At 36.8% G+C, this 124234-nt stretch overlaps 1 protein-coding gene and 1 pseudogene across 1 annotated transcript; both read right to left on the bottom strand.

Annotated features, from left to right (window-relative positions):
* Nucleotides 1-3055: 3055 nt before the first annotated feature.
* LOC133682295 (probable cytokinin riboside 5'-monophosphate phosphoribohydrolase LOGL10) lies at nt 3056-4544 on the bottom strand. The gene has a single exon (XM_062105577.1). The coding sequence runs from the start codon at nt 4347-4349 to the stop codon at nt 3696-3698; it is 654 nt and encodes a 217-aa protein (XP_061961561.1). The 5' UTR covers nt 4350-4544; the 3' UTR covers nt 3056-3695.
* A 602-nt stretch (nt 4545-5146) lies between these two features.
* On the bottom strand, nt 5147-112675 carry LOC133682294 (uncharacterized; annotated as a pseudogene).
* Nucleotides 112676-124234: the final 11559 nt, after the last annotated feature.

Below are 124234 nucleotides of genomic sequence, written 5' to 3' on the forward strand. Positions count from 1 at the left end.
TTTATTACTATGGAAAAAAACATAGATGTGATTCAAAGGGTAAAATCAATTATTTTTACTATTTTGAACTTGGATCTAGAAGGACTTGCCAAACTGAAGTTGCTTGTGAGTGGCAAGGGGCAGACCCAAGTCCCTTAGGTCTTGCAGCCTTCCCTGACCCAAGACAATTGGGTAAAGTTTCAGACCCTAGGCTAATGATTTCACGTCATGACCCAATGCTCTTCGATCTTGCGTCCTCACCCAACTCTAATGGGTTTGGATTGTGGTGATACCCAAGGCTTTTAGGTCCTCTTTTTAGAGCGGGCCAAAGCTCTTAAGCCTGTTCTTGCAGCCAGACCCACTTAATTGGATAAGGTTATTGTTCTTATTAATATTAAAATAAGGTTGACCGGGTCTGGGATTTAGGCCCAGTCGGCCTAAATTATAGGAGGAGGAATATAGAACTGGATTAACTATTCGGATTCAGAAAAGTTAATGATATTGACGGGTGACATTGATATCGGCAAAATTTATGGGACTTGATTAGCTTTCCGAGGTGAAAGCTAATGATGTTAAGAATCTTTAACATCGGCATACCCGAGGACCTCTCAAGGTAACATGGAACATTGATTAACTATTTTGACCCGAAAATTGTTAATGACACCAACGATCGTGTTAGTGTCAGCATTTTCCTGAATTTGATTAGTTGACCAGGACGGGCAACTAAAGACACTAATGGGGGTCACTAGTGTCAGCAATTCTTCCCAATGTGGGGAGAAGTGGTAGGGTGGATACCCTTGATTAGAGCTTGGATTACAAAAAAAAAAGAGGGGGACATGGCTAAAGCAAACAAATTTGCTAATCCTTAAAAGGGGCTAGTTGTGGTGTATAAAATTGCATATGACTTGACACGACCAAAAGATTGATGTCTTCTCCCAAGTGCAGGAGTGTCGAAGTAATAAATAACCCGGCAAGACCGGGGTCGAACCACAGGAAGGTTACTTGTATAAATTATAAGCAACAATAATACTACAACAATAGTAACAACAACAACAACAACAACAACAACAACAATAGTGATAATAATAATAGTGAAGAAGAAGAGGAAGAAGTTGATGAGAACTTTGAGATGAAAGATTAACGTAAGGATTAAACAATGATAACAACAAATGTCAAGGTTAGAGGATCCACTAATGGTACTTCAAACAAGTATAGTATAAACTCTTATTATTCAATTGGAAACCACACACAAGGAGGTTCCAATCAGATTATAAATTGTTAACATGATTACATTAGCTATCTTATTCGAATAATGCTAATACTTGTAAATGTTGTCAGGCATTTATGATTATAACTTATGTTAACAACAAATCAAGTTCCTTTCATAGCTCAGGTGTCGGTTATACCATACAGTATGGGCTATGAAAGTGCCAAGTATTTGTTGTACCAAATGTTATACAACATAAATCTAGATTAACCATTTAACAAGCAAAGTATTATAAGTGAACAAGATAGCAAATATAAAGCATGTTAGTATCCAACATTAAGGTCCATGTTAAGTTTATATTATACTTATTCTTACACCATTAGTGTACCCTTTTCACCTTGACATAATTAACTTAGCTAGACATAATGAAAGAAAGAAACATAAATAAACAAGGAAAGGAAATGAAAAGCATAAGCAAGAGATTAATATAAGCAAAACTTAAGCATTACAAAATATAAAGAGAGAGCAAGAGCATGATCTTGATCTGGAAACTAAGATGCCTAAATACATGGCAAATGCCTCCTTTTATAGGCCAAAATTCGGAACTATTGATTTGTTGACTAATTGATGAGTGGGTGGCCACATCTTGACTTGGTGACAATTCTTATCTTCTTGTCTGCCAAAAACGTCATTGATGAAGTCATAATTTGAACAAACTTGAATCATGAAAGTTCTAGGAAATTGTCTCATCTTTCCAGGGTAAAAATTTGAGATCATTTGAACTTCTAGAACTCGAGATATGAGCTGAACACTGAACAGTGTCTGGGCTGCAGGACAGATTCGGACTTCTTCTTTGTTGCTACAATTTGGACTTGAAAACGGCCTTGTTAAATCTTGGGCTCCACATGAAAGTTGTAGGCCTATGTCTTATCTTTCCATCCATATAAAATGGACCTAAATCCACGATCTACAGCTCCAGATATGACCCAATTACCGAACTGTGTTCCAATTTGGACTGCACCAGCATCTCTTTGGCCATCTTTTTGTCCTTTCAATTTCAGTACTTCAACTCATCAATCAATTCTTTCATTTATGTGATAGGCCTGCATTTAAGATGAACATTTACCATAAATTAAAGGTATATTATATAATTAGATATGTTATTATAAAACATGCTTTAGTTAAGGAGTTATTGATACTTTAAGTGCAAAATGATGATAACCTTGATAAAAATGCACTTTTAAGTACTAATCACACCCCCCAACCAGCTTATTACTAGTCCCTAGTAATTAAAGCGTTAAAATAGAAAAACAATTTGCAAATTTCACAAAGCAAGGCATTCATCATTCAACTTCCATTAATCTATTCAGATAAACAAACTCTCATTAAATTTTATATATCTGCTCAATACCTCTTAAACAGAATATTAATAAACCTTCCTTGTTATGTGCTCAATGTATGAAACATAGATTATGGGGCTTTTGTTGGAAGAAAACAATATTTTGTTCTAATGTTTAAGGTTAACTTCCTTAGGTTGGGATTATTTTATTTTATTTTACTTTTTTTTTAATATCTATACATATAACATAAAACACAATGCATCTTTAACCCATGTAACGAGCTTTCGGCTAATGACTCCCAGACCAGTTGATCTTAGGGCATTAGGTGTTGAGACACCCCTACGAGCTTAGTAACTCGGGTTGCAGATACTGATACGTAGATAGTGCAATGTTTGATTTCCTTAAGCTTTTCTCCTTAACCCATGTAACAAGCTTTGGGCCAATAGCTCCCAAGTCAGTTGACTTTAGGGTATTAGGTGTTAAAACACCCCTTAGGGCTTAATTGCTTAGGTTAGGGAGGCTACGAAATCAAACTTATCTACGTTTTTATTATCATCATTTTCTTTTTCTTTTTCTTTTTCTTTTTCTTTTTTTTTCTTTTTTTCTTTTTTGCAAATTATAGACTATCCCTATCCCTTAGTTGTTACCTTTAACAAAAGAACATAAATAATGTAATAATCCAATGTGCAACCCACAATCATATGTTAAAGTGTGTGTGTGAAAATGAAGGTTTAAGAATACTTGTTAAATGAGTATATGAGCAGAATTAAGTGATAACAATGCGAGAGTTTGTAAACCTGAATATTTCAAGAAGTATTCTAATAGGCCTTGTTATGAATATTGCAAATAACCATTAGAAAATGTTTACTAAGATGCGTCTCAAGAGTCATTCCCCCTTACTCTACCATCCTAGTAATAACAGTTTTGCCCAATGGTTTTTAAACAAAAACAGTTAGTTGGTTAGTTTTTTTTTTTTTTTTTAATTACTACTACCCTCTCCCCCCAACCAAAACGAGACATTGTCCTCAATGTTCTAAGGTAGAAAGATAGAGTATAGAAGACATCACCTGAAACAACGAACACTGACAAACCTGAAACACACTTAAACAAATATAAAAAATAACAGAACAAAATACTATGTTAGAAATAAAACCAAAAGACACAAGGATTCACAAACGAAGGCTCAAATCCAATCTAAGCTTTTTACGGCTTTCTGTAGTTGACCAATTGATGCGACTCATGGAAGGATCAATTACAGGGGTGAAAGATTGTAGTTTGTCGATCAATTGTTCAGCCGTAGCAGCAGAGATTATGATTTGTCGTGCCGAAGATGTTAGAAATTCCTGTTCCACAGCTTGATCAAGAAAAGACAACAAAGTATCATAAAAACCATTAACATTGAGCAAACCTATAGGTTTATGGTGAATGTGAAGTTGGGCCCAAGAGGAAATATGAAAGATCTCTTCCAATGTGCCCAGACCACCTGGTAAGGCAATGAAGGCATCAGCATGGTTAAACATTGTATTCATTCGATCAAACATTGTGGAGACCTGTAGTTCCTCTCCAATTGTTCTTCCAATGATGTCCCCTTTTGTTAAAGCTTCGGGGACGACCCCCAAAACTTGACTACCTCCTAAAAATGCAGCTATTGCCACACCCCCCATTAACCCAAGGCTGCCTCCCCCATACACTAAATGAATCTTTTTCTCAGCTAGTACCTGACCAAGATGATTTGCTGCTTCTAAAAAAGCTATTTCCTTCCCAGGACTGGATCCACCGAAAACACAAATATTTTTGATGTGATAACTTGAGGGACCTGCCATTTCTACACACTTCTATATCTGTCTAATGTAAGGGATAAGTAGAAATGAGGGGAAGGAAGAGAAGATTTTATAGATGAGAAATTGAAGATGCAATCATACCACCTATATGTAGGCCAGCTGGAGTCTCACACTCTTTCTCTCTCTTTATTTATTTATTTATTTATTTTGAAAAAGCATGTGTATGTACAGGTAGTTGTGATTGTGGCTCACATATTCCCTTGGTTTTACGTCCAAGAACGGCTTAAACGCCCTCTATGGGTCGGGGATAGGCTTCCCATCCAGTTTTCTTAAAAACTGGCAAACAGGGTCTTTTTTAGTCAGATTCCCAAGACTAAGTCTATCATGTTCTTTATGAAAATGGGGCCATAAATCATGAATTGCACGATGCACATCTCCACTAGGATGCGTCTCAAGGGTCAACAAAAGATTATCTAAAGACCCCTTACTCAGGCCATCCTTAATGAATTGTATTTTATCTTCACGGTTTATAGATACCATTCCTAAAGAATGACATGTTGCATTACAAGTCCATCTGGCACATCGGTGACAGACTTTCAGTCGTTTTGCACGACGTTTCTTTGCAAAAGTGCTTTTACCTGTTCCAGGCATGTGTGAAATGAAAGAATCGGAGGACTCACCTAATAATCGGACCTTTGCTTCAATCAGCCAGCGAATATCTTCAGGAATTCCATGATTCATCAACAACTTCAATCTTGCACACCTAGCACAGTAAATTTTTGTAATCGCATTCTAAGGCAGAGCAGGAAAATACTTTTTCAATTTTTCAAGAGTGGTGTCCATTTTGAAATGAGAATTGGAGAAGAGATTCAAAGAAGAGAGAAAGAGCAAAGAATTGCACAAATATATACAGATATCAGTTATTATGGGAAACTGAAAGAACCGACTAAAGTCACGGAGTACCGTTATCCGCCTTTTGACCGGGGTGAGAGAAACTAACAAAACACAAAACAATGTGAGAAAACGAATCAATCTTTATATACAGGATCACTCAATTCAATAGAGTCATTTTCAACTGAAAAATTGTCAAAGTAGACTTTCAAACGATGTCCATTTACCTTGAAAACATTGCCATTCTTTGGATTCTCGATATCACAGGCCCCATATGGATACACATGTTTCACAATGAAAGGACCACTCCATCTTGATCTTAGTTTTCCAGGAAATAAATGGAGTCGAGAATTATAAAGCAAGACTTTTTGACCAACATTGAATGTTTTTCTCAATATTTTCTTGTCATGCAACTCTTTGATTCTTGCTTTATGAATTCTTGAATTTTCATATGCATCATTTCTTATTTCCTCAAGCTCATTTATTTGTAATTTTCGCAGTTGACCAGCATCATCAAGGTTTGAATTAAAAGCTTTAATAGCCCAATAAGCTTTATGTTCAAGTTCCACAGGCAAGTGACAAGGTTTTCCATAGACTAGTCTATAAGGTGACATACCTAATGATGTTTTATAAGCAGTTCGATAAGCCCAAAGTGCATCATTAAGTCTTAAAGACCAATCTTTCCTATTAGGGTTTACTGTTTTCTCCAAGATTTGTTTGATCTCCCTATTAGCAAGCTCTACCTGTCCACTAGTCTGAGGGTGATAAGGGGTGGCAACTTTGTGAGTGATTCCATATTTCTTCATTAAAGACTCAAATGGCTTATTGCAGAAATGTGTTCCACCATCACTTATCATGGCTCGAGGGATTCCAAATCGACTTAAGATATTTTCTTTCAAGAATTTTATCACTGTTTTGTGATCATTGTTTCGACTTGGAATTGCCTCTATCCATTTTGAAACATAATCTACTGCGACTAATATGTACACGAAACCAAATGATGAAGGAAATGGACCCATGAAATCTATACCCCAACAGTCAAAGATCTCAATGACAAGAATAGGATTTAAAGGCATCATGTGACGTTTTGAAATAGATCCCAACTTTTGACAATTTTCACAAATCTTACAGAATGCATGTGAGTCCTTGAACATGGTGGGCCAGTAAAATCCGCATTGTAAGATTTTTGCAGTTGTCTTTCTTGATGAGAAATGGCCCCCACATGCCTCAGAATGACAAAATTTAATGACACTACTTACCTCATTGTCAGGAATGCATCTTCGAAATATTTGATCAGGACAATATTTGAATAAATAAGGGTCATCCCAATAAAAGTTCTTTACTTCGTTCAAGAATTTTCTTTTGTCTTGGGTACTCCAATGAGCTGGCAATTGTCCTGAAACAAGAAAATTAACAATATTAGCAAACCAAGGCATCGTAGAGACAGAAAATAAAGATTCATCAGGAAAGTAGTCATCGATTGGTGTGATGTCAGATTTTGAATCTGTTGTCAATCTTGACAAATGATCGGCGACAACATTTTCGGTGCCTTTCTTGTCTTTGATTGTGATATCAAATTCTTGAAGTAACAAAATCCACCGAACCAATCTAGCCTTAGAATCTTTCTTAGAAAGAAGATATTTCAATGCTACATGATCACTGTAAACAACAACAGGTGAGCCAACAAGATAAGACCTGAATTTTTCACATGCAAATACTACTGCAAGTAATTCTTTTTCAGTAGTGGTGTAATTCATTTGAGCACTATTTAAAGTTTTACTTGCATAGTAAATCACATAAGGTTTCTTATCTTTTCTTTGTCCCAAGACAGCACCCACGGCATAATCACTAGCGTCACACATTATTTCAAAAGGTAAAGACCAATCAGGAGGTTGAATGATAGGAGCAGAAGTAAGCAAGTTTTTAAGTTTAACAAAGGCTTCTTCACAATGTTCAGTCCATTCAAAAATATTATCCTTTGTTAGAAGGTTGCTCAAGGGCTTAGATATTACACTAAAATCTTTGATGAACCTTCTATAAAAACCAGCATGTCCTAAGAATGATCTAACATCTTTAATGGATTTTGGTGTTGGCAAGTTAGCAATTAACTCGATTTTAGATTTGTCAACCTCAATTCCTTTTGATGAAACAATGTGACCAAGTACAATGCCGTTTGTTACCATAAAGTGACATTTTTCCCAATTCAGTACAAGATTCTTCTCTTCACACCTGCTCAAAACCTTTTCTAAGTTAGTCAAACAATCATCAAATGAATCACCAAAAACAGAAAAATCATCCATAAAAATCTCAAGAAAATGTTCAACCATATCACTAAATATACTAAGCATGCATCTTTGAAACGTGGCTGGTGCATTACATAATCCAAAAGGCATCCTTCGATATGCAAAAGTGCCAAATGGACATGTGAAAGTAGTTTTCTCTTGATCTTCCAATGAAATTTCAATTTGGTTATAACCTGAATAGCCATCTAGGAAACAATAAAATTCATGACCTGCAACTCTTTCTAGGATTTGATCCATGAAAGGTAAGGGAAAATGATCTTTTCTAGTCATTGAATTAAGTTTCCTATAATCAATGCACATGCGCCAACCAGTAATAGTCCTAGTTGGAATTAACTCATTTTTTTCATTTGTTATCACAGTGACTCCAGACTTCTTAGGTACCACTTGAGTAGGACTTACCCATTTGCTGTCAGAAATAGGATAAATGATTCCATTATCTAGAAGCTTAATGACTTCATTTTTCACTACTTCTTTCATATTAGGATTAAGCCTTCGTTGCATTTCTCTAGAAGGTTTAGCATTTTCCTCCAAATAAATCCTGTGAGTGCAAATCAAAGGACTAATTCCTTTTATGTCAGCTATGGTCCATCCTAATGCATTTTTATGCATTTTCAGAGTTTGTAATAACTTACCTTCTTGCTGTGCATTAAGTTTGGAAGAGATTATTACCGGAAAAGTTTCATTTTCTCCCAAAAATGAGTATTTGAGATTGAGGGGTAACGGCTTCAAATCAGGTTTTGGTGGTTGAACACTTGAAGGTATTGGCTCAATTGATCGTGGCGGTAATTCCTCAATTTGTGGTCTCCAATTACTTGCCTTTAATTCTTCCTGAAAATAAACCATTTGCAAATCATCAGATTCATCAATCTCAATTTCATTGGAAGTGGTTTGAAATTGATCATGAACTAATTTTTCAGTAAAGTCCACTTCCTGTAAATCATTATCATCCCCAGGTTGCTTGCAAATGTTGAAAATATTCATCTCCAATGTCATGTTTCCAAAAGATAGCTTCATTAGTCCATTCCTACAATTAATCAATGCATTAGAAGTTGCAAGAAATGGACGTCCTAAAATAACAGGAAATGAATTACATGCTTCAACAGGTTGTGTATCCAAGACAATAAAATCCACAGGATAAATGAACTTATCGACTTGTACTAACACATCTTCAAGTATTCCTCTAGGCACTTTTACAGATCTATCGGCAAGTAAAAGAGTTACAGAAGTTGGTTTTAACTCACCTAGATTGAGACTTTGAAAAACTGAATATGGAAGTAAATTCACACTAGCTCCAAGATCAAGTAAAGCTCTTTCAATTTTATGTTCTCCAATAAAGCATGAAATTGTAGGACAACCAGGGTCTTTATATTTCAATGCATTATTGTTCTGAAGAATGGCACTTACTTGTTCGGCTAAAAAGGCTTTCTTTTTCACATTCAGTTTTCTCTTCACAGTGCACAGATCTTTCAAAAATTTAGCATAAGAAGGAACATGTTTAATAGCATCCAGCAAAGGTATATTGATCCTTACCTGTTTGAAAGTTTCAAAGATTTCAGAGTTGTGATTGACTTTCCTTTGTTTAGTCATGGCATGAGGAAATGGAAGTGCTGGCGGAGAATCAGTCTTTTCTTTGCAATGATCAGATTCAACCCCTTCCTTACCCTCAGAGATTGATTCATCATCATTCTCACAAGGTTCAAGAATGGGTTTTTTAATAACCTTACCACTACGAAGAGTGATGACTGATTTGGCTTGATCCATGTGTTGGCTTCCAGAACTACTTGCATTTACATTGTATTGCCCCTTTGGATTTTGTTGTGGTTGAGAAGGAAACTTACCTTTCTCTTGGAAACTGAGAGCAGATGTGAACTTTGCAAGAGTATCTTTAAAATCTGTCATGCTTTGAGCAAGTTGAGTGTTAATTGCCTATTGCTTTTCCATAAATGCATGCAATGTTTCCTCAAGATTTCTTCTAGGAGGGGGAGCATAAGGAGGTGCATATCCATGAGAATATTGGAAATTATGATGTGCTTGAAACGGTGGCTGTGAAGTTTGAGCATTATTGTTCTCACTCTTCCAACTAAAATTTGGATGATTTCTCCAACCAGGGTTATATGTTTGCGAATATGGGTTATGGTTGGGCCTTTGAAAATTGTTTAATGCATGGGCTTGTTCATGGAGACATTCTTTAAAAGAAGGCAAGGTTGGACAGTCATTGGTTGAATGTTCGTTGGTTTCACAGATTTGACATGCAATGTCTTGAACAGATTTTAGTTGACCACTCTTTTTTAATTCTAGTGCCTCAACCTTTCTAGCTAAAGATGAAAACTTGGCTTGGAGGTCATGATCTTCCCTAAGGTTGTACATACCTCCACTAGATGTATGAGGTTGGGTTTTACTTGGTGCCTCATAAGTACCTGTGGTGTCCCAATTTTGCGCATTTTCAGCTAGCAAGTCTAGGTATTCCATTGCTTCATTAGGGTCTTTATCCTCAAAAGTTCCATTGCACATTAATTCAACCATTTGCCTATCTCTAGGAGTTAACCCTTCATAAAAATGTGAAACTAATCTCCATGTTTCAAAACCATGATGGGGGCAAGTATTAAGTAAGTCTCGATACCTATCCCAACATTGATAAAATGTTTCTCCTGGTTTTTGAGAGAAAGTAATAATTTGTCTTTTGAAAGAGTTTGTTCTGTGGGATGGAAAAAAATTTTTTAAAAATTGTTGTTGCATTTCATCCCAAGCACGAATGGATCCAGGTCTCAAATTTTGTAGCCATGTTTTAGCTTTATCTTTTAATGAAAAAGGAAAAAGCTTCAATCTAATGGTGTTCATGCTACAATTTGAGTCATTATATGTGTTGCAAACTTCCTCAAATTCCCTTAAATGCAAGTATGGATTTTCTAAATCTAAGCCATGAAAAGATGGTAAAAGTTGAATAATGCCTGTCTTAAAATTAAAATGAGATGCATCAGGAGGAAAAACTATGCATGAGGGTGCACTTGTTCTTGTGGGATTCATGTGGTCTCTAAGAGTTCTAACCCGAATATTCTCATTATTCTCATTATGAAGTGAATGGTTATCTTCTTCAGCCATATTTTCTGAAAATGATGAGGATACCCTACAAAGTCTACCACTTAATGTACGTGACCACACTCTCATGCACGTGTAAGAAGAAAATAAAAGAAAGAAGAAAACAAAAGAAAGAGAAACAAAACAAAAGAAACAAAGTTAGATACAAGAAAAAGAGAAAAGAGAAAAGAGAAAATAAAATAAATACTATAATTTGTACAAGAATTTACCTCCCCGGCAACGGCGCCAAAAACTTGACACGACCAAAAGATTGATGTCTTCTCCCAAGTGCAGGAGTGTCGAAGTAATAAATAACCCGGCAAGACCGGGGTCGAACCACAGGAAGGTTACTTGTATAAATTATAAGCAACAATAATACTACAACAATAGTAACAACAACAACAACAACAACAACAACAACAATAGTGATAATAATAATAGTGAAGAAGAAGAGGAAGAAGTTGATGAGAACTTTGAGATGAAAGATTAACGTAAGGATTAAACAATGATAACAACAAATGTCAAGGTTAGAGGATCCACTAATGGTACTTCAAACAAGTATAGTATAAACTCTTATTATTCAATTGGAAACCACACACAAGGAGGTTCCAATCAGATTATAAATTGTTAACATGATTACATTAGCTATCTTATTCGAATAATGCTAATACTTGTAAATGTTGTCAGGCATTTATGATTATAACTTATGTTAACAACAAATCAAGTTCCTTTCATAGCTCAGGTGTCGGTTATACCATACAGTATGGGCTATGAAAGTGCCAAGTATTTGTTGTACCAAATGTTATACAACATAAATCTAGATTAACCATTTAACAAGCAAAGTATTATAAGTGAACAAGATAGCAAATATAAAGCATGTTAGTATCCAACATTAAGGTCCATGTTAAGTTTATATTATACTTATTCTTACACCATTAGTGTACCCTTTTCACCTTGACATAATTAACTTAGCTAGACATAATGAAAGAAAGAAACATAAATAAACAAGGAAAGGAAATGAAAAGCATAAGCAAGAGATTAATATAAGCAAAACTTAAGCATTACAAAATATAAAGAGAGAGCAAGAGCATGATCTTGATCTGGAAACCAAGATGCCTAAATACATGGCAAATGCCTCCTTTTATAGGCCAAAATTCGGAACTATTGATTTGTTGACTAATTGATGAGTGGGTGGCCACATCTTGACTTGGTGACAATTCTTATCTTCTTGTCTGCCAAAAACGTCATTGATGACGTCATAATTTGAACAAACTTGAATCATGAAAGTTCTAGGAAATTGTCTCATCTTTCCAGGGTAAACATTTGAGATCATTTGAACTTCTAGAACTCGAGATATGGGCTGAACACTGAACAGTGTCTGGGCTGCAGGACAGATTCGGACTTCTTCTTTGTTGCTACAATTTGGACTTGAAAACGGCCTTGTTAAATCTTGGGCTCCACATGAAAGTTGTAGGCCTATGTCTTATCTTTCCATCCATATAAAATGGACCTAAATCCACGATCTACAGCTCCAGATATGACCCAATTACCGAACTGTGTTCCAATTTGGACTGCACCAGCATCTCTTTGGCCATCTTTTTGTCCTTTCAATTTCAGTACTTCAACTCATCAATCAATTCTTTCATTTATGTGATAGGCCTGCATTTAAGATGAACATTTACCATAAATTAAAGGTATATTATATAATTAGATATGTTATTATAAAACATGCTTTAGTTAAGGAGTTATTGATACTTTAAGTGCAAAATGATGATATAAAACCTTGATAAAAATGCACTTTTAAGTACTAATCATGACTTAAGTAGGTAAATGTGTTTTATAATTTTTCTTTCGTGAAATTGTTGTATTTTATTTTTTTGAATTATATGAAAATTTTATGTTTTACAAGTCCCTCCCATTCACATTAGGAGTAGAATTTAGGTTCTTTGATCCATTTTTGTATAAGTTAGGAACTTAGGGATTATCCATGTAATTTTGTTATGCAGTAAACATGTAACGTGAATATAATAGTATACTCATATTATTTTTGTGTTTGGAATATTAAATGTATCAACTTATGCTTGGATATTATAATGTACTAGTTTATGTTTAGAATGCTAAAGTGTGTTGTGTTTATATATGGAATTTCAGTGCTTGGATGGTTCTCTTAATTACTAATTTATACATGTGATATGATATGGAGATTAAGTATGAAGTTTTGTCCCGAGTATATTCTCGAATGAATTAAATGTTGAATTGAAACTATTGTGGATGTGTTTATAGGTGGGTGGGATGTGATTATAAATGCATGAAATGTAAATTATCGATAACTTGAGACCTCTCGGTATAGGGGAGATTCTGCCAAAATTTTGTTAGAAATTTCGGTGAACTCAATGTAAAATAAATAAATAAATTATGCTCCATTTACCCTTTACGTGGAAGTTAAATGGATAAATTGATTTAACTATTGAGGCTGATACAATTGGTATTAGAACTTATAGTTGAAGTTTCAGGGATTGAAATACTGGTGTGATTTTGGAAACATGTTACAGGATGGATCGTACACGACAGGAAGCAAGAGCAGACCCGTCCCCTATGCAGGGGAGAGAGTATGGTTCACTATATGGGAACGAAAAAGAAGAGGATCCACTAATGGACATAGCCTCCTATCAACCTACAACATCGACCCATTCAGAGAGGGGAGAATCAGGGGGCATCAAGATGACCCTGCCTCTCATCAGATAGAAGTGTTACTACCTAGAGAAGCGGGTGGCCAAGGACCAGAACACAGGCCACCACTAGTTGCACCGACGGTCACCTCGAATCCATATTTGGACCCTATATTTCTGGAGCAGTTGGTCAAGGTAGTAGCTGATTAGTACTTAAAAGTGCATTTTTATCAAGGTTTTATATCTTTTTGCACTTGAAATATCAATAACTCCTTAACTAGAGCATGTTTTATAATAACAAGTCTGATATTATAAGATAGCTTTAATTTGTGGAAAATGTTCATTTTAAATGCAGGCCCATCACATAAATCAAAGGATTGATTGATGAGTTTAACTACTAAAATTAAGAAAACAAAGAGAGGGCTAAGCTTAGAAATGAGATGCTGATTGAATTCAAATTGGAACACCATTCAGTTATTGGATCATAACTGGAGCTATAGAACTTGGATTTAGGTCTGGTTTATATGGATAGAAAGGTAAGACATAAGCCTAAAACTTTCATGAAGAGTCCAAGATTCAAAAGGGCCGTTTTCAAGTTCAAATTGTAGCAACAACAGAGAAGTCGGAATCTATCCTGCAGCCCAGACACTGTTCCATGTTCAACCCATATCTCGAGTTCTAGAAGTCCAAATGACCTCATCCTTGTTTTTTTGGAAAGCTGAGACAATTTCCCAGAACCTTTATAAGGACTATCTGTTCAAATTCTGATGTTCGAAATGACGTTTTCTGCAGATAAGAAGATAAGAATTGTTACCAAGTCAAGAGGTGGACACCCACTGAACAATTAGTCATCAAATCAATAGTTCCAAATTTTAGCCTATAAAAGGAGGCATTTGCCATTTATTTTGGCATCTTGGTTTTCATATCAAGATCATTTTCTTGCTTTCTCTCTTTGTAATGTTCAAGTTTTCTTTCATATTAATCTCTTGTTTATGCTTTTCATCATAACTATATTCTTATCTAGTTCATTTATGTTCATCTTCATCATTATGTTTAGCTAAGTTTATTATGTAAAGGTGAAAAGGTTACACTAATGGTGTAAGAATAAGTATAGTATAAACTCAACATGGACTTTAATGTTTGATACTAACATTTTTGTATTTATTATCTTACCCACTCTTAATATCTTGCTTGTTAAATTGTTAATCTAGATTTGTGTTGAACAACCCTTGGTACAACAAATACTTGGCACTTTCATAGCCCAATTGTATGATATAACCGACACCTGTGCTATGAAAGGAATTTGATTTGTTGTTAACATAACTTATCACCATGAATACCTCACAACATTTACAAGTATTAACATTACTCAAATAAGATAATTAATATAATCATGTTAATAAATTATAATTGGATTGGAACCTCTTTTGTGTGTGGTTTCCAGTTGAATAATAAAAAGATTTTAGATTATACTTTTTTGAAATACCATTAGTGGATCCTCTAACCTTGACAATTATTTTATATTTTTTAAAATCTTTACATCAATATCACATCTCAAAGCTCTCTTCAACTCCTTTTCTGTTATTATCTATTTCTTTATTTGTAGTTTATACAGTTAACCTCCCTGTGGTTCGACCGCAGTCTTGTCGGGTTATTTATTACTTCGACACTCCTACATTTGGGAGAAGACATCTACGTGTACATATACATGTTTTTAGAAGATTTTATTGGCCCACCATGTTTAAAGACACACATGTGTTCGGCAAAGCTTGTGAAAATTGTCAAAAGTCAGGATTTATTTCAACACATAAGGAATCTTTAAATAATCTTCTATTGACTTTTGAGATGTATCCTGGTGGAGATGTGCATTGTGTGCAATTCATGATTTATAACCCAATTTTCATAACGAACATGCTCGTCATATTCTTGGGAATCTAACTAAAAAAGACCCTGTTTGGCAGTTTTTAAGAAAACTGGATGGGAAGCCTATCCCTGACCCATAGAGGGCATTTAAGCCGTTCTTGGATGTAAAATTAAGGGAAGATGTGAGTCACAATCACAACTACATATACATATACATGTTTTTTTAAAAAAGAGAGAGAGAGAGAGAGAGAAAGAGACTCCAACTGGCCTACATATAGGTGGTATGATTGCATTTTTAATTTCTCATCTATAAAATCTTCTCTTCCATCCCTTCATTTCGACTCAACCCACACATTCAACAAATATAGAAGTGTGTAGAAATGGCAGGTTCCTCAAGTCATCATAGAAGAAATATTTGTGTTTTCGGTGGATCTAGTCCTGGAAAAGAAAACGAGTTTTTAGAATTAGCAAATCATCTTGGTCAAGTACTAGCTGAGAGAAAGATTCATTTAGTGTATGGGGGAGGCAGCCTTGGGTTAATGGGGGGTGTCAATAGCTGTATTTTTAAGAGGTAGGCAAGTTTTGGGGGTCGTCCCCAAAGCTTTAGCAAATGGGGACATCATTGGAAAAACAATTGGAGAGGAACTACAAGTCTCCACAATGTCTTATCGATTGAATGCAATGTTTAACTATAGGTTTGTTAAATGTTAATGGTTTTTATGATAATTTGTTGTCTTTTCTTGATCAAGTTGTGGAACAAGAATTTCTAACATCTTCGGCACGACAAATCATAATCTCTGTTGCTACTGCTGAACAATTGATTGACCAACTATAATCTTTCATCCCTGTAATTGATCCCTCTATGAGTCGCATAAACTGGTCAACTATGGACAACCGTAAAAAGCTTAGATTGGATTTAAGCCTTCATTTGTGAAACCTTGTGTCTTTTGGTTTATTAATAGCATATTATTTTGTTTTGTTTGTTTAAGTGTGTTTCAGGTTTATCAGTGTTCGTTGTTTCAGGTGATGTTTTCTATACTATATCTTTCTACCTTAGGACATTGAGAACAACGTCTCATTTTGGTTGGGGGGAGAGGGTAGTAGTTGACATTAAAAAAAAACTAGCTTACTAACTGTTTTTGCTATTATTAAAACCATTTGACAAAACTGTTATTAGGATGGTAGAGTAAGGAGGAATTTTATTGACTCTTGAGACGCATCTTGGTAAACATTTTTCAATGGTTAATTGCAATATTCATAACAAGGTCTATCACACATTTCTCTTGAAATATTCAAGTTTACAAACTCTCGCAATGTTATCACTTGATTCTACTCATATACTCATTTATCAAGTATTCTTAAACCTTCATTTTCAGACACACACTTTAACATATGATTGTGGGTTGCACATTGGATTATTACATTATTTATGTTCTTTTGTTAAAGTAACAACTAAGCGAAAGGGATAATATATAATTTGCAAAAAAAATAAAAATTGATGATAATAAAAATGTAGATAAGTTTGGTTATGCTTTTCATCATAACTATATTCTTATCTAGTTTATTCATGTTCTTCTTTTTCATTATGTTTAGTTAAGTTTATTATGTCAAGGTGAAAAGGTTACACTAATGGTGTAAGAATAAGTATAGTATAAACTCAACATGGACTTTAATGTTTGATACTAACATGTTTTGTATTTATTATCTTACTAACTCTTAATACCTTGCTTGTTAAATGGTTAATCTAGATTTGTGTTGAACAACCCTTGGTACAACAAATACTTGGCACTTTCATAGCCCAACTGTATGGTACAACCGACACCTGTGCTATAAAAAGAACTTGATTTGTTGTTAACATAACTTATCACCATGAATACCTCACAACATTTACAAGTATTGGCATTACTCAAATAAGACAATTAATATAATCATGTTAATAAATTATAATCCAATTGGAACCTCCTTTATGTGTGGTTTTCAGTTGAGTAATAAAAAGAGTTTATATTATACTTTTTTGAAATACCATTAGTGGATCCTCTAACCTTGACAATTGTTTTATATTTGTTTAAATCTTTACATCAATATCACATATCAAAGCTCTCTTCAACTCCTTTTCTGTTATTATCTATTTCTTTATTTGTAGTTTATACAGTTAACCTCCCTGTGGTTCGACCTCGGTCTTGCCGGGTTATTTATTACTTCGACACTCTTACACTTGGGAGAAGACATCAACTCTTTGATCGTGTCAATAGCAGCAAGGATGGTCATAGGTGCATCTTCCACTCCTCAGATAGAAAGAGTAGTCACCCTGGTTCAATAGGTGAAGGGCATGTGGGAAATGGGTTGCACGACCTATTCAGGGCAAGAAGATTCCGATGTAGCAAGACATTAGTTGAGGAAGGTAGAAAGGATCATATATCATATGCAAGTGCCAGAGGAAATTTGAGGAGATTGTGTAACCCAACTATTAACGGAGAGTGCCCACTCCTGGTGGGAGACTATTAAAGAAAGAAAAAAAGGAGAAAAATTGAGGTAGAAAAACTTTTGAGAAAAATTCGAGGAGCAGTACCACTCCTAGCAGCACTAGAAAGAGAAAGAATAGGAGTTCCTAGATCTGAAATAGGGGAATATGACCATCCTGGAGTATGAGAGGAGGTTTTAGGACTTATCTATCTTTTCCATCACCTATCTTCCCATTAAGCATCATTAAGTGGAATGGTTTCGGGATGGGCTTAGGTAGGAGCTGAAATTAATTTTGATTGCTATGGAGTTTCAGTTGGTCCGAGAGTTAGTGTGAGTTGCTCAGGGTATGGAAAGAGTAATGAATGACACCAAAAGGTCAACAAGTGAGCAAAGTCAGACTACAAGGTTCAAAATAAAGGACTTTATACCTCCTATAGGGAGGAATCCTCCTCTGAAGAAAGGAAAAAGTGGGTCATCATTTGGGTCACTTCCAAGAAGAGGGGGGAGTTTTTTTCATGGTAGGAGTTTCAAGAGGTGATAGACGAGTTAATGTTGGGGGATCCGTGGGAGGTCAGACCCGCCAAGGGACAAGTGTTATATAATTTTTGTGTAGGTAGATGTGTTGTATAATTTTTCTTTTGTGAAATTGTTGTATTTTATTTTTTTTAATTATATGGAAAATTTATGTTTTGCAAGTCCCTTCCATTCATGTCAGGAGTAGAATTTAGGTTCTTTGATCCCTTTTTGTTTAAGTTAGGAACTTAGGGATTATCCATGTAAATTTGTTATGCAGTAAACATGTAACCTGAATATAATAGTATACTCGTATTATTTTTGTGTTTGGAACATTAAATGTATCAACATATGCTTGGGATATTATAATGTACTAGTTTATGTTTAGAATGCTAAATTGTGTTGTGTTTATATATGGAATTTTAGCGCTTGGATGGTTCTCTTAATTACTAATTTATGGATGTGATATAAGATGGAGATTGAGTATGAAGTTTTGTCTTGAGTATATTCTCGAATGAATTAAATGTTGAATTGGACCTATTGTGGATGTGTTTATGGGTGGGATGTGATTATAAATGCATGCAGGGTAAATTATCGATAACTTGGGACCTCCAAGTATAGGGGAGACTCTACCAAAATTTCGTTTGAAATTTCGGTGAACTCAACGTAAAAAAATTAAAAAATTATGCTCCATTTACCCTTTACATGGAAGTTAAATGGATAAATTGATTTAACCATTGAGACTATCATAGTTGGTATTGGAACTTCTGGTTGAAGTTTCTGGGATTGAAATACTAGTGTGATTTTGGAAACATGGTTGAGGAAGGTAGAAAGGGTTATAGATCAGATGCAAGTGCCAGAGGAAATTCGAGTAGACTGCGTAACCCAGCTATTAATGGAGAGTGCCCACTCTTGGTGGGAGACTATTAAAGAAAGAAAGGAAGGAGAAGAATTGAGGTGGAAAAACTTTCGAGAAGAATTTGAGGAGGGGTACTACTCCTGGCAGCATTAGAAAGAGAAAGAATAGGAGTTCCTAGATCTGAAACAGGGGAATATGACCATCCTAGAGTATGATAGGAGGTTTTAGGACTTATCTATCTTTGCCATCACCTATCTTCCCACTGAGCATCATTAAGTGGAATGGTTTTGGGATGGGCTTAGGTAGGAGCTGAAATTAATTTTGGTGGATATGTAGTTTTCAGTTGGTCCAAGAGTTAGTATGAGTTGCTCAGGGAATAGAAAGAGTAATGAATGACACCCCAAGGTCAACAAGTGAGCAGAGTCAGACTACAGGATTCAAAATAAGGGACTTCATACCTCCTATAGGGAGGAATCCTCCTCTAAAGAAAGGAAAAAATGGGTCATCATTTGGGTCACTTCCAAAAAGAGGGGGGAGTTTTTTTCATGGGGGAGTTCTTTTCATGGTGGGAGTTCAGAAGGTGATAGACAAGTTAATGCTGCGGGGATTAGTGGCAGGTCAGACCGGCCAGGGACAAGTGTTATAAGGGGTGGAGCAAAGGGGACCTGTTTACCCGTTATGTAGGAGATGTAACCAGAAACACCCCAGGGATTGTTCACTTGCACCAGGAAGATGCTATGTTTGTATCGGCGAAGGGCATTGATGGAGGGACTGCCAGTATTTAGGAAGAGGTTGTTTCTATTATGGGGAAACGGGTCACAGAAAGAAAGAATGTCCGCATAGAGCCATTGAAGGAGTACAGGGACAGGGGATGGCTGCCCCAAGCCAACAACAATTAGTGACAGTTGATCGGCTTGTTATACCTACTTAGTCGGGGACAAGTGCCAATAAGGGCCGACCCACGTTCCAGGAGGAAAGGATTCGAGACAGAATATACCAGACGACTCAGGAAGATGTGGGGGCAATGCCAGATGTCATAGCAGGTACACTATAATTGGGTTTAATACAAGTTTATGCTTTAATCGATCTTGGGGCTAGTCATTCTTTTGTGGCCCATCGAATTGTTAGTAATTTAAATGTGTTACCAAGTAGATTGAATGTAGGGATGGTAGTTAGTACACCTTTGGGGAAAAATATAAACATTGATGAGGTATACAAGGGAGTGATACTATACATTAAGGGGGTAGAGCTAAGGGATGACCTCATGCCTTTAGAATTATATGATTTTGACTTGATTCTGGGAATGGATTGGTTGAATAGATATAAGGCACAAGTAGATTGTTTCACAAAGGTCGTAACCCTCCAAGATATGAGTGGAAAAAGGGTAGTATTCAGGGGAGAGAAGAGGGTGATTCTAAACTCCATAATCTCGGTCATGACAGCTGGAAAACTGATTAGAAAGGGATGCCCTGCTTGGTTGTCTCATGTAAAAGAATTAAAGAAGGGAAGCATAGATTTAACAAATATCCCTATTGTAAAAGAATTTCTAGACATGTTTCCAGAGGAGTTACCGAGGCTACCTCTAATTAGGGAGATTGAGGCTTACATTGAGATTCTTCTAGGGGTCAACCCTATATCACAGTCCCCTTATAGAATGACCCTTATAGAACTAGCCGAATTGAAGATTCAACTTTAGGAGTTGTTGGACAAAGGGTTCATACGGCCGATCAATTCACCATGAGGAGCCCCAGTGCTATTTGTAAAGAAAAAGGATGGTACATTCCGGCTATGTATTGACAATCGGTAGCTGAAAAAAGTGACAGTAAAGAACAAGTACCCACTACCACGGATAAATGATATGTTTGATTAGTTAAAGGGTGCAAGAATATTCTCAAAGATAGATATGAGATCGGGATATCATCAATTAAGAATCAGAGAACACGACATACAGAAGACTGTCTTTAGAACCCGTTATGGCCCTTACGAATTCTTAGTGATGCCTTTTGGGTTAACAAATGCCCCGATGGTATTTATGGACCTAATGAATCGAGTGTTTTGACTTTATTTAAATAAATGTGTGGTAGTGTTTATTGATGATATACTGGTATATTCGAGCTCTTATTTGGAACACGAGACGCACTTGAGGAAGGTGTTGGAGATATTGAGAGAAAATAAATTGTATGCAAAATTGGATAAATGTGAGTTCTGACTTAAAGAGGTGATATTTTTTGGATATGTTATTTCAGCGGGGGGGGGGGGGGGTATGTGTGGACCCAGGAAAAGTATAGGCAGTTCTAAAGTGGGAGAAGCCCATAAATATGATCGAAATCGAAAGCTTTCTAGGCCTCGCAAGGTATTATAAGAGCTTTATTGAAGGGTTTTCTACAATAGCATCACCTTTGACCAAGCTGAGTCGTAAAGAAGTAAGGTTTATTTGGTCAAAGGAATGCGAGGAGAGTTTTCAGGAGTAGAAAAAAAGGCTCACATCAGCCCCTGTTTTGGCCCTTCCTTTCGGAATAGAAGGGTTAATATTTTATAGTGATCCCTTAAGGAGGGTTTTGGGATGTGTGTTAATGTAGCATGGGAAGGTGGTCGCCAATGCTTCCAAACAGTTAAAGCCACATGAAGTGAACTATCCGGTCCACGACCTGGAACTATCAGTAGTAGTATTTGCCTTACAGGTATGGAGACATTATTTGTATGGACACATAAGTCCAAATTTTCACCGACCATAAGAGTTTGAGGTATTTAATATCGCAAAAGGAGTTAAACATGCAAAAGAGGAGATGAGTGGAATTCATAAAGGACTATGATTGCGTAATTGACTATCATCTTAGCAAAGCCAATGTAGCAGTGGACGCCTTGAGCTAAAAAGGGAAGGCAGCGGTGAGTGATACAGGAAATACAAAATAAGAGAATTTGATGGAATTGAAAAAGATGGGCTTATAGTTAGGTGTGTGTCCTGAAGGGTCACTACTGGCTCATATAAAAATCAGATCAGTGCTGCGAGATAAAGTTCTAGAAGCTCAGTTGGTGGATGAAGGTATAGGAAAGATCAAAGGAAGGTTAGAGTAAGGTAAATAGTTGTCTTTTTAAGTTTTGTCGGGAGGATCGGTGGCGATGGGCAAAGAGGTTTACTTACCTGAGGATAAGGCCTTAAAGGGTGAAATACTGAAAGAAGCTCATGAATCTCGGTTTGCAACCCACTCTGGGAGCACCAAGATGTATAGGGATCTCAAGGAGTATTACTGGTGGCCAAATATGAAGAAGGAAATAGCAGAATATGTGTCAAGATATGGGATATGTCAACAGTTGAAGATAGAACACCAAAGGCCGGTGGAGGAATTGCAACCGCTACCAATTTCGGAATGGAAATGGGAAAATATAGCCATGGACCTTATAACCGGATTGCCAAAGGGAAAAGGGGCACTGATGCTATATTGGTGGTTGTAGATAAACTAACAAAGTCGACTCTGTTTTTGCCCACCAAGATGACGGGCCTCGTAGACAAGTTGGCCAAATTATACATGAATGAAGTGATTAAACTGCATGGAGTGCCTTATCAATTGTGTTAGATCAAGACCCAAGATTCACCCCGAGGTTATGGCCATACTTACTGATGTAACCATATTATTCGATAGTTTCACCCATATCTACCTAATGTTTTGTCCATGTTTTATATATAAAATGTCTTGATATTCTTTGTTTTATGTTTTGAAGGCATTTTTGGATGAAAGATGCAAACCAAATAATCACAAATTGATTTTGTTTCAGGCATATTATTCGATAGTTTCACAAATTGATTTTGTTTGCTAGTTTAATTGCTGCCATAGTTTAGATAATCACAAACCAAATCCCCCCAATTACATAACGTACAACATAAAAATCTGACTTGAAACTTCCTCGTGGGGTCGACCCCTTGCTTGCTCTATACTATCTTGTGTGTTTTAAGCTAGGGTAATTAATTTGTGACATCGCAACACTTACAACGAGCTTTAGGAACCGAGGTGGACCTGAGCACGACATTCCACCCCCCAAATAGATGGCCAATCTGAAAGAACTATCCAAACACTTGAAGACCTTCTAAGGTCATGTGTGCTAGAGTTTGGGGGAAACTGGGAAGACTTGTTGCCATTGATAGAGTTCACGAATAATAATAGCAACCAAGCTCTATCGGGATGGCTCCATATGAAGCCCTTTAATGGGAGAAAATGTCGCACTCCAATATGCTGGGATGAAATTAGAGAAAGGAAACTCCTGGGTCCTGAAATGGTACAAATAACAACTGATAAAGTAAGGGTGATCATGCAAAGAATGAAGGAAGCCTAAGATAGACAAAAAAGTTATTCAGATAATCGGAGGAGACCTTTAGAATTCCAAATAGGGGATAGAGTATTTTTAAAGGTGGCACCGTGGAAGGTAATCATTCGGTTTGGAATGAAAGGAAAGCTTGCTATGAGGTACATTGACCCATATGAAATGATAGCTAGGGTAGGGCCGATTGCTTACCGCCTGAGGCTACTGGCATACCTAGAGAAGATTCACAATGTGTTCCATGTATCACTATTATGGAAGGCAGAAGTAGATCCTTCACGAGTGTTACCTCTAGTTCTCATTGAAGTAAGGGAAGATTTGACCCTCGAGACCAAGCCAGTCAAGATCATGGATTGGGGTGAAAAAACATTGAGAAATAAGAAAATACCATTGGTCACAGTGTTGTGGAGGAACTCACATATAGAGGAAGAAACGTGGGAGAGAGAATAAGAGGATAAGGAAAAATACCCCCACCTATTCCTTGAGACAGGTATGCAGCTTAAATTTCAGGGATGAAATTTTTGTTAGGAGGGGAGAATATGAAACCCGAGAACAAATTATACCAAAAAAAAGGGGGATTTATAATAATTTAAAATTTTATAATACAAAAGTAGTGTAACTATAAAATAATAATAATAATAATGGTGATAAAATTTAATAGTTTTGGAGGAAAAAAAAAGGGAGGGCTTGATTGAGAAAAGGGAGAAAGATGGGGCCAAAATGGAATTAAAAAGAAATGGGACTATAAATACCCCATTCCTTCTCTCTCCCATGGCCTACTGGACAACATCAAGGAAGGGGGGAATTTCAGATTTTCCTTCATCAAGCCTAGGAGAAAACACCTAAATTAGTATACCTATATAAGTCTTGGAATTATTAAGTGTAGAAAACAAACTTGGGTGGAGGGTTTATAAGAAGAAAAGTGAAGAATTTGTGAAGAAAAGAGGGAGAAGAGAGGGTCGGCTACAGTTGAAGAAAAAAAGAGTAGAGAAACCTTAATCAAACTACAAATTAAACCTAAATTTCCCTTATATATGTAGTTCTAAACAAATTATGAAAGCCAATTTAGATTCAATTAAGAATTGTGTAGTAATTTTAAGTTGAAAAATGAGGGTTCTTGAGTAAAAAAAAATTAGGGGAGTGTGGAAATGATTGGAATTAAATGGACTAGAATAGTCTAAGTTGCCTCAAAAGATGAAATTATGCATAAAAGAGAGGAAGGGAACCCTTAGTTCCCATCGGCATGTTTCGGCCAAGAACCAAGTCAGGGAGGGAAGAGAAATCTGGTGGGTTGAGTATTCTTGATGCATATATTAGTGATAGAAATGGCCTTGGATGTGGAGGGGTGAAATGAAAAAGAGAGAGAGAGAGAGAGAGAATAGATGCAAGGTGACTGGCCATTGGAGGGGAAGTAAGGAGAGGAGGAGAACTTATGATTTCCTTTCTTAATTATTTGAGATGTGCCATTATAATGTGGTTGCTAATTAGAAAAAAAAAATGCATCACTTATAAGAAAGAGGAACCCTTCGTTCCTTTGGGTAGGTTCGGCCAAAGTAGAAATGAATTAATTAACTTGGTACAAATGACCTTGGGAGGTCACAATGAGACGGGTTGTCATGTATAAGGTGAAGGCATGGCTGTATCTAATGAGGAAGAAGGGATTGGAGAAAAAAAATTAGAGATACATTGCCGATTAACGAAACAGGGCAGGTTTGCCGCCCTTATTCCTGAGGGAGTTCGGACATGAAGACGATAAAATACAGGGAAGGTCCCTTCATAGAAGTTATAATCGGGAGTGTTAGCTTTCCAACAAATTTGACCCTGCCTAATTTGGAGTTCTGCAACTCTAGATACAAATAAAAAACTAAGGGGAGGTGAAACTGTCACCCCTGTTGACAGATTCGGCCAAGTCGATAAAACGATGAAATTTCCAGCAGAGATGTGTTTGGTCCAAAATGTGGTTGTCCCGAAGAAGTTTTGTATTCCTGAATTCATCAAATATAGTGGAACGCAATGCTCATGACCCACCTCAAGTCCTACTGCAATAAAATGCCAGAAGTAGTACATGATGAAAAACTACTAATGCACTTTTTTCAGGATAGCTTAAGTGAGGCAACATTGAGCTGGTACATGAGATTGGATAATACAAAGATCCGAAGATAGAAAGATCTGGTGGAGGCCTTTGTCAAGTAGTATAGGTACAACATGGACATTGCTCCCGACAGAACTTGTAAACCCCGAAAAATAATAATAATAATTATAATAAAGGCTGCTTAAATTGGAAACTAACTACATGGGAAATAAAAGTGAAGAAATTCATGTATATGGTTAAATAAAAACAGGAATTCAGAAATTTTTGGATATAAATTTCTAGGCTAAATAATTCAAGACGTTATAAATTAACCCAGTAATGTTGAGGGTTGGATTTAATTGAACAAAATAAACTTCTAGGGTGAAGTTATAAGAAATGAAAAGAATATAACTTAATTTTAAGAAGAAAAAAAATATGGGGGTAAAAATAATGCACTTAAAGGAAATGGAGCATAAGTACAAATAAGAGAAATTATAGAGTATAAATACTCCTCTCCTCACCAAAAATTTGCAACAACCAAAAGGAAAGAAAAGAGGAAGTTTTTGTATCAATTCTTGCAAAATCAAGAGAGAAACACCAAAATTTCAAGAACCCATCCAAGATTAAGGGTATATAGATGGAATAAACACTTGTGGGCAAGGGATTAACAAGAAAATTGAACAAGAAGAGAAGAAGGAGGGTCGACTGTCATTAGAAATGAAAGGAGGGAGTTGAAAATCTTCAACTGGTTGAAGTTGAAAACCTTAATTCTTACCGAGTAAGGTGTTCTAAACATGATCTTATAATTCATTTCAAATTCGATAATGAATTGATGCCTTGATGTTGAATTATAGATTAGGGTTTTTAGACTTGAATTGGAGAAAAAAGTTTTTGTTGTTAAAATTAAGTTGATTCATGTGTGATATGTGATTGGAGACGTGAAACTATGATAATTTACCCAGAAAATATAGTTTGTGAAAGTTATGTGTGAAGGGAAGGGGGTGATGAATGTGGACACTCATTTCATGACTTTTAGTAAGATTTTGGATAGGAGAATGAGGGAATTAGGACTAGTATCCTTCATAGAAATTGTAGTTTTGGATGTTAGCTAACTAAGGAAATTGGTCTTGCTCAATTTGGAGCTGTAGAACTTCAGTTATGGGTTATCAACCGAGACTAATTCATGACAGACCCTATAGGGCAGTAAGTCTGATTTGTTGATGAGCAATTTTGACTGTCTTAAGGACAAAATTGGGTTCTGTTTCCTTTAGAGGACTTGGAGCCTCATGTCTTAGCTTTCCAACGCAACCAACCTTGCTTGAAACAGAGTCCTAGAACTCCAGATAGAGTTAAAAATCTAAGAGGAGGTTGAAATGCTACCTCTACAAAGAGTAACAGTTCAGTGTCTAGACAATAATAGTTTAAGATAGCAACAGTTCAATGTCTAGACAGTAACAGTTCAAAACAGTAATGGTTCAGTGTTAAGATAATAATGGTTGGACAATAACAGTCCAAGGTCTAGAGAGTAAAAGTTGGACAGTAACTATTCGAGATCTAAACAGTAACAGTTCAAATATAAAGAAAGGAATGATAACTATGGTTGGATAAAGAATGACATCATTAATGGGTGTAATGAGAAAAATGTAAAATATAAAGAAAGAAATGATTGAAAGAAAGACCTATTAGCAATTATTATGATTATTATAAAACATATATTTGAATGAGGAAAATTTATGAGATAAGTTTATAATTGGAGGAGGGACCATAGGCATGGTGCAGCAACAGCAGTAGGGTAGTCTGAGTAGAGCTTCCACTGCAGGTAGGTGATCTCACCTAAGCTATCTAGTTAAATTTTATGATTTAACATGTTAATAATGTGAGATGTGAATTAGCAAATGTTAGATATTATGCCAAAGGATGGAAGTTGGTGTAATGATGTTGTTAATTTGGATAATATTCTGGATGTATGTGCGTTCAAGGGGGATGACCTTTGTGTAAATTATTAAGTTATGGATGTACCCCTGACAAATAAAATATGAGTAGTGTATGCTATGATCCCGGGTATGGGGATCATCGTGTATTGACTAGCATATGTTTAGTGTATGTTAGGATCCTGGGCACGGGAATCATCGTGTATTGACTAGCATACATTTAGTGTATGTTAGGATCCCGGGTATGAGGATCACCGTGTATTGACTATAATGTCATATGAGGGAGATATTATTTCAACCAAAAATAACTAAATTCTGCCAGTAAACAAGTTTCGTGAAGAAACGAGTCCAAATTATGTTCAGATGCATCTAAACTGACATCCAAGTTTTTATTTCAGCAATTTAGCTCCTCTAAGTCAAAGCTTGAATATTTCATGCAAGGCTATTTCTCTTTTTTAGAAAAATAGTTATTGAAGTATTTAAATGTAAATTGTCTACTTAAGAAATGACTATTTTGTAAAATAGAGACTAGGGTTTCCTATGATATAAAAAGAATGAGAGAAGAGAAGGGAGGCAGCTAGCCAAGAAAAGAAAAACACCCCCTTCCTCTAAGAAACAATAAATTGTGCATTCCTCCTTTTTTTTAATTAGTTGTTCAACAAACATGCAAGGCTAAACTCTTTTTCTTAGTTGCAAGGACATGAAAACCTTTGGATTTCAAGAACTGTCAGATTTATTTTACCTTTTCTTTTCAGTTTATACGATGAATATGTTTGTTCTCCTATGCTTATTTTTTCTATGATTGTTTATTTCAATTGCTAGAGCGGACTCTAAGTTATTATTATAGACAATCTATTGCTAAGTTTCATATCAAAACCGGAGTTGTGGTATATGAACTTGTGAAGCAACTGAGTTTAATAATTGTGGCGGATCTACGTTATTATTTTAGGGAGAACATTCAATCAAATCAAACAGAGACTGCAAATATTTATGTTTTCTTGATTAATCAACTTATCTAGTTCTTAAGGCTGCCATTGCATTAAATTACCAGTGCGGACACTGTGGTTGTTTGATGGCTAGGGTTAGTTATACGACAGATTCGTTAACTAACCAATGTTAAGAAGAGATAAATATTCAGAATATAAATTTTGCTTACGGGGGTACTATTCATTTACGGCAATGGTACTGTTCAAAACAGATTTTTTTTGTGGAATTAGGTATCAGCCTTTTGTTTCCTAAAGGGAAACAACATTATGAACAAGACTAGTGGCCTATGGCCTTTAGCCCTACCCTATCGAGGCCAAATTCCACTCATTTTTAGGGTTTTTAGGCAGTTTTAGTTTTCTAGCGTTGAATTTTCGTACAATTTGCATTGTTTTTTATCTTTTGTGTGGTTGGTTTCTTTTGAGTTTTCTTGACAATTTATGTATGTAACCCGTTCTACTAACCAGAGTCAAGTATAGATGGATCTCGAAATAGAAAACACTTTATGCAGGTTATGAAAGGAAGCTTGTGTCAACACCATGGCTGTTGCAAGACAACAAACACTCAAGGACATTGCTGCTCCTAACGTGGAAAATCAACCATTATGCATAAACATCGACAATAATGTAAACTTCAAGCTCAAATCTGGTTTTATACATTTGCTACCAACATTCAATGGTCTTGCAGGAGAAGATCCTTGACACGATCAAAGAGTTGATGTCTTCTCCCAAGTTTAGAAGTGTCGAAGTAATAAATAACTCGGCAAGACCGGGGTCGAACCACAGGGAGGTTAATTGTATAACTACAAATAAAGAAATAGATAATAACAGAAAAGGAGTTGAAGAGAGCTTTGAGATGTGATATTGATGTAAAGATTTAAACAAATATAAAACAATTGTCAAGGTTAGAGGATCCACTAATGGTATTTCAAACAAGTATAGTATAAACTTTTTTTTTACTCATTTGAAAACCACACGTAAAAGAGGTTCTAATCGGATTATAATTTATTAACATGATTGTAGTAATTATCTTATTTGAGTAATGTCAATACTTGTAAATGTTGTCAGGTATTCATGGTGATAACTTATGTTAACAATAAACCAAGTTCCTTTCATAGCACAAGTGTCGGTTATACCATACAGTTGGGCTATGAAAGTGCCAAGTATTTGTTGTACCAAGGGTTGTTCAACACAAATCTAGATTAACCATTTAGCGAGCAAGGTATTAAGAGTGAGTAAGATAATAAATACAAAACATGTTAGTATCAAACATTAAAGTCACCTCTTTAAGTCAGAACTCACATTTATCCAGTTTTGCATACAATTTATTTTCTGCCTATACTTTTCCTGGGTCCACACATATCCCCCCCGCTGAAATAACATATCCAAAAAATATCACCTCTTTAAGTCAGAACTCACATTTATCCAATTTTGCATACAATTTATTTTCTCTCAATATCTCCAACACCTTCCTCAAGTGCGTCTCGTGTTCCAAATAAGAGCTCGAATATACCAGTATATCATCAATAAACACTACCACACATTTATTTAAATAAAGCCAAAACACTCGATTCATTAGGTCCATAAATACCATCGGGGCATTTGTTAACCCAAAAGGCATCACTAAGAATTCGTAAGGGCCATAACGGGTTCTAAAGACAGTCTTCTGTATGTCGTGTTCTCTGATTCTTAATTGATGATATCCCGATCTCATATCTATCTTTGAGAATATTCTTGCACCCTTCAACTAATCAAACATATCATTTATCCGTGGTAGTGGGTACTTGTTCTTTACTGTCACTTTTTTCAGCTACCGATTGTCAATACATAGCCGGAATGTACCATCCTTTTTCTTTACAAATAGCACTGGGGCTCCTCACGGTGAATTGATCGGCCGTATGAACCCTTTGTCCAACAACTCCTAAAGTTGAATCTTCAATTCGGCTAGTTCTATAAGGGTCATTCTATAAGGGGACTGTGATATAGGGTTGACCCCTAGAAGAATCTCAATGTAAGCCTCAATCTCCCTAATTAGAGGTAGCCTCGGTAACTCCTCTGGAAACATGTCTAGAAATTCTTTTACAATAGGGATATTTGTTAAATCTATGCTTCCCTTCTTTAATTCTTTTACATGAGACAACCAAGCAGGGCATCCCTTTCTAATCAGTTTTCCAGCTGTCATGACCGAGATTATGGAGTTTAGAATCACCCTCTTCTCTCCCCTGAATACTACCCTTTTTCCACTCATATCTTGGAGGGTTACGACCTTTGTGAAACAATCTACTTGTGCTTTATATCTATTCAACCAATCCATTCCCAGAATCAAGTCAAAATCATATAATTCTAAAGGCATGAGGTCATCCCTTAGCTCTACCCCCTTAATGTATAGTATCACTCCCTTGTATACCTCATCAATGTTTATATTTTTCCCCAAAGGTGTACTAACTACCATTCCTACATTCAATCTACTTGGTAACACATTTAAATTACTAACAATTCGATGGGCCACAAAAGAATGACTAGCCCCAAGATCGATTAAAGCATAAACTTGTATTAAACCCAATTATAGTGTACCTGCTATGACATCTGGCATTGCCCCCACATCTTCCTGAGTCGTCTGGTATATTCTGTCTCGAATCCTTTCCTCCTGGAACGTGGGTCGGCCCTTATTGGCACTTGTCCCCGACTAAGTAGGTATAACAAGCCGATCAACTGTCACTAATTGTTGTTGGCTTGGGGCAGCCATCCCCTGTCCCTGTACTCCTTCAATGGCTCTATGCGGACATTCTTTCTTTCTGTGACCCGTTTCCCCATAATAGAAACCTCTTCCTAAATACTGGCAGTCCCTCCATCAATGCCCTTCGCCTCTACAAACATAGCATCTTCCTGGTGCAAGTGAACAATCCCTGGGGTGTTTCTCGTTACATCTCCTACATAACGGGTAAACAGGTCCCCTTTGCTCCACCCCTTATAACACTTGTCCCTGGCCGGTCTGACCTGCCACTAATCCCCGCAGCATTAACTTGTCTATCACCTTCTGAACTCCCACCATGAAAAGAACTCCCCCATGAAAAAAACTCCCCCCTCTTTTTGGAAGTGACCCAAATGATGACCCATTTTTTCCTTTCTTTAGAGGAGGATTCCTCCCTATAGGAGGTATGAAGTCCCTTATTTTGAATCCTATAGTCTGACTCTGCTCACTTGTTGACCTTGGGGTGTCATTCATTACTCTTTCTATTCCCTGAGCAACTCACACTAACTCTTGGACCAACTGAAAACTGCATATCCACCAGAATTAATTTCAGCTCCTACCTAAGCCCATCCCGAAACCATTCCACTTAATGATGCTCAGTGGGAAGATAGGTGATGGCAAAGATAGATAAGTCCTAAAACCTCCTATCATACTCTAGGATGGTCATATTCCCCTGTTTCAGATCTAGGAACTCCTATTCTTTCTCTTTCTAGTGCTGCCAGGAGTAGTACCCCTCCTCAAATTCTTCTCGAAAGTTTTTCCACCTCAATTGGAGAATATACTCAAGACAAAACTTCATACTCAATCTCCATCTTATATCACATGCATAAATTAGTAATTAAGAGAACCATCCAAGCGCTAAAATTCCATATATAAACACAACACAATTTAGCATTCTAAACATAAACTAGTACATTATAATATCCCAAGCATATGTTGATACATTTAATATTCTAAACACAAAAATAATACGAGTATACTATTATATTCAGGTTACATGTTTACTGCATAACAAATTTACATGGATAATCCCTAAGTTCCTAACTTAAACAAAAAGGGATCAAAGAACCTAAATTCTACTCCTGACATGAATGGAAGGGACTTGCAAAACATAAATTTTCCATATAATTAAAAAAAATAAAATACAACAATTTCACAAAAGAAAAATTATACAACACATCTACCTACACAAAAATTATATAACACTTGTCCCTTGGCGGGTCTGACCTCCCACGGATCCCCCAACATTAACTCGTCTATCACCTCTTGAAACTCCTACCATGAAAAAAACTCCCCCCTCTTCTTGGAAGTGACCCAAATGATGACCCACTTTTTCCTTTCTTCAGAGGAGGATTCCTCCCTATAGGAGGTATGAAGTCCTTTATTTTGAACCTTGTAGTCTGACTTTGCTCACTTGTTGACCTTTTGGTGTCATTCATTACTCTTTCCATACCCTGAGCAACTCACACTAACTCTCGGACCAACTGAAACTCCATAGCAACCAAAATTAATTTCAGCTCCTACCTAAGCCCATCCCGAAACCATTCCACTTAATGATGCTTAATGGGAAGATAGGTGATGGAAAAGATAGATAAGTCCTAAAACCTCCTCTCATACTCCAGGATGGTCATATTCCCCTATTTCAGATCTAGGAACTCCTATTCTTTCTCTTTCTAGTGCTGCTAGGAGTGGTACTGCTCCTCGAATTTTTCTCAAAAGTTTTTCTACCTCAATTTTTCTCCTTTTTTTCTTTCTTTAATAGTCTCCCACCAGGAGTGGGCACTCTCCGTTAATAATTGGGTCACACAATCTCCTCAAATTTCCTCTGGCACTTGCATATGATATATGATCCTTTCTACCTTCCTCAACTAATGTCTTGCTACATCGGAATCTTCTTGCCCTGAATAGTTCGTGCAACCCATTTCCCACATGCCCTTCACCTATTAAACCAGGGTGACTACTCTTTCTATCTGAGGAGTGGAAGATGCACCTATGACCATCCTTGCTGCTATTGACACGATCAAAGAGTTGATGTCTTCTCCCAAGTGTAAGAGTGTCGAAGTAATAAATAACCCGGCAAGACCGAGGTCGAACCATAGGGAGATTAACTATATAAACTACAAATAAAGAAATAGATAATAACAGAAAAGGAGTTGAAGAGAGCTTTGAGATGTGATATTGATGTAAAGATTTAAACAAATATAAAACAATTGTCAAGGTTAGAGGATCCACTAATGGTATTTCAAAAAAGTATAATATAAACTCTTTTTATTACTCAACTGAAAACCACACATAAAGGAGGTTCCAATTGGATTATAATTTATTAACATGATTATATTAATTGTTTTATTTGAGTAATGTCAATACTTGTAAATGTTGTGAGGTATTCATGGTGATAAGTTATGTTAACAACAAATCAAGTTCTTTTTATAGCATAGGTGTCGGTTGTACCATACAATTGGGCTATGAAAGTGCCAAGTATTTGTTGTACCAAGGGTTGTTCAACACAAATCTAGATTAACCATTTAACAAGCAAGGTATTAAGAGTGAGTAAGATAATAAATACAAAACATGTTAGTATCAAACATTAAAGTCCATGTTGAGTTTATACTATACTTATTCTTAAACCATTAGTATAACCTTTTCACCTTGACATAATAAACTTAGTTGAACATTATGAATAAGAGAAACATAGATAAACAAGAGGAGAACATGATTATATAAGTATAATAAAGGAAATGAAAGGCATAAACAAGAAATTAATGAAAGCAAAACTTAAGCATTACAAAAAATATAAAGAGAGAGAGTAAGAACATGATCTTGATCTGAAAATCAAGATGCCTAAACACATGGCAAATGCCTCCTTTTATAGGCCAAAATTCAAAACTGTTGATTTGATGACTAATTGTTAAGTGGGTGGCCACCTCTTGACTTGGTAACAATCATTATCTTCTTGTCTGTAGAAAACATCATTGCTAACATTAGAATTTGAATAGATAGTCCCCATGAAAGTTCTGGGAAATTGTCTCAGCTTTCCAACTAAAAAAGAATCGGTGCATTTGGACTTCTAGAACTCAAGATATGGACTGAACACTAAATAGTGTCTGGGCTGCAGAACATATTCCGACTTCTCTTTTGTTGCTACAATTTGAACTTGAAAATAGTCGTTTTGAATCTTGCACTCTTCATGAAAGTTTTAGGCCTATGTCTTAGATTTCCATCCATATAAACCAGACCTAAATCCAAGTTCTACAGTTCCAGTTATGATCTAATAGCCGAATGGTGTTCTAGTTTGGACTGAACCAGCATCTCTTTCCTAAGCTTAGCCCTCTCTTTGTCTTCTCAATTTCAGTAGTTAAACTCATCAATCAATCATTTGATTTTTGTGATTGGTTTGCATTTAAGATGAACATTTACCATAAATTAAAGGTATCTTATATTATTAGACATGTTATTATAAAACATGCTCTAGTTAAGGAGTTATTGATACTTCAAATGCAAAATGATGATATAAAACCTTGATAAAAATGCACTTTTAAGTACAAATCACACCCCTCAACCAGTTTATCACTAGTCCCTAGTAATCAAAGCGTTAAAATAGAAAAGCAATTTGGAAGTTCCACAAAGCAAGGCATTTATTATTTAACTTCCATTAATCTATCCAAATAAACAAACTCTCATTAAATTTATATATCTGCTTCATACTTCTTAAACAAGATATTAATAAACCTTCCTTTTATGCTCAATATATAAACACATATTTATGGGGCTTTGCTTGGATGAAAACACAATTTTGTTCTAATGTTTAGGGTTAACTTCCTTGGGTTGGGATTATTATCTTTTTCTTTTTTTTCTTTTATATATATATATATATATATATATAAACTTAAAACACAATGCATCTTTAACCCATGTAACGAGCTTTCGGCTAATGACTCTCATACCAGTTGGTCTTAGGACATGAGGTGTTGAGACACCCCTACGAGCTTAGTAACTCAGGTTGCAGATACTGATACGTAGATAGTGCAATGTTTGATTCCTTTAAGCTTTTCTCCACAACCCATAAAACAAGCACTGGGCCAATAGCTCTCAAGTCAGTTGACTTTAGGGTATTAGATGTTAAAACACCTCTTCGGGCTTAATTGCTTAGGTTAGGGAGGCTACGAAACCAAACTTATCTATGTTTTTATTATCATCAATATTATATTTAATTTTTTTTATGAATTATATCTTATCCCTTTCCCTTAGTTGTTACCTTTAACAAAAAAACATAATTAATGTAATAATCCAATGTGCAACCCACAATCATATGCTAAAGTGTGTGTGAAAATGAAGGTTTAAGAATACTTGTTAAATGAGTATATAAGCAGAATCAAGTGATAACAATGTGAGAATTTGTAAATCTGAATATTTCATGAGAAATGTGTGATAAAAACTTGTTATGAATATTGCAAATAAGCATTGGAAAATGTTTACTAAGATGCGTTTCAAGAGTCAATAAAATTCTCCCTTACTCTGCCATCCTAGTAACAACAGTTTTATCAAATGGTTCCAATAATAGAAAAAAAAACAGTTAGTAAGTTAGTTTTTTTTGTCAACTACTACCCTTTCCCTCTAATCAAAATGAAACATTGTCCTCAATGTTCTAAGGTAGAAAGATAGAGCATAAAAGACATTACCTGAAACAGCGACTACTGACAAACCTGAAACACATTTAAACAAGTATAAGAAACAACAAAACATAAATATTATGCTATTAATAAAACCAAAAGACATAAGTTCTTACACACTAAGGCTTAAATTGTAATTGTGATTGTGACTCACATCTTCTCTTGGATTTACATTCAAGAACGGCTTAAACACCCTCTATGGGTTGGGGATAAGCTTCCCATCCAGTTTTCTTAAAAAATGGCAAATAAGGTCTTTTTTAGTCAGATTCCCAAGGCTATGTCGAGCATGTTCAGTTGGCGGCATGGAGAAGTAACTAGGCCAATGCCAATGAAGGAATAACGCAACGCCTTGGAAAAGCAAAACTGATTAGCTTCCCTTTGGGCGTTAAGTTCCTTACCTTCTAAGGATCTTCTACTTATAGGTAGGCTTGCCTAAGGCGAAAAATTCCCTGGGGCGCCATGTGAAAGCTTGAGTAAAGCAAGGTTCGCAAGACACTCAGAAATAGCTGCAATCCGTACAGCCTGAGCTACCGTAGCTACTATTATACCGTTCCCGCCCTACGACTAGTAGTGCGCTCACTCCCGGCTAAACACTAAGCTAATAGGGGATATTCTTGGGTAGGGATGAAACTCAATAGCCCTACTATGCTCACTCAGCCCTACGTTTTTAGTGCATCCGGGCTAGAGAGCGATTGAGCACCCTCTCCAATCTTCAGAGCAGCAGCAAACGATTCCTTCCATCAATGAATGTGCTTGCTAAAAGCACTCCAATAAGCCTACCATATAACAGATCTTCCAACAATCCCTACCTACGCAGGGAATGAATTCATACTACCACACGCTCATCCAATCACTTTTTACCAGCGGGTAAGAGTAGCCTCGTTTCAATGAGATGTGGGGAATGCAAATCTGACAGTAAAACAAAGTTCCTGACGTCTATCTGATGCATCTGCTATGGTTATTTCTTTCGTCCCCGCCATAAATCATGAATTGCACGATGCACATCTCCATTAAGGTACGTCCCAAGAGTCAATAGAAGATTATCTAAGGCCTCTTTATTTTTTGAAATAAATCCTAACTTTTGACAATTTTCAAAGGTTTTGCAGAACGCATGTGTGTCCTTGAACATGGTGGGCCAATAAAATCCACATTGTAAGATTTTTGCAATCATCTTTGTTGACAAGAAATGACCCCCACATGTCTCGAATGACAAAATTTAATGACACTACTTACCTCATTATCAAGAATGCATGTTTGATATATTTGATTAGGATAATATTTGAATAAGTAAGGGTCATCCCAATAAAAGTTCTGCATGTCGCTCAAAAACTTTCTTTTGTCTTGGGTATCCAAATGAGCTGGCAAAAATCCTGATGCAAGAAATTGTCAATATTAGCAGACTAAGGTATTGAAGCAATAGAAAGTGAAGATTTATCAGGAAAGTAATCATCAATTGGTGTGATGTCAGATGTCGAATCTATTGTTAATTTTGAGAAATGATTCTCGACAACATTTTTGGTGCCTTTTTCGTCCTCGATTTCTTCCTGCTTGAAAGTTTCAAAGATTTCAAAATCATGATTGACTTCCCTTTGTTTGGTCATAGCATGAGGAAATGGAAGTATTGGTGGGGAATCAGTCTTTTCTTTTCAATGTTCACGTTTAAGCCCTTCCCTACCCTCAGAGATTGACTCATCATCTTTCTCACAAGGTTCAACAATGGGTTTTTCAATAACCTTACCACTATGAAGAGTAATGACTGATTGGACTTGATCCATGTGTTGGCTTCCGGAGCTGCTTGCACTTAAATTGTATTGCCCTTTGGGATTTTGTTGTTGTTAAGATGGAAACTTAGCTTTCTCTTGAAAACTAAGAGCAGATGTGAATTTTGCAAGAGTATCTTTAAAATCTGCCATGCTTTGAACAAGTTGAGTGTTGATTGTCTCTTGCTTTTCAATGAATGCATGCAATGTTTCCTCAAGATTTCTTCTAGGAGGGGGAACATAAGGAGGTGCATATCCATGAGAATTTTGGAAATTATGGTGTGCTTGAAATGGTGGCTATGAGGTTTTTTCATTATTGTTACCATTCTTCCAACTGAAATTTGAGTGATTTCTCTAATCAGGGTTATATGTTTGTGAGTATGGATTCTGATTTGGCCTTTGGATATTGTTTAAAGCATTGGCTTGTTCATGGAGACATTCCTTGAAAGAAGGCAAAGTTAGACAATCATTGGTTGCATGTTCAATCGTTTCATAGATTTGACACACAATGTCTTGAACAGATTTTAATTGACCACTCTTTTTAAATTAAAGTTCCTCGAATTTTCTAGCTAAAGATGCAAACTTGGCTTGGAGGTCATGATCTTCCCTAAGGTTGTACATTCCTCCAATAGATGTATGAGGTTGAGTTTTACCTGGTGCCTCATAAGTGCTTGTAGTGTTCTAATTTTGAGCATTTTCAGCTAACAAGTATAGGTACTCCATTACTTCATCAAGGTCTTTATCTTCAAACGTTCTATTGCACATCAATTCCACCATTTGCCTATCTTTAGGTGTTAACCCTTTATAAATTGTGAGATCAATCTCTATGTTTCAAAACCATGATGAGGACATGTATTAAACAAGTCTTTATACCTATTGATAAGGGAATTTTTAGCATGTATATTTTCTACTATTCATGCTTGATTTTTAAATATTTTGGATATGTTGCACAAGACAATTAGAATTTTGAATCTCTTTTTGAACTATTGACCTCGTGGGAAATTAATGTGTTTTCAGATCTTAGGTTACTGAACAGGTAGAGTCGGGCAGTGAAACTGAACAATGATTCATTATGTGCTGCAAAGAAGCTATACAATTTAGTTCCGGATGTTCGTAACCATTTTCAAATAGCTGAGATGAAGGTCTACAAAACATATGAAGGACATATAACTCAGTTTTGTTGTTTCGAAGCCCAAAAAGCGAGTTGAAAAACAAGGATTGAACCAGCCCGAAATTCCTGCACTGCAAAGACTGTTTCGGTTTATAGCCCATATCTCAACGCTCAGAGGTCCAAAAATTGCAAGATCAGTTTCGTTGGAAAGCAAATTTGATTCTCTACAATTTCTCCAGAAATAGAGATCTTTGAATTCGCACGTTTCCTACCTCAAATCTGGCCCGCAATGTCTGGGTAGTAGAAATCAATGCAGAAAAGGAAATTTTCCTCATTACTGCAGGGGTAGAAAAGCCACAATATAAAAGAAGAGTTATGGGGTCTGAAAAACCAGGGGAGACACTTAGAAACCCAGAACATAGCAAAGAAAAACAGAGGAGGCGGCACCAACAGGAACACAAAGAACAGAGGCAAAAATATTGAAGACCGGGAGGACACCTATCTCTTCCACTGAAATTCTCTGCTTTTGAGTGATGTTCATCGTATCAAGTTTGTTTCTCTTTAATTTAACTATGGAGTAGACTTTTATTCTGGGATTTTTGATGTAACCTTACTATGAATATGTGAACAATTTCTTCGATTGAATTATTATATTAAGATGTTGAGTATTTCATTCTATGTGTAATGCTTGCGTGTGTTTGGCTAACATCTGCATGATTTAGAATTCAATTTGAAACTGAGAAGTGATAATTGTTTTAGCTATTGTTTGAAATACCTTAAGAAATCTATAGGATAGAGATATCCTAGGAACTTTTGTAATCGATACGGGTTTTACAGTACTTAATAAATTTCGACAAGTTCAGGACTTTCGTAGAGTATATGAAATTTGTTTGTCAAAATAATTTATTGATGCTCGAGAGAGATTAATATTTACATTAGGAAAACCTGATTATCAGCATTAGGAGTAATTAATTTAATCGAGAAAGTTCACATAAGCATAGTTACGATAAGTCAGAAATCCTAGAACTACAATTGAATTTATTAATATTTAATTATTTGGTTGTTTGTTTTTTTTAATCATTAATTTTTGTTTCATAAACTATCTCATTCGATTCCTCAAATAGATCATAATTTAAAAGACTTTGGTAATTAGTAGTAATTTTTACAAATCCTCGTGGGACGATACTCTACTCATCACTTTATTACTTGTTACGATTCGTGCACTTGCGAAATTAACCAACACCTATCCCAACATTGGTAAAACGTTTCTCTTGGCTTTTGAGTGAATGTGGTGATTTGTCTTTTGAAAGAGTTTGTTCTATGAGAAGGGAAAAATTTCTTTAAAAATTGTTGTTGCATTTCATCCCAAGCATGAATGGATCCCGATCTCAGATTTTGTAGCCATGTTTTATGTAAACCCCGGGGAAAAATAAATGTTGCTTGGATTGCTAACTAACTACATGAGAAATAAAAGTGAAGAAATTCATGCATATGGTTAAATAAAAACGGGAATTCAGAAATTTTTGGATATAAGTTTCTGGACGAAATATTTCGAGACATTATAAATCAACCCGAAAATGTTGAGGGTTGGATTAAATTAAAGAAAATCAACTAAACTAAAAGTTGTGGGGTGAAATTATAAGAAATGAAAAGAGGTATAACTTAATTATAAGAAGACAAAAAAAGAAAGATGTAGGGTCCTAAATGCAAATAAGAAAAATTATAGGGCATAAATACTCCTATTCTCATCAAAATCTACAGAAATCATAAGGAAAGAAAAGAGGGAGATTTTGTATTCATTCTTGCAAAATCAAGAGAGAAACACCAAAACTTCAAGAAAACCATCCAAGATTAAGGGTTTATAGATAGAATAAACACTTGTGGGCAAGGGATTAACAAGGAAATTGAAGAAGAAGAGAAGATGGAGGGTTGGCTATCATTAGATAAGAAAGGAGGGAATTGAAAAAATCTTCAGCTGGTTGAAGATCAAAACCTTAATTCATACCGAGTAAGGTGTTCTAAATATGATCTTATAAGTCATTTCAAATTCGATAATGAATTGATGCCTTGATGTGAATTATAGATTAGGGTTCTTAGACTTAAATTGGGGGGAAAGTATTTGTTGTTAAAATTAAGTTAATTTATGTGTGGTATGTGATTGGGGACGTGAAATCATGATAATTTACCCAGAAAATGTAGTTTGTGAAAGTTATGTGTGAAGGGAAGGGGGGTGATGACTCTGGACAGACTGGTCTCCTGACTTTCAATAAGATTTTGGATAGGAGGATGAGGGAATTAGAACTAGGTTCTTTTTAATTCATATAACTTGTAGCTTCATGTCTTAGCTTTCCAACGAGACTAATCTCGCTTGAATCAAAGTTCTATAATTCCAGATATAGTTAAAAATCTGAGGAGAGATCAGATAGTAACAGTTCAAAAACGAGACAGTAACAGTCCAAGTGTTTGTTGATCAACAATTTTGACTATCTTAGAGGCAGAACTGGGTACTTCTTACTCATTTAACTTGTAGCCTCATGTCTTTGCTTTCCAATGAGACTAATATTGCTTGAATCGGAGTTCTATAACTCCAGATATAGTTAAAAATCTGAGGAGAGGACAGACAGTAACAATTAAAAAATGAGATAATAACAGTTGGACAATAACAGTCGGACAATAACAGTCCAAGTGTTTGTTGATGAGAAATTTTGACTATATTAAAGGCAGAACTAGGTTCTTCTTAATTTTAGAACTTGTAGTCTCATGTCTTAGCTTTCCAACGAGACTAATCTTGCTTGAATCGGAGTTCTATAACTCTAGATATAGTTAAAAATCTGAGGAGAGGTTAGACAGTAACAATTCAAAAACGAGACAATAACAGTTGGACAGTAACAGTCCAAGTGTTTGTTGATGAGCAATTGTGACTATCTTAGAGGCAGAATTGGGTTCTTCTTAATTGATATAACTTATAGCCTCATGTCTTAGCTTTCCAACGACACTAATCTTGCTTGAATCGGAGTTCTATAACTCCAGATATAGTTAAAAATCTAAGGAGAGGATAGACAGTAACAGTTCAAAAACGAGACAGTAACAGTTTGACAATAACAGTCCAAGTGTTTGTTGATGAACAATTTTGACTATCTTAGAGGCAGAACTAGGTTTTTCTTAATTCATATAACTTGTAGCCTCATGTCTTAGCTTTCCAACGAGACTAATCTCGCTTGAATCAGAATTCTATAACTCCAGATATAGTTAAAAATCAGAGGAGAGGTCAGGCAGTAACAGTTCAAAAATGAGACGGTAACAGTTGGACAGTAACAGTCCAAATATAAATAAAGGAATGATAACTAGGGTTGAACAAAGAACAACAATATTAATGGGTGAAATGATAAAAATGTAAAATATTAAGAAATGACTGAAAGAAAGACTTATTGGTTGTTGATATGGTTATTATAAAACATTTCCTTGAGTGAGGAAAATTTATGAGATAAACCTGTGATTTGCAGGAGGGACCAAAGGCATGGTGCAACAGCAGCAGCAGGGGAGCATGAGTAGAGCTTCTATTGCAGGTAGGTGATCCGCGCCTATACTTTCTAGTTAAATTCTATAACTTAATATGTTATTGATGTGAGATGTGAATTACCGAACGATGGATATTAGAAGAAAGGAGGAAGAGTTTGTGAACGATGGACCTTGGGTAAAGGGATCGCCATGTTTGGACTAACATACAGTTAGTGTATGTTAGGATCCTGGATAAGGAGATCAATTATGTATTGGCTAACATACATTTAGTGTATATTAGGATCCCGGGTAAGGGGATCAAGATATATTGACTAGCATACATTTAGTGTATGTTAGGATCCCGAATAAAGGGGATCAATCATGTATTGGCTAGCATACATTTAGTGTATGTTAGGATCCCGGGTAAGGGGATCCCCATGTACTGCCTATCATACATTTAGTGTATGTTAGGATCCCGAGTAAGGGGATCACCATGTATTGACTAGCATACATTTAGTGTATGTTAGGATCCCAAATAAGGGGATTAATCATGTATTGGCTAGCATACATTTAGTGTATGTTAGGATCCCGAGTAAGGGGATCACCATGTACTATTAGGATCCCGGGTAAGGGGATCACCTTGCATCGACTCCTATGGGGTGATGATGATAATAGTGAAATTGGTATCGGTAATGTGTTAAGCGGAAATAATCATGGGTGGTTTTATAAGATCTTGAATGGAGGTTGATAATGGATGAGAAAGTGGTTTTTAGTAGTTGAAGGAGAAAAAGTCCCCAATGAAAACCAAAAGGGAGAAGTGAATAAAATATGAATGCATGTTTGCCTTTTTAAATTGCTGGATATTTGTATTGCTATATTATTGTGATATTCATATTTCAATAATATGTATTTTGTTTTCAGGATCATCGCATGCACAACATGAGTAGATTCTAACTTAGGTTCACTTTTTGTAATTTAGGTTTTAGGGAGTGTACCCTTATATTTGGTAATATTACAACTTTTATTTAACTCAATTTGTATAATTGATGTTTAAACTTGAATATATGAATTTAATTCTGTAGTTTGTATAACTATATTCCATGTATACATGTTTATATCTTTATCCATCCATAATGATAATTGTTGTACAATGTATATCATAAACATTGTGGTTGATATGAATGATGATGTTTATGGGATTGAGACCTAGGATGATTGGGTTAGATTGAGTTAGGAGATGTGGTATTAAAAGTGTAAACATGTCGTATGTCGATAACTTGGGACTTCCCAGTATAGGGGAGACTCCGTTGAAATTTTGGTAGACCTTAATACAAATACCATGAATATATATATATATATATATAGTCACTCTGTTTATTAGTTAACATGAGATCGTTTCTTTATCCCGGATATGGGGATGTTACATTTTAGCTTTATCTTTTAATGAAAAAGGAAAAAGCTTTAATCTGAAGGTGTTCATGCTACAATTTAAGTCGTTATAGGTGTTACAAACCTCCTCAAATTCCCTAAAATGCAAGTATGGATTTTCTAGATCTAAGCCATGAAAAGAAGGTAAAAGTTGAATAATGTCTGGCTTAAAATTGAAGTGAGATGCATCAGGAGGGAAACTATACATGAGGGTGCACTTATTCTTGTCGGATTCATGTGGTTTCCAAGTGTTCTAACATGGTTATTCTCATTATGAAGCGACTGATTATCTTCTTCGGCTATATTTTCTGAAAATGATGAGGATTTCCTAAAAAGTCTACCATTTAATGTACGTGAACAAACTCTCATGCATGTGTAGGAAGAGAATAAAAGGAAGAAAAGAAAAAAAAGAAACAAAAGTTAATTAAAAGAAAAATAAAATAAATATTATAATTTATACAAGAATTTACCTCCCTAGAAACAACGCCAAAAACTTGACACGAGCAAAGAGTTGATGTTTTCTTCCAAGTATAGGAGTGCCGAAGTAATAAATAACCCGACAAGGCCGGGGTCGAACCACGAGGAGGTTAATTATATAAATTATAAATAATAATAATAATAATGATGATGATGATGTTGATGATGATGATGATGACGGTGATGAGTTAAAGAGGACTTTGAGATCTGAGATTAATGTAAAGACTAAACAATGATAAATGTTCATCGAAACTATTGATTTGATGACTAATTGTTGAATGGGTGACCACCTCTTGACTTGGTAACAATCCTTATCTTCTTGTCTGTAGAAAACATCATTACTAACATAAGAATTTGAACGAATAGTCTTCATGAAAGTGCTGGGAAATTGTCTCGGTTTTTCAACAAAAAACGAATCGGTGCATTTGGACTTCTAGAACTCGAGATATGGGCTGAACACTAAATAGTGTCTGGGCTGTATGACAGATTTTGACTTCTCTTTTGTTGCTACAATTTGAACTTGAAAACAGTTGTTTTGAATCTTGCACTCTTCATGAAAGTTTTAGGCCTATGTCTTAGATTTCCATCCATATAAACCAGACCTAAATCCAAGTTCTACAGCTCCAGTTATGATCCAATAGCCGAATGGTGTTCCAGTTTGGACTGAACCGACATCTCTTTCCTAAGCTTAGCCCTCTCTTTCAGTAGTTAAACTCATCAATCAATCATTTGATTTATGTGATAGGTCTATATTTAAGATGAACATTTACCATAAATTAAAGGTATCTTATATTATTAGACATGTTATTATAAAACATGCTCTAGTTAAGGAGTTAATGATACTTCAAGTGCAAAATGATGATATAAAATCTTGATACAAATACACTTTTAAGTACTAATCAATCCTCATACTCATCTCAAAGAGTTTCATATGGTTTGCGTTGGCATGAAACAAAATGGAGTTGACGAAGAACTGATTAAGTTGAAAGCTTTCCCTTTCTCTTTAAAAGGGGCATCATAGACTTGTCTTTTCTCTATTCTCCTAGGTTCCATTGGAACTTGGAATGCCATGAAGAAGATCTTTCTTGAGAAGTATTTCCCAGCATCTCGAGTTGCCAACATAAGGAAAGCAATATGTGAGATTTGGCAATCTCATGGCGAGACACTCTCCGAGTATTGGGAAAAATTTGAGCAACTGTGCATTCAAAGCCCTCATCATCAAATACCCGATCAGCTACTTGTTCAATATTTCTATGAAGGATTGATGCCAAATGACCGTAGTATCATTGATGCTATAAGTGGAGGGGCATTGGTAGATAAGACACCCAAGGCTGCATGCCAATTGATCTCAAACATGGCAACCAACTCGAAACAGTTTGGCACCCATGAAGACTTCTCAAACAAACGAGTAAATGAGGTGAAAGTTTGTAGCATATGTTCCTTACAAGGACATACCTCTGATATGTGCCCAACAATGCAAGAAGATTACATTGAATAGGTTCATGTAGTTGATGGAGGATTCAACAAACAACCCCAACATAAATATGATCCCTTTTCCAATACATACAACCCCGGATGGAGAGATAATCCAAACTTACGCTATGGGAACCCACCTCAACAAGGTAATCAAGGTCGATAGTTCCATCCCCATAGATTTCAGCCCCAACAGAATTATCAAGCGAGACAACACCCTTCATTCCTAAACTCCAATTCCAATGTTATGGGGTCATCATCTAGTGATGATCTTCTTGAGATGATGAAAACTGTCGCACAGTCGCGAGAGCTCGACGTCGCGACGACCTTTTCCGTGGCGGGGAATTGATTTCAGGGTCTTTGTTTTTGTGAAAAAAAGGAGTCGCCACCTAGTATTATGGTCACTAGGAACCCTAATTGGTCTTCAAAGATTCTAAGGCAAGGGACTGGTTGCATAAAGGGAAGGTTTTAGCACCTCTAGTATGCCTTACCTAAGGTAAGCTGCTTGGTGTTGATTTTTCTAATCCCATCAGTTTTCCTAAGATAAGTTTGCTATGATGAACAAACTTGGGTTCAAAGTCTAAAAGAAAGAACCCTTGGCCAATATGGATCATACCTTTAGATATGACTATAGAGTGCCAAAGAGAACCAATGCAGATCTCTTGAAATCTGTGTTTGATTTGAACTAAATTTACAACCTATGAATTAAGAAACACCTAAGATAGAAATCTAAGGAGATTCAATGTGCTTAAAAGGTCATTTTTCCCTTAGTATTTCAAGTGTTCGCGACTCGTAAATCGCAAGGAAGAGAAACAAAATAACTAAGTTAGAAATCTAAGGAAATTCAAGGTACTTTAAAAGCCCTTTTTTGCATTAGTATTTCATACTTTCATGGCTCATAAACTGTGGAGTCAAAAATTGAAATGTCCTCAATTATAATCAAGGCTTATTTGAAGGATGTGTGATGACTTATTATTTATAGAAAAATATTTTGGATATTAACCACTTGGGTTTTTTTATACAAACATTAACAGTGAATAATAACAGGTTATTCCTAATAATATTTTGGATATTAATCTCTTTAGGATTTCTTTATCCAAATATAAATGGTGAATAAAGTAGCATTCTCCAAAATTAAGATTTTGTATTTTTTGGAATATTGGCCAACACCCTTTGGAGTTTTACAAACATGTTGTAAAATCCAAAATGTAAGAAAATATTTTTTTTTGTTTAAGAAATCCATGCTAAAACACATTTCCTTTTAAACTTTGAATATTTGTTTTTTTTTTCAAAGAGGAAATTCAAAATATATCAGGGCATTAGCCATATGCATGAAAACATTTTATATATATATATATATATATATATATATATATATATATATATATATATATGTATGTATGTATATTTGCCACATTGCATCAAAAACCAGGTATTCTAAATACGAGATTTGTGTTTTTTCACAATATAAAAATACAAAAACCACAAAATAAATACACACGAAAACCAAAGATATTACTGTATTTTTTTAGGGGGGATGGGTCCAGCTCAGCCCATATGGCTAGGCTGAACCCAGCAGGCCTAGCCAGATCACTGGCCCAAACTAGTGACCCGGCTGGGCACAAAGGCATGCGTGAGTTTCCTCTCACGTACCTTGGCTGGTTATTGTTAAAGTGAATTATAATTTACTTGAACAGTAACAATGCAATTAAGAATACATGCCAAAGTTGGGAATAACAGACCTGTAGGCGGAAACGAAGGAGCTGCAGCGATGTTGAAGGCATGATGGTTGATCTATCCGTGTTCGTCTATTTCAGCCCTTTTCCCTCTATTCTCTCTTTGCGTCCATCTCTTGTGTTTAGCTGTATCTTCATCCCTCTCTCTCTACTGGTTTTAGCTTCTCTCCCTCTCCTCTATTCTACTTTCCCCATCTCACAATAATGCAAGGATGAAGGAAAAAAAACTCCCTTTGTTCTCTGTGTTTTTTTCCTCTCCTTTCCCTTTCTCTTCTTTCTTTCGTTTATCTGCTTTTTTCCATCTCTTCCTTCATCTCTTGGAGGTCTCACCAATTTTGACAGATGAAAGTTTATGTCAATGTTTAGCAGTAGAGCTTCCTCTTTATGTGTTGTAGATCTCCAACGTTTCTTCTCCTCCTCTCCTCTTTTTTTTTCGCTTTTCTCTTTTCTCCTTCTAGGTCAGTAGAGGAGGTTTATATAGCCTAAAATGTAGCTCTATTTAGGAAAACAAATCTGGGGAAACAATCGCGGGTGGCTTGCAATCGAATAAAGCAATTTAGGAAGCAAAATATTCTGATTGATTATGTGATCTTGGTAAATATTCTCCACGTGTAGAATCCCAGCCATTAAATGATGGTGTGGCTCTCCTCTGTAGTCTTCCACAACTAGCATAGGTGTTCAAAACCATTGCCATTGGACCAAAGATGAAACAAGCTAGCGGGGCTTGTTATGGGTTCGTTGCGTGCAGAACATTGGTTTGTTCTGCATGCAATGTAATCAATTTTAGGTTCCTTCTAACTTTAATTTTCAATTAAATCCCTAATTTTAACACTTTTCAATTCAATCCTTGATCCAAAAAAAATCCTCCAAATCAACCCGTAATCCCTCGAATCAGACCTGCGGGCTAGAATCCTTCTCGTGGCAGGATTCCTTGCTTTCACACTAGATATTCAAACGGGGATATCTTGGACTTCTGATATCAAAATTTGGCAATTCAAAAAACCCAATTCATTTACACGTACGGTTCTATAACTTTAACATAGTCTAGCTGCAATCTGCTTGGTCAAAATGATCTCTTGATCTAATTCGGAGATTGACAATGTCGAGCATCCCAATCTAAATGAGAGTCTGACATAAGAACAGTGAGCTCTAAGACCCAATAAAGGTGTAGTTCAATTCTTTAACATGTCATGGATGACAGAATATAGTTGAGATGGTCAAATATTGCACGAAACCAAGTCAGAATCAAAGTCTAAGTTTGAACAAAGTTGGTATTACAAATAGAATTGTGACTGCAGCATAATCAGCTTTTTGAGTACAAATTTTGAAGGATTTATCCAAACTTAAAGACCAAATAAAAAAGCAACGAGCTAAGCACCATGAAGATCCTAATTAATCTAAGAACCCTGACGATTTCGGCGATGAAGGGGAAGGATAAAGAGAGCAGAAAACAGCTGAAACATGGTTCATAAAAACATTTCTTTCTTCTCTTCTTTTTTCAATCTTCAAGCAATCATAAGCTAAACTCCTGCATTCGGTTCAAAAGAGGTACACGCCATCTCCAGCACGTGGGGTTAAAAATGAGTAGTAACAAAACTTTGGCTTCTAACATTATGACCTTGCATCAAAATGTCATGTCTTTTCAACAAGAAACAAGGTAAAGTATTCACAACTTGGAGAAGCAAATGGGGCAAATAGCTTCAAGTGTAAAGAGATTGGAAGCACAAATGAATGGAAAATTGCCCTCCAAGCATTGAATCCAAAAGAGAATGTTAGTGTGATCATGCCGCAAAGTGGGAAAGAACTTAAAAGGCAAAGGTCGAAACAAATTGAGATAGAGGAAGAAGAAGAGATAGAAACTGAATTGAGTATAAAAAAGAAACACCCTCCTCCTCCACAAACTGAAACAACGACCAACACTCTAAAGGTAACTCCTCACTCAATGAATTCCACTCGTTCCTGTGAGTTCTTCTAGGTCAAAGAAAGAGGACAAAGAAAAAGAGATTTTAGAGGTTTTCAAGAAAGTAGAACTCAACATTCCTTTGCTTGATGTTATCAAGCAAATTTCCAAGTATGCCAAATTCTTGAAGGAGTTGTGTACTACCAAGAGAGCTTTCAAACTAAAAGGTCATGAAATGGTAGGTATGGATGAAGTTGTATCTGTTGTTGTTCAAAAGAATATGCCTTTGAAGGAAAAATACCTAGGTGCGTTTATGTAACATCCCCCATTCCAAGATAAAACGACAATCTCATGCCAATCGAAAAACAGAGTAATTAAATTATATATATATATATATATATATTCATGGTTTTCGTATTAAAATCTACCAAAATTTCAACGAAGTCCCCCCTATACCGGAATGTCCCAAGTTATTGACATGGAAATCTGTTTACACTTCTAATAGCTCGCATCTCATAATTTAATTCCCGACCCAATCATCCTGGGTTTCAATTCCACACTTATAACAAATATCATTATGGATGGATAAAAATAAATAAATATAAATACATAGACATGAAATATGGTTATATGAACTACGAGGTTAAATTCATTCAATCAAGTTTAAACATTAATTATACAAATTAAGTTATACAAACATTTTTATGTTTACAAAATACAAGGGTATACTCCCTAGAACCTAGATTATAAGAAGGGAACATAAGCTAGGGTCTACTCCTGTCGTGCATGCGATGATCTTGAAACAAAATACATATTATTGAAAGGTCAATATTACAACAAATATAACAACACGAATATCTAACAATTTCAACAAGGTAAAATGCATTCATAGTTCATTCGCTTCTCCCTTCTCGTTTTTATTAGAATCTCTTCCTTATTCAACTATTATAATTGTTCCCTCTGCCACTTTCAACCTTCATTCCAGACTTTTAAAAGATCAACCATGATTATTCTTGCTTATCACATTACCAATACCAATTTCACTAGTATCATCATCATCACTCCATAGGAGTTGATCCAAGTTGATCTCCTTACCCGGGATCTTAACATATACTAAATGTATGCTAGCCAATACATGGTGATCCCCTTACCCGGGATCCTAACATACACTAAATGTATGCTAACCAATACATGGTGATCCCTTTACCCGGGATCCTAACATACACTAAATGTATGCTAGTCCAATTGTGGCGATCTCCTTACCCAGGATCCTAACATACACTAATTGTATGCTAGTTTACGCCTCAAATCGCACTTCTTAAATTTCTTTTGTCAGTGATAATTTCATCATTTGGCATTTCACACAACAAGTTTTCACCTTGAATACACATACATTCAGTAATTCACATTTCACATTGGTAATATAAATAAATCATGGAATTAACTAGGAAGTATAGGTGCGATTCACCTACCTGCAATAGAAGCTCTACTTGTGCTCCCCTACTGCTGTTGCACCACGCCTGTGGTCCCTCCTGCAATTCACAGGTTTATCTCATAAATTTTCCTCACCCAAGGATATGTTTTATTATAACCATATCAACAACCAATAAGTCTTTCTTTCAATCATTTCTTAATATTTTATGTTTTTCTCATTTAACCCATTAATATTGTCATTCTTTGTCCAACCACAGTTATCATTCCTTTTATATATATATTTTAACCATTTCTGTTTAAACCCCAAACTGTCACTGTCTAGACATTGAACTGTCACTGTCTCGTTTTTGAACTGTTACTGTCTCATTTTTTAATTGTTACTGTCTCGTTTTTGAATTGTTACTGTCTCCTTTTTTAATTGTTACTATCTTATTTTTTGAACTGTTACTGTCTCATTTTTTGAACTGTTACTGTCTAGATATTGAACTGTTACTGTCTTATTTTTTTGAATTGTTACTATCTTCTTTTTTAAACTGTTAGTGTCTCATTTTTTAACCGTTACTGTCTCATTTTTTTGAATTGTTACTGTCTCGTTTTTGAACTGTTACTGTCTAGATATTGAACTGTTATCGTCTCATTTTTTGAATTGTTACTGTCTTATTTTTTTGAACTGTTACTATCTTGTTTTTGAACGGTTATTGTCTAGATATTGTACTGTTACTATCTCATTTTTTGAACTGTTACTGTCTCCTTTTTTTTAACTGTTACTGTCTCGTTTTTGAACTGTTACTCTCCGACCTCTCCTCAGATTTTTAACTATATCTAGAGTTATAGAACTCCGATTCAAGCGAGATTAGTCTTGTTGGAAAGCTAAAACATGAGGCTACAAGTTCTTTGCAGGAAGGAGAACCCAGTTCTACCTTTAAGACAGTCAAAATTTCTCATAAACGAACCAGACCTATTACCCTATAGGGTCTGTCATGACCCAGTCTCGGTTGGTAACCTATAGCTGGAGTTCTATAACTCCAAATTGAGCAAGACCAATTTCATTAGTTAGCAAACATCCAAACCTACAATTTCTATGAGGAACCTGATCCTAATTCCTTCATCCTCCTACCCAAGATCTCTCTGAAAGTCAAGAGATGAAACTGTCTAGATTCGTCAATCTTTCCATTTACATACAACACATGAAGTTCTTTAATTTAGCAACTCATACTTTTTCCTCAATTCAAGTCTAAGAACTCAAATCTATAAATTAACATCCAGGCATCAATTCATAATCGACTTAAAATGACTCATAAGAGCAGGTTTAGAATACCTTACCCGGTATGAATCAAGGTTTCGATCTCTCCTTTTCTTTCTAATGACAACCGACCCTCCTCTCTTGTCTTCTAGTTCAATTTCTTTTGTTCATCCCTTTCCCACCAGTGTTTATTCTACCTATAACCTTTAATCTTGGATGGGTTTTTGAAATTTTAGTGTTTCTCTCTTGATTTGTAACAATGAATATAAAAACTCCCTCTTTTCTTTCTTTATGTTATCTGCAAATCTGTTTTTGGTAAGAAGAGGAGTACTTATGCTCTATAATTATTCTTATTTGCATTTAGGCCCCATTTTCTTTAAGTGTATTTGTTTTCCCCCACTTCTTTTTAGTTTTGTTTATTTCCTTTAATTTAACCTAGCCTTTTTATATTTTTTTTCTCAGGATTTACATTCTCCCCTCCTAATAAAATTTCATCCTCGAAATTCAAGTAACGTACCTATATCGGAGAATAAGTGCGGAAACTTCTCCTTCATCTTGGATTCTCTTTCCCATGTTTGTTCTTCTATTCGAGAGCTTCTCCATAATACTCTCACTAAGGGAACTCTCTTATTCCTCAACAACTTCTCATCTCGATCTAAGATCTTGACGGGCTTAGTTTTCATGGTTAGATCCCCTTCAATCTTCATGGGAACTTGTGGCAATACCCGTTAGGGGTCTATTTTGGCCTTTCGTAGCAATGACACATGGAATACATTGTGAATCTTATCCAAATATATAGGCAATTCTAATCGATATGCAACTGGCCTAATTCTTTCCTTAATCACAAAAGGGCCAATATATCTCGGGGCTAATTTCCCTTTCACTCCAAATCGAATGATGCCTTTCCAAGGAGCCACCTTTAGAAATACTTTATCCCCCACTTGGAATTCCAAGGGCCTTCTTCGGCTATCTGTGTAACTTTGTTGTTTATCCTGGGCTTCTTTCATCCTCTTTTTGATCACCCTCACCTTGTCAGTTGTCAGTTACACCATTTCAGATCCCAAAAGCTTCCTTTCTCCTACTTCCTCCCAACAATTAGGGTACAACATTTCCTCTCATACAATGCTTCATAAGGAGCCATACCAATAGTTGTTTGATGGCTATTATTATAAGTAAACTCCACCAACAGCAGGAGATCCTCCCAATTCCCTCCAAACTCCACCACACAGGACCTCAGGAGATCCTCAAGAGTTTGAATGGTCCTTTGGAATTGATCATCCGTCTGAGGATGAAATGTCGTGCTCATATTCAACTTTGTCCCCATTTCCCGTTGTAAGCTAGGCCACAATCTCGATGTGAACCTTGGATCCTGATCCGATATAATTGAAACTGGCACTCCGTGAAGTCTGATTACTTCATTTACATACAATTTTGTTAGTCAATCCACGACCACCCCTATGGCATCATTCCCCTTCTTTCCCCTAGGTAGTCCCATCACAAAATCCATAGAAATATCCTCTCATTTCCATTTCGGAATTGATAATGACTGTAATTCCCCTGCATGTTTCTGGTGTTCTATCTTTACTTGTTGATAGATCCCACAATTCGACACAAATTCTGCTATTTCCCTCTTCATATTTGGCCACCAGTAGTATTCCTTTAAATCTCTATACATCTTTGTACTCCCAGGATGAGTAGCAAATCAAGATTCATGAGCTTCTCTTAATATTTCATCTTTCAAAATCTTATCCTTAGGCAAATAAATTTGTCTGCCCATAGCTATTAGCCCATCGGATAACATTTGAAATGATGTTCTATACCCTTGTTTACCCTCTCCTTGATCTCTCTTACTTTCCCATCTGCCTGTTGAGCCACCAAGACCTTGTCTCGTAGCACAGATCGGATCTTTAACTGAGTTAACAGTGATCCCTCAGGCCCTACACTTAGCCGCAAGCCCATTTTCCTTAACTCCACTATACTTTCCTGTTCCTTATGCTCCACATCATTCATCATTGTTTTTCCCTTTCTACTTAAAGCATCGGCTACTACATTAGCCTTACCAGGATGGTAGTCAATAACACAATCGTAATCTTTTATGAACTCTACCCATCTTCTCTGCCGCATGTTCAACTCCTTTTGTGACATCAAATACTTCAAACTTTTATGGTTTGTAAAGATGAACTTGTGTCCCATACAAATAATGTCTCCATACTCTTAAGGCAAACACCATCGCTGCAAGTTGTAGGTCATGAATCGGGTAATTCACCTCATGTAACTTCAACTGTCTTGATGCATAAGCAATCACACACCCGTGTTGCATCATTACACATCCCATACCCCTTTTTGAGGCATCACTATATACCACAAACCCTTTTATCCCCGATGGAAGGGCCAGCACAGGAGCAGAAGTGAGCCTCTCCTTCAGTTCTCAAAAGCTCGCTTCACATTCTTCCGATAAACAAACTTGACTTCCTTGCAGGTCAGCTTAGTTAAAGGTGATGCTATGGTGGAGAACCAAGCCCTTCTAATGACCTAACGGGAGGCAGCAAGAGAGAGCAGAAAACACAGAAAAGAGAGACCAAAGAAAAAAACGCAAGAGAGGCAGAGTAAAAAAAAACACAGTAAATAGAGGGATTTTCTTTATTGCATTCGGGTGTTATTGTGAGGAAAGAGGAGAGCAAAAAGACAAGACGGAGAGGCAGATTTGCTGTTAAATCTTGACAGCAACGTGCACTTGGTTTTCCATTTCATCTTCTGCAGAAAAAAAACATTGAGACCTGCAGGCCATAGCTGAATTATTTCATCCACTTCAGTATCTCTATTTCCATCCGTCAAGTTACCAATATACAAGGAGCTGTAGGTATAAGTCCCAATCTCTACTCCTTTGTTATTTTTATACGAGACATTCAGTTGTAAATTTGTTTTCTTCCCTCTGAATAATTGGTTTCTGTTTAGTAAAGTCAACGCTTGCCCATTATTGATTTCATGATGTTGAGTTCAGCTGCTGTCCATGTAAAAAGGGTGTGTCTTTCATGTTTAGAAATTTCTACATATAGGGATTTTCCTTTTGTTTTCCTTACACCCGCTGGAGAAGAAATCAGCCGGCCCTTTTGTTTTAGTGATTGCTCCCAGTTTTATTTTTGTTCTTGCTGTCTGCGCATTGAGTTGGCTTTGATTTTTATTTTTAGCTTATTATAAATCTTAGAATCTATATCTGACGGCTGTTTTAGCTTTTATTGCGATTTTCTTTTGTGTTTAATTGTGATGCTATGTGTTTTCGATAAAAAAATTTACAAGTTTTCTTGTGTGTTGCATACGGCCAATACCCTTACATGTTTTAGAACGTTTTTTATGTACAAAAATATTGGAAGTTTTAAAAATTTGTTTTCGCATGGATTTCTTAAACACCAAAAAAATTGTTTTCTTGCATTTCTGGATTTTACAACATGTTTGTAAAACTCCAAAGGGTGTTGGCCAATATTCCAAAAAATACAAAAATCTTATTTTGGGGGGAATTCATCTATTATTCACCGCTAATGTTTGGATAAAGAAATCCTTAAAGGACGAATATCCAAAATATTATTGGGAGTAATAAATCCGCACAAATCCTTGAAAGAAGCCTTGATTATAATCGAGGACATTTCAATTTTTTTACTCCACGGTTTACGAGCCGTGAGAGTATTAAACACTAACACAAAAAAATAGGTTTTTAAAGCACCCTAGATTTCTAAATTTTTGTCCCTCCTCCTTGCGATTTACGAGTCGCAAACTCTTGAAAAACTAAGGGGAAAATGAGCTTTTAAAGCACATGGAACTTCCTTGGATTTCTAACCTAATAATTTTAGTTTGAATCAAAACCTAGAAAACTGATGGGATTAGAAAACACCAACACCATAGCAATTATAAGACAAACCAAACACCAAGCAGCTTACCTTAGGTAAGGCGTACTAGGGGTGCTAATACCTTCCCTTTACGCAACCAGTCCCTTGCCTTAGAATCTCTGAAAGACCAATTAGGTTCCCTAGTGACCATAATACTAGGTGGCGACTCCTTTACACAAAACAAAAGACCCCGAAACCAATCGAGGGTCGCCGTGCTCCGCCGCGAGGGTGCGACAATAGCATCCGCGCGTGTTCTGATTTACCGATGGATTTTATCAATTTTTGTAAGTAATTATATCTTTTTAAATTTTAACATTTAATTGAATGTCAATTTTATTGTTTTTTTAGTATATGTATTTTGTTAGTAGATGTACATGTTTTATTGTTATTTCTCAAACAAACTTGTAGTATATGAATGTATAATTTTGTACCTGTTATGGTTTGTTTTAGATTTTGTAAGATTGTATTTGTTTGTAAATTGTTATTTCTTTATGGAATTACCGAATTAAATGTGCTATTTTGAAATAATTAATAGCTTGCTTAATGGGCCCGTTTAAAGTTTTATCAATGGTATTGCGGAGTGGTAATTTCTGTAAATTTATATTTTTTAATTCGTATGAACGTTGATAAATGATAATGAATATTTAATATTTATGAGAAGTTGTGATTGGTTTGTTGGATAATCTCGAGTTAAAGTAACATTTGTACAAGTTTATTTACCTAACTTAGTTAATTAATACATGATGTCATCATAATTTTATAGAGGTTTGATATAAGTCATGGATGATCATTCATGGATGTATCAAGATTCACCCCAAGGATTGCGGAGGATGGATTATTGTAATGGGGTTCAGGGTTTTATTAATTTCATAACATCTATTCCCAGAAATTTTACTGGAGGCGGTATTAGGTGTCCATGCAGGAAGTGTGAAAATAAAAAGTATCTGCATCAGATGTTGTAATGATGCATCTTCTATACAAAGGGTTTATGGAGAATTACCAGTGTTGGTATGCACATGGAGAAGTATTTGTTAGCGAGAGTGAGAGGAGAATGGAAGAAACGGTGGTTGGGTCTACTTCTAGTGCTAGTAACGTGCATGAAGCGGCAAATGACAACACTAATCCTTACAGAAATATGGTTATGGATGCAATGAGAATGAATCAAGGTAATGGCAGTCAATGTCCAATCATAGAAGAAGAACCTAATGTAGATGCAGCTAGGTTTTTTGATTTGTTGAAAGATTCTGACGAACCATTATGGGATGGCTGCACGAACCATAGTAAATTATCGGTTGTAGCACAGGTGTTCACCATCAAGTCAGATCACGGGTTGAGTGAGGCCGGGTATGACAAGATTATTGAATGGGCAAGAAGCATTTTACCTGAAGGGAACAGGCTGAAAGAGAACTTCTATGCTGCGAAGTCCATGATGAAACCCCTCGGTTTAGGATACCAGAAAATTGACATATGCCCTAACTTCTGCATGTTATACTACCTTGAAAATGCTGAGATGACCGAGTGCATGACATGTAGGCATTCCCGTTACAAACCTAGAACTGGCAGGGGAAAGACTCTAGTGGCATATAAAAAACTTAGATACTTCCCGATCACACCTAGACTGCAGAGGTTATTCATGTCACCAAGGACTGCTGAGCACATGACATGGCACCAAGCACACCATGCGGTTGATGGAGTGATGGTTCATCCTTCTGATGGCGAAGCGTGGAAACGCTTTAACAGTGTTCATCCTCACTTTTCAGCTGAATCAAGGAATGTGCGTCTTGGGTTGTGTACAGACGGATTCAACCTATTTGGGTCATTTGCTGCTCCTTATTCTTGTTGGCCGGTCATACTCACAGTTTATAACTTGCCACCGGGAATGTGTATGAGGCCGGAGTTCATGTTTTTATCTACTGTCATACCCGGTCCAAGAAGCCCGGGGCGGAATATAGATGTTTGTCTTCGACCGTTGATTGATGAGTTGGCGCAGTTGTGGTCCTCCGAAGCTCTAACTTATGATATATCGAGGAAACAAAATTTCCTTATGAGGGCGGCATTGATGTGGACTATCAATGATTTTCCAGCTTATGGAATGCTTTTTGGTTTGAGCACGCATGGGAAACTCGCATGTCCATACTGCATGGAAAACAACAAGGCATTCACGCTAGCAAATGGAGGTAAAGCTTCTTTTTTTGACTGTCACCGTCGCTTCTTGCCACTTCATCACAGGTACAGAAAGAACAGAAAAGATTTCTTTATTGGTAGAGTTGAAAAAGATGTTGCATTCCCGCGTCTTTCTGGTGAAGAATTGCGTGATGTTATATCAGAGTACGGTGACATTGTGTTTGGCCTTCAATCAGGTAAGCAAAAGTTTCCTGGTTTTGGTTTGACCCATAATTGGGTAAAGCGAAGTATCTTTTGGGAGCTTCTTTAGTGGAAGACCAATCTGCTCCGACATAACCTTGACGCCATGCACATCAAAAAGAACGTGTTTGAGAACATTTTCAACACCGTCATGGATGTGAAGGGGAAGAAAAAGGACAACATCAAGGCTAGATTGGATATAGCTTTATACTATAACCGTAAAAATATGGAGTTGGTTTCTGATGAGTCACGGGTCGCAAAACCAAGAGCAAACTTCGTGTTAGAGAAAAACACACAACTACTAGTCTATAAATGGCTTAAGAGTTTGCATTTTCCGGATGGACATGCATCGAACATATCAAGGTTGGTTAATATAGAGGACTGCAGATTGTATAGAATGAAGAGTCATGATTGCCACATGTTTATGCAAACACTCATCCCATTAGCTTTTCGTGATTTGTTGCCAAAGGGAATATGGGATGCACTCATGGAGATCAGTCATTTCTTCAGAGATATATGCTCCAGCAAGTTGAATGTTGATCACATTGAGAGGCTTCAAACGAATATCGTCGAGACACTATGCAAACTTGAGATGATATTCCCTCCATCATTTTTTGACTCAATGGAGCATCTCCCTATACATCTACCGTTCGAGGCAAAAGCTGGAGGACCGGTCCAATATACATGGATGTACCCATTCGAACGGTTAGATATTACAGTTGCAATGTAATTCATATATAAAAGTATTTTATATGTTTTTCTTAATTGAAAATACTTGATTAATATTTCAATGCAGGTAATTGTTTAATCTCAAGAAAAAGGTTAAGAACAAGGCGCATGTTGAGGCTTCGATATGTGAGGCCTATATTGTTGAGGAGATCTCAACATTTATCTCGTACTATTTTGAACCTCATCTGAGAACGAGAATCAATCGCGTTCCACGGCATGATGATGGCGGTGAAGTGCCTTCCAGTGGGAACTTGTCAATATTCTCCAATACTGGACGACCCACACCTAAAAATGTCGTAAGAGGAAGATATTTGTCGGAAATAGAGTTCAAACAAGCACACAACTATGTTCTATTTAACTGTGATGAGCTGAGACCTTTTATTCAGTAAGTTTATACTAATTAAACTTTGTTAGTAATATACTGTTAATTATATAGTGTAATATCATACACTCATTATCACTTGCAGGCAACATCGTCAATATTTGCTCTCTAATAACTCACAGCTGACCGAATCCCAGATCTTTCAATTACAAGATGAGCAGTTTGCCACGTGGTTCAGAACACATGTAAGCAATATCACAAACTCATTCTAACTTGCAAAATTACTATACGTATGCATGTCATTACGAGATTCTCGTTCACTTACTGTTTATTGATTTACATTACATGCAAGGTTTATCAAATGGGAAGGAGTGCACCTAAGTCATTGTCTTCACTAAGCCTGGGGCTTGAAAGAAAATGTAAGTGCTACAATGGGTATTTTGTCAATGGATATGTTTTCCATACTGAAGAATACGGGCAAGGAAGAAAGACATACAACAGCGGTGTTTGTGTTAAGGGATCCACTAGTAGTGAGTTAGAAGTTGACTACTATGGTAGATTAGAAGAGGTCGTCGAACTACAATATCATAACAAGAAGAATATAGTGTTTTTATTCAAATGCTATTGGTATGACACGACTGACAGAGGAATCAGAGTTGATCCGTACTATGGTCTGGTCGAAATAAACTCAAAAGCTAGACTCTACAACATAAACGATGTCTTTGTTTTCGCAAAGCAATGTCAACAAGTTTATTACACATACACCCCTTCATTTAGAAAGGATCGATCAAGAGTGGATTGGTTGTCCGTTTTAAAAACGAAACCCCGGGGTCGTGTCGAGGTTGTTCAGGATGAGAACGAAGACACAAGTGTGCGAGATGAAGTCTTTCAAGTTAGTGAGGTGGTTGAACCATATCGAGTTGCTCCTTCGATTGAATTGGAAGAAAATTCAAATTTTCGTGTTTTCGATGATAGTCTTGTTGATGTTGACGCAGAGGAGTTAAATTTTGTTTTGAGCTCTAGCGGACAACCAAATATCGATGAAGAAGATGATATTCATATTGAAGATTGCGATGAAGGTGATGACAATTCAATTGATGACGAAGAAGAAGAAAATTCTGACTAACTACCAAAATGAAGCCCTATGTAAAATCCTTTTTTTCATGTAATTTAGATTATGAATGATATATATATTTTGAAACACAAAATATTTATTACTTGAAATAATTAGTTGAAATGCCACAATTATGATGGATGATATATTTTGTGACATGAAATAATTACTTGAAATGCCATCAGATCACCGACGGCCACACCGACGGCCTTAAGTCCGTCGGCATTTCACAGAGAGTTCGAAAATAATTACAGATCACCGACGGCCACACCGACGGAATTAGTCCGTCGGTGTTTCACAGAGAGTTCGAAAATAATTACTTGAAATGCCATCAGATCACCGACGGTCACACCGACGGCCTTAAGTCCGTCGGCATTTCACAGAGAGTTCGAAAATAATTACTTGAAATGCCACCCAATTACAGACGGCAACACCGACGGAATTAGTCCGTCGGTGTTTCACAGAGAGTTCGAAAATAATTACTTGAAATGCCACCAAATCCCCGACGGCTACACCAACGAATTTAAATACGTCGGTAAGTTGTCGGCGGTTCAATTTTACCGACAACATTACCGACGGACTGCGCGAATTTCAAAGGGTTGCGCATTAAATGTGCCTCTAACCGCGTAACATTACCGACGGAATTACCGACGGACCGCGAAAAATATGGAGGGTCATTAAAAATTTTGGTGCGAAATTCAAAAGTTGCCGACGGATTTTTAACACATCACAGATGAAATAAATTAAAATAACAATTAATTTTATATCCGTCGGTAAAACTGCCATATAAGTTCAAGTGACCGCCCATTCAGTTCATTTTTTCTTCTCCTTCGTTTCTCACCTTAAGCTTTTGATTTTTTTCCTCTCCATTCTTCAAAGCTTTCAACTCCAATCTCTAGCAAGTTTTCTTCATCATCTTCATCAGTTTAAAAGGTTAGTGTTTTCTCTATTTCATTTTACTTTAATAGTTTTTTTTTGCTATTTTTTTTGTTATTTTTTTTTGTTTTGGTGTATTTTTTGTAATGTAGATAAAGTCTATAGTTTTTTTTGCATAATTCATTGCTAAAGTATATAGTTTTTTTTTGAATTTTTTGAATATTTTTTATTGTTGTATTGGCATAATTATTATTAGTTAATTTGTTGAATTTTTATTGTTAATATTGAATTTACCATAGAATTAGTAATTGAATATGTTGGAATAATTATTAATTTTACTTTATTATTGCATGATTTGTGTTTAATTTGTTCCATTTATTTTGATTGTTATTCTAGAGTTTTTTTTTTAATTTATTGTTTTGTTGTATTGGCATAATTATTGAATAATTACTTGAATTGTAATTGTTAATGTTGAATTTATCGTAGAATTAGTAATTGAATATGTTGGAATAATTATTAGTTGTACTCTATTATTGCATGCTTTGTGTTTAATTTTTTCCATTTATTTTGATTGTTATTCTAGAGTTTTTTTATTTATTTATTGTTTTGTTGTATTGGCATAATTATTGAATAATTACTTGAATTGTAATTCTTAATGTTGAATTTACCTTAGAATTAGTAATTGAATATGTTGGAATAATTAGTATAGATTGGGTAAATTGGTTGTGGCTATTGTTAATATGTGCAGGTTTGTGGATTTGGGTAGTATCCGGTATAGGGGAGGTGCTGTTGAATTTTTTTTTACATTTGAATTTAATTATATAATTATTTGTATCAAATTGTGTAGATGCGTAGAACGAAAACCAGAGCTGGTCGCTCAGGTGCGGTCGCAGCTAGTTCGTCTAACAGCGAGGATGATATTTCCTTACGTGCCTCTCAAGAAGAGGCACCTACACCACCTGTGCCGTTAACCGATGCTGCCTCTTCCAGCGGTACTTCACAGCGCAGAGGTGGCGTGCTTTCACAGCGGAATCAATTTACCTGCAAGTACGAGGCACAGTGGAAGGACGACCTTTCAATGTAAGTTTGTTAAGGTTTTAGTTTTTTTTTAAAAAAAATTACAACATAATTTATGAAGTAATCACTATTGAATGTATTTCATTTATTTTCAGGTTCACAAACATTGAAGCCGCCCGAGTAATATCATCAGCGTTTAAATCGTCGATGGAGATTCCATTGTTTCAATGGAGTCAGATATCCAAGCATCCTGAATGGATGCCTCAAATCAATGCATGGTTTAAAAGGTTTGAGGTTGGTATTAATTTATAATTTTCATCTTATTAATATAATTGTAAATAAATTATTATTTTTATTTAAACTTGTTTATTTATACAAAGCACAAATTCTGCTGGGACATTGAGCATAACATTGTTGTGAGGAGGGTGTGGGAAAATCACGCGGCAACTAGGTAAGATCGAAAACAATACAAGATTTTTTTTAGACAAAAATTTATGTTTCAAAATGTAATTTTTTGTTGCGTGAAGCAGGTTGCGTGATTTTTGGTATGAAGCACAGAAAAAGGCAAAAAAAACCGCGAGGGATAGGGGTTTTCAAGGCTGGAACGATGTTGCGGTTTGGAGGGATTTCAAACCGATATACATCCCGGAAGATATATGGCTGCACTATCTTGAGCACGTGACGTGTGAGCGGTTCACACGACGCTCACAGTCCGGTGTTGGCAACCGAAATCGGCCAATTCATGGCGGGGTGACAACTCACACTGGCGGCTCCGTTCCATTTGCTGCACATGCGAAACGGATGGTAAGATTAATTTAAATGAAATATATCGTTAAATTCAGTTGTTGTTAATATATCTTTTTTCATTATAGGCTGCGTCTCTTGGACGTGAGCCGAGCCCGATGGAGCTGTTTGTGGAGACGCATGTGCGGAGTCAAGACCGCCAGAAGGGGGCGCAACAGTTCGTTGATAACCGTGCTCAGCATTTCGTGGTATGTTTGTTCAACCATTTTATTTTGTAAGTTATTATGTTTATTGTATTGAATATGATGATTACTTTTTTTTTTTTTCAGGAGACCTATAATAATCGGTTGAGGGAGAGATATGGGGATGATACTTTGACCCATCCAGAATTCGATCCGGATTTGTGGATGGAGGTTGGCTCGTCAGGTGGACCAGATAAAAATCGGGTTTACGGGCTCTCCAACACTACGGCCGACAACTTGCGGTCGACCCGTAGTGTTTCAACCGTTGGGAGCTCCCAATCAATAGCGAGCTCCCAATCTAAGGAGTTCGTGGCTTTACAGCAACTCAACGAGAAATACGACAACCTACAAGCGGAGTACGCACAACTCAAAGCGTCTCATGCACAACAAAGAGCAGAGTCTGAGCAATTCAAAGCATCTCAAGCACAACAAAAAGCGGAGTATGAAGCGGCTCAGGAAAAGCAAAAAGCGGCTTATGACCAGCTTTACGAAATGATTATGAAATTGTCAAATAGCGGAACATGTGCGCCTAATCCTTTTTGGCCGTATAATCACCAGCCTCCGCCAGGATCTCCTCCTCCTCCTCAAGCTCCATCATCTTTATATTAATTTGTAATCAACATTATTTACCTTTAAAACTTCATTTATTATTTTTCTTGAAACATATTCAGTTTGTAATGAATATTATTTAACTTTGTTTTTTTTTTTATGTTTAATAAAAATTTTATTTGCATAATTGGTTTGTATAACAATTAATTTATATAGTTTTATATTATATATCCTAAATAATTTTTTAAAAACAAATTAAGAAAAAAACTATTACCAAGGATTTTACCGACGGATGAATTCGGTCGGTATTTTAAAATTTCATCGACAGACTTACCGACGGAATTAATCCGTCGCCATTTAACAGTAGCTTCCACCAGTACCGACGAATTTACAGACGGACATATGCCGTCGGTATTTCATACATTCACCGACTGATGTAACGACGGATATTGTCCGTCGGTAAATTCAATTTCACCGACGGAATGAAAATCCGTCGGTATATTTCAAGCGGGAATCTTTTTTTTTGTGCGCACGTTCCGTTTGTAAAACCGCCGGTAAATGATTTTTTTGTTTTTCCGACTGATATACCGACGGAATGAGGAATCACCGACGAAGGTAAAGTCGACGGAAGTATTCCGTCGGTGATGACGTCGGTAAAAAAATCACCGACGCACTTCTAATCACACACCGACGGAATTTTTCCGTCGGTAAAACTGTGAAATCTTGTAGTGCAGTCTGAGCCACCTTCTTCTGGAAGCTTTGATCCAAGTTATGGGGATCTCATGAAGGGCTTGTTGGAGTTTAATAGTGCGAATGGTTTGCCTTTCGCAATCAATCCCTACCCTTACTATGCCTACAGAAGCCATACAGGGCCTGAGACTCTTGCTTTTTGCCTTTTCCAGCCGAATGCAGGACGAACGGATGGAAACACTAAGATCAAGTACATGAACATGTTCGATGCTCAAGTGAGAGTAAATCAAATTGCAAGTGTGTAAATTTTGTATCAATAGATGATCGAATAAAAATGCTACTGACAAGTGGTTTAATCAATTGCAGGTGGATGCAGTTTATTCTGCACTGAATTCTATGGGATTTAAGAATGTTGAGATTGTGGTGGCTGAGACTGGATGGCCATTTAAAGGAGATGACAACGACGTAGGGCCAAGCATTGAGAATGCCAAGGCTTACAGTGGCAATTTGATTGCACACCTTCGATCGATGGTGGGCACCCACTCATGCCAGGAAAATCATTGGATACATACCTCTTTGCTCTTTATGACGAAGACTTGAAACCTGGACCTGGTTCTGAGCGATCATTTGGACTTTTCAAGACTGATCTCACCATGGTTTATGATGTTGGACTCTCTACAAGTAGCCAGGTAAGAACAAAATTTACGTGTATTTCATTGGTATTTCGAGTTTTCAACAACCAAGTGTTCTATTCCTGAGCTTTCCTTTGATTTGACATTTAAATTTCTGTGTTTGGTTGGGAAGATGGGTTTTAAAACATCACTACGCATTTTGTTTGTTAACAGAATGGACAGTTCCTTTTCAGGAAAGAAAAAGGCCAAATTCTACTAAAAGAAAAACCCCTTGAACTTAACTTCTGAACAAAAAAAATCCTGATTTTTTATCCTAAACATTATGATTTTTGGAATATGCTTGTTCTGTTAGGAAATTAACAAAAAAAGAAAAACCCAGCTCATAACATCTTTTTAATCGATCTCTATGTCTCTATTAATAATGATAAAAAAAAATATTCAATTTTTTAATCTAACATCTTTATCAACAATATTTGAAATGCATGGAATCATCATATTTAGACAAATAAATCCAAAATATTCTTGCGTATTTGACCTGCAAAAACCTAGTTAATTTATTGAAACAGAACCAGTCACTAGCAGCCGCACAACTGCTACTAGCAGCAACACCACAACCGCTACACGCAGCAGCCACCAACACCAGTACCGACACCAGCACCAACAACAATAACAGCAGCACGAGCACGAGCACGAGCATTGGTACGAGCATGAGCACGAGCACGAGCTCGAGCATGAACAACATCAGTATTAGCAGAGGCAGCAGCAGTAGCAACAAAATATATTTAAATAGGATTTTCAATTTAGGTTTGTTGTATGGGTTTATGGGACTTTCTTTGATTTGCCTTTTTTTTTTGTGTTTCTCGGGTATCCTCACACCCTTTTTAAAGGGTAACACTAGTCTTATTCGGGGTTTGTGGTTGCCTCTCCCAACAAACACGCTTCTCAAGGATCGAACTTATATCTCACCATTGCAGGGATATAACGGTGCCTAACTACTAAACCAACACTTCATTGGTTTTTGCCTTTTCTTTTATGACTTGCAAACTTAGAATATGAAGTCGTAAAGAAATAATGAAGATGGGTTAAGGTTTTTCTCTCTATTTTATAAGTTTCTCACTTAAAATGGTGAAGCCATCATCTTTTTACTAGTAAATTAGGGAGATTCAGTGTGTGTGTAAGCTTGCAAAGAAATGTTCATACAGTATCTTTTGCTAGAACGACCTATCCTCCATGTATTTGTGAAATTAGTCGGTCAAGTTTCTTACAACTAAGTAATGCTTGAGGTTAAGCAGCAAGATAGTGTGATTTGATCAATGCAAACAGCAATAAAATATATATAGACTTGCCCCTAGGTCTTGTAGCCCTTTCTGACCCAAGATAATTGGGTCAAGAGTCAGACCCTAAGTTAATGGGTTCGCGTCAGGACCCAATGCTCTTGAGTCTTGCGTCTTCACCCAACTCTAATGGGTTCGAAATGCAGCAAAACCCAAGGCTTTTAGATCCGTTATTTAAGAGGGGTTCAAAGCTCTCCGGCCTGGTGTAACAGCCAGATCCACTTAAACTTGAGTAATTTTATTGTTATTATTAATATTAAAAATATTATTATTTGTATTATAATTAATATTGCTAATATTAAAAATATTATTATTTGTATTATAAATTTTATTGTTTTTGATTAGAATTAATATTATTAATATCATAATTATGAAATTTTAAAAATATATCGTTAAATTCAGTTGTTGTTAATATATCTTTTTTCATTATAGGCTGCGTCTCTTGGACGTGAGCCGAGCCCGATGGAGCTGTTTGTGGAGACGCATGTGCGGAGTCAAGACCGCCAGAAGGGGGCGCAACAGTTCGTTGATAACCGTGCTCAGCATTTCGTGGTATGTTTGTTCAACCATTTTATTTTGTAAGTTATTATGTTTATTGTATTGAATATGATGATTACTTTTTTTTTTTTCAGGAGACCTATAATAATCGGTTGAGGGAGAGATATGGGGATGATACTTTGACCCATCCAGAATTCGATCCGGATTTGTGGATGGAGGTTGGCTCGTCAGGTGGACCAGATAAAAATCGGATAGAATTCGATTCGGATTTCTTAGATATGATTTGAAGGGTAAAATAAATTATTTTTATTATTTTTAACTTGGGTATAGAAGGACTTGTCAGACCCAAGTTGCTTTCGAGTGGCAAGGGGCAGACCCAAGTCCCTTAGGTTTTGTAGCCTTCTGTGGCCCAAGACAATTGGGTAAAGCGTCAAATCCTAGGCTAATGGTTCCATGTCATGACCTGATACTCTTCGATCTTGCGTCTCACCCAACTCTAATGGGTTCGGATTGTGGCTATACCTAAGGCTTTTGGGTCCCTCATTTTAGAGGGGCTCAAAGCTCTTGAACCTGGTGTTGTAGTCAGATCAACTTAAACTTGGATAAATTTATTATTCTTATTAATATTAAAAATATTATTATTTGTATTATAAATTTTATTGTTTTTATTATAATTAATATTTTTAATATCATAATTAAGAAATTTTAAAAATATATCATTAATTTTGAAAATAGCCATAGATTTTATTTGAAGGGTAAAATTATTATTATTATTATTGTTAAATTAATAAGTTTGAAGAAAAATATTATTATTATCGAAGAAAAACAATAAGTTTTACTTGAGGGGATTAAAAACTATAAAAACTTAGGTAAGATAAGTTTAATATTATTATTAATATCATAAATATTATTAAATTTGAAATAAATTTTATTACTATCGAAAAAAAACATATATGTGATTTGAAGCATAAAATTAATTATTTTTATTATTATTAACTTAGATCTAGAAAGGCATGTCAGACTCAAATTGCTTGAAAGAGACTACAGGAAGACCAAGTCCCTTGAGATTTGTAGCCCTAACTAGTCCAAGTCCTTTGGGTCAAGAGTCCAACCCTAAGCTAATTGATCTGTCTCAACATCCAATGCTCTTAGGTTTTGCGTCCTCACCCAAATATAATGGGTTTGGATTGCAGCCAACCCAAGACATTTAGGTCCCTCATTTAAGAGGTGCCCAAAGCTCTTGGGCCTTGTGTTCCAGTCTGACCCACTTAAATTTGTGTAAGTTTATTATTATTAATAATATAAAAAATATTATTATTTGTAATATATTTTTTTAATTTTAATATTGTTAATATTACAAATATTATTATTTGTGTTATAAATTTTCTTGTTTTTATTATAATTAATATTATTAATATCATAATTAAGAAATTTTAAAAATATATCATTCATTTTGAAAAAAAAAACATAGATTTGGTTTCAATGGTAAAATTATTATTATTATTATTAAATTTATAATTTTGAAGAATAATATTATTATTATAAAAAAAACAATAAGTTTTATTTGAGGGGATTAAAAACTATAAAAACTTAGGTAAGATAAGTTTAATATTATTATTAATATCATAAATATTATTAAATTTGCAATAAATTTTACTACTATCGAAAAAAAACATATATGTGATTTAAAGGGTAAAATCAATTATTTTTATTACTATTAACTTAGGTCTGGAAGGGCATGCTAGACCTAAGTCCCTTGGATTTTGCAGCCCTGCTTGACCCAAGACAATTAGACTAAGAGTCAGACCCTAGGCTAATGCGTCCGCCTCAACATTCAATGCTCTTAGGTCTTACATCCTTTCCAAAATATAATGGGTTCAAATTCCAGCCAAACCCAAGGCTTTTGGGTTCCTCATTTAAGAGGTGCCCAAAGCTCTTAGGCCTAGTATTGTTGCCCGACCCACTTCAACTTAGGTAAGTTTATTGTTATTATTAATATTTAAAATATTATTATTTGTATTAGAAATATTTTTAATTTTAATAATAAAAATATTATTATTTGTGTTATAAATTGTTTTGTTTTTATTATTAATATCATAATTAAGAAATTTTGAAAATATATCATTAATTTTGAAAAATAAACATAGATTTGATTTCAAGGGTAAAATTATTATTATTATTATTATTATTAAATTTGAAGAAAAATATTATTATTATCAAAGAAATACAATAAGTTTTATTTGAGGGGATTAAAAACTATAAAAACTTAAGTTAGATAAGTTTAATATTATTGTTAAAATCATAAATATTTTTAAATTCATTCATATTAATAAATTCAAAATAAATTTTATTACTATAAAAAAAACATATATGTGATTTGAATGGTAAAATCAAATATTTTTATTTTAATTAACTTGAGTATGGAAGGGCATGTCAGATCCACATTGCTTGGGAATGGCAGGGGGCAGACCCACGTCCCCTAGGTCTTGCAGTCTTACTTGGCTCAAGACTATTGGGTCAATAGTCAGATCCTGGGCTAATGGGTTCGCGTCAGGATCCAATGCTCTTGGGTTTTGCATCTTTACCCAACTTCAATGGGTTCGTAATGTAATCAGACCCAAGGCTTTTGGGCCCGCCATTTAAGAGGGGCTCAAAGCTCTTGGGCCTGGTATTGTAGCCGGACCCACTTAAACTTGGATAAGTTTATTGTTATTATTAATATTAAAAGTATTATTATTTGTATTATAAATATTATTATTTTTACTATAATTAATATTTTTAATATTAAAAATATTATTATTTGTATTATAAATTTTATTGTTTTATAATAATTAATATTATTAATACATAATTAAGAAATTTTCAAAATATATCATTAATTTTCAAAAAACAACCACATATTTGATTTGAAGGGTAAAATTCTTCTTCTTATTATTATTAAATTAATAAATTTGAAGTAAATTATTATTATAATTGAAGAAACACAATAAGTTTTATTTGAGGGGATTAAAAACTATAAAAACTTAGGTAAGATAAGTTTGATTTTATTATTAATACCATAAATATTATTAAATTTGAAACAAATTTTATTAGTATAAAAAAAACATAGATGTGATTTGAAGGGTAAAATCAATTATTTTTATTATTATTAACTTTGGGCTGGAAGGATATGCGAGGACCAAGTTGCTTGGGAGTAGCAGCGGGCAGACCCAAGGCCCTTGAATATTGCAGCCCTACCTAACCCAAGACAATTAGGTTAAGAGTCAAACCTTAGGCTAACGGGTCCGCATTAGGACCTAATGCTCTTGGATCTTGTGTCCTCACCCAACTCTAATGGATTAAGGCTTCTGAGTCCCTCATTTTAGAGGGCCTAAAACTCTTGGGCCTGGTGTTACAGTCAGATCCACTTAAACTTAGGTAAGTTTATTGCTATTATTAATATTAAAAATATTATTATTTATATTAAAAATATTTTTAATTTTAATAATATTAATATTAAAAATATTATTATTTGTATTATAATAAATATTGTTAATATTAAAAATATTATTATGTGTTATAAATTTTATTGTTTTTATTATAATTAATATTATTAATATCATAATTAAGAAATTTTGAAAATATATCAATAATTTTGAAAAACAAACATAGATTTGATTTCAAGGGTAAAATTGTTGTTGTTGTTGTTGTTATTAAGTTAAGTTAATAAATTTGAAGAAAAATATTATAATTATCGAAGAAAAACAATAAGTTTTATTTGAGGGGATTGAAAACTATAAAAACTGAGGTCAGATAAGTTTAATATTATTAAATTTGAAATTAATTTTATTATTATAAAAAAATATATATTTAATTTGAAAAATAAAATCAATTTTTGTATTATTATTAACTTGGATTTGGAAGGACATGTCAGACTCAAGTTGCTTTAGAGTGGTAGAGGGTAGACCCAAGTCCCTTGGGTCTTGTAGCAAAACCTGGCCCATGACAATTGGGCCAAGAGCCAGACTCTAGGCTAATGGGTTCGGAATGCAGCCAGACCCAAGGCTTTTGGGTCTGCCATTTAAGAGGAGCCCAAAGCTCTTGAGCCTAGTGTTCAGTCAGACACACTTAAACTTGGATAAGTTTATTGTTATTGTCATTGTCATAATCCATTTTTGAATTATTCTCAAATTCATTTCCTTTTTTTAAAAAAAATACTCAAACAATGTCGTTTTAAACCACCCTATAACATGTTCATATAACAATGTTTCTTCCTATTCTTACACAATAATTGTTGTTACCCATTTTTTGAACCACCTTTTTGATACAAATTTTGAAAAATCCAAAAAATAGCGAAAAACAACGAAAATCCAAAAAAATATGTTTTTTAATATATTTGCATCGTTTTTAGTATTTTTAACGTCGTCTAAAAAAGAATTTAAATTTTCAAATGTCTTTGGAACACGTTCGAATTTTCACGTGTCATTTTTAAAAACATTGATTTTCCTCATTGAGTCGACGTTGATATTGCTCGTTTTAAAAAAATACAAGAAAAATCAAAATTTTCAAAAAAAAAAAAGTTGAGGAACCAATTTTGAGGCCCAAGCAACATTTTACCAATAAATATGGGTCCACAACTCACACAAGAGGAGGGGGGCAGTTTTGAAACATTAAAAAAAAACATAAAAAAAAACCCTAACCCTACAAACCCATCTTTTCCAAAACACCCGACCGCCCCCCACTTGGCCAAAAAAGAAGAGAACCGCCGCCCCCCAGGTCTCTCTTCCCTCACACTACATCACTAGGCTCCCCTCTCCAGCCAAAAAAAACAGGTCGGCGTTCTCCCTCTTAAAAAATAAAGCCGCAGCCCCCATCTCCTCCCTGCACACAACCTCTCGGCCAGCCCCTTCTCCTCAGCGAAAAAACCAAGACCAACCCCTCACTTCCTTTAGTTCTCCCTGGAGCCGACTACGAAGAAGACCAGCCCTCATTTTCCTTCCTTCTCCCACAGCCCGGTCATCAACACACAGCCTTCATTTCCAGCTTCTTTTCCCAAACCAGAGCAACCACATCTGCACTCCCCCATCTCCCCGTCATCTTCCCTCTCTCGGCTATCTCTCCCTACTGTCAGCCTCTCAACCTCCAAAACCAGAGTCCTTTTCCCCTTTAGTTGACTTAGAGTATCCGGCCAAGACCAAAGAGAAGAGGGGAGCAAGCTGTGACTGACCCCTGCTTGCCTTTTTTTTTTGGCGGTGGCGCGTGGACCCACGCGCCGCCAGTGGTGGTGGCGCATGTAGCAGATGCGCCGCCACTATCTTGCGGCTCCAGAAGTCTGCCTGCCATTGTTCCTCCTGTCCCTGAGGCTTCACATAACCCTTCCTGCAATTCCCGGAGTTTTAGAGGTTGTTTTGTAATTTTTAAAGTGTTTTAATGTAATTTTTGTTCAGTTTTTGAATTTTGTATAATTTTTAGTGTGTAAGAAAAAAAGAAAAAAATATATAGTAAAAGTGTATGTGTATGTGTGTGTTTGTATTTGTTTTATGGATGTTTTTTTTTATGATAAAATTGCAAAGAATAAAGAAGAATTTAATATTTTGATTTGATCACGGTCAAGAATTATGAACTTACACCTAAGTCGTATTTCTAATATCCAATGAAAAGACAAATTTTTTAAAACTTCTTTAACACATCAAATCCATGAAGCAGCTTACCTCAAGTAGGGTGCGTTAAGGGTGCTAATACCTTCCCTAACCACAACCAGTCCCTTACCCGTGAATCTCTGACAAGACCAGTACACCCTGGTTTCCTAGTAACCCTCAATTAAATACTAGGTGGCGACACCCAAGAACCAATCAAGTAACGAAACGAAAAATTGCCAAACGGACGTTGCGTGGTTGACGTGCGACAGTAATAATTCTTCCCCTTATATAAAGAATACACAATTAATCTAAACAATACTAATAACAAGAACATATTTTACCATTACATCTTTCATAAACCCTAACACCCACACAATTCTAATTTCATCAAAACATGTATTTAATCAAGCTTTCTAAATTTTGCTAAAACTAGCAATCGATTCAAAAGGCAATACATCATCCACCTTAGATTTTATTTCCAAACCCAACGGTCAGAATATAGAGCTTAGAGTTGTGCACAATAAATTTCAAAATCAGAATAATCCAACGGTTGGAGCTCCCTAGACCTGAATAAAACTGAGTGAAACTGAAAATTGACGAGCTACTATTCAACATGTACGAACCCTTGCCAAAGCATGGGTTTCCAATCTCCACCATCCAGAATGAAGGCATCATCTAGATGCACCACATATCCAAAAATAAACATGATCCAACGGTGGAAGAGAGAGCAATCAACCGATGACAAAAACTGCCCTACAGGTTTATTTCCTTTTGTTTTCTAGGAAATGTCCAATGATGCTTTCTGAAAAACACATTGTGTGCCTTAAAATCCCTCCCGTCAGTTAGTAGAGGAGTGTGATAAGAACAATATATCAAAAAATCAATATAGTCCAACAGTGGATTCCAGAGATATAGCCATCGGAGAATTATTGGCTCCTCTAAATTTTGCACTTCTCTCTCTAGCTGAATTTTCTCTATTGTCTCTCACCTTTTTTTTTTTGAACTGGTGGCCTCTTTGCTGTTTTAGAGGCATATTTACCCCTAATTACAATTTTGTCCCTCATTTATGCCTTTATGTCTTTTATTTTATTTTTCATGTAAACTATCCAGTTTGTTTCTGCTTAAATCGCTAGTCTTTATCGAACTCTGATTGGGATGAGATCTTTAATCAAGATAGGAAAACATATTAATAGATTTCATGTAAATTTTCATCGCGATCCAATGATTGGATTGAGAGCTCTACTTTCTAATATAAAATTGATTAGTTCATGACTTTTCACCAACGATCCAAATTTTCTTGTTCAATTTTCACATAAAATCATATCAATTATCATTCTAAACCTTTAAGGTCATTTTATTATTTTGGAATATATTCATTTTAAAATTCCACCATTATTTATTTATCCAATATTATTATCATTTCAAAGTAGCGTCCCTGATTTTTAATTGATGCTTGCACCTTCAGTCTTGCCATTTTGATTGCAATATCCCTTATTCTAATTTATTCTTTATTATCTCACTTATTCCTTAGATCATTTTCCTCATTATTTTATCCATCAAAATTAGTTACCAGTTTCTCTATACTTATGAATTCAAAACCAAAATTTATTTTATGGAGGCCATCCCCTCCATTATATATCATTATTTATCTATTATTTCTTATCTTGGTTTTCATCACTTATTGAGATTATATCGCTTTCAGTCTTACGTTTACATGAAAGTTTACATATATGTATATTTAAATTATAAATTTCTAGGGTTTCACAATTATATTATATTATTTATGAATTTTTTTAATGGATTTTATTGTTAAAAAAATTCTCTTATATAATACAAATATATAAAGTATATTATGTGAATAAAGAATTTATTTAGAGCTCCATCAACTTTAATATGGCAATATTAGAATTATAATTTTTCTGAATGCTTTTATTTTGAAAAAAAATTTCAAGAGGAAAAAAATTAAAAATATTAATTTAAAATAAAGAAAAAAATTTATTGTTAAAAAATTCTTTTATATAATACAAATATATAAAAATATATTATGTGAATAAAAAAATTATTTAGACGAGAAGGTTTCCTCTTTTTTTAGACTCAAAGGGTTATTGGTGTGAAATCCATAGATCGAATTGCTATGTAAACTTCTGAAAATTGGTTTGAGCTATGATTTGTATACACTAAATGACAACAAAAATTGTCTCTTGTCTAGATCTCTTCATACATTAGTCATTCACTTGCAAGAAAGACATCTCATCAAACAATTGAAACCCAAATTTCACCAAACTTAGGTTAACTTTGCACTTCCTTAAGTACTAGACTTGTCTTCCTCCAAAAAAAAAAACCATCTTTGAAGGTAAGAATTTGAGTATCTTTTTGAAAGGTGGTGTTTATCGCACCCTCGCGGCGGAGCGCGGCGACCCCTCGATTGATTTCGGGGTCTTTGTTTTTTGTGTAAAGGGAGTCGCCACCTAGTATTTTGGTCACTAGGAACCATAACTGGTCTTTCATAGATTCTAAGGCAAGGGACTGGTTGTGTAAAGGGAAGGTTTTAGCACCCCTAGCCTGAGGTAAGCTGCTTGGTGTTTGGTTTGCTCTATAATTGCTATGGTGTTGGTTTTTTCTAATCCCATCAGTTTTCCTAGATTTGATTCAAATAAAATTTATTAGGATAGAAATCCAAGGAGATTCCATGTGCTTTGAAAGCTCATTTTTCCCTTAGTATTTCAAGAGTTTGCGACTTGTAAATCGCAAGGAGGAGGGACAAAAATTTAGAAATCTAGGGCGCACAAAAAAAAAACCTATTTTTAGTATTTTATGCTCTCACAACTCGTAAACCGTAAAAAAAAATTGAAATGTCCTCAATTATAATCAAGGCTTCTTTCAAGGATGTGTGCGGATTTATTACTCCCAATAATATTTTGGATATTCATCCTTTAAGGATTTCTTTATCCAAACATTAGCGGTGAATAATAGATGAATTCCCCCTAAAATAAGATTTTTATATTTTTTGGAATATTGGCCAATACCCTTTGGAGTTTTACAAACATGTTGTAAAATCCAGAAATGCAAGAAAATAAATTTTTTGTTGTGTTTACAAAATCCATGCGAAAACACCTTTTTCGAAACTTCAAATATATATATATATATATATATATATATATATATATAAAGGAATTCAAAACATGTTAGGGTATTGGCCGTATCCAACACACAAGAAAACTTTTAAATTTTTTTTTATCGAAACACATAGCATCACAATTAAACGTAAACACCAAAATGGAAAGTAGCAAGCCATCATTCATATTACAAGAACTACAAGAAACTTGAAACCATTCGTAACAAAAATCATTCAAAGCCAAATCAGCTTAAAATTCTGTACACTGGAAAGGACTAAGCACGTATGGATGAGGGAGCCAAAGTTTTGAAACTGAAATTTTTAAAATCAAAATCCTACTGCATATGACCATGACTCGTGACCTATTTTCTTTTTAACAATCCAAGAGAACAAAATAAACTGCCATGCTAGTTTCATACAAAAAAAAAACTTGGGACGACATGCTTTCATGACACATATATATCATAGACTAGAAACCAAAGCAAGACCTGACCGGCTATTTCAATAAAATGGGAGGACACGAACAGAAAAGGGAGCTGCTGATGAAGAAAACAAAAGCCCCCTTCCCCGGTTCCTTAACTCTGTCATGCTAGTTTCATACAAAAAAAGAAAAGCTTGGGATGACATGGCTTTATAACACATATATATCATAGACTATGAAACCAAAGCAAGACCTGGCTGGCTATTTCAATAAAATGGAAGGACACGAACAGAAAAGGGAGCTGCTGATGAAGAAAACAAAAGCCCCCTTCCCCGGTTCCTTAATTCTATCAACAGCGAAAGACAGGAGATAAAAAAAAAATAACAGAGGCTAGCCAAAGCTTAACATAGTCACCTATCCAAAACTCAAAACCACGACAGGAACAACACAAAGCAAACAGGCATTGTACAATCTAAAATTGAAAATGAATGTGCAAAACAAAAAAAAAAACAAAACAGATACAAAAGATTTAAAGGCAGAAAAGGAGGAGAAAATTAAGACTTACCTGCAGGTCTCACTGTTTTCTTTTCTGCAGAGGATGAAATAAAACCAAGCAAACGTGGCTGTCAAGGTTTAGCAACAAAGCTCCCTCTCCGTCTTGTTTTTTTTTCTTTTCTTCCCTTACGGTGACACTAGAATGCAAACAAGAAACTCCCTCTATTCTACGTTTTTTTTGTTTACTCTGCCTCTCTTGTGTTTTTTCTTTTATTTTTCTAGCTCTCTTTCTGCTATTTTTTGCTCTCTTTTTGCTGCCCCCATTAGGTCATTAGAAGTGCTTATATATAGTCTAAATATGTCTCTATTTAGGAAGGATTTAATGCATTAATCCTGGGACGTAAATCCCTACTGATTTGCAGTAAAAAAAACGCAAAAGGAAGCTGCAATATTCTGATTTTGTGCTGGTTCTTTACATCTGATTTCTTTCTAGTTTTAGAGGAGGATGTGGCTATTTTCTTTCCTTCCATAGGGCCAGCTGCTCCCTTTGAAATGAGGCAACAAAAATGTGGTCTTCAGCTCCAAAAATCAGGCGTGATGATAAAGGAAAAAATAGTAGAGAAAAAAAAGAAATAAATCAGCTAGAGGGTGCAGCTACAAGGTCCTATTTTCCTTATTCGGTGTGGTAAAAATCCTGTCATTTATGATGATCCAACCCCCCTCTCCAGCTTTCAATATCATTCTTCAATTCAATCCCTCATTTTAGCACTTTTCGATTCAGTCCTTAGTAAAAAAAATCCTTTGAATCAGTCCTGCGAACTTGGGCAAAAAAATCATTCTTGCGGCAGGAATCCCTACTTTCACACTAGATATTCAAACGGGAATATCTTGAGCTTCTGATATCGAAATCAAGCGATTCAAAAGCCTAAATTTATCTACGTGTCTAGGACTACAACTTTGATGAAGGAGTCAAGGTGAGATAAAATCGTTTTATAGAACAGAAACTAGCAGTAATCTAGTTGGTCAAGAGGGATTTCCAAGTCTAACTCAAAAACTGACGAATGCCGAGAATCCTGATATGACTGAGAGTATGAACTAAGAACAAAAATCACAAAAACTAGGCCAAAAATAGAAATTTTTTAGTGCAGACTCGGGTCAATATCCTTCTCGCAGTAGAATTCTCTACCTTCACGTTAGATATTCAAACAGGAATATCTTGAGCTTCTGATATCGAAATCAAGCGATTCAAAAGCCCAAAATCATCTACGCGTCTAGGACTATAACTTTGATGAAGGAGTCGAAGTGAGATAAAATCATTTTAGAGAATAGAATCTGGCAGTAATCTAGTTGGTCAATAAGGTTCTTGATCTGACAATGCTAAGCATCCAAATCTAATTGAGAATCTGCCCTAAGAACAATGATCCCTAAGACCTAATAAAGGTGTAGGTCAATTTTTCAACATGTCATGAGTGACAAAATATACCTAGGATGGTTAGATATCGTACAAAAACAAGTCAGAATCAGAGCCTAAGTTGGAACAAAACAATTGCGACAACAGCATAACCATTTTTTTATGCAAAGTCTGAGGGATTTATTCAACCTTAAAGACCAGATAAAAAAACAAATTTAGCATTATGAAGACTCCTGATCAACCTAAGAAAACCTGATGATTTTGGTAGTAACGGGGAAGGATAAAAAAAAAATAGTAGAAAATAGGCTCCAAACAGGGTTTTTTAAAAAATATTTCTTTCTCCTCTGCTTTTGTCAATTTTCTAGCAAACATGAGCTACACTCCTACACTCGGTTTAAAAACAGGCATACACCATCTCTAGCACGTGGGGTCCAAAATTGAGTAGGAACAGATGCCCCCTCTTTACAATGCTTACGAAGCAAAACTTGTCAAGTGCTTCGCGTAGTAAATGTTGTAAAGATAAATTGTCTGATCATGCTAAAACTCAATGCTTTTCCTAAACAATGGTTTCCCTATCAGGTGACCTGCCTATCTAGAAAAACTCCATGTTTTTTTTTTATTTTTAGAAATGGTCCAATTATCAGGGGACCTGCTCATCCTAAAATTCTTAGAAAACTCCACGCTTCACTAAGAAATGGTCTCAATATCGGGTGACTGGCCCCTCTTAATATTCTTAGAAAACTCCACGCTTTTCTAAGAAACGGTTTCAATATCAGGTGATAGGTCCCTCTCAAAATTCTTTAGAAAACTCCACGCTTTTCTAAGGAATGGTCTCAATATCGGGTGACCTGCCCATCCTAAGATTCTTAGAAAACTCCACGCTTTTTTAAGAAACGGTTTCAATATCAGGTAACCGACCCCTCTTAAAATTCTTTAGAAAACTCCACGCTTTTCTAAGGAATGGTCTCAATATCAGGTGACCTGCCCATCTTAAGATTCTTAGAAAACTCCACGCTTTTCTAAGAAACGATCTCAATATCAGGTGACCGGCCCATCTTAAAATTCCTAGAAAACTCCACGCTTTTCTAAGAAATGGTTTCAACATCAGGTAACCGGCTCCTCTTAAAATTCTTTAGAAAACTTCACACTTTTCTAAGGAATGGTCTCAATATCGGGTGACCTGCCCATCTTAAGATTCTTAGAAAACTCCACGCTTTTCTAAGAAACGGTCTCAATATCAGGTGACCGGCCTATCTTAAAATTCCTAGAAAACTCCATGCTTTTCTAAGAAACGATTTCAATATCAGGTAATTGGCCCCTCTTAAAATTCCTAGAAAACTCCATGTTTTTTCTAAGGAATGGTCTCAATATCGGGTGACCTTCCCATCTTAAAAATTCAAAAGAAAACATCTTACCTCGAGAAAATGAAACAGTGCTGGTTCATAATTCATGTTCTTTTCCGTAGCTCCGTTGATTTGAGATTCTATCTCTTAGTGGTTCCTAAAAACTTGGAATTAATTTGGGCTTTCGTCCCACCTTTCCTGCCAGGTTAGTGTTATGACAATATAGCATGCATGTTTTTGTTACCTGTCTTGGAAACATAGGTCCCCCTTTCGTTGTAAACTTCTTCAAGCTCTTGTTTCCATTTGTTTGTCCAACCTTTTCTCTTGAACCGGGATATGCTCCACGCACTACACTTCATATCCTTTTGGTGAAGAGATCTCTGGTTCCTTATGGGGCCCTTTCTTGCTCCATTGAGTATTGTCCTTTATTATTATTATATTTTTTTTAAAAAAAAGGAAAACTCAAAAATTTTGGTTTTGTTCATGAAAACTTCAACCTTAAATGCAATTAGCAATACTCATAAAAATTTTAGAAGTTTCTATGATGATACCCTTTTGGGCTTTGGTTCACTATGGACCTCTATGTGCATTTTCCTTGCCCCCAGTGTGGTGCAATACCTGTTAGTTTTAAAATTGGTTTGGTTCCCTTCAATTGATGGAGTCATTTCCTTAGTCATGCGTAAGAAAAGAGTTTGTTTAAGTAAAATATTTCAAATGCTACGAGATCATGCGTTTTATGAAGAAAAAAAAAGTTTTTTACAGAGAGAATTCATGGCCAAACTTTATTTTATTGATTGAGAAATTATGAAATACATCAAGCGTAATATTTCCTTACAGAGTCAGAATTCACAGGCCTAACTAGATCTTCTCCATCCATTCTAGATAACAACAAAACTCCTCCTGAGAATGCTTTCTTCACCACGTAAGGCCCCTCATAGTTAGGCACTCATTTACTCTGATCTTCTCTAGGTAAAGGCAATATTTTCTTCAGTACAAGATCTCCTTCGTGGAATCCTCAAGGTCGAGCATTCTTGTCATATGATTTGGCCATCCTTTTTTGGTAGAGTTGATGATGACAGATTGTGGCTATCCTCTTTTCACTGATTAGATTCAACTGTTCATATCTAACTTTTGCCCATTCTACCTCTTCCAGCTTAGAGTCTAACAGTACTCTCAATGATGGGATTTCCACTTCTAAAGGCATCACTGCCTCCATTCCATATACCAACATGTACGGGGTGGCTCCTGTTGAGGTTCGATATGCGGTGCGATATGCATGAAGGGAAAATGGCAACATCTCATGCCAATCCTTATAGATGACTACCATCTTCTGAATAATCTTTTTGACATTCTTGTTAGCAGCTTCTACCGCACCATTCATCTTTGGTCTATATGGCGAAGAATTGGAATGCTTGATTTTCCATTTAGTGCAGAGTTCTATTATCATCTTGCCATTGAAATTCTAGGCATTATCAGTTATAATCCTTTATGGTGGACCATACCGACATATCAAATCTCTCTCAATAAATTTCTTCACCACTTTTTGCGTCACATGAGCAAATGACCCGGCTTCTACCCATTTTGTGAAGTAGTCGATAGCCACAAGAATAAACCTATGACCATTGCTAGCTTTTGGGTTTACAGGTCTAATCACATCAATTCCCCACATCACGAAGGGCCATGGAGATGTCAAGTTAAACAGAGGAGTTGGAGGGGCGTTGATTTTGTCACTGTATACTTGGCACTTATGACATTTTCGGACATAGTCGATGCAATCCTTCTCTAATGTCATCCAGAAGTACCCGGCTCTTTGTATCTTCCTAGCCATTACATGTCCATTAGCATGGGTTGAGCAAATCCCTTCATGGACTTCCCGTAACGTGCTTTTTGCCTCAAATTCATCCAAACATCTCAACAAAGTCCCGTCAGATGATTTCTTATACAAAATCTCCCCATCAAGATAAAAATCCATTGCCAACCTCCTTAAGGTCTTCTTGTTGATTTTGGATGCCCCCATGGGATATGCCTGGTTTTGGATGAAATTCTTGATATCATAGTACCAAGGGTTTCCATCCAATTCTCTTTCAACTAAGCAGCAATGAGCTAGGTTATTTCTGATATTGATGTGTATCGGCTGTACCTTGTGCCCAAAGTCTATCTTGGCCATAGATTCTAATGTGGCCAAAGCATCTGCAAACTGGTTTCCTTCCCTTCCCAGATGGGTGAACTCTATTTCCTCAAATTCTCTAGCCAACTTAGACAGGTATTCTTGGTAAGGCCTTAACTTCTCTTCCTTGGTTTGCCATTCTCCTTTTACTTGGCATATGATCAGCATTGAGTCTCCATACACATCTATCTTTTTATGTTCATCTCTAATGCAGCCTCTAAACTAAGAATGCAAGCTTCATACTCAGCCGTGTTGTTGGTGCACCCGAACTGCAGCTTAATTGAAACCGGATACTGCTTCTTATCAGGGGAGATTATCACTGCACCCGCTCCATTACCACATACATTTATAGCACCATCAAAGTACATAACCCACCAATCTGATTTCTCTTCCTCAATTGCAAGCACATCTTCATCGGGAAAGTCAAAGTTTAACGACTCATAATCTTCCATAACATGGTCAGCTAGGTGATCGGCAATAACACTCCCTTTCACGGCTTTCCTTGTCATATATACTATGTCATACTTAGCCAATAGAACGTGCCATCTTGCAATTCGGCTAGATAGATAGGGCTTTTCACAAATGTACCTCAACGGGTCTAATTTGGAAATTAACCATGTAATGTGATACAACATATACTGACGTAATCTCTTTGTAGCCCATGTTAGTGCGCAACACAGCTTCTCAATCACAATATACCTAGACTCACATTCCGTGAACTTCTTGCTTAGGTAATAAATGGCCCTTTCCTTCCTTCCAGTTTCATCATGTTGCCCAAGCACACATCCCATTACCGTTTCGGTTACTGTTAGGTACAATATCAATGGCCTTTCTGGTACAGGAGGAACAAGCAGAGGTGGATTTAGCAAGTACTGCTTGATTTTCTCAAAAGCCTTGTCACACTCTTCATTCCATATTCCAGGGTTCTTCTTCCTTAACAAACGAAAGATCGGGTCACAAGTCGTGGTTAATTGGGATATAAACCGAACAATATAATTCAACCTTCCTAAGAAACCTCTCACCTCCTTCTCAGTCTTGGGGGGTGGCATAGATTGAATAGCCTTTACTTTTTCAAGATCCACTTCTATCCCTTTGTCGCTCACCACAAATCCCAACAACTTACCGGATTTCACCCCGAATGAACACTTTGCGGGGTTAAGCCTCAACTTATATTTTCTTGGCCTTTCAAATAATTTCTTCAATATTTGGACATGATTCTCTCCCTCTTTAGATTTAGCAATCATGTCATCCACGTATACTTCAATCTCTCTGTGCATCATGTCATGAAACAAAGTCACCATAGCCCTTTGGTAGGTGGCCCCAGCATTCTTTAAACCAAATGGCATGACTTTGTAGCAAAATGTTCCCCATGGTGTTAGAAAGGTTGTCTTCTTTTTATCCTCTTGCGCCATTTTTATCTGATTGTAGCCCGAAAATCCATCCATAAAGGAATATGTGAAGCTGCGTGCTGCATTATCAACTAATATATCTATATGTGGTAGAGGGAAATTATCTTTAGGGCTAGCCTGGTTTAAGTCCCTAAAGTCCACACAAACTCTGATTTTACCTTCCTTTTTGGGTACCACCTGTAACAACCTGGTTTTTATATATATATATATATAATCAGCGAACCTGATCCCTCACATCATCAAAATACAATCCATACAATCAACATTTCATTTAAAAGTGAATCTTACATAAACACATAATATTATGGCTGCATGATTAAAAGTTCATATTAAAAATATACACACATAGACATGAGTTTGCATTCCTATCCTACTAATAGCCATTACAAACTTAAACAAAAAGGATCTAATAAAAGTTATACATTCAGTACATTGATTCATACAAAATACAATTGTGATTTAGAATGCATCTATATGATCCCTTGCAAAAGTAGGTCCCCGTGTATCGGGTTCCCTAGACATCTCGTGGGTGTGACGTCCCTGCAGCAGTACAAAACATTTAAGAGAATGTAATTACTAAATAATAATAATGGTAACTAAACAGTCTGGCAGTTAAGTGAAGCATTGTCATTTATAATTTCTTCATGTACTTGGTATCAACAGCGAATTAGAGTTTCGCTGCACAACACACAATTCGGCAACGTATGCTAGTTAGCTGCAGCAGACTCAGTTTCAGCAGCGAATCACAAATTCAGCAGTGAATGCTAGTTCGCTGCAGAAGACTCAGTTTCGGCAGCGAATGCTAACTCGCTGCAGCTGACACAGTTTCGGTAGCGAATCAGAGTTTCGCTGCACAACACACAATTCGGCAGCGTATGCTAGTTCGCTGCAGAAGACTCAGTTTCGGCAGTGAATCACAAATTCGCTGCAGCTGACAAAGTTTCGGCAGCGGATCAGAGTTGCGTTGCACAACACACAATTCGACAGCGAATCACAATTTCGCTGTAGCCATCATAATTTCCGCAGCGAATCAGAGTTTCGCTGCACAACACACATTTCAGCAGCGAATGCTAGTTCGCTGCAGAAGACTCAATTTCAGCAGCGAATGCTAACTCGCTGCAGCTAACACAGTTTCGGCAGTGAATCAGAGTCTCGCTGCACAACACACAATTCGGCAGCGAATGCTAGTTTGCTGCAGAAGACTCAGTTTCGGCAGCGAATGCTAGGTTGCTGCAGAAGACTCAGTTTCGGCAGCGAATCACAAATTCGCTGCAGCTGACACAGTTTCGGCAGCGAATCAGAGTTTCGCTGCACAACACAGAATTCGGCAGCGAACGCTAGTTCGCTGCAGATGACTCAGTTTCGGCAGCGAATCACAAATTCGCTGCACCTGACACAGTTTCGGCACCGAATCAGAGTTTCGCTGCACAACACACAATTCGGCATGAACACACACACCACACATGCTTTAACAACCCCAGCACATACACTGTCACTAAGTTCCAGCAAAATACACACATTGAAACCATCAATTTCTGCACCTAATCCTTCAACAAAATCCCAGCAAAACACACACATTGAAAACCATCAATTTCAGCATATAATCTTTCAATAAATTCCAGCAGAACACACACATTAAAACCATCAATTACAGCATATAATCTTTCAATAAATTCCAGCAGAACACACACACACCGAAACCATCAATTTCAGCACATAATCCTTCAACAAATCCCAACAGAACACACACATGTATGCTGGCCAACCCCCTAGTTAAAGTCATCCCTTTACCATGATTTGTTATTTCCATTTTATTCATATTTCTTTGTTAGATGTTCTGAAATTGGCTTCATTTCATTTCAGTTTCCTTGTTCTCCTAGTTAATTTCAGTTTTCTTCACAGCTAGCTTAGGTCTTAGGTCAATTTCCTTAGGGTTTTTCTTCTTCATTTTCGTTTTTTGGTCTTAAGGGGAAGAGGAAGGGAGTTTCATGACCCATACCTTTTGAAACTAACTAAGTTTGAGGAAGGTTTGACACTATTCTTTCTCTTCTCCTGCTGGTTCTCCTCCTCCTTCTTTCTCTCACGTTTTCCAGCCTTCTTCCTTTCCTTTAGGCAGCTGTCCAGTCTTCTCTCAAGGTCTCATCTTACCGTCACACGTTCACAAAGCACTCTATACTGGTTTGGTTTAGATTTCTGTTGTGAAAGAGGAAGGGAAGAACGACATGCAGCTGCTGTTCTGGGAAGAGGATGGATCATCCTCTCTCTCTCCTTCTTGTATTTATACTCCCCATGAAATGAGGTGGGTTGTTTGGGGGTTGGTTTAGATGTGTTCTTATCCTTGTTTTGGTTTATCTAAAAGCGGTTTTACCCCTCCCTCCCAGCTCTTTAAGTTAATTAATTTAATTTTAATTTTTTTTTTGAACAGTAACTGTGTCACTGCCGATGCAGAAATCGGCAGCGAAAATTGCGTCGCTGCCGATGCAGGAATCGGCAGTGAAAACTGAGATCGGCAGCGAAAACTGCGTCGCTGCCGATCCTGAAATCGGCAGCGAAAACTGAGATCGGCAGCGAAAACTGCGTCGCTGCCGATCCTGAAATCGGCAGCGAAAACTGAGATCGGCAGTGAAAACTGCGTCGCTGCCGATTTCATACTGCATCATCAATTTATATATATACCTATATTTTCTCTTGGGTGTTTACATTCTCCCCCCCTTTAATATGAATTTCGTCCTCGAAATTTAAGGGGGTTTCACACTTCATACCTGGTAGTTCAAATAAATCGGGGTACTTTTTCCTCATCTCAGCCTCCCTCTCTCAAGTTTCCTCTTCTATTTGAGCATTTCGCCATAAGATTCTGACGATGGGGATCTTTTTGTTCCGTAGCTCCTTCACTTCCTGATCTAGTATCCTTATGGGCCTCATTTCCAGTGTTAAGTCTTCCTTGACTTCTACTGGGACTTGGGGTATAACTCGGGCGGGATCCACGTCAGCTTTCCTTAACAGGGAGACATGGAACACATCATGGACCTTGGCTAACTGTGGGGGCAAGTCCACTTTGTAGGCTACTGGTCCTACTCGCTGTAAGATTTTGAAGGGTCCGATGAAGCGGGGAGCCAACTTCCCTTTCAATCCAAACCATAACATGTTCTTCCATGGGGCTACCTTCAGGAACACCTGGTCCCCCGTACTGAACTCAAGAGGTCTTCTCCTCACATCAGCATACTTCTTCTGTCTATCCTGTGCGGCTTTGATGCGATCCCTGATAGTTCTCACTTTCTTCGTGGTGACTTGGACCAACTTCGTGCCATATAACTTCCGATCCCCAATTTCCTCCCAACACGAAGGAGTTTTGCACCTCCTACCATACAAGGCTTCATATGGGGCCATCCCTATTGTGGCTTGGTGACTATTGTTATACGTGAACTCCACCAATGCCATGTGTTCCTCCCAGTTTCCTCCAAATTCTAGCACACAGGCCCGTAATAGGTCTTCCAAGACTTGGATGACTCTTTCTGATTGGCCATCCGTTTGAGGGTGAAACACAGTGCTCATATCCAATCTTGTCCCCAAGGCCTGTTTTATGCTCGGCCAAAGTCGAGAGGTGAACCTGGGATCTTGATCTGATACAATGGACACCGGAATCCCATGAAGCCGTACCACCTCATTTATGTAGATCTTGGCAAGCTTGTCCACCAAGTCGGTCATCTTTTTAGGTAAGAATAGTGCGGATTTCATCAATCGATCTACGATGACCCATATCGTGTCATTTCCTTTCCTCCCTTTGGGAAATCCTGACACGAAATCCATGGTGATCATCTCCCACTTCCACTCTGGAATTTGTAATGGTTGTAATGGTCCCGCAGACCTTTGGTGTTCAACCTTGACTTGTTGACATATCCCACACTTTGACACATACTCAGCTATTTCCCTTTTTCATATTAGGCCACCAATAGAGGTGTTTCAGGTCTTGATACATCTTAGTGCTGCCAGGATGTATGGAGAACTTTGACTCATGTGCTTCTTGTAGAACCATTCGTTTGACTGTTTCGTCATTAGGCACGTACAACCGTTGTCCCATCATCAAGGATCCATCATCCGCCACTCGGAATTTCATTTCTACCCCAGCCTCCACATTCTTCCTCATCTTGGACCCAACCTTGTCATGGAATTGGGCTTGTAGTATCTATTCCCGATACGTTGGTCGCACCAATAGTTGGGCTACCAACCCACCTCCGGCATTAATGTCCAAATCTACACCCATCTCTTTCAATTCCACCAATTGCTGCTCCTTTCCCACTATTAACCTTCCCAGGGTGGCTCTATTTTTACGACTGAGGGCATTTGCCACCACGTTTGCTTTTCCCGGGTGGTATTCTATGGTGCAATCATAATCCTTAATGAGCTCTATCCACCTTCTTTGTCGCATGTTCAACTCCTTTTGCGACATCAGATACTTCAGGCTCTTATGATCAGTAAAAATTTGGGTTTGAGACCCATACAAATAGTGTCTCCATATCCTCAAGGCAAACATTACAGCAGCCAACTCCAGGTCATGCACCGTGTAGTTCTCCTCATGAGTCTTTAACTGTCTTGATGCATAGGCGATCACCTTCCTATGTTGCATCAGAACACACCCCAATCCCTTCCCTGAAGCATCACTATATACCACAAAACCTTCGGTCCCTGAGGGAAGGGTTAACACTGGAGCAGTGGTAAGCCTCCTCTTCAATTCTTGGAAGCTTTTCTCACATTCTTCCGACCACACCCATTTCTTATTCTTCCTAGTTAGCGGGGTCAAAGGGGTAGCAATCAGGGAAAAACCTTCAATAAACCTCCGATAGTATCCTGCAAGTCCCAGGAAACTACGTATTTCGGTGACCGAAGTTGGTCTTTCCCATTTCAAGACTGCTTCGACTTTTTGGGGGTCTACGAAAACACCTTCAGCTAAAATGACGTGTCCTAGAAACGTCACTCTCTTCAGCCAAAATTCACATTTACTTAGTTTTGCATATAATTGGTGATCTCTCAAGGTTTGTAAGGTTTGCCTCAAGTGCTCTTCGTGCTCCTTGAAAGAATTCGAGTACACCAGTATATCATCAATGACTACCACCACAAACTTATCAAGGTACGGTTGGAAAACCCGATTCATCAAGTCCATGAAGAGGGCTGGGGCGTTTGTCAACCCGAACGGTAGCACTAAAAATTCATAGTGTCCGTAACGAGTTCTAAATGCGGTCTTTGCTACATCCGCTTCTTTAATCTTCATCTGATAGTACCTTGATCTCAGATCTATCTTCGAAAATGCCCTCGCCCCCTTTAATTGATCGAACAAATCATCTATCCGAGGTAACGGATACTTGTTTTTCATTGTTATTTTGTTCAACTGCCGATAGTCAATACAAAGTCTATGGGTTCCATCTTTCTTTCTTACAAATAGGACCGGTGCTCCCCAAGGGGAATTACTGGGCCGTATAAACCCTTTGTCTAACAATTCTTGTAGTTGAGTCTTTAACTCGTTCAGTTCTGCTGGAGCCATCCGGTAAGGTTGTTGGGCTATGGGTGGGACTCCAGGAAAAGTGTCTATGGACACCTCCACCTCTCGCTCTGGGGGTAGTCCCGGTAGTTCTTCGGGAAACACATCTGGGAATTCCTTCACCACGGGAATATCCTTCAGTCGTGGACCTTCATCATCAGAGTTTAAGATGTATGCGAGGTATCCCATACATCCCTTTCTTAAAAGTTTTTGGGCTATTACCACCGATATTAAGGCAATCTGTTTGAGAATTCTCTCTCCTTCAAAAATCATCCTCTCACCCTTAGGGCTTTGGAAAGTAACAGTTTTAGCATAACAATCTATGAGAGCCTTGTATTTACTCAACCAATTCATGCCTAGGATTATGTCAAAATCATGCAGCTCTAAGGGAATCAAGTCTACTTCTGTTACATACCCAGATAGACTAACCCCCACATCCACATACACAATATTTGTTTCCACCATGTTTCCCATTGGAGTTCCAATTAAGAATCCCTTCTCTACTATTTCTACTCCCTTTCCCAGTTTAGTGACAATTCTCTTAGCAATGAATGAGTGGGTGGCACCCGGATCAAACAACACATGCACATTAAAATCATTTAATAGTAGTGTACCTGCCACCACATCCGATGCAGCCCTGACCTCCTCCTGTGTCAGGTGGAAGACCCTCCCAGGGGTCCGATTATTTTGTGCTCTCGGTCTCCCTCGACTGGAGTTTGCTCCTGATTGAGAAGATCTCACTGGCCTATTCACGGTGACTGACTGTTGGTGGCTCTGACTGGGCTGCCTATAGCTTTGTACCTATCCAGTGTTCCTTTTAGGGCAGTCCCTCCTGAAATGACCTCTTCCACCACAGTAATGACACCCTTGACTCAAATACTGGCAATTCCTCCACCTATGACCTTCTCCTCTGCACACAAAGCATCGCCCGGGGGAAACTGAGCAGTCCCCAGGGTGTTTTTGTCCACATTTCCTACAAAAAGGGTAGTCAACACCCTTGCGGTCCCCGGTCCCAGTTGAAGAGTTTTCCCTCGAGTGCGACTGTCCAACCATCACTCTCCCACTTGACTGTTGGTGAGGCGGAAGCATCAAACTCTCCTTTTTCCTGTACTGCTCAAACACTCCACTTTTTCCTTTCTTCGGGAGTGGTGGTCTGCCGCTGAAATAGTCCCCCTCTCCCTTTTTGCCTATACCCTGATGTCCCCCTTGGCTTTCTCCAATGCAAGCCTCCAGAGCTTGGGCAACCTCAATCAACTCTCTCACAAATATAAACCGTAAGGCGATCAATCCTTGTCTCAAATCCTGTCGTAAACCATCTCTCAACTTCTCAATCATATGTTCCGAAGAAAGGATATTTGTGAGAGAACTTTTTCCTTTCTTCGGGAGTGGTGGTCTGCCGCTGAAATAGTCCCCCTCTCTCTTTTTGCCTATACCCTGATGTCCCCCTTGGCTTTCTCCAATGCAAGCCTCCAGAGCTTGGGCAACCTCAATCAACTCTCTCACAAATATAAACCGTAAGGCGATCAATCCTTGTCTCAAATCCTGTCGTAAACCATCTCTCAAGTTCTCAATCATATGTTCCTCTGTCGGCACATAGTGTGGGGCGAACAATGAGAGATCATGGAACCTCCTTTCATACTCTAATACTGACATATCCCCCTTCTTTAATGCCAAGAACTCTAGTTCTTTCACCTTGCGATGGTACCTGGAATAAAACTGATTCTCAAACTCTGTCTTGAAATCACTCCAGGTTAGTGTCTCGGTTGTACGCCTCAACTGAACTGTTTCCCACCATGGCATGGCCCTTTCAGACAGTAACTGGGTTGCACAATTTACCCTCAAACCCTCGGGTATGCTTATTTGAATCATGGTCTTTTCTACCTTCTGAATCCATCGTCCAGCTATCTCTGCATCTTGTTCCCCCATATATGGTTCACAGCCCATTTCCCTCATACTCTTGACTAGTCGTACCAGTGGCACCATGTTATTCGTGGTCATGCTAGTCATAGGGGCTGCCTATGGAATTTGTGTGGTGGGAGTTGTTTGTGTCGCCGAACCAGCCATGCCCTCCATCACTGCTTTAACTATTTGTACAAGGAGTCCCGCATCTACATATTGTGGGGGCACACCAGTTGGAATAGTCGATGGTGGTGCTTCTGATCTTTCCAGCTGCTCTGCTGCAACTAGGGGTACTCCCTCTGTCTGGTTAGGCCTCCCGCCTTCCGCTGCTCCCGCAGTTTCCCCCTGCAAGGTTTCGGGTGGTATTATCAGAGCATGAGATGCCGTATCATCCAAGGGATCTTCGTCTTGCCAACCTTGGGCACCTTGGTTCCCGCCCCTCCATTCGGATGCCATTAGCTGAAGCTAATCAACCATTTGTCAACATTTAAGCATTCGACGATCTAATATCAGTTCTAACACAATATGGTAATAATCATGTTAAAGTATTTCATTAATCAGCGTATAAAAAAAGGAAGGTGCAAGTCACCTACCTGCTCCACCTGTGGGTTGTTCTTGTCTTGACGATGGTCCAATCCCGACCGCACCACCTAAGACATCAACGGTCATAAATCAGCACATTTATATTTTTGAATCACATTCGTCACCATACTTATTTCAAGAGTTCATATGTTCACATTCAAGTGTTCCACATTTTACACCATCATACTATGAAATTGTTACTAGCATTTAAGTCATTTTTTGCCTAGGAGGCTTATTTTAGAAATCGGCAGCGAAAACTTGTTCGCTGCAGGCTGCCCAATTCGGCAGCAAAAACTGTTTCGGTGCAGGCAGCTAGTTCGGCAGCGAAAACTGTTTCGCTGCCGACAGCCAGTTCAGCAGCGAGAACTGTTTCGCTGCTGGCGCCACAGTTTCGGCAGCGAATCACAATTTCGCTGCAGCCAACACGGTTTTGGCACCGAATCAGAGTTTCGCTGCACAACACACAATTCGGCAGCGAATGCTAGTTCGCTGCAGAAGACTCAGTTTCGGTAGCGAATGCTACTTCACTGCGGCTGACACACTTTCAGCAGCGGATCAGAGTTTCGCTGCACAACACACAATTCAGCAGCGAATCACAATTTCGCTGCAGCCATCATAGTTTCGGCAACGAATTAGAGTTTCGCTGCACAACACATAATTCGGCAGCAAACGCTAGTTCGCTGCAGAAGACTCAGTTTCGGCAGCGAATGCTAACTCACTGCAGCTGACACAGTTTCGGCAGCGAAACAGAGTTTCGTTGCACAACACACAATTCAGCATGAACACACACACCACACATGCTTTAACAACCCCAGCATATACACTGTCACTAAGTTCCAGCAAAATACACACATTGAAACCATCAATTTCTGCACCTAATCCTTCAACAAAATCCCAGCAAAACACACACATTGAAAACCATCAATTTCAGCATATAATCTTTCAATAAATTCCAGCAGAACACACACATTAAAACCATCAATTCCATCATATAATCTTTCAATAAATTCTAGCAGAACACACACACACCGAAACCATCAATTTCAGCACATAATCCTTCAACAAATCCCAACAGAACACACACATGTATGCTGGCCAACCCCCTAGTTAAAGTCATCCCTCTACCATGATTTGTTATTTCCATTTTATTCATATTTCTTTGTTAGATGTTCTGAAATTGGCTTCAATTCATTTCAGTTTCCTTGTTCTCCTAGTTAATTTCAGTTTCCTTCACAGCTAGCTTAGGTCTTAGGTCAATTTCCTTAGGGTTTTTCTTCTTCATTGCCCTTTTTTGGTCTTAAGGGGAAGAGGAAGGGAGTTTCATGACCCATACCTTTCGAAACTAACTAAGTTTGAGGAAGGTTTGACACTATTCTTTCTCTTCTCCTGCTAGTTCTCCTCCTCCTTCTTCCTCTCACGTTTTCCAGCCCTCTTCTTCCTCTCACGTTTTCCAGCCCTCTTCTTCCTTTCCTCTAGGCAGCTGTCCAGTCTTCTCTCAAGGTCTCATCTTACCGTCACACGTTCACAAAGCACTCTATACTGGTTTGGTTTAGATTTCTGTTGTGAAAGAGGAAGGCAAGAACGACATGCAGCTGCTGTTCTGAGAAGAGGATGGATCATCCTCTCTCTCTCCTCCTTGTATTTATACTCCCCATGAAATGAGGTGGGTTGTTTGGGGGTTGGTTTAGATGTGTTCTTATCCTTGTTTTGGTTTATCTAAAACCGGTTTTACCCCTCCCTCCCAGCTCTTTAAGTTAATTAATTTAATTTTAATTTTTTTTTAACAGTAATTGCGTCACTGCCGATGCAGAAATCGGTAGCGAAAACTGTGTCGCTGCCGATGCAGGAATCAGCAGCGAAAACTGCGTCGCTGCGACATGAAATCGGCAGCAAAAACTGTGTCGCTGCCGATCATGAAATCGGCAGCGAAAACTGAGATCGGCAGCGAAAACTGCGTCGCTGCCGATCCTGAAATCGGCAGCGAAAACTGAGACGCAGCCGATCATGAAATCGGCAGCGAAAACTGCGTCGCCGCCGATCATGAAATCGGCAGCAAAAACTGCATCATTAATTTATATATATACCTATATTTTCTCTTGGGTGTTTACACCACCACTACGTTTGACACCCATTGTGGATACTTGACTACTTCCAAAAAACCAGCGTTCCATTGTTTTTCAATTTCTGCTTTTACTTTGATTAAGATCTCCGGATGAGTTCTCCTTAACTTCTGCTTAATCAGCTTGCATCCTTCCACCAGTGGTGTCCTATGAACTACGATGTCCGTATCCAAACCAGGCATATCTTCGTAGGACCAGGCAAAGACATCTACGTAATCTCAGAGCAGTGCAATCAACTCTTCCTTCTCTTCATAGGTGATCAAAGTCCCTATTTTCAGCTCTCACTTGATTTCTTCATTACCTACATTTATGGTTTCAAGTTCCTCTTTAGCGGGGCTCCAAGCCTGTTCGTGCTATTCTATTAATTTTGTGAATTCCCATATGTTTTTCTCCTCCCATTCCTCATCTTCTACCGCTACTATGTATTCTTTAAAGTTTGGCCATTCATTCTCAATGTAAAGTGCAGGTGTTGTTGTGGAGGATCCACTTTCAGGGTTCCTGAAAGCGGAAAGTGATGTGTAAATGCACAGTAAGACATCAAGATGAATTTTGAAAATGCATGATCTCATTAAAAGGAAATGATTGGCTCAAAAAAACAAAAATAAAATCCAATTAACATCTTGAGCCTCGATTGTCAATGAATAAAAACAAAACAAAACAGAAAAGGGCAAACAACATAGATAAAATTATAATCCAACAAATCATTATTGATTACATTTTGAAAACCAATGGAGCTTCTTGGGTCTCCCAATTTTGGAACGTCTCTCCTTCGGCTAGCTTTCGAACAAAAGTCTTGACGGTGACTTCTTCCAAAGTGTGGATGGTTAATTGTGGCAGCTCTTCATCCCTTCTTTTAGATTCAATTTTCTCAGCAATGTCTTTGACTTGATTTTCCTCCAGAGTGTTTATGCTCATTGAAGAAAGCTTCTGAAGGAGGTTTCCATGTCCCTTATCAGGTTGCATCACATATGCGGCCTTTGAAAATGAAATCCTGATTGGAGGGATGACTAAGCTTTCTTCTTCAGGCTTCCTTCTTTCAATCCTAGCCATTCTCATCTCCCTTTTTACACCAGCAGCTCGCTTGTAATCCTCCTTCTTGGGCTTATATCCAAGCCCAAACCTTTGTTCTGCAGCTTTCACTTTGGTTATATCCATCCATTCAAGCCTTCCTTTCTCAATGTCATATGGGAAAGGAATCTTGTGTTTCAAAAAGCTTTTAGCAGCCATTTTGGTGGCCTCCGAGATTTCTAGCTTCCTCACCACAGTGTTCTCTGGCACCCACTCGGTATTCACAACCTCAAATGCATGAAGGTTTCCATCTTTACAATCTTCAGCTTCAATGAATGGAACCGCCACATTTCTTACCATTGATATAGTCTCCTCAACCTTAATAGTAACCAGAACACCATTGGCAATGTACTTCAAACATTGATGCAGCGAGGAGGTGACAACTCCCGCAGAATGTATCCATGGCCTTCCTAACAACATACTATAGGAAGGGTGGATATCCATCACTTGAAGGGTTACTAGAAAGACTTGTGGACCCACAGCTAGTTCAACCTCAATTGTCCCTATCACTTGCCTTGGTGAGCCATCGTACGCTCTAGCCGTCATCACACTGGGTTGCATGTGTGAGGGATCTACCGGCATTTCATCCAGCATATGCCTTGGTAACACATTAAGGGCCGAGCCGTTATCGATGAGAACCTTACCGATGAGACAATCTTTGAATCGGACCGTGACATACAAGGGCTTGTTATGTCCAATTCCTTCAGCGTCAAGTTCATCTTCCGTGAAATATAAGTAATTGGCAGCATGGATCCTCCCTACTAGATGCTCCATAGTCTGTTGTTCAATATCTTGGGGTATGTAGGCCTCATTCAGTACTTTTTGCAAAGCATTACGATGCGGCTCGGAGCTGAGTATTAATGACATGATGGAGATCTTGGCAGGGGTCTTCTTCAACTTATCTACTATACAGTACTCACTATGCTTCATCAATTTCAAAAACTCATTTGTTTCTTCCTCAGTCACAGGTTTATTCACCTCAAACTCTTTATCGAGGTCCAACACCTCCTTGCCCTTAGCCTTTCTTTGTTTCTCTGGTTCTTCAGGTGTGAAACAACGACCACTCCGAGTTAGTCCACTTATCTCAATTTGGAACAGCGGCAAAGGAGTTTCAATATTCAAGGTATAACCATAATCTCCAGGCATCACTCCATAGTCTACTTTGTTTGCATATGAGGGCTTAGTTAATACCAATTTTGAGAGCCCATTAGCTGTTGATTGGACTCTACATTTCCCCTGATTCTCTATCATCTCGATCTCTTCATTATCTCTTGCAACCTCAATCCTCCTAAAGTCAGCATTCTCTCAATCTTTTGATGAAACTCAATGCATTCATCAATGTGATGCCCTTTCTTTTTATGGAATGGGCAAAAATCATTTTCCCTCACGTTATGTTCAGATGGTTTCTCCATATGTCCAGATTGTACCAACATCTCGTACAGCCTCGCCATGGTCACTTTTATCACCTTCTCTTTGCTACCGACCTCCATAGTATTCACTCCACTACCACCTACAGCATGTTTGGGTAGAGGGTTTGAATTCACATTAGGCGAATCTTCAAAAGTGACCCATCCGATTTTGAGCTACACAGTTTTCGATGTTATGACCTGTATTACCAGCCATATTCACAAGTCAACTCGGGGTTGTACCAGGTAGGGAAAGGTGGTTGCATAGGTGGTAGTGGTAGGAGAGCTATCTGTCCAATACTTAGCAATTTGGCATATAACTCTTTTAGGGTCATTGGCAAAGGTGGTAATTGTTCTTCTAGTTGTCGGTTGTCTCTCCTTTGGTAAATGTTTTGGTTATTGGTCGGGAATTTTATTTGATGGGGCTGTTTTGGGATGGAGGGTTTGGAAAAGTTAATGCTAGTGATTTGGGAGGTAGGTGTTTGGTAGTTTTTTCCTTTCCCTTGGTACCTGCCTTCTAGGTTATTCACCTCGATTTCCTTTTTCTTCCCAACAAAACCCTTCTTCTCTATAGGTTCTACAATTCTCCCACTTCGGATTCCTTGCTCAATCCTTTCAGCAATTCGCACAGCATCATAGAAATGCTGGGCTGAGCTACCAATAAGATGTTCGTAATATGGGGCCCTAAAAGTATTGGCAAACAGTGTCATCATCTCTGTTTCTATTAGTAGAGGTTGTACATTGATAGCTTGGTCTCGCCACCTTTGAGCATAAGCCCTCACGGACTCTTGAGTTCCTTTCTCCATGGTAATCAAACTGGTCCTATCAGGAGCAATCTCAAGATTGAACTTGTATTGCTTTAAGAAAGCATCTGCCATATCCGTCCATTTCTTTATCCTAGCGTTGTCCAGCCTCATATACCAGCTGAGGGTCGATCCTGTCAGGCTATCCTGGAAGAAGTAAATTAACAATTTATCATCATGGATAACTTCTGCCATCTTGTTATAGTAGGAACGAAGATGGGTCTTTGGGCATTCCATTCCGGTATATTTAACAAACTCCGGCATTCTGAACTTCTTTGGAATTACGTTGTTAGGCACCAAACATACTTCAGCGGCCCTAACTGGGTCAAATAAATCATTTCCTTCAATTGCCCTTAGCCTCTCTTCTAGAGCAGTCCACTTATCATACCCTTCATGATTAGAGAATCTGACGTTATGTGGATCCTCATTTGTTAAATCCATTGTAATAGGGATTTGGATGGGCTGAGTGAGATTAGGATGCTGCTTATTTGGTGTATTTGCCCCCGCGTTTATAGGTGCGACAGGGATTTGAGCTGCTGGTGGTGCTTCATCAGGTTGAGTAGACGTTCCCTCTCCATCTCTGGCTCTCAACATTTGCTCTAGCATACTAGTCAGGTGCACCACATCATTCCGAACTCCTTCAAGCTCTCTTTGGTATTGAGCTTTTGGTTGTAACCTTTCTTCGTTTTCCATTCCTTTTCTTTATCGAGTGTTGTGGATTCTAGAAGGGGGACCTATGTTTCTTAATCTGCAGGTGCGTGCATAGATGTATGAGAAAATGCATGATTGAGAATGCTTTGTATATTGGGTATGGATGCAACCTTCTTGTGAACGAATAATAGCCACCACCTTATAAACATAGGTTCTCTTGTCACATTGCTAGGAGTACTGCCTTTCAAGTCGTTTGCTTGAATCATATTCACCAAGAGACAGACTTTGCATAAGAAGATGGGTCAACGCCCTTTTCATTAATGCTTGATAAGTTTATTACATTAATAAATAAAAAGGAAATACAAAATATATTAATCCCTTTCCTCCACAAACTCTCTAGTCAAAGGTAAGAAGACAAAACCGCGGTTCTCAATCTTCCCTAGAAAGGCATCAGTTTCAGCTAGGCTTCGGCGATAGCGAATGATGTCCCCTCCCACATTCAGCGCATTGATTCTAATAATTCAAGCATGTGCAGCAGCTTCGTCCATTTGCTCATTTGTCTTGGTCATCTTTTCTATGAGCAACATGTTGGTTCTGTTCAAAGCAGTGTTGTTGGCGTCGATTTGATCCTTGTGTTTTTCCATTGCTACTAGCTTCTCGTCCAAATACTTCACCTTTTCACGTTCCTTGTCAAGTTTTATCCTCATAAATTTTATCTCATTCTTCTTAACCGCTAATTCTGTTTCAACAGCCTCAAAACCTTTCCTTTTATTTTCTTCTTTTGCAATCCCCATCGAACGGCTTTCCAACTCCATATATTTCTTGTTCAAATCCTCATACTTCCCAATCCTATCCATCAATTCGAACTGGACTTGTGTAAGTTTTTCTTGGAAATATTCTGCACTTCCTTGGCAATCGTTAAAGTCAATCTCCATTGCTTCAAGTTCAGAGCAACTTTGCATCTAATCCAAACTCATCCCTCTTAGCTCCTTCTCACTCCTTTCCCTAGAAATCTTCTCCTCACCCAGCTTTAACTCAAGCTTTGTTATTCGCGCATCTCTAGATTGTATTTGCTCATCTAGAAATGCTCTCTTTTTATCTTCTTTTAGCATCATTTCTTCCAACATTGCCTTGTCTTTTCTGCTTTTGCTCAACTCTGTCCGAAGTTTTTCCACTTGTCTTCTCAACTCCTCTTCATTATTGACCATTTTCCTCTTAACACACTCTTCTATAGTTTGGGGAGATTTGGCCTCTACACAAGGCATGGCTAAAACAGTTAAGTCTCTCAATCTTGCATATCCTTCGCTTGCACTTGGATCCTTTAAACCTTCTATCTCAACCAAAACCAGATGCTTCCAATCTTGTTTGATGATCTCTAAAATTTCTTGTGCAATGGGATCTTTGAACAAACCAAAGAATCGAACAATTCCCATAATCCTTGGAACAAACTGCATGCCCCCAAGTTGCCTTACCACCAGGGCAGGAGCATAACTCACATAACGTGTAATCCCTACCAATGGTACCCAACGTCTTTGTCCACAACTCTTTAGGACTTTCACTATCGTTACCCATGGGGCTCTCCACTTAAAATCACTATTAGGCAAACCTTCTAATTTGTCAACCCAACCTTGGTTATCTAGATCTCCCCATTCTTCTTCTTCTACTAACTTCAGGGGTCTTTGGGTGAACCACCAAAAATTATTGAAGACAGGTTTTTTTGTTTCGATATGACTAACCATCCAGATATACAACAACTACGTGCAGCATCTCATTGTCCCTTTTCCGGTTCTCCTACAATGATTAAGCGTCAAGATGGTTTCAGCTAAAATAGCAGCCATTGGATTGATTTGTGTATTCTCATACTCTACATAAGCAGCAACGGCCTCAAAACTCACTAAACCCGTTTGACTTGGGAACAACACAAGGCCAAATATGCCCAAGGCAATCAATCTCTCTTTTTCTAATCCTGACTTCTTTTCCAGTTCAATTTCTAGCATCCTCCGTTTCAAACCAGTAGCATTCTTTTCCAAAAACTTTTCCAAGTTGGAGATTCTGAGCAGTTTTGACAGTTCGGGGATGATCTTGTCAGATTTCAAAGGCAAATAAATCCGATACAGATTGTTTGGAAACTCAGTCAACATCCCATATTCCTCCATAGTGGGACATAGGTCTATGCTTCCAAAAGAAAAACACCGGTAGTCTGGATCCCAAAAATGAACTATGGCTCGCACAGCTGGGCTTAAAACTTTTACCTTTGCAATTTCCATCAAATGTCCGTATTTATTAAAAAATGCATCCTTATCCACATTCTGAAAGTGAGTCGTTAACCTGTTCACCTCATTCATAATGCAATTCAGGTTCTTGATTGGTGACAGTTTCTTAACATCGCTTCTAAGGCAGTCTCCTTCAGTCAATTGTGACAATTCAGAATTTTTCCCATATTCTATGATGGAAAGTTTAGCAATGGTGGCCATTTCATTCACAAGTCCTGCAATTCAAAATGCATTGGGGGTTAGACTTGTTTTGATGCAAAAGATATTATGGATCATACACCCTAAGGATAGGTTCTAGTTCCTTTACGTGAGACATAGGGTAGGTTTACTACTTGGTCTCTAAAAAAGGGTCTCTTGTTGTCCCAGTGATCGCCCTCGTAAAGGCAATATGGGGGTTCAGCAGATAGTGGGATGGCACATGTACCAATCACTATCAGTCTAAACACTCAGCAAAGAATTGAGGTTTATACAAACTTAAACCTTGACTCAAGTCATAAGGCAAGCTGCTAGTTCCCCACTTAACTTAAAGTTTAATGTGTGTGCCCTCAAAAAGATAATAATCATAAAGTGATGAATGACTATATCATGTATGACAGAATGTAAAGATGCATGCTAAAGTTTTTAAACAAAGTATCATTCATATAAAAAAACAAAAACCAACATAGCATAAACAAACAAATTACCAAGCCTAGTCCTAGGGTCCCCAGTGGAGTCGCCATCCTGTCGCACCCTCGCGGCGGAGCGCGGCGACCCCTCGATTGATTTCGGGGTCTTTGTTTTTTGTGTAAAGGGAGTCGCCACCTAGTATTTTGGTCACTAGGAACCCTAACTGGTATTACCACCCCTAGTACGCCCTACCTGAGGTAAGCTGCTTGGTGTTGGTTTGCTCTATAATTGCTATGGTGTTGGTTTTTTCTAATCCCATCAGTTTTCCTAGATTTGATTCAAATAAAATTTATTAGGATAGAAATCCAAGGAGATTCCATGTGCTTTGAAAGCTCATTTTTCCCTTAGTATTTCAAGAGTTTGTGACTCGTAAATCGCGAGGAGGGACAAAAATTTAGAAATCTAGGGCGCACAAAAAAAAAACCTATATTGAGTATTCTATGCTCTCACAACTCGTAAACCGTAAAAAAAAAATTGAAATGTTCTCAATTATAATCAAGGCTTCTTTCAAGGATGTGTGCGGATTTATTACTCCCAATAATATTTTGGATATTCGTCCTTTAAGGATTTCTTTATCCAAACATTAGCGGTGAATAATAGATGAATCCCCCCCAAAATAAGATTTTTATATTTTTTGGAATATTGGCCAATACCCTTTGGAGTTTTACAAACATGTTGTAAAATCCAGAAATGCAATAAAATAAATTTTTTGTTGTGTTTATGAAATCCATGCGAAAACACCTTTTTCAAAACTTCAAATATACATATATATATATATATATATATATATATATATATATATATATAAAGGAATTCAAAACATGTTAGGGTATTGGCCGTATGCATCACACAAGAAAACTTTTAAATTTTTTTTATCGAAACACATAGCATCACAATTAAACGTAAACACCAAAATGGAAAGTAGCAAGCCATCATTCATATTACAAGAACTACAAGAAACTTGAAACCATTCGTAACAAAAATCATTCAAAGCCAAATCAGCTTAAAATTTTGTACACTAGAAAGGACTAAGCACGTATGGATGAGGGAGCCAAAGTTTTGAAACTGAAATTTTTAAAATCAAAATCTTACTGCATATGACCATGACTCGTGACCTATTTTCTTTTTAACAATCCAAGAGAACAAAATAAACTGCCATGCTAGTTTCATACAAAAAAAAAACTTGGGACGACATGCTTTCATGACACATATATATCATAGACTAGAAACCAAAGCAAGACCTGACCGGCTATTTCAATAAAATGGGAGGACACGAACAGAAAAGGGAGCTGCTGATGAAGAAAACAAAAGCCCCCTTCCCCGGTTCCTTAACTCTGTCATGCTAGTTTCATACAAAAAAAGAAAAGCTTGGGATGACATGGCTTTATAACACATATATATCATAGACTATGAAACCAAAGCAAGACCTGGCTGGCTATTTTAATAAAATGGAAGGACACGAACAGAAAAGGGAGCTGCTGATGAAGAAAACAAAAGCCCCCTTCACCGGTTCCTTAATTCTATCAACAGCGAAAGACAGGAGATAAAAAAAAAATAACAGAGGCTAGCCAAAGCTTAACATAGTCACCTATCCAAAACTCAAAACCACGGCAGGAACAACACAAAGCAAACAAGCATTGTTCAGTCTAAAATTGAAAATGAATGTGCAAAACAAAAAAAAAAAAATAGATACAAAAGATTTAAAGGCAGAAAAGGAGGAGAAAATTAAGACTTACCTGCAGGTCTCACTGTTTTCTTTTCTGCAGAGGATGAAATAAAACCAAGCAAACGTGGCTGTCAAGGTTTAGCAACAAAGCTCCCTCTCCGTCTTGTTTTTTTTTTCTTTTCTTCACTCACGGTGACACTAGAATGCAAACAAGAAACTCCCTCTATTCTGCGTTTTTTTTGTTTACTCTGCCTCTCTTGTGTTTTTTCTTTTATTTTTCTGCTATTTTTTGCTCTCTTTTTGCTGCCCCCGTTAGGTCATTAGAAGGGCTTATATATAGTCTAAATATGTCTTTATTTAGGAAGGATTTAATGCATTAATCCTAGGACGTAAATCCCTACTGATTTGCAGTAAAAAAAACACAAAAGGAAGCTGCAATATTCTGATTTTGTGCTGGTTCTTTATGTCTGATTTCTTTCCAGTTTTAGAGGAGGGTGTGGCTATTTTCTTTCCTTCCATAGGGCCAGCTGCTCCCTTTGAAATGAGGCAACAAAAACGTGGTCTTCAGCTCCAAAAATCAGGTGTGATGATAAAGGAAAAAACAGTAGAGAAAAAAAAGAAAGAAATCAGCTAGAGGGTGCAGCTACAAGGTCCTATTTTCCTTATTCAGTGTGGTAAAAATCCTGTCATTTATGATGATCCAACCCCCCTCTCCAGCTTTCAATATCATTCTTCAATTCAATCCCTCATTTTAGCACTTTTTGATTACGTCCTTGGTAAAATAAAAAATCATTTGAATCAGTCCTGCGAACTTGGGCAAAAAAATCATTCTTACGGCAGGAATCCCTGCTTTCACACTAGATATTCAAACGGGAATATCTTGAGCTTCTGATATCGAAATCAAGCGATTCAAAAGCCTAAATTTATCTATGTGTCTAGGACTACAACTTTGATGAAGGAGTCGAGGTGAGATAAAATCGTTTTATAGAACAGAAACTGGCAGTAATCTAGTTGGTCAAAAGGGATTTCCGGGTCTAACTCAAAAACTGACGAATGCCGAGAATCCTGATATGACTGAGAGTATGAACTAAGAACAAAAATCACAAAAACTAGGCCAAAAATAGAATTTTTTTAGTGCAGACTCGGGTCAATATCCTTCTCGTAGTAGAATTCTCTACCTTCACGTTAGATATTCAAACAGGAATATCTTGAGCTTATGATATCGAAATCAAGCAATTCAAAAGCCCAAAATCATCTACGCATCTAGGACTACAACTTTGATGAAGGATTTGAAGTGAGATAAAATCGTTTTAGAGAATAGAATCTGGCAGTAATCTAGTTGGTCAAAAAGGTTCTTGATCTGACAATGCTAAGCATCCAAATCTGATTGAGAATCTGCCCTAAGAACAATGATCCCTAGGACCTAATAAAGGTGTAGGTCAATTTTTCAACATGTCATGAGTGACAGAATATACCTAGGATGGTTAGATATCGTACGAAAACAAGTCAGAATCAGAGCCTAAGTTGGAACAAAACAATTGCGACAGCAGCAGAACCATTTTTTTTATGCAAATTCTGAGGGATTTATTCAACCTTAAAGACCAGATAAAAAAATGAATTTAGCATTATGAAGACTCTTGATCAACCTAAGAAAACCTGATGATTTTGGTAGTAACGGGGAAGGATAAAAAAAAATAGCAGAAAATAGGCTCCAAACAGGGTTTTTTAAAAAATATTTCTTTCTCCTCTACTTTTGTCAATTTTCTAGCAAACATGAGCTACACTCCTACACTCGGTTCAAAAACAGGTATACACCATCTCTAGCACGTGGGGTCCAAAATTGAGTAGCAACAGTGTTGTTGGGCGTGATAGGTTTTTTTTAAAAAATATATAATCCTCTTAATGCACAAAACATCATCATTAAAAGCAAGTTTTTCATACTTTCACTACAAGATTTCACAGTTTTACCGACGGAAATATTATGTCGGTGTGTGATTACTAGTTCGTCGATGATTTATTTACCAACGGATTACGTCCGTCGGCTTTCCCTTCATCGGTAATTCCACGTTCCGTCGCTATATCGATCAGAAACACAAAAAAACATTTGCCGATGGTAAAGCTGTCGGTGAGTGTATGAAATACTGACCGAATATATCCGTCTGTATATGCGTCGATGAATGTGGCAGCTACTGTCAAATGCCGACGGATTCATTCCGAAGGTAAAACCCTTTGTAATAGTTTTTTCTAAATTTGTTTTTAAAAAATTATTAAGAATACATAATATAAAATTATATAAATTAATGGTAATAAAAAACAATTATGCAAATAAAATTTATATTAAACATCAAAAACAAAAAAATCAAAGGTAAATAATGTTTATTACAAATTAATATAAAGGTGGAGCTGGAGGAGGAGGAGGTCCTGGAGGAGGAGGCTGGTGGTTATACGGCCAAAAAAGATTAGGCGCACATGTTCCACTCTATGTTGCCATGTTCATGACCATTTTGCGAAGCTGTTCATAAGCTGCTTTTTGTTGTTCAGACTTCGCTCTTTGTTGTGCTTGAGACGCTTTGAGTTATTCAGACTCCGCTCTTTGTTATGTATGAGACGTTTTAAGTTGTGCGTACTCCGCTGATAGGTGGTCGTATTTTTTGGTGAGCTGAACCGTGTGTTGTTACAAGGCCACAGACTCCTTAGATTGGGAGCTCGATATTGATTAGGAGCTCCCAACGGTTGAAACACTATGGGCCGACCGCAAGTTGTCGGCTGTAGTGTTGGAGAGCCCGTAAACCCGATTTTTATCGGGTCCACCTGACGATCCAACCTCCATCCACAAATTCGGATCGAATTCTAGATGGATCAAAATATCGTCCCCGTATCTCTCCCTCAACCGATTATTATAGGTCTCCTGAAAATAAAAAAAAGTAATCATCATATTCAATTCAATAAACATAATAACTTACAAAATAAAATGGTTGAACAAACATACCATGGCGGTCTTGACTCCGCACATGCGTCACCACAAACAGCTTCATCGTGCTCGGCTCACGTCCAAGAGACGTAGCCTATAATGAAAAAAGATTTATTAACAACAACTTAATTTAACGATATATTTCATTTATATTAATCTTACCATCCATTTCGCATGTGCAGCAAACGGAACGGAGCTGCCAGTGTGCGTTGTCACCGAGCCTTGAATTGGCCGATTCCGGTTGCCAGCACCGGACTGTGAGTGTCGTATGAACCGCTCAGACGTCACATGCTCAAGATAGTGCGGCCATATATCTTCCGAGATGTATACCGCTTTGAAATCCCTCCAAACCGTAACTTCGTTCTAGCCTTGGAAACCCCTATCTCTCGCGGTTTGTTTTGCTATTTTTTGTGTTTCATACAAAAAATCACGCAACCTACTTCACGCAACCAAAAATTACATTTCGAAACATAAATTTTGTCTAAAAAAATTCTTGTATTGTTTTCGATGTTACTTAGTTGCCGCGTGATTTTCCCACACCCTCTTCGCAACAATGTTATGCTCACTACCCCAGCAGAATTTGTCTTGTGTATAAATAATGAATTTTAAATAAAAAATAATAATTTATTTAAAATTATATTAATAATTTATTAGAAATCAGCTGAAAATTATAAATTAACACCAACCTCAAATCTGTCAAACCATGCATTGATTTGAGGCATCCATTCAGGATGCTTGGATATCTGACTCCATTGAAACAATGGAATCTCCATCGATGATTTAAACACCGATGATATTACTCGGGCGGCCTCAATGTTTGTGAATCTGAAAATAAATGAAATAAATTCAATAGTGATTGCTTCATAAATTATGTTGTAATTTTTTTTTAAAAAAAAAACTAAAACCATAACAAACTTACATTGAAAGGTCGTCCTTCCATTGTGCCTCGTACTTGCGCGGGTAAATTGATTCCACTGTGAAGGCACGCCGCCTCTGCGCTGTGAACTAGCACTGGAAGAGGCAGCATCGGTTGACGGTGCAAGTGGTGTAGGTGCCTCTTCTTGAGAGGCACCTAAGGAAATATCATCCTCGCTGCTAGACGAACTAGCTGCGACCATACGTGAGTGACCAGCTCTGGTTTTCATTCTACGCATCTACACAATTTTATACAAATAATTATATAATTAAATTCAAATGTTAAAAAAAAATTCGACAGCACCTCCCCTATACTAGATACTACCCAAATCCACAAACCTGCACATATTAACAATAGCCACAACCAATTGACCCAATCTATACTAATTATTCCAACATATTCAATTACTAATCCTAAGGTAAATTCAACATTAAGAATTAAAATTCAACAAATTATTCAATAATTATGCCAATACAACAATAAAATATATTCAATAAATAAATAAATAACTCTAGACTAACAATTAAAATTAATGGAAAAAATTAAACATAAATCATGCAATAATAGAGTAAAATTACCAATTATTCCAAATATTCAATTACTAATACTAAGGTAAATTCAACATTAACAATTACAATTCAAAATATTATTCAATAATTATTCCAATACAACAAAACAATAAATTCAAAAAAAAAACTCTAGACTAACAATCAAAATAAATAGAAAAAATTAAACACAAATCATGCAATAATAGAGTAAAATTAATAATTATTCCAACATATTCAATTACTAATTCTAAGGTAAATTCAATATTAACAATAAATATTCAACAAATTAACTAATAATAATTATGCCAATACAACAATAAAAAATATTCAATAAATTCAAAAGAAAAACTATAGACTTTAGGAATGAAATATGCTTACTTTAATACTGTGTTGAATTCAAGACTTTATCTACATTACAAAAAATACACAAAAAAAAAACATAAGAAAAAAACAAATAGCAAAAAAAAAAAAGCTTAAAGTAAAATGAAATAGAAGAAACACATACCTTTTAAAACTGATGAAGATTCACAAGAAATCTTGCTAGAGATTGTAGGTGAAAGCTTTGAAGAATGGAGAGGAAAAAAATTGAAATTTAAGGTGAAAAACGGAGGAGAAGAAAAAATGAACTGAAGGGGCTGTCATCACCCAATTTTGGGTGATTCCCCAAAATTCACTTTTCTTTCAAAATAAAAAAAAAATCAAAAAAATAATAAAGGCTGACAATGCGGAGAAAGTTGACCAAGAAAGGCTGCAAAAATAGGTGAAAATCAAGCTGCAATTTTCGGAAGAATTTCAAGGCCCAAGTATACCCTGTTATGCCCAAAGATAGAAAAATGCAAATTCAAAGGTCAAATTAAATGAGTATTGGACGAATTTGCATAAAAATTAAGTCCAATGACATAATTAAATTTTTAATGGGCCAATTTGATTTAATCATGGGCCAAATTGAATTTTAATTATGTTTAAGAATTAATTTAGGTCCAATTGAAGGAGTTAATTAAGTGTAAGGACTTAATTATACTTTAAGCGGGTCAAAATTAATTGGAGGGCTTAATTGGTGAAAATTAAGTTTGGGAGCTTAATTTGGACTTAATTGAAAAATCATAATTTTAAGAGACCAAATTTAATTTTTACCAAGTGAATTGATTGAAATTAAGGGTCAAACACAAAACTTGAGGGACCAATTTTGAAGCCCGAAAAAATACTCTGCCTATAAATAGCAGCCTACAACTCAGAATAAAGGAGGGGCAGTATTTTTGACAAAAAAAAAGGAAGAACAAACCCTAAAAAACCTAACCCTACAAAACTTGTTCCTCTTCTTCTCCAAGGGCAGCCGCCGCCCCCCACCCGGTGGTTTCCATTTTTCCTCCCTTTCCTTCTCGTCTTCCCTCTCGACTGTAGCAGCCCGGTCATTCCTTTCCCTCAAACCGGCGCTCACCATCTCTCCCAGCGCCTTCTTTTCTTCTAGCAGCCACCGTCCCCCCTGTGTGAGTTTCGGTTTTGCTTTTTCCTCTCCAACCGGCTGCTTCCTCCTCTCCACACAGCCGCTGCAGCTCTTCCAGCCGGTCTTCTCCCCTGAAACCGGCGCCATCTCCACACAGCTGTTGTGCCATTCCAGCCGGCGCTCCTTTCCCTTCCTTCTCCCACAGCCCGGTCTTGCCTCAAATCAGCAGCGCCGACCCACCCTCTCCACTGCCTTCAACCGGCCGCTGCTCCTTCTTGCTCCACCAACCCAACAGCGGCGTCGTCTCCATCCATTCTCCCTCCGGTGGTGCCTGCAGAATCTCGTTCCCCTCCATCTCTGTCGAATCGAACACCAGCAGCTGCCCGGCCGTCCATAGAAACCCATTCATCCATCCGGCCGACCGAGACAGGAGGAAAAACCCAAAGAAAAAAACAGATTTGTAGAGATAAAAAAACGGACCCAAAACGGAGAAGAAATCAACTGCCATCTGTTGCGTTTGTGTGTTGTTGTTCTTTTGCAGGTGACGGTGGGTGTCACCACCGGCAGAGGAGGGAAGAGGAGAAGAAGTTGAGCTGAACCCACCATTTCTGGCATTTCACGGCGGCGCGTGAACCCACGCGCCGCCAGTGATGGTGGCGCGTTGGAACACGCGCCGCCAGCTGTTCCTGCCTCCAATTCCTGTGCAGAAGGGTTCCTTGCAATTTTTGGAGTTTTAAGGACCATTTTGTAAATTTGAAATTATTTTATGTAATTTTTATTTATTTTTGAATATTGTAATTTGTATTGTGGATGTAAAAAAAAGAAGAAAAAGAAAAAAAGAAGAAAAAGAAAAAAAGAAAAAGAAAAAGAAAAAGAAGAAAAAATATAATATAATAAAAAATGTGTGTTTGTGTTTGTAATTTTTTATTATGTTATTGAATTATAAAAAGAAAAACAAAAAAAAAACAAAAATGCATGTTTGTATTTATTTCAGGGATCCTTTTATAATGAGACGACAAAAGAATAAAGAAGGATTTAATATTTTGATTGGATCACGGTGTAGAAATACAAACTTGTACGGAAGTTGTATTTCTAAAATCCGATGAAAAGACAAAATTTTTAAAACTTCTTTAACACATCAAGCCACGAACCAGCTTACCTCAGGTAGGGTGCGTTAGGGGTGCTAATACCTTCCCTAACCACAATCAGTCCCTTACCCGCGAATCTCTGACAAGACCAGTCAACCCGGGTTTCCTAGTAACCCTCAATTAAATACTAGGTGGCGACTCCAAACAAAATCAATTCCAAATAACAGAGAGAGCAAAAACCGCCATCGCCAGGACAGGCCGACGCCGCGCGCGGGTGTTTTCCGACGTGCGACAGAATGGCGACTCCACTGGGGAGGTATTATTTCTGACAATTTTGGACTAAGCTTCGTGTATTTGATGTGTTTAAATTGTCATTTTTGTCCTTTTTATTTTACCATGCATTTTTAGAATTTTTCATGCATCACCTGTATTTTTGAAAGCACACACACAAACCTCTAAGTTAGGAGGGGAGTAGCGGTCTGCCTCATGACTTTCAGTCGGGGTTCAGATTTGTGAAACATCCAACTATGAGCTGAGTGTTTACTCGCTAATGGCGGTCATAGGGTGCCCCAACCATTCCTTGTAAACCCCTATACTGCCTTCACGCAAGGTGGTCACTAGGCAGTTCATAGACCCTTTTGAGACCAGGTAGAAAACCTACCCATGTTCACATAATGAATAGAACATGTTCTTAGGTTGTATGTGCTATCATTTATTTGCATTGGGGCGAACCCTTCTTGAAACATCTTGAATTCAAGACTTGTGGGTGATAGAATGATCGTCACTCCGAAAATTTTCATTGTAGAGTTTGGGCAAGAATCAAGATTCTTGTTTCATCATACAAAAGTGACGATCATATGTCACCCCTCGAAGGGCAAGCTCATCATATAGGATAGGCCGACGCCGCGTGCTGGTGTTTTCCGACGTGCGACAGGGGCGGTTGCTGGAACTTATATGGCAGTTTTACCGATGGATTCACCGACGGATATAAAATTAATTATTATTTTAATTTATTTCGTCAGTGAAGTGTCAAAAATTCGTCGATAATTTTTGAATTTCGCACCAAAATTTTTAATGACCCTCCATATTTTTCGTGGTCCGTCGGTAATTTCGTCGACAAGATGACGCGGTCAGAGATGCATTTAATGCACCACCCTTTGGAATTCGCACAGTCCGTCAGTAATTTTATCAGTAAAATTGACCTGCCAACAACTTACCGATGGACATATATTCGTCGGTATGCATGTTGGTGATTGTGGCATTTCAAGTAATGATTTTCGAACTCTCTGTGAAATGCCAACGGACTTAAATCCGTCGGCATTGTCGTTGGTGATTGTGGCATTTCAAGTAATTATTTTTGAACTCTCTGTGAAATGCCGACGGACCTATTCCGTCGGCATTGTCGTCGGTGATTGTGGCATTTCAAGTAATTATTTTTGAACTCTCTGTGAAATGCCGACGAACCTATTCCGTCGTTATGGATGTTGATGATTGTGGCATTTCAAGTAATTATTTTGATAGTTACTCAGAATTTTCTTCTTCTTCGTCATCAATTGAATAGTCATCACCTTCATCGCAATCTTTAATATGGATATCATCTTCTTCATCGACATTTGCTTGTCCGCTAGAGCTCAAAACAACATTCAACTCCTCTGCTTCAACATCAACAAGACTATCATCGAAAACATGAAAATTTGAATTTTCTTCAAATTCAATCGAAGGAGCAACTCGATATAGTTCATCTCGCACACTTGTGTCTTCGTTCTCATCCTGAACAACCTCGACACGACCCCGGGGTTTTGTTTTTAAAACGAACAACCAATACACTCTTGATCGATCCTTTCTAAATGAAGGGGTGTATGTGTAATAAACTTGTTGACATTGCTTTGCGAAAACAAAGACATCGTTTATGTTACGGAGTCTAGCTTTTGAGTTTATTTCGACCAGACTATAGTGCGGATCAACTCTGATTCCTCTGTCAGTCGTGTCATACCAATAGCATTTGAATAAAAACACTCTATTCTGCTCGTTATGATATTGCAGTTCGATGACCTCTTCTAATCTACCATAGTAGTCAACTTCTAACTCACTACTTGTGGATCCCTTAACACAAACACCGTTGTTGTATGTCTTTCTTCCTTGCCCGTATTCTTCAGTATGGAAAACATATCCATTGACAAAATACCCGTTGTAGCACTTACATTTCTTTCAGGCCCCAGGCTTAGTGAAGACAATGACTTAGGCGCACTCTTTCCTATTTGATAAACCTTGTGTGTAATGTACATCAATAAACAGTAAATGAACGAGAATCTCATAATGACATGCATACGTATAGTAATTTTGCAAGTTAGAATGAGTTTGTGATAATGCTTACATGTGTTCTGAACAACATGACAAATTATTCATCTTGTAATTGAAAGATCTAGGATTCGGTTAGCTGTGAGTTATTGGAGAGCAAATATTGTCGATGTTGCCTGCAAGTGATAATGAGTGTATGATATTACAATATATAATTAACAATATATTACTAACAAAGTTTAATTAGTATTACATATATATAAACTTACTGAATAAAAGGTCTCAGCTCATCACAGTTAAATAGAACATAGTTGTCTGCTTGTTTGAACTCTAGTTCTGACAAATATCTTCCTCTTACGACATTTTTAGGTGTGGGTCGTCCAATATTGGAGAATATTGACAAGTTCCCACTGGAAGGCACTTTACCGCCATCATCTTGCCGTGGAACACGATTGATTCTCGTTCTCAGATGAGGTTCGAAATAGTACGAGATAAATGTTGAGATCTCCTCAACAATATAGGCCTCACATATCGAAGCCTCAACATGCGCCTTGTTCTTAACCTTTTTCTTGAGATTAAACAAGTACCTGCATTGAATTAATCAAGTATTTTCAATTAAGAAAAACATAGAAAATACTTTTATATATGAATTACATTGCAACTATAATATCTAATCGTTCGAATGGGTACATCCATCTATATTGGACTGGTCCTCTAGCTTTTGCCTCGAACGGTAGATGTACAGAGAGATGCTCTATTGAGTCCAAAAATGATGGAGGGAATATCATCTCAAGTTTGCATAGTGTCTCGACGATATTCGTTTGAAGCCTCTCAATGTGCTCAACATTCAACTTGCTGGAGCATATATCTCTGAAGAAATGACTGATCTCCATGAGTGCATCCCATATTCCCTTTGGCAACAAATCACGAAAAGCTAATGGGATGAGTGTTTGCATAAACATGTGGCAATCATGACTCTTCATTCTATACAATCTGCAGTCCTCTATATTAACCAACCTTGATATGTTCGATGCATGTCCATCCGGAAAATGCAAACTCTTAAGCCATTTATAGACTAGTAGTTGTGTGTTTTTCTCTAACACGAAGTTTGCTCTTGGTTTTGCGACCCGTGACTCATCAGAAACCAACTCCATATTTTTACGGTTATAGTATAAAGCTATATCCAATCTAGCCTTGATGTTGTCCTTTTTCTTCCCCTTCACATCCATGACGGTGTTGAAAATGTTCTCAAACACGTTCTTTTTGATGTGCATGGCGTCAAGGTTATGTCGGAGCAGATTGGTCTTCCACTAAAGAAGCTCCCAAAAGATACTTCGCTTTACCCAATTATGGGTCAAACCAAAACCAGGAAACTTTTGCTTACCTGATTGAAGGCCAAACACAATGTCACCGTACTCTGATATAACATCACGCAATTCTTCACCAGAAAGACGCGGGAATGCAACATCTTTTTCAACTCTACCAATAAAGAAATCTTTTCTGTTCTTTCTGTACCTGTGATTAAGTCGCAAGAAGCGACGGTGACAATCAAAAAAAGAAGCTTTACCTCCGTTTGCTAGCGTGAATGCCTTGTTGTTTTCCATGTAGTATGGACATGTGAGTTTCTCATGCGTGCTCCAACCAGAAAGCATTCCATAAGCTGGAAAATCATTGATAGTCCACATCAAAGCCGCCCTCATAAGGAAATTTTGTTTCCTTGATATATCATAAGTCAGAGCTCCGGAGGACCACAACTGCGCCAACTCATCTATCAACGATCGAAGACAAACATCTATATTCCGCCTCGGGCTGCTTGGACCGAGTATGACAGTAGATAAAAATATGAACTCCGACCTCATACACATTCCTGGTGGCAAGTTATAAACTATGAGTATGACCGGCCAACAAGAATAAGGAGCAGCAAATGACCCAAATGGGTTGAATCCGTCTGTACACAACCCAAGACGCACATTCCTTGATTCAACTGAAAAGTGAGGATGAACACTGTTAAAATATTTCCACGCTTCGCCGTCAGAAGGATGCACCATCACTCCATCAACCGCATCATGTGCTTGGTGCCATGTCATGTGCTCAGCAGTCCTTGGTGACATGAATAACCTCTGCAGTCTAGGTATGATCGAGAAGTATCTAAGTTTTTTATATGCCACTAGAGTCTTTCCCCTGCCAGTTCTAGGTTTGTAACGGGAATGCCCGCATGTCATGCACTCGGTCATCTCAACATTTTCAAGGTAGTATAACTTGCAGAAGTTAGGGCACATGTTAATTTTCTGGTTCCTAAACCGAGGGGTTTCATCATAGACTTCGCAGCATAGAAGTTCTCTTTCAGCCTGTTCCCTTCAGGTAAAATGCTTCTCGCCCATTCAATAATTTTGTTATACCAGGCCTCACTCAACCCGTGATCTGACTTGATGGTGAACACTTATGCTACGGTCGATAATTTACTGTGGTTTGTGTAGCTATCCCATAATGGTTTGTTAGAATCTTTCAACAAATCAAAAAACCTAGCTACATCTACATTAGGTTCTTCTTCTACGATTGGACATTGACTAACATTACCTTGATTCATTCTCATTGCATCCATAACCATATTTCTGTAAGGATTAGTGTTGTCATTTGCCGCTTCATGCACGTTGCTAGCACTAGAAGTTGACCCAACCACCATTTCTCCCATTCTCCTCTTACTAACAAATACTTCTCCATGTGCATATCAACACTGGTAATTCTCGATAAACCCTTTGTGTAGAAGATGCATCATTACAACATCTGGATGCATATATTTTTTATTTTGACACTTCCTGCATGGACACCTAACACCGCCTCCAGTAAAATTTCTGGGAATAGATGTTGTGAAATTAATAAAACCCTAAACCTCGTTACAATAATCAATACTCCGCAATCCTTGGGGTAAATCTCGATACATCCATGAACGATCATCCATGACTTATATTGAACCTCTATAAAATTATGATGACATCATGTATTAATTAACTAAGTTAGGTAAATAAACTTGCAAAAATATTACTTTATCACGAGATTATCCAACAAACCAATCACAACTTCTCATAAATATTAAATATTCATTATCATTTATCAAACTTTAAATTTACAAAAAATTATCACTCCGCAATACCATTGATAAAACTTTAAACGGGCCCATTAAGTAAGCTATTAATTATTTCAAAACAGCACATGTAATTCGGTAATTCCATAAAATTTTAACAATTTACAAACAAATACAATCTTACAAAATCTAAAACAAACCATAACAGGTATAGAATTATACATTCATATACTACAAGTTTGTTTGAGAAAAAACAATAAAACATGTACATCTACTAACAAAATACATATACTAAAAAAACAATAAAATTGACATTTAAATGTTAAAATTTTAAAAGATAGAATTACTTATAAAAATTGATTAAATCCATCGGTAAATCAGAACATGGATGTTGTGACCACAAAACTTTAAGAAATATAACTTCTTGTGTTGAGATGAGGGAGATTTTTGTTTGGGGGGGCTGGTTGTTTGCAGATGGGGAGAGTTGGGATTAGGAAGAAGAAGGAGAAATAGGCTAGGAGAGGGTCAGCAGAGAGGGCATATATTAACTTTTTCTGACGGTTTCACCGACCGATTTTTCATCGGTGATTCCGTCGGCTATTCAGATGGAAAAATCGACACATCATCATACGAGTTTGCCATTTCTGATCCCTCCGTGATTCCGTCGGCATTTCAAGCGGTGAACTGGTCACGTCATCATACGGATATGCCATTTCAAATTCGTCGGTGATTCCGTCAGCATTTTAAATGGCGAACCGGTCACGTCACTGTACAGGGCTGTCGTTTTGAATCCATCGGTGATTCCGTTGGTAAAAATAACCCCGCTAAAACCTCCACGTCAGCGATCCACTTTTTTTTAATTCGAAACGTTTTCCATCCGTAATTCAATCGGTAACTACCGATGGGAAGTGTCCGTCAGTAGTTACCATGTAAACCTCGGGAAAAATAATAAATAAATAAAAGTGAAGAAATTCATGCATATGGTTAAATAAAAACAGAAATTCAGAAAATTTTGAATATAAATTTCCAGGAGAAATAATTCGAGACATTATAATAAACTCGGTACTGTTGAGGGTTGGATTTAATTGAAGAGAATAATACACTTAAAGAAAAAGGGGAGCCTAAATGCAAATAAGGGAAAATATAGAGTATAAATACTCTCTCCTCACCAAAAACATCTGTAGGAACCATAAGGAGAGAAGATAGGGAGTTTTATACCCATTCTTGATAAATTAAGAGAGAAACACTAAAATTTCAAGAACCCCTCCAAGATTAAGAGCTTATAGATGTGATAAACACTTGAGAGCAAAGGATTACCAAGAAATTGAACAAGAAGAAAAGAAAGGAGGGAGTTGAAAATCTTCAACTGGTTGAAGATCACAATCTTAATTTGTACCGGGTAAGATATTCTAAACATGATCTTAAAAAAATTCATTTTTAAATTTGATAAAGAATTGATGCCTTGATATTGAATCATGGGTTAGGGTTCTTAGACATAAATTGGGGGAAAAAAATACTTATTGTTGAGATTAAGTTAATTCATGTGTGTGGTATGTAGTTTATGAAAGTATTGTGTGAAGGGGAGGGGGAGACGAATCTGGATAGACTTGTCTCCTAACTTTCAATGAGATTTCAGGTAGGAGGATGAGGGGATTAGGATCGGGTTCCTCATAGAAATTATAGATTTGAATGTTAGCTAACCAAGAAAACTGGTCTTGCTCAATTTGGAGATGTAGAACTCTAGTTATGGGTTACCAACTGAGACTGAGTCGTGACTGATTATGTAGGGCAATAGGACTAATTAGTAAATGAACAATTTTGACTATCTTGGAGGCAAAACTGGGTTCTCCTCCCTCAGAGAACTAATAGCCTCGTGTCTTAGCTTTCTAATGAGATCAATCTCACTTAAAATGGAGTTTTAGAACTTTAGATATAGTTAAAAATCTGATGAGTGTTCAGACAGTAACAGTTCAAAGTCATATAATAACAGTTCAAAGTCAGACAGTAACAGTTAGAAAAGTCAAACAGTAACAGTTCAAAGTTAGACAGTAACAGTTCAAAATTAGACAGTAATAGTTGGAAATTGGACAGTAACAATTCAAAGTTAGACAGTAACAGTAGACTTTCACGTGAATACTATAAATAAGAATATAAAAGAATTGAGTCATATGAACACTTGTATATTGAGATACTAACTCTGAAAATATACATGATATATGTATGTATGTTATTATGAGGAAATGAACATGAATAGAAAGTAACATATGAGTAATGGATGAATATGAATTCTCTATAATATCGGCTTGAAGGAATCATAAGCAAAAAAAAAAAACTTCCTTGTGATTCAGGAGGAGCAACCAGGATTGGATCTTCTGTTAGGAGAGGTCGCGAGACAGGCGAAGCAGGTGCGTGATTTTCCCTCCTATTTGCACTTATACAATTTAGAATCCTTCTGGTTAATGCAATTATAATAAATATCGTGATCAATGTAAATAAAGCCTAGTGTATTTACAAGATTAGTGGCATCCGTGATAGGATTGCCGGGAAATGATTTACACGATTAGCTTCGACTAATGGCATTCGTGATAGGATTGCCGGGATATGATTTACACGATTAGCTTTGGCTAATGGCATCCGTAATAGGATTGAACCTTGCAAGATCACCCAGTTTATGCAAGTAAATAAGATTATTCAATTAAGAATATAGAAATGAGTGTTAATTGGGTTTAAAAGATTTACAAGCAGAATATAAGTTCTTTGTTAGAATTCTTATGGATTCGATAGAAAGTTAATACTTCATTCGTATTCATTACATGAGCATACATATATTCTTTATCAACATAATGGTATGTTTATTTATGTAACAGGTCCATCAAACATCCAGGAAGATCATTAGTTTAGGACTCTACTTTGTAAAGCTTATGTAAAGATTTAACTTAAAACAAAAGGGAAGTAACGTGTTCATGTAGTATACTTTTATGCAAACCTTGATGTATTTATAAAGGTTCAGCTTAGCATGTAGTATTTTAATTATCTTGTAATTAACCCTTTTGAAATATTTAAGAACACTTCTTATATTGTAAATACTTTCTTTGCATGTTAGTATTCCTTTTCCTTTAAATTTTATGATATGATGTGATGGACTATGTTTATATTGAACTTACTCGTAGGATATATATATATATATATATATATATTGTGTGGATTGTATGAGGTGTGGAATTATGAGGTTTGATATAAGGTCCAGAATTACAGGACCTTATGATGATGGGTTGATTGAGTAAACTGATAGTAGTCAATAACTTGGGATGTCCTAAATGCAAACAAAACTCTGCCGAAGTTTTGGAAAAAAAAAATTTACCCTTAAATAAAGAGGATATGTTGGAATCTTTTAACGTTGATCGAGTTGTACAGTCGGACTATTACATACCGACTGAATTATGGACGGAAAAGTTTCCGTCAGTAATTTCGACCTTAAATTACCGACAGAAATAGTCCGTTGGTAAATCCGTTGCTATTGAGCAAATTTCTGGTAGTGTTTTTCCTATTTTTTATGCGAGTTTCATAAAAAAAAAAACTCATCATCTCGCACTCTCAAACACACTTCATAAAATAACAATAAACCTTCAAAATTATAGAAAAAAAATAATAGAGATTATGTAGTTCTTAATATAGTTGTTAAATTTGATTCGAGATCCAACCTAACCTAACTTAGAGTTTGAATTATTAGTTGGTTAAGTCAATTTATGAATCATTGGGTCAATTTAAATCTATTGTTGGTGGTTGTTATTATTTTTTGGTACGTCATTGTTCAATATATTTATTTGATTCATATGATAATAATTTTGTGTTGTAGCGTACTTTGTTAGCACACGTTTCTAAATCTAGAGGTCGCGGTTTATTTCAAAGTTGTGCCCACGTATTAGTAGGTTCGGATAAAGGAAAATTGCGCATGTTTATTTCTACAGAGAAGCTTTGAAACTTGGAAGGAGAACTTGTCTTCAAAGAATTTACAAGCTAGCTTTGAAGTGTTTGTCATCGTACCATAACTTTCCAATCGATTTGAGTTCATTTTATCCACATAACCCCAAGAGAAAGAAAATAGTTATCTATTAGATTCGAATATATAGGATTAACCAGTTTGGTTTGACTAAATTAATATGCGATAAAAGACAAAAGTATATTTTCACATGAATTCTAGAAAAGCCATGCTATTTTTTTATGTTTGGTCTCTTTTTCTTTTAAATATGTTTTTATACTATAAATTTAAACTTTATCTCATCAACTTTGCCTTGGATCAAGTTCGAGCAAGAATATATAAATTTAAGAGATCATCAACTTAAAAAAATCACATGAAATAAATAAAAAAAATTAACAACTAAAAAAGCATTATTGAAATTTGTTGGGATTTATGAGGAGAAGCATAGTGTTAAGCGTACTAGTAAAACACCTTTAAAGAATTAGTTCATATATATTAATTAAAGACTGGAATTTAACAAGGCATTCTTTAAAATTTTAAAGAATTCATTTTAATAAATGTTGGGTAAATAATATTACTCGCTCATTTACAAACATATTTAAACATATTAGAATACCGCATGGAATATATAAATAATAATTCTTTAAATTTTGCTGCTTTTTGTGCAGACTCGCAATCATTCATCGGTATAAACTATGGCCAAGTTGCGGACAACCTTCCACCACCACCATCCACCGCAAAGCTTCTTCAATCCAAAAGGTCCGATTATATGGATCGGACCCCCCCATAATCAAAGCCTTAGCCAACACCGGGATTGGAATTGTTTCGGCACTGCAAATGGTGACATTCCAGGACTAGCCTCTGATCCAAGACTGATCTCACCATGGTAAGAACAAAATTTACGTGCATTTCATTGGTATTTCGAGTTTTCAACAGCCAAGTGTTCTATTCCTGAGCTTTCCTTTGATTTGGCATTTAAATTTCTCTGTGTTTGGTTGGGAAGATGGGTTTTAAAACATCACTACGCATTATTTGAAATACATGGAATCATTATTTTAAGACAAATAAATCGAAAATATTCTTGCATATTTCACATGGAAAAACCCATTTAATTTATTGAAACAGATCCAATCACTAGCAGCAACACCACAATCACCACCACTAGCAGCCACCAACACCAACACCAACACTAGCAACGATAACAACACCACAAGCATGAGCACGGGCACAAGCATGAACACCATTAGCATCAGTAACAAAGTATATTTAATTATGATTTTCAATTTAGGTTTGTTGTATGGGTTTATGGGACTTTCTTTGATTTGCCTTTTCTTTGATGACTTGCAAACTTAGAATAAGAAGTTGTAAAGAGACGATGAAGATGAATTAAGGTTTTTTCTCTTTATTTTATAAGTTTCTCAATTGAGTATTATTATTATTTAGAAAAAAAAAACAATTTAGTCGAAGAGAAAAGACAGGAAGGAAAAGTTAAGTTTTTACACTTTTACATGGTGCGTTCAGTTTCTAATCCAATGAGGCAAGGAAAGGTGTTGTTGTATTTGTCATTGTGACTTCTTTATATATTTTATATCTGGACTAATTGGCTCATTCGATAGAAATTTGATATGCATGAGTATTGAAAATTCTAATTTTGGACAAATAAATCCAAAATATTCTTGCAAATTGCACCTGTAAAAACCCACTTAATTTATTGAAACAAACCCAGCCATCAGGTAGCACCACCAGCAGTAGCATCACCAATAGCAGCACGAGCACCAATGACAGCAACATCAAAAGATGGAGTGTTCTTTGGTGGGTATTTCTACAATTGAAGTTTTCATAGGTATATTTAATTAGGATTTTCAATTTAGGTTGAAGTTTATCTATTGTATTGTCTATGATACACAGAGTTTTGAAACCCGGACCGGCCCTGTGGGTCGACCCGCGACCTGGCCGACCCGGGCCTGGGACAGGTTCAGGTGGAGGTAAAAACCCACTTGGGAATTGGTCCGGTGAAACCCGGTCGACCCGAGACCCAGTCCACCCGGTCAAACCCGGGTGAGACCCGAACTATTTTTTTTAATATCAGCAGCGATCCATTAAATGATGTCGTTATAAGATAAGAGTTTGTCTCAGCCGACCATAATCACGTCCCCCTTTTCCTTTTTAACTTCCCACACTACCTCTTTATAAGACCCTATCATCTCTTTCCCCTTTCTTTCTTTCTTGATTTTCTTTTTAATTTTATGTCCCATTATCATCGGTTCTTCCATGACATTTTTTAACAATCAGAAGGTGTCTTGGTTTCAGGGTTTTCCTTATCTATCACCTCATTGTTTATTGATTAATTGTTTAGTCTTTTAATTATAAAATGAGGAATTATGAGAAGTTTGAGTGAGCAATCGACAGTGATGGTGGTTGAGGGGGGTGAGGATATGTTGATAAGAAAAAGAAGAAAAATAGGCGCCGATCTAATCGCCAATCCAAACAGAACCCTCCCAATCCAGGTAATCCTAGCTGAAAAGTACTAATAGTGTTTGTCTTTTGTGGTTGTTGAGGAAAGTACAATGGATTAGCTGTTGTAAGATTTGAGCTACAATTGTCAAAAAGAACAGCAAAAAAGAAAGAAAGAAATATTAATGATTTTGGAATTTTTGTTATCTTTGCTTTTGTATTCTTGTTTTTGTCAGTTTTTCCGCTAAGGGTATTTGTATTCCCTTTCAGTGACAGCTAAGAATTTTATGAACAGAACAGTGTTTAATTAATTATTTTTTTAATTTTTAAATTAATCAATCATCTTCCTCTTCTACTTGATTGATGCTGTGATGAAAAGTAAACAAATCCTCTGGAGTACACTAGCATAGTTTACTGTCTATGCCTAGACTGTATAATAATTCTGGTATTCTTTTAGAACAATTCTGATGATATGGTTTTTGTTTTTAATTGTCACGGGAGCAGCTTTTAGTCAACCAAATGAACCACGTGGGGAATCATCACTGTCTGTTGGAAATGGTGGCAAAACAAAATGTTTGAGGTAGCTGGAATTAGATGCAAATCCCATCAGGGAGCATGGACCAACCACAGCATCGGGTATTGTATATAGTTCTATGCCAACTATGCATGCAAACAAACAACTAGAAGACCTAGTGCCATCTAATCGTGGTGGATCAATGCTGGCTAAGCCATGTCCAGAACCAATTGTTGGTAGAGGTCTCAATGGAAAATTGCTTCCTTGTCACCAGTTTGAGGGTCAAGCTCAGAGTAGAATTTTTTCTCCATATTGGTCCGTGGAGACTGTTAATGAGGCGTTAGAGGTTTGTTTGATATTTAATGCAAGAATATTGTTGTCTATACTAACATAGCTTTTCCTTAATTTTTGCTTGCTCACTTGTGTTTGCTATCTTAAATTCTTGGCAGAAAGGTGATGTATTTAAAATGTTATTTCGTGTAAATGCTCACAATCAACTTGAGGTTTGTTCTATGCCTATTTGCAAGTGTTCTTTCAATTTTCCCTAATAACTTTTTATTCTTAGCCATTTTCATATGTTGTTTTCTATTCATATGTTGTTTTCTATTGGTAGGCATACTGCAAAATTGAGGGAGTTCCTACAGATCTTCTTATCAGTGGAATTGCTGCAAGAACAGGGCTGTAAGTTTGAGCTTCTCCATTTTTTTTTATATTATATGTTGGTTGGTAAATTCTCACCGAGTAGTTAGAAAATGACCAAGATGCATTTCAAACAAGATGCCTGATCTACTTATCTAAAATAGCTAAAAGAATCTTTGACAACATATGGGAGCTAGATTTCACTCTTTTGGTACTGAGTGAAACTTTTTCATGTACAAGTAGAAGGTGATGTTGTGGTCATCGAGGTTGATCCTTTGTCATTCTGGACCAACATGAAGATGTTCATGATGAACTTAATGGGCTAGGGGGTTATAATTTTTTTTTTGGATTAATCCGGGTTAACCCATCTGACCTGTGATCCGATCACTTGACCGGGTCGGGTTTCAAAACTATGATTATACATTATGTTATCCACAAAATAAAGAAAATAAAATAAAAAATTATGCGCTCAGTTCCCAATCCAATGGAACGAGGAAAGATGTTGCGTATTCAACATTGTAACTTCTTTATATATTTTATATCTGAACCAATTAGCTCATTTGGTAGAAATTTGATCTTTATAAGTATAGAAATCCAAATTTTGGTGGATTTTGTTGGTGGAATTGTGAATATTTTTACATGATGCTTCTTTTACAGTTGCATGTGGAAATGAAACCATAAAACCCCATCAATTTGCAAATAATCCTGCATCCTTCAAAAAACAAAAACACTAGAAGAGGGTTTGGCTTAATCCTGGAGAGATCATAGCCAGCGGCAAGCAGAGAGCATCTAGAGGGCAAAGCAGCGCTTTTAGAGAGCTTTTTCACTTTCAAGAGAGATGATGGGATTGGAGCGGCTTTGTGAATGCCATTTTGTTGGAGCTTGGTGATTTCATGAGAAGGCTCTTTGATTTCAGGGCTGTTATTTCATAATTCTGCTTGGGGCATTTTGAGGCCTTGAGGGTTCGGATGATAACAAAATTTGAGTTGAGAAGATGAGAAATGGGAGAGATCTTGGGGATTAAGTAGAGAGAGACTCGCCTATGGCAGGGATTTACACTTGATAGCGCCAGAAGTTCCCGCCATGTTTTCATGGTTTATAAGGTACTCTCGAAGCTGCAGACTGCAGAGGGATTACGTGTCTGCACCTTGAAAACTTCTTATATTGTAAATGTGCCTACGAATCCATATCATTACCAAAGATATATTGAGTGTGGGGTTTTTTTTTACTATATCACTTTATAGATTATCATTGATTGTTACTGTAGCCTGAAAAAAAAAGATTAAAATAAATCGTTAATGTTAAAATAATAATAATAATAATAAAATATTTTTCATATTGACTAGTTTCACGCTATTTTGCAGAACACTCAATCAGACTGTTAGATCGAACTAAACTTTTATGAGAAATCTCATAACATATAGTTCTACATTTGATTAAAATTCTAGAACAATCCGAGTTCAGGAAGATATTTTAAAAAATGTTAATAGTCGGATAGTAAATAACACAAAATTCTTCAATGGCAGTTTTGTAAATAATCTGATGAGCTGGCAAAGTCCAGCAATTTATTCTCCTTTCTCTTGACGCCAGAAACAGAGGTAACAATGGAATAAAACACAATGGAGAGAAAAGAAGGAGGGAAAAATGCTTGAAACAAAAACTTACCTTGAGTAAAAGAGTAGAAATTGTGTAGAATCAATGATCTAAAAGGGGTAAAACAACAAATCACTCCCTCAAGCAAGGATTTAAGAAGAAAACTAAGTGAGGGTGAAGGGAGACAAAGGGGTTGTACATCACGGCAAAGAAGAAAAATTGAAGGGGAAGAAGAAAAAGCATCACCAGGTTAGCTTTTGAAGTTCATTTTAATGTTGGGAGATGAGTTCAAAGTTGTTTAAACATGTTTGGGTGGAAAGCAATAGATTTAATGCATTGTTCATAGATTTCTTGAATTAGGATTTTTAGGAGAGAATTTGGAAAAAAAATGTGAAATTGATACATTGTGATAGGATAGGTTGATAATGATGCAAAATAATGAAGGATGAAAGATAAAAATTGGGTGTTATGAAAAACAACAATGCCGGTCACATTTGAAAAAAAAAATAAGGACGAACATGGAATGTATTAAAGCTTGTATAATTGTGTGTGATTGTGGTGTGTTAATGTATAAATGATTAAGTTGTATATAGGGATATAATAATATGTGGAAAAGTTAAGTAAATAAATGGTTAATGTCAATGCATGCTAATATGTATAGGTAGAGAAATTAATGTATTGCAATGCAAATTATTGGAAAGAATATTAAATTATATATTCATGAACAAGTTAGTTAATTATAAAAGTATAAGCAAAATTATAAAGGTATAAGCAATGGTGTGAGGATTTATTTGGATGATCATATGACAGTTATTTTGTCATGCTTAGTAAAATCACATATAAACAAAAAAAATTAAATTAAGGAGTTATCAAAAAGAAATAATTGAAGTATAAAAGTGTAAATCAATGAGGATTGAAGGTAATTACTACCGAAAATAAATGCATTTTAAGGGAAATTAAGTTAGGAAAATATGTATTTTTTATAAGAGATACCAACAAAAGAATTAATTAGTATGAATGGAATTAATTTTGAGATGAGAAATTATTGGAATATGTAATGTTGAAATGTGTAACGTTACAATGAAATTATGTACTTGTTACAATTCTGGATATGAATATTGTAACAAGCATACCTTCCTTTTATTTATAGGACGAGAATTTGTGGCAGAAACTTTAGTGGAGCGAGCTCAAACACTTGGAGCTGCAGGTAGGTGTTTCGCTCTATAACTATGTAAAGTTGTTGTAGTTATTCTTTTGTTTTTTTATATGTGATTTGGGTTGTCTTTGTTATGTACGTTTGATAATTATTAGAACTGAATTGCGTTATAGATGTAAGAGAATAATGA

Source organism: Populus nigra, chromosome 2, assembly GCF_951802175.1.
Source record: "Populus nigra chromosome 2, ddPopNigr1.1, whole genome shotgun sequence".
In the NCBI taxonomy this organism is placed as follows: Eukaryota; Viridiplantae; Streptophyta; class Magnoliopsida; order Malpighiales; family Salicaceae; genus Populus; species Populus nigra.

Coding starts and splice junctions, on each gene's coding strand:
- LOC133682295 (XM_062105577.1), bottom strand. CDS start 4,349: ATGGCAGGTCCCTCAAGTTATCACATCAAAAATATTTGTGTTTTCGGT.